Consider the following 122,201-nt stretch of genomic DNA (forward strand, 5'->3'; position numbering starts at 1 on the left):
GCATACTTACTGCCTACAGCCCTCCCTGGAGAGAAGATCCAAGACAGGGCCGAGTGGAGGCTGGGAAGTCTCTCTTAGGTGGTGTCAGGGGAAATGCTGTGTATCAACTAGGAGGCGGGTGGTGGTCATCAGCCTGGACATATCTGGAGAGGCCATTGCTATGCTGTACTACATGGCATATCCATGGGATAGAGCTGGGGTTCCAAACCCTTCACCATGCCTAACTGCCTCTGGGCATGGGCCACGAGCCAACCAGGTGACGCATCACACTACAGTTGACAGTGGACACCAAGCACCAGCAGGTCCAGCCATGGCCGCTGGCAGAGGGCAAGCACCATGCTTACCCTTGAGTCTGGCCCACCCAGGGAATCTCAGGCAGGATCTAAGCAGCTGCAGACCTGACCCCAGGCCCTGGGCAGAACCTGGAAGGCATGCCCCTCATCCATTAGTCTGCAGCCAGGCAAGTCAGCTCATGGCAATCCGGCCTGCTTCCGCCTTCTACCCCATCACCCAGCCCTGGCCTTCCTTCCTCCTGGGGAGCCTGGCGGTTTCCAGAGCTCAGCCTCGCACTGCCATATTCAGCATAGCCTTCACCCCTCCACCTCCTCCGGGGGTTCTCCCAGCCCCACGCAGGGCAGACCCAGCTGTTTTTAGCACACAGAAAGTTACATAAGGGAGGCCACAGCAGGGCACCTGGGGTTTAAGCACAGGTGTGTCTGGCACACGCCCACACACACCTGCAGAGTACAGGCAGTGACAGTGCAGGGCTGGGGCCTCAGACAGGTAGAGGCCCTCTCCTGCCTCAGTTTGTCCCAGTGTAAAATGGGGGTGCCAACTTAATGTGGGAGCATCTTGATGGGAAGGCTCAGCTCAGAACTCCTCGGCATAAGCCCCCAACCTCCTGATCACCAAGCACCCCCAAGTCACACCTAAGGGCGAAGGTGCCCGAGACAGATGTGGCCTGCAGGTCCTGTGAAGACCCTCACCCTACAGCTCTACATATGCTGCCTTCCGGGCCAGCCCTCCGACCATAGAGCTGATGGCCTCAGCAGTTGAGACAGGGGTAGGCAACTAGGCTGGTGGCAAATGACAACGAGACCTTCTTAAATCCCAAAGCCATCCTTTTGGAGCAGAAGCTGGAGCCAGCCCTTCCTACCAGACTTCCAACCCCTGCCGCTTCTGCCAATGGCCAAACTGCAGGAAGAGGAAGGCTGTATTCGCTCCTGAGCATCTTGAGTGAGAGCCTATGGCTCTGTGTCAGAAGAGCTGCCAGGAAACCAAGAGGGTTAGAATCAAGAAAACATCCCCTACCAGTTGCTGTTACCCGCCCCCTCCCTGAGCACAACTTGAAGGCCTCGGTCACATCTGACCAGTAGAGCCGCTTGGCTGGGGCTCAAGAGAGGGTACCAGAGAGCCAGCCTAGAGGTGACCAGGCAAGAAGTGTGCACACACCCCAGCCCTTCCAGTGGGAGACAGCTGGCCAGACCCTGAGCCCCACCCACCCCCAGCTGGCAGGAGGGACCTCAGGGAGGTCTCCTCTGTGCTGCTGAAGCCCCTGCTTAACCCTGTGGTCAGTGTTTGGGGGAGTGGGGAGGCTCTACGTTTCTCCTGGAAGCAGATAGGCCAACCCCCAGGCCCAGGGAGGGTGACCCCCACCTGCCCGTGCCTACCAGGAATCCAGCACATGTGCAGAGCCTGTGGGCTGTCACACCACAATCCCCTAGGACCAACTCTAAGCTGCCCCCAAGGGTAGGGCCACCCACAGGTAGACAGGCTGTGCTTGGGGTCCCCATGAAGCCCCAGCACCAACAGTCCCAGGTCAGCCCCAGCCTGGAAGGGGATGCCTCGACACCCTAGGCCCAGCCGCAGGGAAGTCCCAACTGGGGTTGTACTCAGGAGGTGGGGGCTAGACATCCTACTGTCCTTCTGGAGAGAGGGTGGATGACATGGGACCACCCACCTGTCCCTTCCCTGAGGCATCCTCACACTCCTTCAGTACAGCTACTGAGGTGTGACCACATGGGCCTGTCCTGTGTCAGGAGCTGGAGTCACCCTGTCCTGCTCCAGCCTGCATTCCTGCTCCTCCCCGGGCCAGTGAGGCCTGGAGAGGCAGGAGAAGGGATGTTCCAGGAAGGGAGGAGGGGGCTGCCAGCCTCACTGCCCCTGGATGCAGTCACTGTATCCTGGTGAGGCAGCCAGAGATCTCTCTGCCCTCCCTGAGGTGGACTCTGGGGTGACCTCCTCCCTTCCACTGGCTGCTGGCCCTTTGGCAGTCCTCCAGGTGTCTCCCCAGGAGGAGGGAGGGAAGGTTTGTGCTTGCTGCCTGGATGAGCTCTGACATGAGTCCCTCAGGCACAGGTCATCATCACAGGGGAGCCTCTGCCCCTGCCCCTCTGCCTGCAGGGCTCCCTCCCCCACAGGAAAGTGGGGTCTCCAGTTCCCTACAAGCAGCCCTGGGCTGGCAGGAACTCTGGCCAGACTTGAGCTCCCCAAGGCAGGAGACCCTGGGACCCTCCTTCCTGGCTGCTCACTTCTTCAACCTCCTGAGCTGGGAGCCACAGTTCCTTCCTGTTCTAATGCCCCAGAGCACTCGGGCCCCTCTGCTGCTAAGAGGCCTCCCCTAGGCCAGTGTGCCCCCACCCCCTCGATAATGTAGCCTATCCCACAAAGGAAAATTGTTCCGTGGCAGAGGGCCTGAGACACCCCCAGGCCTGTGCTGAGTCTGGAGGCTCTGAGGGGGGACTTGGGGAGGGGGTATCTATCGTGCTGATCCCAGCTGGTCCCACTTCTGAGCCTTGAGCAGGAAGAGGAAACTGAGGCCCATTTTGTACTTGAGGAAATGGGCTCTGAGAGGTGGATTGATTTGGGCAAGATCACAGAGTCAGTGACAAAGCTGTGATTTGCATCCACACCCTGGTGAGTCTAGGGCCTGCTCTTCCCCAGGGATGACTTCCTTCTCCCAGACATCACCAGTGGCCATCTGCCTCCTTCCAAAGCCCCAAGGCTGATTACCTCACCCTCTCCCCGCCCAGAGCCAAGGTCCTACCAGCAGGGCCTATTGGGAGTGAGGCTCCCTCCATCATCCCAGTCCAGGCCCTCAGCACTGATTTGGGGTGGGGTGTCAGAACCTAGAGCCTGCCCTGCGGGTGCAGGGGGGCCTGAGCCACACCCCAGACCTGGGACCAGGCTGAGGGTCTGGTCATTTGGGATGGGGAGTCCTCTGAGTCATGCTGAGTCTGGGGTGTACAGATTGTCCTGCCTTCAGCACACCCTCCAGCCTCACACAACCACACTGAGGTCAAAGATTTCAACCCCAGGACAGGGTGATCTGGACCTTGAGTGTGTATATGGCCAAGACACATGGTATGTCCTCTTCGTAGATGCCGTGTCGTCTTATTCTGCAGTGTTATCAGTGGGAACAGTGAGCTGTGTGCCACAGGGCACCAGGTGCCATCTCCACACCCAGGCCCTGGGTTGTTCCCACAATTAGAGCCAGTCCCAGGGGCTGGGTGGCTGGCCCTAGACACCTGGGTTCCAGGAGTGGCACCCCTGCCCACCATCCCTTGGTCACAGACACCTGTGGTCAGTGCTGGCAGCGCCCCCCAGAAAGGGATGTCTCACTCCCTGGCCTATCAGGAGTAGAGCAGGCAGAAAGATAAGGGTCCAGGGCCAGGCCAGGTCTGCTGGGAGCTGGAAGACCAGGTGTCTGACCCTAGGGAGATCCAAGCTTCAGGAGTTGGGGGGGATGGGAGGGTCTGCTCAGAGAGAGGTGAGTCAGGCAATGGGTCTCAGCCAGTAAAAGCCTCTCCTGTCCCTCTAGAAACCAAGAACCCCTCATGCCCAGGTCTTGCTTCTGGGGCTCTGGGCAAGAAAGGCTCACCCAGGGGAAGGACCCCCAGCCCTGCCCCTGTGGCTTCCCCTTCCAGGTCGGGAGAGGGTGTGTCTACCCCTGTGGCCTGGCCCCTCCCGCCTCCCCCACACCCCAGCCAGCCTGGTACAAATAGGAGGCAGCCTGGCCAGTGTTGGGCCACATCCCACTTTGTCTTGTCACCCACTAGAGCTGTCGTCATGAGGCCAGCCACCGTGGGACAATGAAGGCTGCAGCTTCAAGGTATACGAGGGCACCTGTCATGGGCTCCCCTTCCCATGCTGGGGGGCAGGGAGGGGCATCCTCGGGGTCTCTTGGTCACACAGGCCTGCTGACTGAGGGTTTGGTGTATGTGATGGGCATGTGTGTGTGCGTGTGTGCGCGTGCACGAAGGGGTCACGTGGCCCTGCCGTGGCTGTGTCTGACTCCAGATGTCTCAGGCCCCTGAGTGCATCTGGGCCTCCATCCCAAGTGCCCTGACCCTGCCCCTATCTCAGGAGACGCCAGAGGCTCTCTGGGTCTTCATGATCCCCATCTTACTGCCCTAGTAGCCCCAGCGGGTGCAGGAGGAGGCTGGCTGGGGCCACATGTCTAGAAGAGGGCATACATGGTTACTGGACTCAGAAAGAACCTTCTGGAGCCTTTGTGCCTGACCTATAACATACGGCTTAGGGTCCTTCTCATTCTTGGAGGCCCAGTGTGATCATGGGGGAGTATATGCAGGGGCAAAGCTCTATGTGATGTGAGACCCAATATCAGTCCCCGGCACTGGCAGGGCTAGCAAGCCTGGCCTTGTCAGGGTCCCATGTCCCTGGGGGAGCCCTGGGTCTGTGCCTCTGTATCTCCAGGGCCCTCAGGTCTCCACCATTGGACAGCCCACTGGCTTTCACTGAAGCCCCAGGTCCACAAGCAGGGCTTCCCTGGGGACACAGCTCAGTCGGCGAAGCCTCATCTAGGAGCCCATACCACTTGAACAATACCCAGGCCTGACCCTTGGCGCAGCCGTGGCTGGAGCAGTCTGGTTCCGTCAGCCCCAATCAAATGTGGCCATGCTGGCCACTAAGGGTTGGTAGAGGCCATTGAGGCCCAGAGTCTAGTCTTTCTGGAGCCCCCAGACCTCCAACGTTGGCTCTAGGCCCAAGGACACCCCAAGCAGGTCACCTGGCCTGCCCCTACCTAGAGGCCCCTGCCCTACTGGTGTGGACAGGAACCTGGACCTACCCAGCCTCAAGCCTGCCTGTAAACAGTAGAAAAGCTGCCCCCCTGCTGTCCCTGTCCCCACCAGGCAGACCCAGTACTGGCTGCAATGAGACCTGCCTACAGAGGCTGGCCGGTGCCCTGGCAGGTGGCTGGGGAATCGCTGTGGGGCTGGACCCAGGCCTCTGATAGGGCCTCAACAGGCTGGGCAATGCCCCCAGCAGCCAAGCGACATGACTGAAGTTCCTGGGGGCAGAGAATGGAAGACCTGGTGGCGTGGGGTGAGGAGGCCCACATGGAGTCAGGCTGGGGCACAGGCTGGGGCCACACTAAGCTTGCTTCTTGGATGCAGGTAAGAGCCATGGCCCTCACTCCTGGTGGTTCCCCGAAGTCGCAGGAGGCGCAGCCGCCACTGCCACCACTGCCCGAGGACAGGCGGCAGGAGAGGCTAGTGGAGCTCCACACCTCCTTCAGGGAGCTCTTCACCTTCTTCTGCACCAATGCCACCATCCATGGCACCATCCGCCTCGTCTGCTCCAGCCACAACCGCCTCAAGACAGCATCCTGGGGGCTGCTGTTCGTGGGTGCCCTGGCTGCACTCTATTGGCAGTTTGGGCTCCTCTTTGAGCAGTACTGGCGCTACCCAGTCATCATGACGGTGTCCGTGCACTCAGAGCGAAAGCTCTTCCCGTCCGTCACTCTGTGCGACATGAACCCCCACAGGTGGGGGCGGGGGGCTGGCCAGTGGGTTTCTGCCCCCCCGGCAGCCTGTGGGCATCTCCCCAGGTGTGGTCACAGTGGAAGCCCCAGTGGCTCACAACGCCCAGGTCATGGGTGACTCCACCTCTCACTACACCCCTGTGCCCAGCCAGGAACTCTGAGCCCTCCGCCCTGGGCAGCGGTGGTGGGGAGTGGGGGTGGGGCACGTTCAGGGCCAGAGAGGAGCCATTTGGAGCCTGTTGTGATCTGTGCCACCCAGACACCCAGGTGCTGGGCAGCTGGGAAGGGTGAGGGGAGGTGGGAGGGAGCTTCCCAGAAGCATAGCCTGGAGCTAGGCTTCGGGTAGAAGGAGGCTGCAGGAGCAAAGATAGTGGAGGGGAGTCCACACGGGGCCCCTCTAGATTCCCCCAAACTGATCTTTGGGATCAGTGCCACGGAGGCCGGCACACTCTCCCCTGGCAGTAACTTGTGGCTGATGTGGGGGACTTCCGGGGTGGCTCTGACTCAACCTGCCCCCATCCCTTGCCCATCACCCCCTAGGCCGAGGTCAGCCTGCCACCATCTGCAGGTACTAGATGAGTTTGCTCGGGAGAATATCCACTCTCTCTACAAATTTAACTTCAGCGGGGACAGGGATGTCCTCTGTGCTGGTGACCGGGTCCCACTGCCGGCCTTCTACTTGGACCGCACGATCCGCCTGCAAAGGCTGAGCCAACCAGGTCATCAGAACAAAGTGGGTTTCAGACTGGTGAGTGTCCCTGGCCCTGAAAGGTCCTGGCATGGGTGTGGGCAGGAGAGGAGACCATGCTGAAGTGACCCCACACCCCCCAGTGTAACAGCACAGGTGGAGACTGCTTCTACCGGGCTCACTCATCAGGTGTGACAGCCGCCAGAGAATGGTACCACTTCCACTATGTGAACATCTTGGCCCTGCTGCCCACTGCCCGTGAGGACAGCCACCGAAGCCAAAGAGGCCACTTTATCTTCTCCTGCCAATTTGATGGCCAGGACTGCCAGGCCCGGTGAGTGGGAGTGGGCAGGTGGCTGGGTGCCAACCCTGGGGTCTGGCTGGCAGCAAACAGCTTCCTCCAGAGATAAGGCCACAGTCCCCCAGGCCATGTGCAATGGATCATGGCCCAAAGATGTGTGCTGGTCTGAGTGCGGCTCCTGGCTCCAGGCACTTCCAGACCGTCCACCACCCCACCTACGGCAGCTGTTACACCTTCAATGGCATCTCGGCCACGCAGCACCCGGGCATCACCCACGGTGAGTGCCATCCCCAGGCTGAATGGGACATGGGGCCTCTGGGCCAGCCTGGCCTTACCCCCTCCTTTCTCAGGGATCAGCCTGGTCCTCAGAGCTGAGCAGCAGGACCAGGTCCCTCTGCTGTCCACGGAGGCCAGCATCAAGGTCATGATTCACGGGCGTGACCACACGCCCTTCCTGGAGCACCAGGGCTTCAGCGTCCGGCCAGGGACCGAGACCACCATTGGCATCCGAGAGGTGGGTGGGCTCCTGGGAGCAGGGGCAGAAGAAGGGCTCCACTTCTCTACCCAACCCTGGGGCATCAAAGGGGGGACAGTGGAACTGAAGAGTGTCCCCTCCCATCAGGATGAGGTGCACCGGTTGGGGAGCCCCTACAGCCACTGCACCACGGGTGCTGAGGGCGTGGATGTGCAACTACTCTACAATGCCTCATATACTCTGCAGGTGAGTCTGGGGCCACAGGATGGGGGGAGCGTTCAGGAGGGACCCGGGAGGCCAGGAGAGAGGGTGGTCAGGGCAAAGCCAGGTAGGAGGGTTCAGGGGGAGGGGTGACCATGGAGGAGGGCACAAGGAGGGCAGGTGCTCCGCTGAAAAGGAGATGAACCGGGTCCTCTTACAGGCTCAGGAGAGGGCTGGTTCCCCCCAGGACCTTCAGCTCATGTCTCTGGCTGTTCCTCCCCACACACCTGTCCCCCCAGACCTGCCTGGTGTCCTGCTTCCAGCAGCTGATGGTGGAGACCTGCTCCTGCGGCTACTACTTCTACCCCCTGCCGTCAGGGGCTGAGTACTGCAGCTACACCAGGCACCCCGGCTGGGGTGAGACCCAACCCCCCACCCCAGCCTGGCGCCCACGAGGGGGTGGAGCACTGTCAGGCCCTGCCCAGGATGGATTCTCCTGGGTTCATTGGTGACCCCTCCTCCACAGGTCACTGCTTCTACCGCCTCTACGGGGACCTGGGGCCCCACCGGCTGGCCTGTGCCTCACGCTGCCCCAGGCCCTGCAGGTGAGCGCAGTGTGGGAGTCCAGAGCTGGGGATTGCTGCTGTAGCAGCAGCACCGCGGGAGTGTGATGGGGGCCTGTCTCTCCCAGGGAGTCTTCCTACAAGCTCTCTGCTGGGACCTCCAGGTGGCCTTCCTCAAAGTCAGCTGTGAGTCCCCTCAGGAGTGGGGTGGGGGGTGGGCATGCAGGTGGGTCTCACAGGTCCCAGGGAGCCCACCCTAGGGGAGCCTGGGCCCTGCAGTACCCATGCCCTGCCTGCCGCCCAGCACCCTGAGGGCTGGCAGAAGCAGTGGCCACAGCGAGCCCTCTGTGTACAGGACTGGATCCTGTCTGCACTAGGCAAGCGGGACCCCAGGAGCCTGAGCCAGAACCCAGGCCTCAGGTGGGTGCATGCACCTTCAGGGTCCTGGCCCTGCTGTCTTCCAGCCTGTCCTTCACTGCCCTGAGGAGGGGCCCTGCCAGGCTGGCCCAGGACCCAGCCCCTCACCCCTCTGCCTTGCCCTAGGAGCCATGTGGCCAAGGTGAACATCTTCTACCAGGAGCTCAACTACCGGACAGTGGATGAGACACCCATTTACTCGGTGAGCCCACCAGGAACCAGAGCAGGGCTGGGAGCAGGACCCAGAACCTCCCGGGGCCCAGCCCTGTGCACCGGCTCACTACCCACTGACACTTGCAGGTGCCTCAGCTGCTTTCAGCCATGGGCAGCCTCTGGAGCCTGTGGTTTGGTTCATCTGTTCTCTCTGTCCTGGAGCTGCTGGAGCTGCTGCTTGATGCCATAGCCCTCGCGCTGCTACTAGGCTGTCGCTGGCTCCGCAGAGTGCAGGCGCCTTCACCAGGGGCAGCCACAGGAGCATCCCGGGGTACACCAGAAGCCAACCAGTTGCCCACGGATTGCAGGAATGACATTAATCCTCGGGGGGGGCCCTGCCAGACTCATCCCCCACAACGCTCCCGGGAGCCCTGACAGGAGTCCTTGCTGAAGAGTTAGGCCAAGTGAGAGCCCCAGCCTCCCCACACCTGAACCTGCTGGAACTTGTCCTGATCCTGAAGTCTCTCCTGACTGCCCAGGGTGAACCAGACCAGCCCCACAGAGCTGCCCCCAGCCAGCTAAGCCAAACCCAGGGCCCAGGAAGCAGCATCGGGACCTGCAGGCAGGCAGGCAGGCGGGTAAGCACTCTCATCAGCCCAGCCACCCTGCCCAGTGGTGGTGGCCTCACTCAGGGATGCCCAGAGCAGTGTCTCTGCTGCTCTGGATTCCCGTGTCTAGTCTGTGCATTGCTGTGAGTGTGTGTGTTGCAAGAGGGAGGGGGCTGGGCAGCCCAGGTGGCTCAGTGATTTAGCGCCACCTTCAGCCCAGGGTGTGATCCTGGAGGCCCTGGATCGAGTCCCATGCCAGGCTCCCTGCGTGGAGCCCGCTTCTCCCTCTGCCTGTGTCTCTGCCTCTCTCTCTCTGTGTCTCTCATGAATAAATAAATAAATACATCTTTAAAAAAAAAGAGGGAGGGGGCCCCCCATATGGGTGTGTGCCTGTATGGTCAGCGTCATATAAATGAATGTGTGTCTCTAAATCACCTGTGTGCAGGTGCGTGCAGGCATCAGCCAGAGCCTCCCTCAGCTCAGGGCAGGTGGGAGGGAAGGTAGAGCCAGGACGGTACTTGGTAGCCTTGGGCTACTTTGTAATAAAATCAGTGATTCCACCTGGTGGCTACAGTGTGTGCACTTCCCAGTTACCCCTCCTGCGTAAGCTGAAAACCCCTGGCTATAAATCCACACTCCTTGGAGCCGCAGACACACTGTGGGGGCTGGGGGACAGGAGGACACCGTGCCCATGGCCAGCTTGCAGGGCCAGGGCTTGCCCAGGAGACAGGACAAGCCCCAGACCACTCTCACAACTAAGCATCCACTCCCTACTGTGCCCTCCAGGGGGCACAGGCCAGGCCAGAGAAAGGCAGGGGGGCGGGGGCTGGGGGAAGTCCCAAGGCCCCCAGCAGGACCCCAGCAGGCCCCCAGCAGGCCGTGGCTGCGTTCTGGTTTACTGCATCCTTTCAGGGCATGGATGCTCTCCCACTCAGGGCCACCCCTCAGGGAAGCCAGGTGACCCAGAGACACCTCCTCCCCAGATGAGACAGAGTGGAGTAAGGCGGGTGAGCCAATGACAGGCAGGGATGCAAGCAGCAGTTTATTAACTGTGATCTGGAGCGGGGGCAGGTCCTGCCAGCCCGAGGCCCTGATGCAGGTAGTGGGGTGGGAGGTGGGGGCAGAGCTCAAGCAGGGAGAAAGGAGGGAGTTAATTCTGCTCTTTAGGGGTCACAGCCAACAGGCGAGGGAGTTGGGGGACTCAGCACCCACCTTGCCGCCCATGGAGCCTCCCTGGACAGCTTTTGCATAGTGGCCTTGGCCAGACCAAGGATGTAAGTTGGGGTGAGGCCCAGCCACTGCCCCAGGGCTCCCGGAAGGGGGAATGCAGGATGAACGCCTTGGTGGGCCCTGGGGGGTGATTTGAGGGGCCCCTGGACCCATCCACAGGCCCGGCTAGAGGGGTGAGGCCAGTGAGGGGCAGGGTAGAGTTGCAGGAGCCTCCCCCCCCCCCCCCCCGTGCAGGCAGAGCCAGGTGTGTCAAGGTGGTCCTCAAGAATCCACAGAGAAAAGACGCAAGACAAAGTGAGAAAGAGGTCGTTGTAGAAAATCTGCTCAGTCTGTGACAAAGAATGTCAGATGCAGGGGTGGAAAGTGCCAAAGTCCTTTATGCACCGGCTCTGGGCCAGAGCCTCTGGAGGAGGCAGGGATAGGTCTCCGGCCACACAGCACTGGGGCCTGTGTGGCCAGCCACATGGCCTTGGGACGCCTGCGTCCAGCCAGGGCTGAGGCCCCAGGCCACAGCCCACCCCCCCAGCACCCGAGAAGCCCAGCCTGGATGCTGGTAACTAAGTGAGGTACACGGGTTGATTCCCTGGATGGGCTGCCCCTTCTGCCCTCAAAGGGCACTGGTGGCCAGCCACCAGCCCCAGGGCCTAGCAGAGGGGCTCTGGGGGTGTGTAGGTGGGACCCAACTAGCAGGTCAGTGTTCTACGGCAGTAAAGGTCGGGGCACGAGGTGACACAGGCCCTGAAGGCAGAGAGGACCTAGGATGGATGCAGGGGCATAAGGTGACACAGGCCCCAGAGGGAGGGGGCGTCTGAGGGGCACAAGGTGACATGGGGCCTTCAGAGTGGTTTGTGACGTGAGCAACCCAGGTCCCCAGGAAAGGGGTCACCTGAAGACACGGGGTCCCCAGGTGTGATGAGGGGTACCAGGCGATGCAGCACCTCCCAGGGGGAAAGTGGGGCTTCTTAAGACTCAGTGCTGGGGTCCCTCACAAGCCCTGGGGCTGGGGCAGCTCTAAGGAGAGCTGGCCAGGCCCTGGAGCTCTCAGGAATCGGGCCCAGGGCCACCGGAGGCAGGGCAGGCAGGGTGGGGGGACAGGGAGGCTCCCGCTGCAGCCTCTGGCCAGACCCGGCTGCCCACCCTAGCTCTCCTCCAGGTGGAGGCTGATGAACTCCTGGATGCACCTGCGGTACTGCAGCTCCGTGGGGCTGGTCCCCAGCAGGGCGCCCGGCTGGCCAGGGGGCGCCTCGGCCTCTCGCATCTCCTCAGCCATGCGTGCCAGACGCAGCCTGTGGGAGATGCAGGATGAGGCACGCCCCTTCCCCCACCTTGGTGGCCCCCCTACCCCTCACTGTGGACCCGAAGGCTCTCTCCCCACCCCGCGGCCCCGCCCACGCTCACAAAGTGACGATGTCTGCGTTTGCCTCCTGGACCGCGATGCTCAGCGGGTCCTGCTGCTCATGGTCCAAGGCATGCTGGTCAGCCCCTCGCTTCAAGAACAGGCACACCTGACTGCAGTGTGGAGAGGACGAGTCACAGGCAGCCCGGGGTGGGCTAAGGCAACCCGGGGCCCCTGCAGGTGGGAGGGGTGCCAGAGACTCACCCTGTGCGTCCCAGGAGCGTGGCGTGGTGCAGGGGCGCCCGGCCCCGGCTGTCTTTTTGGTTCACATCTGCTCCATTTTGCAGAAGGAATTCACAGACAATCAGGGAGCCCTGGGGAGCCGAGGACAGTTCAGGCTCAGCTGAGGAAACGGACCTTGGCTGGTCTCCAGGAGGGTACAGGGTATCCTGGTGTTGGCACCATAAGGAAGCCAGTGCCAAAGACGCACCTGTGCCCTCCCCGCATCTGCTCACCCCTAGCACAGCCTGCACCAACGGCGTCTTGCCCTCGTCCTCTGTGTCAGCCCAGTTGACCTCCGCCCCGTGAGCCAGCGCGGCGGCCAGCGCAGGGAGGTCTCGGGTGCGCGCTGCTCGGTGTGCCAGAAGCCCAGGGTGTAGCTCACGCACGTCCGCCAGGCCCCAGGCCTCAGCCTCTCCGTCTGCCTCACCACTGGACTCCTCAGACTCTGCACCCTCTAAGGGGAGGAGTAAAGTCAGGGGCTGCGATATGGCCTGAAGGAGGGCCGGGGGAGGGCGCAGGCTGGGCTGCAGTGAGGCAGGTAGGGTGCACCCACCCTCCTCCGTGACACTGTCCACCACGGAGCCTGTGCTGAAGGCCAGAACGTCCGAGCTGCCATCAGAGCTGCCCCCTAAGCCACTGTCGCTGCTCAGACCTGTGGGGTCCAGGGACAGATGGAGGTCCTTAGAGTACCTGACTCCTCCCAGAGCCCTGCAGGAAGGCTAGAACGCCCATCCGGTCCCTGGGGAATGCCCTAGAGGAGGGGAGCTCTGCCTAGGATGGCGGGAAGGGGAGAAAACCAAGTGACAGCTCAAAGGAGCCCAAGTAGCACACCCAAGAGCACAGCTACAGAGGAAGCCTACCCTCAGGCAGGTCAGCCCTAGCAGGATAGAGGGACTGAAGCATAACCGTGCAGTCAGGCGTTCAGGCCTGTTCATGGCGAGTGCATGCTGGGAGATCACCGTGCAGCGTGAAGTCTTCACCAAGTGCAGGGCATACCCCCATCCCTCCCCAAACACCGGAGCGAAATCCCAGATGGCTTACCCAAGGGCAGTCCCAGACTTAGGAATGATGGTGAGGCAGCGCCCTCTGCTGCCAGAGGACACCCCCTCATCACCCCACCCCCGCCCTCTTAGTTCCTGGTCTGGGTCCATGCCTTCTGCCTACATTGCCCAAAAAGCTCTACATGGGCAATGGGTAACCACTGGGTGCCAAGAAATCATTAACAGGAAGCCCTGCTTGTAGCATTGGGCCCCCAACTCCGAGGATTGTCTCTCAGGCTGGCTCCAGCACACAGCTGCCCAGGCCACAAGTGTCCATGCACACAAGTATGCACATGCCGTGTACACCCACGCACATCACATACACATACTGCAGTGTGCATACCACACACGCAATTCACATACATCACTCTTGAGGATCATGGCCTTAGCCTCTGATCCAGTGGCCAAGTAAGCCCAGACCCTTGAGAGGCTATCTCAGCCTTAGCTCTCCTTGGCCCCCAGATTCTCCCCAGCCCTGTCCTCCCTGCAAGGAACACCAGTCCCTCCAGTCTCCAAGCAAGGGGCTTTGGCTGGCCACACTCAGCCACCTTACAGGTGAGCCATGCCTGGTCCCTGCACTGCTGCCCTGACTGGGGCCAAAGGCAGTGGGCAGCAGGGTACTAGAGTCCTCACAGCACTTACTACGTGGACCAGCTGCAGCAGCTCCTGCGTCAAAGTAGGAGAAGAGGGAGTCCAGCTCATCTGGGCAGAAGAGAGAGTCCCTCCGGAACTTGCGTTCCCCAGCACCTGCTGCAGGGAGGTGGGGAAATTGAGGCCTAATCATGCTGGGAGTCTCTGTGTCCCTCCTCCTGCTCTACCCTGATCTTCCTAGGGCCTGAGGCTTAGCAGCTGCAGCCCACCTCCCACCCTTGCACAGGTATGTGAGCTGAGGGCACAGCCCCCTGGCACCTGAAGACAGAGCAGCCACGGAGGGAAGGACAGGCTCCAGTCGGACCTTGCGGCGGGCAGCAGGGGCTCGGGGGGAGCTGTGGTGGCGCTGGCACTTCTGCACCCGCCAGTGCCGAGGGGCTTCACGGGCTGGTGCTGAGGGCGGCTTCCGCAGGAACTTCTTTTCCACATACTTGTCCTTGATCCAGGCCTCTTTGTCTTGCCTGGACCAGGAGTGGACATGAGGTGGCACTCACGGGCGGGGGCTCCCCTGGCCTGGTCTAGGCTACCCCTCCCCACCTCACCTGGGGCTGCTGGCTGTAGGCTTCCTGCTACCTGGTCCCTCACACTGAGCCTCGTAGATCTGGTTCATGGTGCTGTTTCCAAGCTCACACATCAGCTAGCAGGACACAGGGTGTGCCAACATCAGCTCCAGCTCCAGGGCGCCCCACATCCCCCAAGCTGGCAGACATGGCTCCTGCTAGTGTGGCAGCTTGTGATGGCCTCATACATACCTTCAGCAGCTCCGGCTCCCACGAGTCCAGAGTCAGGGACCGCACCTTAGAGCAGTGGACACCCAGGCTTCTGGACAGTGAGGAGGTAGGGGTGAGTCAGGGAGCAGCTCGACCCCAGCACCCCTGCCCAGCCCACCCAGTGGGCCTACCTGTGAATGCCTGAGCACTCAATGCAGAGCAGCACACCCAGGTTGATGCTGGCCCAGCGGGGATCCAGCTGGCCACAGTCCCCACACTGGCTATTGCCAGCCACATTCTGCACACGCTGCAGCACACTCTCGCCCTTGACACTGCGCTCCCGAGAGTCTGTAGCAGAGTCGATGCTACTCGTGGATGGAGATGCTGTGCGGTCCAGCCTCTGTGGATGGTGTAAGGGGCCACTCAGCCCTCAGGAGCTCCAGCCTCCATCACCCCAGGGGGGCCCCCTCTCCCTCCCTAGCTGGAGGTGCCAGCACAGGCTAGAACAGCTAAAACATAAGCTGTGTGCCCACGTGTGCATGCATACTCACACGTACACAATATGCACACCAGCCTATACAGACACATGCTGACATCGTACACATCTGCTTGCATGCAGCCTACAGGGGCCACCCCCCTGCAGCACACAGGCATCTCGCACACACATGCGCACACACACACAGAGGGTACTAAGAGGGCCACACCTCACTGTAGCAGCTGTCTGGGCTCTCCCGGTAGGCAGAGGCAATGCTGGCTTGCACAGCTTGAACCCAGGCCTGCCGCAGCTTCTCTGAGTCAGCCTGTAGCATGCAGCTCCTGGAGGAAGGGGTCCATCAGGCCAGGCAGGCAGGGGCTCCCTCCCCACCCCTGCCCTGGGTTGGGCCTCCTCACTTGGTGGGTGACACGACCTCAAAGCAGAACCTCCGCTCAATGTCCTCACATGGCTTCACAGAGCAAAGACGGAGGTCATCCACCACCACAGTCAGCACGTCCTGCAGGCAGTAGCACCATGGGCCTTGTGCTCAGCACCCAGCCCTGGTCCTGCACTGGCCACCTGTTTATCACTCTACTTCAAAGACACAGACTGTCTGACACCCAAGGGGTGTCCCCACCCCTGTACAACCTCCCCCCAAGGACCAGCCCACCCCAGGGTCCAGGAGGGGAGGGGCCCAGGAGTCACAGACCCAGCCCCAGCAGCCCTGAGGCGCACCTTGAGCTTCTTCTGGTAGACCAGCTGGCTGTTCTGGATGGAGAACCAGCGCCTGGGCAGGTGGATGGGCCAGGAGGGGGTCAGGCAGCGCCAACCCCATGTCTGCCCCACAGACCCCCTGGAAAGACCCCTCCCTCACCGGTTCCATGTCTTGAAGGCATTACTGGCCCTCTTGAAGAGATAGCCCTCCATCACCACACCGCTGGGTGCATCCACATCAAACTCCACTTTGGGCTCATCATAGGAGAAGTCCTGGGGATGGTAGGAGCCCAGCCCCTAGTGAGTGTCCACCCCTGGCTGTGAGGACACTGCCGCCCTGCCAGGCTTCCCCCAGAGCCAACGCTGAGGTGAGGCACTGCCCTCCACAGCCTCTTCCTGACCCCAGCACAGAACATCGCCCTGAACTCCCTGGGGCAGATGCCTCCCATTACAGCTGAGGGCCCCCAGAGCTCTAGCCCTCACCCCACACCCACCCTTGTAGGGACAGCAGGCTCCGGGACCAGGAAGGAAGCTGCCTCCCCCCCCATCCGCAGTCTCCCATTCACACTGCCAGCTGGGACGACTCCAGCCAGCCTGACAGAGCTCCATTCACAGGGACTGAGGAGACACTGAGTGTTGTCCTGTGTGTCCGCGGTAGGAGAGGAGGCCCAGCCACCTGCTTCCCTGGCTGAGCGGAGGCAGAGAGGGACAGCTGCGCCCTTCCCGCGGGGGACGCGGTCCAGCTCAGCCCAAGTCCCGCTGGTGCCAGCCTCGGCTTCCAGCAAGTGCTCTCGCAGGTGCTCGGCGCGGAGGCCAGGAGTTGTCCGTGGTGCTGAAGCTCTTGGGCGGGCAGAGGCCCCGCCCTCCCCGGGGACACGCCCACTCACCTGCAGCAAAGTCTGGTGGGGGGGCCGGGAGCAGCAGCGTGTGAGGAGGGGGAGAGAGAGCCAGTGAGTGCCAGCGGCTCCCAGCATCTGGAAATAGTCCCTCCTCCCTGCAGCCCATCTCAGGCTCACCTCCAGCCTGGGGCTATCTAGGCCAGGGCCAGCAACGGAGGCCTCCGAGACCACCACTAGCCCAAGGGAAGGAAAGCCCGAATCCCAGCCCCAGCCCCAGCATCTGTGAGCTCAGGAGGCTGGCCCCGCCGCCCACCCTACTGCTCCACTCCTCCAGCTTGAAGCTCCTAAGGATGGAGACCTCCCCCTCGGAGGGCGGGCGCATTTCAAAGAGGAACAGCATCAGCCCCTGCAGAGGTGGCAGGCCTACACAGGGAATAGGGAATAGGAGGTACTGGTTTCTTGGGGTCCCCAACCGTGCAGGGAGGTCAGGGGCTGCAGGGCCTCACCCGCTGCTGGATGGCAGCATGCTTTCGCTCCATGTCCCGCTTTTCCACTGCAGAGTCGATCACCAGCTGGTCAAGCTGTGGGGGAGGGGCATGGGGGAGGAAGTGAAGGAGCCTCCACTGAGACCCTGGTCTTGGGTCCACCTCACCCTAGGGCTCACCTCGGCTGCCAACTTCTTCATGTAGGGGTCCAGCTGGTGCAGCAGGCTGTAGCCTTGCTGAAAGAAACTGTACTGGGCATGCATGAAGGACAGCATCTGTAAGGGGGGGGTACAGGTGGGGGGTCCTCAGCAGCAGTGACCAGAGGACCCAATAGGTATCCTCACACCTAGCACACCTCACAAGCCTGCACTGGAGGCCAATGCCCCCACTCCCACCCCCTCACCAATCACTCACAGAATCCAAGATTTCAAACTTCTTCTTGGCCTGAAGGACATTGATCTGCCAGGGGAGAGATGAACAGGTGAAGGGTGCTGGGGCTGAGGTAGCCCATGGCCTGTCCCCCAGGCTGCTTGTGGTCCCCTGAGACCCCCAGCTCATCTTCAGCTCCCTGCACTTTTGCCACCCTCACTCTCCCATGGTCATGGAGTCCTTCCCCAAGTCAAGACTTTGGGCTCTTCCCATGAACAAAGCCAGAAATTCTCACACCTCCTCTGAGGCCCTCCAAGCCCCCCTCACTCTTCAAAGCCTCAGTCCACCCCCTGCACCCTGCAGTCTTGCAGCCTCACATTCATCTCCAGCCCACTCCCAATGCTGAGCCTTTGCCTAGGCACCACCCCCCACCATGTTCCTTCCCAAGATCTGGCATCCAAGGTTTCCTAGAGCCAGAGGGGACTCTCTGAACACCAGCCCCCTGCCCAGCGGCTGACCTGGAGTACATAGTCTAGTGCCAGGTGACGGAAGCACTTCCGGGTGAGGGTCAAGGCACCTGTGGCCTCCTCCACCTCATGGGGACGGTGCCGTGGAGCCTGGGCATTCCTCACGAGGGACAGCTCCATGTCCTCTCGAACTTTGTCAAACTGCTTCTTGGTCTCCTTGAACTTCCGCACATCCCTGGGGGCAGGGAGTGTCAGGTTGGGGCCTTGGGAGGAGTGCATGTAGGTCTCCCACCTTCATGAATTGCTCTCCCTCCACTAGCACCCACTCTGTGCTCTGGCGCAGAGCCTCCCCTCCCTACTTCCCTGCCCCCGCACCCCCACCCCCATGCCAGGGCTCTCCTCCTTCTCCTCTCCCTCCTCTTCACCTTCCCTCTTCCCCTCCGTCCTCCCCCTCCCTCTCTTTCCCCATCCTTCCTCCTCTCCCTCCTCCTCTCTCCCCTCCTTCCAGTTCCCTCCTTCCCAATCCTTCCCCTCCCCATCCTCCCTCTCTCCACTTTTCCCCCTCTCCCCTCCGTCCTCCTCATCCTTCCTCCATCTCCCTCCCCCTCTCCCTCCTCCCCCATCCTCCTCTTCCACCAGTCCCCCTCTCGTGATCCAGGCCTCCTCCTGCCCTTTACCACTTCACTCCCAGGATCACTCCAGCCTAGAGACCCCCTGCCTCACCCTAGACCCCAGACTCATACTCAGATCCAACTCGACATCACTCAGGAGTGCCATAAGCACTCCACCTATACACGAAGGCACAGAGCTCAGACCTCCACCCAGCCCCGCCCCTCCCACCACCACCCTAACCCTCACCCCTTGCCTGGGGCCTGCCTGGCTACCCTGTGTCCTCTCTGACCCCTCGCCCTGCCTTCTAGGCACTGCCTCCTCAACCCCAGCCTCACCCACCTCCAAGCCCTGGTTCCTGCTAAATCTCCACTCAGTCTTGAGGCCCCAGGCCTCCCAAATTAAGCATAGCTCTGGTCTGCTCCCCACTCCACCAACCCCTCCCAGGGCCAGTAGAGGCCAGGCCTCCCTCAGGGGTCTGAGGACCACTCACTCTTTGACAAAGTTGTGGAGCTGCTGCCTCACAGACCTCTGGGCCTGGTCAAACAGGATCTGGGGGCCGAGGGAGGGAAGTGGTGTTGGGGTCTACTTCTATACAACTCCATGGGCTGAGCCCCTGTCCCTCCAAGGGAGGACCAGGGAAACCGGGCCCAGTCCTGCCTGGGCCCCAGCAGGTCACTCACACAGAGCCAGCCTCATGGGGTCCAGGAGAGTGGGTTTGGCCCCAGGCCTGGGTCACTGCCCAAAGGCCACAGCTGTGACCACCTGCCCATCTCCCCTACCTGGCTCTTAGCCAAACGAGAGACCAAAGCTATCTCAGGCAGGTCCCCCTCCTATGGCACCACCTCATGCCAACTCAGAGCAGGCACACACAGGCCACTGAGTATACTCACTGCCTCCCAGGAGGCCACATAAGCACAGCCAGGCCTACAGCAGAAAGGAGGGGGTCAGAGCCCAGAGCTCGTGAGGGCTTGGCCTGGGGAACAGGAGACGGTGGAAGAGCCTCCCGACAACATGGATTGGGCCCAGAATCAGACCCTCCCATCATGGGAGGAGGGCTAGGCCCTAACTAGGGACAGAGAGACAGACAACTAGGGCAGAACGCACTGTTCTGAGCTGGTTTATCTCTATACTTCCCCTGCTGGAGTGGGGCTCCTCGATCACTCTGGGACCCTGGTTCCCAAGCCAGGGTCTGACCACCCACAGGTGCTCGAGATCCTGAGAGACTCAAGGTCACCCAGACCCAGCCTGGGTGGCAGTGAGGTCAGCAGTCATCCCTGGGCCATGGGGTCAGCTGGGCCAAGTGGGGGACCCTAAAGGAGCCTCTGAGGTAGCCCCCACCCTGAGACCCCACTGTCCTCAGACCTGGGTTGGTATTGTTCCCTCTGCCCCCCCCCACTGTCTGGCCCCCATCTGAGACACAGTAGAGCACCTCAGTGGTATCCCCCCACCCTGGCAGGCTGAGGAGTAGGAATGTGGCTTCCTAATACTGGCCAGCTCAGCTTTCTCTGAGCCAGCTGAGGGCAGTTCCAGGCTGGGCGGGGCCTGAGGGAAGCCAGTGGCGGGGCTGTTGGGATGAGTAGCCAGAGGGATGTGCTCTTGGCCAGGCCACCACACATCAACCCCCCCAGGCCAGGGCTTACCATGTGGTAGTTGACCATCTCCTGCAGGCTGTCTCCAAACCTCTGCAGACATTCCTAGGGGGAGACAGGGTAGGGAAGATGACACGGCTGTATTCCCAGGATTGTTGGCATCTCCTTGCCCACAGGTCTCAGAGCCAACCAGCCCTGCAGCCCAGCACAGATGCCCACCGGCGCCGAAAGCCTAGGCACCATCACCGGGCTGCCTGCCGGTGCCCACCTTCAGCTCCCCCCTCACCGAAATGACGGAGTCGCCCTGGCACTGCTGGGACAGGTCTCGAACACCACTCACGAACAGTCTGTTGGTTGTGACATAGGCTTTGCCAGCCTCTATCATGCTGCTGCACAGCTTGACCAGCTATGGATGATAGAAGGAGGACCATTCACTGTGCCTGCAAGTGGCAGCCCTCCCCTCCTCCCAGAGACCAGGCCCCAGGGCTGGGGACCACCCAGGGGCAGCCAGAGTTCAGCTCAGTGCCCAGGACACAGCTGTCTCCGCAGAGCCAGCCCTCTCTCTCACCCACCAGGAGCTATATGGACAGCCAGGGGCCGTGAGGGTCTTGGCTCCAGAGCAGAAGCCCAGAGGAGAAGCCCAGAGCAGGGGAACACAGGGAGGAAGTGGGCATGTGGTCTTGGCCAGGGGCTGGCAGGACCAGCCAGTGAAGGCCTCAGGGATGCCACCCCTCCCTCTGCCTCTCCTCCTACCCCACTCCTTCCCCTGGGCCCCTACCCCAGTCACCCAAAAGCACCCTTTGCACCCTCCTTGCCCTACAGAGGGTGGGAGGGGACTCACAAAGGCCTACCCCCACTTCATGGGAGACACACATGTGCAAGCAGCATGTGCACCCTGGGACAGTTACGATAGGCTACAGCCAGGGAGAAGGGGGGACTGACCCAGACCCTGTACACCACACACGGGGGGGGGGGGGGGTGGAGGAGGCACGCCCTGCACGCACACTCACACATACACACATGCTTATACACTCGCACACACATATTCACTCGCACACAAGCATGCCGTCCCGTGAGCCAGTCGGGGCCAGGCCTTGGGACAGAGCAGCAGCATTGGACCCCATGCACCCCACCCCACCCCGCCACACCCCAGACCCCCCCTTCACCTTGTCTAGTTTTGCCTCAATCTCCACCACGTCGGTTTCCACCTCATCAATAGTAGCCCTGCAACAAGAGCGAAGGTGTTTGCAGACCAACCCACAGCAAGCTGCTGAGCCCTGCAGGGCCAGGGGTCAGGCTGGGGTTTCCTTGTCCTCCATGCCTCCATGAGGATGTGCAGTGGGAAAGGATCACAGAGCTTATGGCCACCTGCTCCTGTCAGCCTTCCTGCTGTCCAGGGTACCTCAGATATGCAGGAAATGGAGGCTGGCAAAGGCAGATGCCCCCCTGGGCAGAGGGTGACGGACTGGGACCCAGGTCCACCTGACTCCAGAGCCACCCAGCCTCCACCCCACCACCCCTGTCAGCCATGATGGCCCCACCTGGGGTCTGGCTGCTCTGGCCCCAGAGAGAGAAGGTCAGACGAGCCCCTGAGGACAGAGGGAGAGGCTGCAGCCATTCTCCTGGCCCACCCACTGCACTTCTTGGGGCTCAGTTGACCCCAGACCCCACCTTGGGCCTGGGGACCCAGGAGCAGACCAGTCTCAGGACCCAAAACCATAGGCCAGCTGCTTCCTCTGGTTCTGGCAGCATCACGAGAGCCCAGACTAACTGTGGAGGGGGGGGGCCCTGAGTCCTCCAACCTCACCATGACAAACAGCACAGTTTGCTCAAAGGGAGCAGTGGGGCAAGCCTCAGAGGAGCCCACTCTCACCGGAACAGCCTGACAATGGTGCGGTCTCAGGGAGGCAAGAGTTAACGAATGACATCACCAGAGCAGCCACACACACATACACACACACACACACACACACACACACACACACACACAGGAGAATCCCCGGAAGGCGGCGAGGCAGATGGATCAGGCACGTGACCCCCCTCCCCGGTTCTGGGAACAGGAAATAGGGAAAGAGGGCCAGGATCCCAGCGCCACCCCCCCAACCCGTTCAGCCTGTGAATTGGACCCATCTGCCTCCTGGGGGTAGACGACAGCAGGGAATGAGGGCCAGGGGTGACAGTGGGGCTCTGAGGGACTGGCAAGGCTCCAGGGACAGGTCTTAGGTGGAGGTCGGACAGAGGGAAGGCCATCCATGCCCAGTGAACCCTTGCTGCCCCCATGGCTGGTGGGGGTTGGGGGAAGTGGGGACTGTGTTCCCGGGTTTCCCAGGCCTTGGCTCAGGGACCTAGTCTTTCATATGGGGTGTAGTTCTGTGTGCCCCCAATCTAGATCTGTCAGGAGGGCACCAGGGTGCCCCAGCCAGGGACGTTGAAGTTCCCACCCCCTTCCCTGACTGGTCCTGGGCTCCTCTCTGACCATGGGGATCTCTGAGTTCCAGAGAAGAGACTGACCACCCACCCAGGGGTAGATGCTGCTCCTGGGCAAGGAGGGGCCCCTCACCCTGCCCCGCAAGGGTGGGGCCAACTAGATGCTGATGAATGTGCTCATTGGGGCAAGGTAGGTGCTCTGCAGAGAGCAGAGAACCAGCACCCTGCCCTGGGGGCTCTGTGCCCATCTCCCAGCCCCTGCCCTCAAAGACCTAAGGCCTCCTCTCCTGTCCTCCCTCCAGGATTTCTTCAGTAGCTTGGATTACAAGGAGGAGGGTGAGGCAGGCTTCCCCACCAAAGCCATGACTCAGCGCCTGAAGCCCCACCCAGGGGAGGGGGCAGCACCTCCAGGCCTGTCTGGAAGAGTCTGGACTCTCCCACATGCATCCCAAGGTTGTGGGGCTCTCCCCAGGCCAAGAGCATGGGGGGATGGTCCCTATTTCCAGGGCTGGGGCCACCTGGCCTCTTGTCACTGACTACAGCCTCCCACCCAGCCTTACTGTGGCTGACCCCAGGCCTGCCACCAGGAAGTCCCAGGTTACATTTCAGTGGCACCTGAGGGTGCAGAAATAGTGGGACCCCAGGAGAACCTCAAATCCCTGTTAAATCTCAGTCCAACCCCGAAATCCACAATGTGGCTTCTGTGGCCCAAGGTTCAGATGAATTTCCTCAGCCCTCATCCCAGGCCTAGCTGGGCACCTTCCTGGGGTAGCCTCTCCCAGCCAGAGGAAGCACAGCAAAACCCAGGCAGCCACTGTACCCACTGTGGGCTATGGACAGACCAGCCTAGTATGGGAGGGAAGGCCTGGAGGTAAATGAGGTGTCAATGACCCCAATTTGCCCCGGAAAAGTGGATCTGCACCTCTCCACTCAGGGGAAGAAGGACCATAAGGCTCTGAGCAAGGGGCTAGGGTGAGGTGTGGGGGCTTCAATCAGGACTGAGGCCCCAGCTGAGGCCCCAGCTATATCCTCCCCCGTAGCCTGGGTTCTAAAAGACAGTGGGCGGTGGTAGGGATGTAGGATTGTGGGTGCCAGAATTGCTCACGCCCCTTCCCTCAATCAATCATCAACAGAAAATGGGAGAATGCAGAGGATCACCCCCAGACCTTCTGCCCCGGGGGCCCTTCCTGGGCCAACCCCCTACCCCTCATCCCTAGCCTCCCCAAGCCTTTGCTGCTGGCTCCCCTGCGTGATGATTGTGCAAGGGGCCCGAGAGTTAGAGTACCAATCCGAAGGCTCACCAGCACATCCACACACAGGTCCTCTTGCTGGCACACCCAGAATTCAGCAGGCACACACACACATGACCAAGCACACGTGTGCACAGAAGCATGGTAGAAATGCTCATGTGCAAGCAAATGTACACACACACTGTGACACAGTGTACACATAGACACGTGTGCTCATGGATGTGACATACACAGGAGTACAGATATGTATGCCTGATGCCAGAACACACATGAACAAATTAGTATGTGTATCTTGTACCAAAGCTCATGTGTGCATGATAAACATTCAGTACAAGTATGCATACACCAGAAGCATTACAGAGTGACACACACAGGTACATGCACACATCAGCATGCTGCCCAAGGGTGCAGCCCACCCACCCACGCTCATGTCCAGGGTCAGGAGACTCTGGGGAGAGTCTAGGGGAGCAGAGCTCACCCATATGTCCGCGACATAAGCATCTACACCTGATGCACAGAGGGTGCCCGAGGTGCAAGCAGATGAGCCTGTCTGCCAGGAAGGACTAAAAAGACGAGCCCGTGCAGAACCCCCAGCCGGAACTCCCACCCAGCCTACCCAGCCTAGCCCCTGCCCCTCCAACCTGCGAGGTCACCCCTGAGCGCTGGCTCCCTGCTGCCTGACGGGCAGGCACCCCCTCCACACAGACAGCCCTGGCCAGAGTTGGACGGCAGGGCCGGGAGGGTCTCAGTCCCGTTCAGGCACCCAGCACGGAGGTGCAGGCACAAAGCGGGGGTGGACACTCCCACGGAAAGGTGGCTCTCCTGGCAGCCTCCCCACCCCCCCACACCACCCCCGCAAACCCCTGCGCGAGGTGACCAGCACAAGGGGCATCTTTTGTTCCAGGCCTTCGGGCCCGGGCTGCGGGCTTTGTGCGAGGCAGGGTCCTCCAGCTCCCGCCAGCGGCCCCCCCCGGCCCCGCAAAAAGGCAGCAACGACACCCCCCAACTGGCGCCCACCCACGGCGGCCCGGGGTGCCCCGAGGGGGCGGCGACCCCCGCCGACCACAAAGGGCCGCGCCGCCTCCGGGGGCGCACCTGAAGCGCGGCGAGTCCTTGATGCACTCTTCGAACTCCACCGTCATGGCTGCGGCGGCGGCGGCGCTCACTGGCACGAGGACCGCGGCGCTCCGAGCGGCATCCCCGGCCGCCCCGCTCGTCCGTCCGCCGGCCCGCCTGCGCCGCGCTCGGCGCCCGCCCGCCCTGGATTGAGGCCGCCGCGCCGCCGCCCCGCCCCGCCTGTCACAGCCGGGGAAGGTCGCCAAAGTCCGCCGCCCGCGCGCGCCGCCGGCTGTCACGGCCGGGGAGCGTCGCCAAAGTCCGCCGCCCGCGCGCGCCTCCCGCTGTCACGGCCGGGGAGCGTCGCCACACGCCTCTTCCTGCGTCTCGGGCCGCGGCCACGCCTGGCTCTGGCCCGACGCGCGGTCGTCCTCCCCCTCGCTCCCAGGCCACTACGGGCCGCGACGGAGTCGGACCCAGACACAGTCGGCTGAACCCGGGGCGCTGGAAGGGCGCGGGACTGCTTGCTCCAGCAATGCAACCGCTGAGCAACTCGGAGCGTTTGCAAGAACCGCCGGCGCGGATCGTGGGGACGGAGCCACGCCAGGCCGGCGGGCGCGGGGGAACAGGAGCGAGGGTGGACGGAAGTGTGAAAGCCCACGGGAGCGCCTCTCGGGCGCCGCTGGCGGGATCCGGCCCACTCGCTCTCCAACCGCTCCGCAGTTTGCACCCGCTCCCTTAAGTCTGGCCCCGCCCCCCGCTCCCGCCCTCAGCCGTCTTGGGGCGGGTGAGTGCTGGACTGCCGGGGCGGGAGGAACGCTACGGCGCAGGCGCAGGGACGGGGGCGTGGCCACGCTGCTTTTCTGGGCGCGCAGGCGCTCGGGGCACACGTGTGGTTCTGCTGAGTTTGGGGTGCCTGCCCACCCCCAGCCTTCGCCCGGTCCCGCGGACCCGGAGCCTCTCCGCCGCTCCCGCCATGGGCCCGGCCTCAGGCTCGGTGACCGCGCGCTACCTCGTGTACTTCCAGTACTTGGGCACGGACTTTAAGTACGGCTCCGGTCCTCCCCTGGCCCCGAGGTGGGGGGTGGGAGCCAGATTTAGGGCCCGACGCCAGGAGGACCGGGTGGAGGGGGGGAGGCGGCCTCCCCCTGCTCACCTGCGCCCGCCTTCTTCTGCAGCGGGGTCGCGGCTGTCAGGGGCTCCCAGCGCGCCGTCGGCGTCCTCAACTACCTGGAGGTGAGCTCTGCCTGCCCGCCGCCCGCAGTGGAGAGGGAGAGACCCGGGGCAGGGACAGGTGGGAGCCCCCGCGCCCTGGGGCTGCGGCCTTCACCCCAGGGAGCTCTGTCCCCGCAGGAGGCTGCAAAGCGGCTGAATTCGGTGGTGCCTGTCAGGTTCACGATCTCCAGCCGCACAGATGCGGGGGTTCACGCGCTGAGCAACGCGGCCCATCTGGACGTCCAGCGCCGCTCAGGCCAGCCTCCTTTCTCCCCCGAAGTCCTGGCAGAGGCGCTCAACGCCCACGTGAGGCACCCGGCCATCCGGTAAGCACCCGTCTGCTGTCTCCAGACTGGTCCAGAGTGGGTGGAGGCCCTAAGTCCGGAATCTCTTGGGGTCAGGACGGAACTTTGTGGGATCTCTGTGGAGTACCTAATCTTGCACCCACAGTGTACTGCAAGCTTTCAGAGTACCCAGTGACTTCCATGCCCGCCATGCAGCCACATCCAGGACCTACCTGTACCGCCTGGTCACGGGCTGCCACCGGCCTGACCAGCTGTCTGTGTTTGAACGAAACCGATGCTGGCCACTGAGGGCAGAGTGAGTGTGGGGTGTGCATGAACCAGAGGGGGTTGCCAGGCCCACCTGGCTGGCTACGCCCTCCTGACCACTCATCTGGCTCCCCACAGCTGCTTGGATGTGGATGCCATGCAGGAGGCTGCCCAGCACCTCCTGGGGACACATGACTTCAGAGCCTTCCAGTCAGCTGGCAGCCCGACCACTACCTCAGTGCGCACACTGCGCCGAGCCTCAGTGTCCCCTGACCCAGGCAGCCCCTTTGTCCTTGCCCAGGAGAAGAGGTAAGGAAGGGCACCCTGCACACAGGCCAGAGGCTGGGGGAGCTCAACTTAGCACCTTCCCTGGCAAGGGTAGTGCACCCCTCTGGGCCCCATCAGCCCTCCTGGGGAGATTAGCTAGTCAGTTGAGTGGCATGGCCCCGACAGCCATGAACCTGCAAGCTGCCCCACTCCCTCACCCCACTTGGGTTCCTGCCATACTGGGGGCAGAAAACAGAAAATGTTCTTTCTCCAAGGTCTCCCTGCCCTGCCCGGTGCGGCGCTAGTAAATGGACCTTGGCAGCTGCTGAAAAGGCTTTGCTGAAAAAGAAGCACCAGGCCAGTGGTTCTGGCCCTACCTGGCAGGGGGTTGCTTCTCTGGTCCCTGGGGCCTCTGGCCCGACCTCAGCTGTTGACTTACAAAACTTCCCAGTTTGAGCCAGCACTGAAGTGGGGGGGGCTTCTGCATGGTCAGCTGAAGATCCCTGGCCTGGGGCTTGGGTGTCTGGTAGATGAGCTGGCTATGCTCGAAGCCTCCACTGCCCCAGAGCCCTGCCCCCAGACCTCCACCTCAGCATCACCTCCACCTGAGGGCCCTGTCCCCACTGCCAAGGCCCTCAGAAGGCTCTGCTGCCCCTCCCATTCCTGGTGTCCTTCCCACCAGCTTCACTTGAGGGTAGAGTGGCCAGTGGGAACTGCTACGTTGGAAGACAGGGGGAACCAGTCTTCCCAGCCTTCCCCCCCTCCCCCCAAGGCTGTGGCATGGACTCAGAGCTGCCCTGGCCCAGACACCACATATGCTCGTGTTTCTAGGTTGCGTTTCTGGAACCTGGAGTTCGAGAGCCGGTCCTTCCTATACAGACAGGTGGGCTCTGCCCTGAGCCACCTGGACAGGGGTGGGGGTGGGAGTGGGGGTGCCCTGAGGGCTGGGCCCAATGGCAATCTTGGCCTTGGGTTGCAGGTGCGGAGGATGACAGCTGTGCTGGTGGCTGTGGGGCTAGGGGCCTTGAGGCCTGCTCAGGTGAAGGTGATCCTGGAAAGCCGAGACCCCCTGGGTAGGCACCAGACGCGTGTGGCCCCAGCCCATGGCTTATTCCTCAAGTCAGTGCTCTACGAGAACCTTGGTAAGAGTGGACTGCCTGCAGAGATGCCAAGTACACCTACTGACTGACCCTCCTCCCTCCTGAGCCTGGGTGCTTGACAGGGGAGGAGCTCTTGGTGACAGGACAGCTATAGCCCTTATCTGTCCTGCTGCCAGGTGGGAATCCAGCCTGTGTTCAGCAGGAAAGTCAGGGCCCTGGAGGCAGGGAAACCCCAGGTTAGCCAGAAAATCCAGTTGGAGACCAGCAGCCCACAAGCAGGAGGCTTGGAGTAAGGTACCTCTTTTCCTGGGGCCCCACACCCAAGCTATACTCCTGACCTGGGCCTGGGATCAAGTTCTTAGTAGGGGAGGGTTGGAGAGGCAGGGGCTCTTTTCAGGGAGCAGGGGGGCCTGGAGAGGCAGGGGCTCTGCAGCCTGGAGGAAGCTCCGCATCTACAGCAAGGCCCAGCCTCTGCAGAAAACCTTCTGTGCCCTACAGGGTTTACCACATGGAAGCCACAAAGAACCCCCAGAAGCCCCACTGAGGTCAGGGCAGCCAACACAGCCCAGCCACTGGACCCTGCCCAGCTCTGCAGGCATGTGGGCCTCCTGCCCCCCACTGGCCTGCACCTGCCCAAAGCCCCCACCTGCCTGGGCACCTGCTATGGGTGGACTGAAGGAAAAAGGTTTGAGCATCAAGAAGGGAATATCCACGCCGCCTTTGGTTCTGTTTTTACTGAAAATTAGTACCTCAGGTGCAGCCCCCCATCTCAGGGGCTCAGGAACAGAAATAAAAGGTCATGAGGTCCCCAGAGTTATTTCTTTCCTCAGCCAAAACCAGCCAGTTGGGCAGGCAGTGACACTTGTGGTCTTGTCCTCAAAGACAAGGCTGTTACCAGCCATGGGCTCCCCATCCAGGGACACAGAATGAGGGCTGAGGCAGACGTGGCCCTGGAGGGGAAGCCCGGGTCCCTATGGTGACCAGCTGACCTTAGCTGCTGGCCTGGGGTAGGCCCTTCTTGAGCAGCGACGTGAGGTAACTTCCCAGCTCTTCGTCCTGGAGCCAGAAACAAGAGAAGGCGATCATCTTGTTCTCCCCAAGCAGCACACCTGGGCAGTCCCCACCCACCCTGACCTGCCACTTACCTGGTAGGTCCAGGAGACCAGCAGCACCTTGGTGCCTGGGTCCTCTGAGTGGGCAGCAGCCTGGATGAGGATGGACTCCACCGTCACAGACCCATCGGGAAGATGCTGCACACAGTGGTCCTTGAGGACACTGTGGGGAGGTGCAGTGAGACCCCACATTGTGCCCTCTGCCTGCCACCCCTAGGGCCAGGAGTGCAGTACCCACCTCTTCAGATGGCTATAGACACGCATGGCCGTCTCCTGCTCCTTACGAGGGTCATGTAGGTGCACACGGCAGGTAAAGCGCAGCTGATGCTCAGCCAGGCCCAGTTCCTTGAGCGCCTGCTCTGAGGACACGAGCCGGAAGTTCTGTGGGGCAGGGGCAGGTCAGGGGGCATGAGGGCACCCCGTGCCCCCACCCAGGCACACACATACTCACACTGTCCTTCATGATCAGAGTGCCATGTAGGAGCCGTGGCTTTTTGGCATCAGGAAGCAATCCTGCAGAGAAAGGGACAGGGATGAGCGCTGTCCATCTGCTGTGCTGTTGCCCTGCCCCTGCCCACTGCCCTCCCTTGCATACCCTGTGCCATCTCCCGCTTCAGCAGCCCCAGTGAAATGCCCACAGGGATGCTGGGGCTTGTGGGCAGCGTCACTGTCTCACCATTGGCTGGCATGTAGCAGTTGACCCCTGGGTAAGAGAGAGGGGCAGAGAGCCTCAGTCCAGACCACCTGGCCCTGCCCACACTGAACCCATGGGTAGACCCTGCCCACATTCCCTGTATCAGCCCAAGCCCACCCCCCATGCCTGGGCTGCCTACGGAATTCCTGCTCAATCTTCTGCTTCAGGAACTCCATCTTCTTGGCTTCCCCATGTACAAGCAGCACACTCTCGGGCTCCGCCTGGCCCACCAGCTGCATGATGCCCTTGGCATCAGCATGGGCACTGAAGGACATGTACTCCACCTGCATCTTGACCTCCAACTGCAGCATCACAGTGCACATAGGCCGTTAACCACGAGCAGCAGGCTGAGGGCTCCCCACCAACCCAAGTAGGGACTTACCACCTGCCGCCCCTCCATCTCCAGTTTGCGCTGCCCACTGAGGATCTTATGGCCCACAGTGCCCTGCACGCAGTAGCCAGGCATGATGACCTATGGGGAGGGAGAAATGGAGCTGCCAGCCACCCCTGCTCCCACCTCAGGGGGGTCCTCCCTGCCTGGCAGAACCTGTACCCTTAATGGCGCCTTTCCTGTGCCAGCAGCTCCCTATCGCAGGCCCCACTGCAGACCCAAGCCCACCTGGGCCTGAGTACCCATCAGCTAAGATGGCCAGAGGCTTTACTGCCTGATGGAAATAGGTCAACACATAGCAGGAGTCGGCCTGGGTGAGACATGGCCCCAGGATACTGAGCCCTGTTCTGACAACAGTGGTGTCTGCTAACCAAGCAGAGCTCCTGTCCTCACTAACCCCTTCCCCTACAGGCCAACATCTGATCCTGGGAGCCAGACCTCTTACCATGTTCTTCTCGTTCCCTGCCCACTTCCGAAAGATCTGCAGGGACTGGCCAGCGTGCAACATGCCTGGGGTGGCAAACACAACCTGCGGGGGGGTGTGTGACAATCAGGGCAGCAGTGCCCGCCTGTCATAGAACCAGTACTGGTCAGGCCCTACCCTGACTTCTGTCCATCCCCCAGCACAGTGCACCCCATTCCCTAAGGGAGACCTATACGCAGGGACCCCTTGCACGTCCCAGGCACAGAGGAAGTGCATTATGTGTGGACAGCCAGCATTGGCCCAGATGTCCAAGCCTGAGGCAGGTGTGACTATGTTACAAGAGACGCAGGAGAGCCATCCCCCAGCCCTCCTAGCCAGAGCCTCACCATGGGACCTGGATTGTCAGCAAATGCTCGGTCAAAGGCCTTGATGTGCTTAAACTCAAACATGTTCCTCTGGACGAAGGTCTTACGGATCTTCTGGTTGGTCCAGGTTATGAAGAGCTTATAGTAGTGGTTGGCCTTCTCTGTCAGGCCCGTGGAGAAGTAAATGGGGGCCTTCAGGTTCATGCGTTCCCTGTGGGCAGTGCAGGGCCACAGTAGAGGAGGCTGCCATGGAATGACGGGCCCGTCACCCCCACACCACCAACCTGGGTTGTGCCCAGTGGAAGGAAGGACTCCCTGATGCCCCCACCTCACCCTACAGTGGGTCAGATAATGGGAACACAGAGCATGTGGTTAGGGGGGCCTGGTGTGGGACAACATGACACCACAAGCCTCCTGGCTTGGGAAGGTACCCCTGCAGATGTCAGGCACCCTGACTCTACCTAATAGCTGCCAGCACTACAGCCTAAGCTCTGTACACCCTGCCTATGGCTAATGCCCACTCAGGCCAGAGGTCCCCAAAAACAATCTGGCTGCACCTACCAGAAGGTCTCCAGCAGGATGCAGAGCTCCTGAGCGCGGCCCAGGGCAAACACAGGGATCAGCACCTAAAGAGGGAGGACAAGGCTGGCTCATGCAGGAGCCCCAACCAAGCTGAACCCACATCTGATCACAGTGAGCAGACGCATGTTCCCTACGGCTGCCTGCTCAGGGAGCAGCTGCTATAAAGACTAGCCCTGCTGGTAGTTGATGGCCAGAGGCCCCATATGGGCCATAGGTAAGGCCCACACATTCTGCCCTTAAGTCCTGCTCCCAGCCACAATCTGTCCAGAAATGACCATGGTGGATACTCTGGCCAGCCTTATGCTGGGATCTGACATGAGGCCTGAATAAGCACTCCACTAGTCCAGAGGAGTGTTTCTTACTAATGCTGAGCAAACTTTCCTCCGTGCATGCCCAGAACACACAGCACCCATCTGACATGCCAGGGGTGGATGAAGGACTGTGTAGCATGGTCAGGGCAGGCACATGGCCCAGAGCCCTGCCTGACACCCTGCCAGCACCAGCTACCTTCCCGCCACGCTCCACAGCCTCGTGGACCTTCTTCAGAAAGTCTCGCTCCCGACAGCGTTTGGAGTCCCGGATGGTGGTGGCATACGTAGATTCTGTGATGAGTAGGTTGGGGCGACATTTGTCAATCCAGGCAGCTCTGTAACAGAGGAGGGTATGGCCAGAGGTGGACAACCCACATGGCTGCAAAGCGAGAAGCAGCAAAACAGACCCCAGCCACAGCCTCCCTGGACCCTTTGGCAAAGCAGCACACTTGAGGGGAGACAGGAGGAAAAGCCTTTGCCATGCATAGGGGACACGTGGCAGAAACCAACGCACAGACAGCCCAGGCACCAAGCACATCCACAAGCATCACTGCACACTTGGGGAGGGGTTCCCCACAGGAGGAAACAAACCTGTCTACTCACCCCAAATGCCGGTCTGGGGTCATATTATAATCACCCTGGCAAAGAATGTGGCAGTAAAGTGGGTGCCTCCTCCCCCTGGCCAAGCAGCACCCCCTGTGCCCCAAATGCTTCCACTGACCGTGTAGACCACAGACTCTGAGCCCACTTTAATCTGGAACATGGCTGCCCCCAGCACGTGGCCCGCATAGTAGGCTTTGATTTCAAGTTCATCGTCCACCTACAGAGGAGAGGGCTCAAGTCAAGTCTGCCAGCTATGCTGGTATGTGGTCAGTTGAAGAGGATGGCAGACGGACCAGGAAGGTAGACACCAGGAAGGCAGAGGGCAGAAGAGGAAAACATGGTTCCAAGCCTTATCATTTCCTGTTTCTCACACATAATGCCCAGTTCTCAACCAAAAGCAGCCAGACACAAGAAATAAGACAAGACCATGTAAAACAAGAGAAACAACTATCTAGAGAAGTAGATTCAGGGCTCCTACAATCTTCAGACAGAGTTTAAGAGGGCTGTGATCAAAATATTTGGAGAAATTCAAGACAGAATGTTGACCAAAAAAAATGAGAAATTATTTTAAAAAGCAGAAATTCTAAAACCAGAAACTGTAATAACCCCAGTAAAGAACTGAACGGATTGGGATCCCTGGGTGGCACAGCGGTTTGGCGCCTGCCTTTGGCCCAGGGCGCGATCCTGGAGACCCGGGATCGAGTCCCACATTGGGCTCCCGGTGCATGGAGCCTGCTTCTCCCTCTGCCTATGTCTCTGCCTCTCTCTCTCTCTCTCTCTCTCTCTGTGACTATCATAAATGGAAAAAAAAAAAAAAAAAGAACTAAACGGATTAATTTAACAGCATGTTATATATAATCAAAGAGTATCAATACATAGAAAGGACTGCCTAGCACAAAGCACAGAACAATAAACATGTGAGGGAAGGTCTGGAGCAAGAAGGCCTAACATTCCTCAATCTGGGCCCTGGGTTGAGGACAATGGGCAGGTGTAACACTGGAAGAATATGACAAAAGACCCCAGGTCACAGATCCAAGAGGCTTCACCTCTGGTAGGCTCCAGGAGAACAGAACATGCAGGGCCACCACAGCACATGCACCATAATCCAAAGAAAAAGGCATAATCCTACAAGCAGCCTAAGATTAAAGATTCTCTTCCAGGGCAGCCCAGGTGGCTCAGCGGTTTAGTGCCGCCTTCAGCCCAGGGTGTAATCCTGGAGCCCCAGGATCGAGTCCCACATCGGGCTCCCTGCATGGAGCCTGCTTCTCCCTCAGCCTGTGTCTCTGCCTCTCTATCTCATGAATTAATAAATAAAATCTTTAAAAAAAAAAAAAAAGCTTCTCTTCCAAACAGTGAATAAGAAGACATATTCAAAGTACTGAGAGAAAGAAATTGCCAAACTATAATTCCACACAGAATGAAGAGTCCTTCAGGAATAAGAGTGAAGCAGACCCATGTGCAGACAAACAAAAGTGAATTCATTGCCAACAGATCCATATTGGCGTTCTTCAGGAGGAAGGTAAATTATCTCAAAAAGTGAAGAACAGGGTTCACCTGGGTGGCTCAATGGTTGAGCATCTGCCTTTGGCTCAGGGTGTAATAGGTCCTGGGATAGAGTCCTGCATTGGTCTCCTTGCAGGGAACCTGCTTCTCTCTTCCTATGTCTCTGCCTCTCTCTGTCTCTCATGAATAAATAAAAATAAAATATTTGAGACTTCTGGATGGCTCAGCAGTTGAGTCTGCCTTCGGCTCAGGGTGTGATTCTGGGGTCCCAGGATCAAGTCCCACATAGAGCTCCCCGGATAGAGCTTGCTTCTCATTCTGCCTTTGTCTCTGCCTCTTTCTCTGTGTCTCTCATGAACAAATAAATAAAATCTTTAAAAATAAATAAGGGACGCCTGGATAGCTCAGCAGCTGAGTTGAAGGTGCTTCCCGTGCAAGGGGAATTGTGCTAGAAGTAGGAGTTGAAGCCAAATAGCCAAATTCTGCCATCAGGAAGTGTGTCAGGGTCCAGCTGATCAAGAATGGCAAAAAATCACAGCTTGGTACCCAATGATGGCTGTTTGAATTTTATTGAGGAAAATGATGATGTTGTGGCTGCTGGATTTGGTCACAAAGGTCAAGCTGTTAGTGACATTCCTGGAGTTTGCTTTAAAATTGTTAAAATAGGGATCCCTGGGTGGCTCAGCGGTTTAGCGCTGCCTTCAGCCCAGGGTGTGGTCCTAGAGACCCAGGATCGAGTCCCATGTCAGGCTCCCTGCGTGGAGCCTGCTTCTCCCTCTGCCTGTGTCTCTGCCTCTTGCTCTCTCTGTGTCTCTCATGAATAAATAAATGAAATCTTAAAAAAAGAAAAGAAAATAGTTAAAATAGCCAACATCTCTCTTTTGGCCTGATACAAAGGCAAAAAGCGAAAACCAAGATCCTACATTCAATGGTGAAAACAGGACAGTAATAAATTTTCAGGGATCCCTGGGTGGCGCAGCGGTTTGGCGCCTGCCTTTGGCCCAGGGCGCGATCCAGGAGACCCGGGATCGAATCCCACGTCAGGCTCCCGGTGCATGGAGCCTGCTTCTCCTCTGCCTATGTCTCTGCCTCTCTCTCTCTCTCTCTCTGTGTGTGTGACTATCATAAATAAATAAAAAACTAAAAGTAAATAAATAAATAAATACATTTTCACATGCCTAAAACAAAAACAAAATTACATAACACTTAAAAGAGCTACATTTTGGGACGCCTGGGTGGCTCAGCGGTTGAGCGTCTGCCTTCAGCTCAGAGCGTGATCCTAGAGTCCCGGGATCAAGTCCCGCATCGGGCTCCCTGCATGGAGCCTGCTTCTCCCTCTGCCTATGTCTCTGCCTCTCTCTGTCTCTCATGAATAAATAATTTTTTTTTTTTAAAGAGCTACATTTAAACATGATACGTAAAGCTGAAAGTAAAACAATGGAAAGACATACTACACAAAGAGCCAAAAGCAGGACATCTGAGGATGGTATGATATTACCAGAGACACAGACTTTAAGATAAAAATCATTATTAAAGATAAACACACGTACTTCGTGTTGACAACAGGTTCAACCAGAAATGAAATAACTAAAAATACACAGGTACCTAATAACAAGCAAAACCCACTAACCCTAAGAAGAAACAAATCTATAATCTTTGTGATAAATTTTACCCAATTTGATTACATTTGCCTGCTTAAAACCCTTCACTTCCTCACTGACCCACACATAAGTTACTGAGACAAAAAACAAACTCCAGAGCCCAGTACTGGCTGCCTTTTGGGGTTTGCCCATCTCACTGTCCAGTCTCTGCCACCTGCTGCCCCTGGCGGACACACCCTCTCAGAAGCACTCAGGCAGAGCTGGGGAACAGCAGAGGTTCCACATGCTTGATGGGCGCTTGGCACACTGCCCTGTATGCCTCTGAATCTGGGCTGGGACCCCATGTGCTTGCCCAGTGCTGCCTCCTGGTGGTCTCGCAATAGCAGAGAGTGAGATGGGGTCTGTTGGTACCCTGACCTGGACCGTCTGGTGGAGGTGGACAGCTACCACCTTCTTCATACAGTCTTTGATCATCTGGGAGGTGAAGAAGTTGGCCTCGCCCTTCTTGTCCACAGCAATCTTGCGGTAGTCCTCCAGCAGGATGGGGCAGATGGCCTGGGTGGGGTGGGTCATGTAGATGGGCCCGTCATAGCCCACCATCTCGCTGAAGTAGGGGAGTGCCCCACAGTGGTCCAGGTGGAAGTGGCTGGGGGTGCAACACAGGTCAGCCCAGGACCACTGCTCCCCAACCAAGCCTGCCCCCTCCACAGCCCCTCCACACCAGCAGAGACTCACAGTCATTCCATCCATTCATCCATTCATGTCCTGACTGCCTACTGTGTATCAGATGCTGTCCTAAGTACCACAGAATGAGGAATGAGCAAAATAGATAAAAACTACCATCTACCTGGAACTTACAGTCTAAGTGTCTGATGAAGCAGTAAGCAGTAAAGAGGTAATACTCGTATCAGATGGACACGTGTTCTATGGAGTAATAAGGAGCTAAGAGGAGGACTGGGCATCAGGACAGATACCATCTCTGGCAGATAGATGGGCAGGAAGACCCCATGGCATGTGAACCATGGCAGGAAGGCACTGGGGCAGAGGGAACAGAGTGCTATGTGTCCACGAATGGAGCAGACCCGCTGCATTCAAGCCCATATCCAAGAGGAACCGAGACCACAAGAGCCTCAGAGCAGCTGAGGACAGGGCTGCCTTGGGTCAGAGATCCTCTGGCTTGGAGATGCAGAGAGAAGACCAGCAAGAGGCTGTGTGGTCATCTGGCCACATGGAAAAGGTCAGGGTCTGGGAATGGGCTGGACCACACACACCGTGGACGATCTGGGTGGAGTGTGAGGAATTGGAGGAAAGCAGGAGCCCCATTCAGCCAGGCTGGGGAGGTCGACTGCCACCAGAGGGGCCTGACCCAAGTCTGGAAGTCAGGGGCAGGGTGGATGGGAACATATGGGAAAGTCTGTGAGAATCGAGGACCAGCAGGAAGGGCATAGTCACTGCTGCCAAATGATGCTGAGAGGCTGAGTGAGGAGGCCTGAGAAGGAGCCTGGGGGGATCTCACGAGAAACGGGCCATCCTGCAATGCGGCGGGGGGGCAGGGGGCCTCCCTACCATGGACCTGTTGCCCTAACACAGCCTCATCTTCCTGGGGTACATGGAGCTCTCATTCATGACACTTGGGCACAGCCAATAGGCATGCATAGCACAGGATGCCCCCTAGCTCCACCGTGCTGACCAGAGCCCACCAAGGAGCAACTGTGAATACCTATGACCTCATGCACATACACAACCTCCAGGACGACCAGCCCTGGGGCCTGGGGCGTGCCACATCAGTACCCTGGAACAAAACCTAGGCAGCTCTCCTGGGCTCCTAAGCATCCTCAAGGTGGGGTTAGATGTGAGCCCACAACACACAACACTACCACTAACAGCTGAAAGGTGCCCACCTAAAAAAAAAAAAAAAGAAAGGTGCCCACCTGATGATCACACAGTCCAGGAAGTCGGTCAGCCGGCCGTTGCGGGTGATGTAGGAGAAGTCAGGGAAGCGCCTCTGAGAAGCCAAGAGAAAGGGTCAGAGCACAACATCCCTGGATCTGCCAGCATTCCAGAGAGCAGCCCCCAGGAGTGGGGAATGAGAGCGCAGGCTGAGCCTGGATACCAGTACCCCCACCCTTGTAGGCGACACCAGGACCACTGACTGCTCACAGCTCCAAGAACACAGGGAGGGGTCAAACTGCCAGAACCAGTAACCAAGCCCTGAGTGGGGAGCGCCAAGCTGCCCCACATGACCCTGCAAGGAGCCCAAGAGCCCCTGCTCCATACAGACCAACCTTTCCACACAAGGCACCCTATCTGTCAAGTGATAGTGGAGGGACTGCCGGGGAATGCAGTGACCCCAGACCCACCTGCCTCCTACTACTGCCTACATGACCTGCCTAGACTTCCTACTCCACGGTCAGAGCCTGACGCTCTGGAGCCTGGGGTCCTGCCGAGTGAGGTCCCTACAGGCCACCTTCCCTTGGGACTCACGTCATCATTGAAGCCCATGTGCATTCCACAGTCCAGCATGACATTCTTGCCAGCAATGGACACCAGGATGCAGCTTCGGCCCACATCCTGGCCAGCCCCTGAAAAGGAAGACGAGATTAGATGCTGTCACCCCCATGTCCCTTTCTCAACTGCTGCAAGTGATTGCCCCAGCCCCAAGATCAAGGCCTTGCTACCTGCCTCATACCTCTACTGGGCACTCTGGGGCCCTGGCCCTGCAGAACCCTCAGTGTGCTGGACAAACCAGACCTCCATGGCTGCTACACAGATGATGTGTGAGGGAAGAAGCATTGCCACTGCCACCCGTACACATAGGCCAGGGAAATGTGCAGGGCAGAGGCAAAGGCTACCAAGCAAGTTCTAGCTCACATGCCCTCCCCAATTCCACCTCCAGCCTCCGGCCCTGCCACTAACAACTAAATCAGATGGAAAAGCCCCGCACCTTGGGAGGCAGCAGCCCATCTACTGTGGCTGATCAGAACCTTCAAAGGCTAGGTGTAATAGGTGCTGGACTATGGTACTGGCACTGAATGGGGTTACATTGGTGCTCCACAGGGCGTCACCACCCCTCTTGAACACTCAATTGGGGTCGTATCTGAGCTATGGGGCCCTCTCCCTCATGACCTACTCCCAGAAGGCATCAAGTACCTCCAGGCGATGTCACTGCAGAGGAGCACCTAAACGGTGTTTGCCCAGCTATGGGAAGCCACGGCCTCAGCTGTCCAGTGGCTGTAGTGTAGATGCCCCACTACCACACCCTCTCAGGGCACCCACAGCCCAGAATTTAACAGTCCTATCCATGTTCCTGACATCAAGCCCTATTCATCTGCTCCAGCCCCAGGCACGAAACATCCATGCCACACCTCTAGCCATCCGTTACCTCCTCTGGGGTCTGGAGGCCCAAGAAAGGGACACAGCCTTGCAGGACCTGATGACAGCAAATGACTGTCTTTCCATCCTGATCCTACAAGCCTCCCTCTACCAGCCATCTGAACCTTCTGTGAGCACCACACACATCATGGTGGCCCAGAACGGCTGGTCCTTGAGAAGCTTCAATCCCCCGTGACAACAGTAGGTGACCCCAACTAAGAGCTTTGTATGTGTGCCTCAGGAAGCCCAGCCATAGGTAGTGGCCTGGAGGGCTCTCGTAGGCCTGCTCCTGCCCCACCAGGACCACACCAGGGTCTCAGCTGTCTGCTCCCTACTGTGCCTTTAACCCTTAAGCTGTGCCCAGCACAGGGGCCCTCCAGACATTGGTAGTGGGGGAAGGGGAGGGCTCCCCCTCTTTACAGAAGTCATGGGATCAGCCCATGGGCGCATGGCTCTTAGCATGGGGCCAGGGATGGTTTTCCAGACTCTAGAGTTCAGCTCTTAGGTACTAGCCCCTACTCCCAACAGGACCCACAACCATCCCAGGGAGCAAGGACAGTGGCCCAAACTGGGTAGGGGATGTGAGGAAGAGTCTAGGACACACAAAAGGAGGTAAGACTCAGGAGCAAAGAAAGGGGACACCATGTCCACAGGAGTTTATGTTTCAGAGGAAGGAGACAATGGCCATGTAGATAAGACACAGCACTGAGCCCATCAGGTTGAGTTTAGACCCTGAAGAATATGACACAGAAGGTTCCAGAACCAGAACCAGGCAAGTAAGTCCACCTTAAAATGACTTCTGAGCAGGGTGGAGAGGGAAAGAGGGGAGATGGGAGGGGTATCTGTACAAAGGCTGTGTGGTTGGAGTGACCCAAGACTGTCTGTATCTGGTCCATGTGCCCAGGGAGCCCATGAGGCTGTGCTTTGCTGCTGCTGTAGCCCTGGGAGCACATCAGGTGCAGGTTGGGGTAACAAGCAGTAGAAAGGCAGAACCGCTCAAAGTGATGGTGAGAAAGAGGCCACATCCTGAAGGGGCAGGCTGGAGAGCACGACCCGAGGAGACCCTGGAGGGGTGCCAGAGGCAGGGGCATGGGGGGTGTACTCTAACCCGGCAGGAAGGAAGGGGTGTTCTCCCGCTCAGCGTCCACACGAGGGGATGCTATTTTGGGAAAGAGCTCATACCATGAAAAAGGAAATAGAGCTGCGGGGAACCGCACACGAAGCACGGCCAGTTCTGGAAGAGCACGGAGTGCCAGGGCGGGGAGGGCGCCCAGAGACCTCTAAAGCGCGCGCCACCAAAGCGCAAAAAGGTAACCCCAGTTGTTCCTGGGACCCTGGATTCTCAGTGATCCTCCTCCTCCGCAACGTTCTGCGCTTTTTGGGCTTTTAAAAGTGCGCGCGTGTATCTTTACAAAATGGAAAGCCTCTTTTAAAAATAAAAACAACAAAGAGCGTTGCAGAGATGAAGTGAGACAAGGCTGAAGTGAGAGCGGACGGCTGGACGGGGCGAGCGGGAAGCTGCGGGCAGCGGAGGCACAGTCCCCGCGGCCCGGTGCCAGCGCAGCGACCACGCAGGCCCTGCGGCTGTGTCGGGGCGTCGGAGGGTGGACCCCAGGAGAGGTCGCCCGCTCCCAGACCCACCCTCCTTTCACCGGGAGGAGCGCGGAGGGCGTAGCAGAGCCGCGGGCAGGGACCCGACCCACAGCCGCCCCCGGGAGGGGAGCCCGGCCCGGCCCTCCGCGGCCCACACTCACCCAGGGGAGTGACCCTAATCTCTGGCATGCTGCCGGCCGCGCTCCCGGGCCCTCACTAGCCGGCCGAACCACCGCGGCCCACCACACCCCCAACCGAACCCCAGTCGCGCCAGACTCGGCCCGCTGCGACGTACCGCGCAGGCGCAGCCCCAACGGGGCCAGCTTCCGGTGAGTCCGCCGGAAACGCCGGGCCGTGCGCCGAGCCTGCGGATTGGGCAACGAGCCACCAATCCCGGCGGCAGGTGGGAGAAGGGGCGGGGCGGCGGCGGGGCGGAGGGTCCGGCGGCGGCGGCTGTGGCGGTGGCTCAGGTGAGCCTCGGTGGCACAGGTGAGCGGGATGGTGGCAGGCTCAGGCCTGTGGCGGGGGGCAGAGTCCAACCGAACTTGGCAGGTGGGCCTGGGCATCGCCAAGGGGCCGGGCGCAGGACGGGGCGGCAGACTGACTGCCTTGCTTCCCCGCCCAGTCCCCCGGCCTCCGCTCGGGCAGGACCCGCCCGGGCCCCGGGCCCCACTCTACCCGAGCGCGGGGTCCGAGCCCGGTGCCCCTTGGCCTCGCCCCTGCCCGCTGGGCTGGGTGTGGCAGGATGGGCGCCTTCTTCTCCCGGGGCCTTCCGCCTGCTATCAGCTGTTAAGGCTGGGGTCTCAGGCAGCCCTCCTGACCGAGACTTGACCTTGGAGCTGTGGGCTGACCCTGGGGAGCCGTGCTGGTGCCCTGCATCACCTCCCCACAGCTGGCAGGCTGCCTGGCCGGGCTGCACAGCAGTGTGCTTCCTGTTTCCAAGTTCTGAAAGGTTCCCAGCCGCTCCCGTTGGCTGCCGGCTGTGGTTCTGGACGAGAGGGCCAGGCCCACAGGATGTCTGGTGGCCAGGAAGGGAGCCACGAAGGTCTCAGAGACCATCTGCTCAGTGGATGAAAGACGGGCCCTGAGAGAGGGGAGGGGCGTGGTGGAAGTCTCTGGAGGACCGTCTTCTTCCTGAGGCCAGGTCGACTGCCCCGACACCTGAAGATGGGGTGAGCTCATTTCTGGGGGCTCAGCAGCCGCCAAGCCCTAGCAGATCACCATCCCAGGTGGTGATATGCAGCTGGGTCCAACCACAGTGCCAGCCCCAGGTGCCCAGGACAGCAGAGGCGGGATTGCGCAGTAGCACCCATTTAATGTGTGGGCAGTTGAATGTTTATGGAGTGACTGAATGTGAGCAGAATCCAGGGCAAGACTCTGGCCTAGGGCACTTCTGGAAGGTTCCTTGGGCTGGGAGAGGGCCTTGTGGCTGTCTTCAGAGTATGGAGGACCTTTGGCCCAGCTGCCCTTCTGTGTGGGTCCTATATAGCTCCAGTAGCAGTGAGAACCTTGGTGTCTGACAGTGGTGACCCCACAGTTCCTGCTCTAGCTCAAGATGCAGCAGTAAAGCAAGGAAGGGCCTGGCCCTCCACCTCACTCTACTGTCTTCTTTTTCATAGTGTTTATCTCTTTTTATGTACCATGTTGGAATTTTCTGGCTTTGTTATTATCCAACAACCTCCCCAAGAATATCGCCCTCATAGGCAGGGCTGTTTGTCTCATGGGGCATCCAACCTGAAGGGTGCTTAGCTCTGGGCAGAGACTAAGCAAATTGTCTCTCCAACTGGTGAAGACAGATGCTTTCTGGTGAGAGAGACGAACAATAAACAATCAAGAAAACACGAGTTAGAGGTGTGTGCTGTAGGTAAGATACAGTAGAGTGATTTGAAAGCCTGGGTGACAAGTAGGGGCTATGCTAAGATCTGTGGGCCTGTGTTTGGGGCCAGGGGCATGGCAGCACTAGATCATTGCGAGCATGTGATCCACACAGAGTGGAACAGGTCCCTAAGGAGGAGGGGATCAGGGGCCCACGGTGGGCTTTCAGTGTGGGGGCACCTGGATCTCAGCAGTTTCTTTCTGACTGCTCTCACCCCCGCCCTGAAGCAATGACCTAGGGAGTGAGCTGACTCACAGGGAGACAACCCATGTGTTTCAGTGCATATTGAGAAATGGATGACTTGGAGTCGAACTTCAACCTGAAGATCGTCTTAGTCAGTTTCAAGCAGTGTCTCAATGAGAAGCAGGAGGTGCTGCTGGATCACTACCTCGCCGGCTGGAGGGGGCTAGTCAGGTACATTTGGGGGGCACTGCCTTGTGGGGCCTCCCCCAAAGGTGGGGCTTCCCTGGCCACACTTACTTCATGCTGTACTATGGGCTGTGCATACCAGGCTCCCACTTACTTGGGCTGGTCAGCTGTTCTCTCTCACCACTTGCCTGGCAGCACCGAGCCTTACTATCCCCGTCTAAAAGTGGATGTGTGTACCAGGAGGTGGGGGACAGTCTCCCCCATACCCTGCCTGAAGGTCTACTTCCCCCTCGAGCAGGTTCCTGAACAGCCTGGGTGCCATCTTCTCATTCATCTCTAAAGATGTCACGACAAAGTTGCAGATCATGGAGCGTCTGCGCAGTGGCCCACAGCGGGAGCATTATGTAACCCTGCAGTCCATGGTGGCCTACGAGGTGAGCCACAAGCTGGTGGACCTGGAGCGGCGCTCCCGCCACCCTGACTCAGGCTGCCGGACCGTGCTTCGGCTGCATCGTGCCCTGCGCTGGCTGCAGCTCTTCCTGGAAGGCCTGCGCACCAGCCCCGAGGATGCACGCACGGCTGTGCTCTGCACTGAGTCCTACAATGCCTCTCTGGCCGCATACCACCCCTGGATCATCCGCCGGGCTGTCACTGTGGCCTTCTGTACGTTACCCACACGGAAGGTCTTCCTGGAGGCCATGAACGTGGGGTCCACAGAGCAGGCTGTGGAGATGCTGGGTGAGGCCCTGCCCTTCATCGAGCATGTCTACAACATCTCCCAGAAACTCTATGCTGAGCATTCTCTACTGGACCTGCCCTAAGAGCTGGTGGGCTGGGTGGGGCAGGGTCTCCCATCCAGAGGTGGCCTGGGGCAGCCAGCACCCAGAAGTCCCACCATGGAGACCTGTGGGTGTCCCAGGAACGGGAAGAACACTTTCTTCTGGGGCCGTGCTTCTGGCCTGTGGCACATGGCCTGAGAAAAAGAAAGCAGGCCCTGGCAACCTGCTCCTCCCTGGCCACCGTGCTCTGCCCAAGGGCATCCTTGCTTTTCCCTCAGCCAAGTTACACAGATGTCCAATCAGGTCTCACCCAGACGGGTGAAGTGCAGAGGCAGGGCAGGGAAGGGGCGGGATCGACATTCATGCAAAACCTGGAGAAGCTGCCCCCTGCCTGGGAGCCAAGTGGTGAAGGTCCTTGTGGCACAGACTGCATCCCACCTGCCAGTAAACACAGGCAGGAACTGGCCCACCTCAGTGTCTGTGCCTCCATACAGGGATGGCGGTCCCCAGGACAGGGATAGAACCCCTGGGCACCAGTTGGCAGTGTAGACTCTCTCCCTGCCCCTCACCTCCTTGTTAGTCAGGGGCCCACATGTCCTTAGCAGCCATAGCCAGGCACTGAAGCCCTGAGCAGAGCCTGCCCTGCCTCTCTCTGCACTCTCATCAGCTGCCCCCTGCAGCCACCCTGTCAGTCGGGTGCTCCTCCACCCAGGGGCTCTGCACAGCCCCAGAGCTCTAGGGAGCCCACAACTGTGCCAGCCCAGTGCTAGCCTTGCTCTCCCCGTCATCCAACAAAATGCCAGGTTCCCTCCTTGCTGGCCCTTGCTGCCCCAGCCCCACAGAGCTCATGAGGCCCATGATGATATGGCACACACAGAGAGGCTAGACCCTTTTATCCATCTGACAGGCCAGCCATCGCCCGGCCTCTCCTACTGGCTCTTCACCGTGCTCAGGCCCCTTGACCCCAAGGGGACCACATCCACCATGCAGCAGATGTGCGCAAGTGTGAGCTTGCAAGAGACCCTGGGAAAGTGTAATTGGGTGATGGTTTTTCCAACATCAATAAATTCCACTTACAAAACAGGCAGTGTACTGCAGGATGGAGGTATTTGGTGTGTCAGGCAGCTGCTCACTGAAGGGAGGAGGGGTTGACCCCTTGGGGCTGAGGTCCTACTGCCAGGCTCAGAAGGCAGTGTCAACCGCAGGGACATGGGGCAATTCCTGGCCGGCATGGAGCAGGGGATGCTGCCTGTCCAAGGGGCTGGGGTGGAAGAAGAAAGGTCTGCTCAGCCTGCAGCCTGTGGAGGGGGAGCCGCTCCTCACCACAGCCGTGGCTGGGACAGAAAGAGGAGACACGTCAGGCTGCATGCTTTTGGACACTCCACTCCAACATCAGACCCCATAGTGTCCAGAGCCAGGTTGCCTTCACCCCCAGGTCTGCCCTGCACCCAGCAGGGGCCACAGCACCATGTGGTACCAGCAAAGGCAGATGACTATGAAGGATCCACAAGGGCCAGAGTACAGGCTGCACGTGTGCCTCTAGTGTATACAGGTGCACGGCATGTTGTGTGCAGGTATGGGGCATCGAGCGTGTGTTAGGCACATGTATGTGCGTCTCCTGAGTGCACCACGTGGCACGGTCCCTCCCGATAGGCAGCAAAGATCAGATCCCAGAACTCCTCTTATAAACATTGGCCAAGGATCCCTGGGTGGCGCAGCGGTTTGGCGCCTGCCTTTGGCCCAGGGCGCGATCCTGGAGACCCGGGATCGAATCCCACGTCGGGCTCCCGGTGCATGGAGCCTGCTTCTCCCTCTGCCTGTGTCTCTGCCTCTCTCTCTCTCTCTCTCTGTGACTATCGTAAATAAATAAAAATTTAAAAAAAATTTATAAAAAAAAATGTATATAAACATTGGCCAGACCCCAGCGGGCTGAGACCATCCAGAGCTCCCACTCCACACCAGGGGCATCAGTAGTGTCTCCTAGTGTCCACATCTGAGCCTCATGTCAGGTCCCCCAGACCCAGGCCTGAAGAGACTGGTCTCTGGGGCACCCAGAGGCTGGGCTGGACCTGCTACTGGCAACTCCATCAGGGCTTAGCTGCAAACACCTGGTGCGGACCCAGCATCAGGGTCCTATTTGGTTACAGCCTCTCCTTGCTCGTTTGCATACACTGTCCTGCAGGCCCATGTGCCCTCCATCCTCAGAGGGAGGCATCTGCTGTGTCAAGAGCCCGGGCTCAGAGGCCCTAAAGTTTCTAGCTTCAGACCCTTTAAGTTGCACTGTTTTCAGGCAGGCTGAGAGGCCACAGCTCCCCGACCCTGGGGCCCTCCCCACCCCAGCTACAGGATGGGGACCCAGCTGGCCAGCCGCTGTCCCCCTGGATGGTCTGCCCCCTGAGTACAGGTGAAGCCACCCCTGGACACCACAACCACCACCCCCAACCCCCAGGCTGCTGACAGTCCTCCCAGGGCTGGAAGAAATGTTTCCGTACCTACTCCTCAGGGCACTCGCACCTCCCTCAGGCAGCTGGAGACCCCAGGACCCTCTGGCAGAGAAGTCCTGAGTGTCCTTCCTCCTTTCCAGGAGTGGGGTGGGGCTTGGGCACAGGCATGTAACAAGATGTGGTCAGTGGTCAGTCAGAGCCCGACTGCCCTGGTCACTGTCAATCAGAGAGCCTGGTGGTGGCATCAGGATAAACGAGTCCAAGAAGCGCAGACCTGCAAGGCCTAGGAAAGTGAGGGTGTCCCCAGGGGCCCCTGGACATGACTGGTAAGGACAGGTGATAATTTTGCTAAGCAAATCCTCTGCCCTCCCCTGCCCCCACTCATCATATTGGGGGCCCCCACTCGGTTCTCTCATTTGCCATCCCTGCTGGAAGCTGCCACCTGCCATGGCAGGCCTGATGCTCCTGGGCCTCATGGCTCTCTTGGGCCTTGGAGCAGGCGCCCCATTGTGCTTATCCCGGCAGCTCAGGATGCAAGGGGACTATGTGCTGGGCGGGCTCTTCCCCCTGGGCACAGCTGAGGACACAGGTCTCAGTGACAGGACACAGCCCAATGCCACCGTGTGCACCAGGTAGGGATGCCGGGGCTGGGAAGCAAAGGGTAACGGGGTGGGGGGCTCAGCTCTGGGGTGCTCCCAAGGGAGGACATGGGGTCAGCCCCCCCACAATCCTTTGTGGCCCAGGTTCTCGTCCCTCGGCCTGCTCTGGGCACTGGCCATGAAGATGGCGGTGGAGGAGGTCAACAACAGGTCCACGCTGCTGCCAGGACTGCGCCTGGGCTATGACCTCTTTGACACATGTTCGGAGCCTGTGGTGGCCATGAAGCCCAGCCTCATGTTCATGGCTGAAGCAGGCAGCTGTGACATCGCCGCCTACTGCAACTACACGCAGTACCAGCCCCGTGTGCTGGCAGTCATTGGGCCACACTCATCTGAGCTCGCCCTCATCACCGGCAAGTTCTTCAGCTTCTTCCTCATGCCTCAGGTGTGCACCCCCTCCTCTCTTGGGTCCCCTGCCCCCACTGGCCCTGCCCACAGGAGCCCCCACATCAGGAGGTGCCTCCTGGCTGCCACAGGTCAGCTACGGGGCCAGCACCGACCGGCTGAGCAACCGGGAGACGTTCCCATCCTTCTTCCGCACGGTGTCCAGCGACCGTGTACAGGCAGTGGCCATGGTGGAGCTGTTGCAGGAGCTTGGCTGGAACTGGGTGGCTGCGGTGGGCAGCGATGACGAGTATGGCCGGCAGGGCCTGAGCCTCTTCTCCAGCCTGGCCAATGCCAGGGGCATCTGCATTGCGCATGAGGGCCTGGTGCCATTGCCGCACACGAGTAGCCTGCGGCTGGGCACTGTTCAGGGCCTACTGCACCAGGTAAACCAGAGCAGCGTGCAGGTGGTGGTGCTTTTCTCTTCCACTCGCGCTGCCCGCACCCTCTTCAGCTACAGCATCCACTGCAGGCTCTCGCCCAAGGTTTGGGTGGCCAGTGAGGCCTGGCTGACCTCGGACCTGGTCATGACGCTGCCTGGCATGGCTGAGGTGGGCACCGTGCTTGGCTTTCTGCAGCAGGGCGCCCCAATACCCGAGTTCCCATCCTATGTGCAGACCTGCCTGGCCCTAGCTGCTGACCCTGCCTTTTGCGCCTCACTGGATGAGGAGCAGCCGGGCCTGGAAGAGCACGTGGTGGGGCCCCGCTGTCCCCAGTGTGACCACGTCACTCTGGAGGCTATGTCTGCAGGGCTGCTGCACCACCAGACCTTCGCGGCCTACGCAGCCGTGTATGGCGTCGCCCAGGCCCTCCACAACACACTGCTCTGCAATGCCTCGGGCTGCCCCCCACGGGAGCCAGTGCGGCCCTGGCAGGTAAGGCCAGGAGGCCCCGCACTTCTGAGGAGCAGTGTCACTGGGGAGTCTGGGCCGGGAACAGCTACTGGCCTGGCCCCACCCACCTGCTCCAATCTGCCTACCAGCTCCTAGAAAACATGTACAACTTGACCTTCCGTGTGCGCGGCTTAGCGCTGCAGTTCGATGCCAGGGGGAATGTGAATATGGATTATGACCTGAAACTGTGGGTGTGGCGGGACCTGAAGCCCGAGTTGCGCACCGTAGGTGCCTTCAACGGCCGCCTGAAGGTCTGGCACTCCCAGATGTCCTGGCACACACCTGGGAACCAGGTGAGCACCAGGTGGCACGGCCCTAACTGCACAGCAGCTTTCCCTTCAGCCCCATACGAGCTCTGGCTCTGCTGGGGGAGGGGTCGGGGGGGACCACCCCAAAGACTGGGTGGGCGCACTCAGCCCAGCACAGCCTGAGCCCCAAGGCCTTTGTGGCAGCGGCCCGTGTCCCAGTGCTCCCGGCAGTGCGGGGAGGGCCAGGTGCGCCGTGTGAAGGGCTTCCACTCCTGCTGCTACGACTGCGTGGACTGCAAGGCGGGCACCTATCAGCGCAGCCCAGGTGAGCACCTCTCCAAGGCCCATACACATGGGACAGGTGGGGGCAGGGACCCCCAGGTCTCGTGTCCTGACTCCAAGGCCAACTCTGAGGCCAGAGCAAGTGGGTGGGAGCCTGAACTCTCCTCCAAGTGCCCCATCTTTCCTCCCACATGACAGATGACCTCCTCTGCACCCAGTGTGACCAGAACCAGTGGTCCCCAGACCGGAGCACACGCTGCTTCCCCCGCAGGCTCACTTTCCTGGCATGGGGGCAGCCGGCTGTGCTGGTGCTGCTTATACTGCTGGCTCTGGCACTGGGCTTGGTGCTGGTGGCCCTAGGGCTCTTTATTAGGCACCGGGACAGCCCACTGGTTCAGGCCTCAGGGGGGCCACGGGCCTGCTTTGGCTTGGCCTGCCTGGGCCTTGTCTGCCTCAGCGTCCTTCTGTTCCCTGGCCAGCCGGGCCCTGCCAGCTGCCTGGCCCAGCAGCCACTGCTTCACCTTCCGCTCACTGGCTGCCTGAGCACACTTTTCCTGCAAGCGGCCCAGATATTTGTGGGTTCAGAGCTGCCATCAAGCTGGGCAGATCAGCTGCGTAGATGCCTGCAGGGGCCCTGGGCCTGGTTGCTGGTGCTGCTTGCTTTGCTGGCGGAAGCGGCATTATGTGCCTGGTACCTGGTGGCCTTTCCACCAGAGGTGGTGACAGACTGGTGGGTGCTACCCACGCAGGTGCTGGTGCACTGCCGAGTGCGCTCCTGGATCAGCTTTGGCCTAGTGCATGCCATCAATGCCATGCTGGCCTTCCTCTGCTTCCTGGGCACGTTCTTGGTGCAGAGCCGGCCAGGCCGCTACAATGGCGCCCGGGGTCTCACTTTTGCCATGCTGGCCTACTTCATCACCTGGATCTCCTTTGTCCCTCTCTTTGCCAATGTGCATGTGGCCTACCAGCCCACTGTGCAGATGGCCGCCATCCTCCTCTGTGCCCTGGGCATCCTGGCCACCTTCCACCTGCCCAAGTGCTACCTGCTGCTGCAGCGGCTGGAGCTCAACAACCCAGAGTTCTTCCTGGGAGATGATGCCAGAGGACAGGGCAGCAGTGGTAGTGGAGGGAAGGAGACTTAGGGCAAAAACAAGTGACCCCTGACCCAGTGACCCCAGACTTAGCTGAGATACCCACAAATCACATTTCTATGAAGCAACCACCAACCTGGACCCCAGCTGCTGAGACCACCCCTTTCTAGATCCTAACTGTAAGCTAACTAGCTGACCTTGATGGCACAGTGACCGTTAGGCCTGTAGCGTCCATGAAGGGCTTCAGCACCCACCTGAGGCCCCAGAAAAGCTTTGTCCCTGTCCTAGCCAAGGCCTGGTCAAGGCCTACCCATGTGATCCAGCCCTACTGAACAAAAGGTCCATGAAAAGGATCCTTGAGGCTCCTGGCGTTCATGCCAAGAGCTCAAGACACCTACCAGCCAGGTCACTTAAAGGCCAAACTGGGCATTACTTGCCTGGCCAGGCCCAGCCTGGAGCCTCCAGCCAGCACCCCCTCCAAGCATCACAGGGATGGGAGATTGGTAAGAGGGCTGGAGATGTCATGACCCCTCTGCAGGAGTCTATGACTGACCACAGGACCAGATGGGGCAGGAATGGTGAGCAGGGCAGAGGGCTAGTGGGAGGGTACATACCCAACCTCCTTCTCTCTGTGGCCCAGGCCAAGCAGGGAAAATTGGGTTCGATGGCCACCAGCACCGTGGACAGAGCCCAGTGGGTGGGGGGGTGGGGGTCAGCACCAAGGCCAGCACCCACTGCCAAGACCCCTGGAGCCTGGAGCCAGCACCACGGACAGAAGAGCAGCTACCAGGACCCTACTGGCACCCAGCATCGGGCACAGAGCCCTGTCGCTGACCAGGGACCCAGAGGACAACACTGGGCCAGTCCTGGGTCAGCTCTCAGCCAGGCCCTGGGGAGGTGGGACAAGCCCTCACACTCCAGCCTTCTAAGGTACCCCAGCAGAAGAGAAGGGACACAGGCCACACGTTAGTCCCATAAAATTAAATGCTTTTTAGTCTTTAAAATAACATTTACACAGAAGCAGCTCTATTAACTATCTGGATGGACACTCCGACTCGATACAGTATCTACAGCGCAGATGTGTGCAGGCCAGAAACGCCAGGAAGGAAGCGGCGTGAGTGGGTGGGCAGTCACTCAAGGACAGCAAGGAAGGGTGGGCTGGCTACCCCTCTTCCCCAGACCCAGCCTCTACAGCAGCTGTGTGCATCTGTGCCCCCTTACCCCTCAGGGTCACATCCCCACCACCGCCAGCTGAAACACGGCCCCCTCCCATCTCCCCTCACCACCCCCCCCTCCCACTGTCAGACAGGACCTGTGTCCCTGCATTCAGTCTGAAGCCTGGTGGGCGCAGGAGCAGCTGACCTGGCCACCACCTCCCCTAGAGCACACAGGCCAGGCAATAAATAAATAAATTAGATCCCTACCCTGGACATCCACAGAAGGGCCTGGGGGTTCTGATTCCACCTTGACAAGGGCCAACCCAGCCCAGGAAAGAGTGGTGGGGCCTGTGATGGGCAAAGAGGGGGCCCAGGCCCAGCAGCCACTTCCCAGCATAGTCTGGGGCCCTGCACACAGCTCTGTAGGCAAGTGGGGGTCCCTGAGGCACACCCCAAGGGCACAGGGTCTGCATGGACACAAGCTGCTCCAAATGGGAATGGACGGACTGCCAAATTCAGATCATGGTGGTCTGGGGTGCCCTCAGCCCCTCGCCCAGCCTGCTCCCACTCTGCCAGGCCTGGGCCCCATGACCTGGCCTCTTGTGTGCATGAAAGCACAGGCTGGCTTGACCCAAGACAGCCACCAGTAAGGCAAGCCCACATAAGCTCCAGAGGCTGTGCCCTCCTGCAGGAGTGGGCAGGACCACCGGCTCCCCCTCCACAGGGCCAAGCTGAAGGCACTCTCTCCTCAGTCACATGATGTCAACAAAGAATTCACAGGGGTTTCCCATAGCTTTCTGGAAGGACTGGCGGCTGCCTGTCAGCTCTGGGGGAACAGCCGCCAGCTCCCGGACAGGTGGCCCCCCAGGTGGCCCCCCCACCACCGAGTATGCCTTTGTTAAGGGATACAGTGGAGGGAGCCCCGGGGCAGCAGCCGAGGCCTGGCTGTGTGGGCTGCTGCCCCGGCTGAGCTGACTAGCCGGACGCTCCCGCCAGCTGCTGCCACCGACCCCACTAGGTGCCGTGTGGTCCGACTCGCTGCCACTGCCCCCGGCTCCAGCCGCCCGGCGCTCCTTCTCACGGCCCAGTGCCCGCCGGCTGCTCCCGCCAGCACTCCGGGCAGACCCGCTGCTTTTGCTTCCTGGAGTCAAGAATGGGGGAGAGGAATGAGATGGTCAGCATCAGGCCAGGCCACTTCCAGGATGACCAGCCGCTGCCAGGGCAACCGGGCCAGAACCTGGTGGTCTCAAGCAGGGTGGGAGTGGGAAGGGGGCAGCCATGCAGACATGAGAGCAGGGCTGGCCCCACTCAGAGAAGCAAGAGCAGCTGCAGCAGGCTGGGGGGTGGGACGGGTGGGGAGAGGCAGGGTGAGTTGTGGCAGGCAGGCAGGGACACTCTGGGGCCAGCTCAGTGTCCCCTGTCTCACCCAATGCCTGATCTTGCAGCTGAGAACCTGAGACCCGAGTGAGGCTCTGTGTGCCCGGTGTTCCCATCGGCCATCCTGGGCACCCGACCCCGCCCCAAGACCCACCTTCTGTCCAGCCCCAAGGCCCTGGCCAGCTACTCAGCTCAGCCCCCATCCTGGGCTCCCAGGAAGAGTGGGGAGCCTGAGAAGGTCAGCTGGCCGGGAACATGCCGAGAGAGACGCCGGGCACGACCCTGGCTTACCGGCCCGGAGGGTCCACTCCGCTAGTCCTTCAGTCTAAGGCTTGCTCAGCACAAAGCAAGGGATAGCACGAGTTACACAGCAGGCCCGGCCCGGATGCCCATTCCCGCCTACGGAGCATGCCACCACCGGCTGTGCCTGTCTGAGGCCCACAGGCACCCAACGGCAGCTTCCCCTTTGGCATCACTGCCCTCTGACCTGCTCTCCTCTCCCTCCCACTCCTGTTGGGGTCTGCTGAGCTGGCTGCCTGACCTCTCCCCTGCTCTCAGGGACACCTCTCAACATCCCTCATTGGCTCCTGGGGATTCACAGTTATTTGGGGACCGTCCACCTCCGGCTCCTGGCCGAGCTGCAGGTGCTGAGGATACGTATCTGTCCTCTACTGTGTCCTGGGACTTCTCTCCGTCCCTCCCCAAGCCATCTCCTGGCCGTTAGCTTCTGCTGCATCTGGAAGCCCCCCACTTACACATGCGCACACATGCACACATACAGAGACACACACACACACAGACATGCACACCACACAACCACAGAGATGCATACATACACAAACACAGGCACACATACAACTGTGCACACACACACACAAGCACATACATGCACACACAGAGATGCACGCACATGACTACCAAAGTCTGCAGGGTTCTCCCCATCCCCCTCAACCACTCACCCCTTCCAGAAGGAGCTCAACCAGGGCCTCAACACAGAGCAGGCAGGAGTGCACAGGGCAGAGAGGGTGGGCACACAGGGCAGAGCCAGGCGGCAGGGACAGCGGGGAGCTGGGCACCGAGCAGGCTCTCACCTTCACTCTGCTGACTCCCAGCACTGCCGCTGCCGTAGCTGAAGCCGGGGTCCTGGTAGGCGGGTGGGAAGCAGGGCGGGGGGCCCGGGTACTGGTAGGGGTAGCCCTGACCCAGGGGCCAGGGAGCGGCCGGATGGGGCAGTGGGGCCAGAGTGTCCTGATCCGAAGCCCCACTGGAGCCGCTGTTCAGGTTCAGGGCTGCGAGATCTGGCAGGAGGGGAAGGTGGGTGAGGGCAGGGTGGGCAGGCCCTCTGGGGAGCCCCACCCTGCAGCCCCCCACTCACTGCTGCACAGGTCCCCAAAGACGTAGTAGCACTGCTCCGAGAAGGTGATCTTGTTCACTGTGTGCCGCAGGAAGCCACGCTTCAGCATGCTGCTGGCGTACTTGCGGGCCTCACGCCTTTCCTTGAAGCCCTCCACATGTGTGTACAGCCAGTCCACCACGTCCGCCCCTGGCCCGCAGCACACGTCAGGGCGCAGAGCCTGGGGGGCTGGACCCTGCCCGCCCAGAGCCAGCCCGGCAGGGACTCCTCACCAATGACGGCATTGGCAATGGTGATCTTGAGCCACATGCGATCACGGATCTCCAGGCCCGAGTCCGGCAGTTGCATGACGCGCACCACAGCACCCATGTCGCTCTTTACCGTCAGAGGCGCCTCCTCCAGTTCTGCAAGGCATGGCCCCCTACTCAGCCCTGAGCAGCCCCAGGCAGGGAGAGGGCTTGGGACAGGCCGCAGGTCCCTTGGCTACAGCCCACCTTAGAGCCTAGACTCTGTGTAGGGTCTGTGGTCACAGAGCCTAGACCTTGAGGCTATCCAGTGACTGTGGGGCCTGATCCCACCACAGGAAGGACCCTCGCAGGGGAAGGGCAGGGAGACTGGATCTTTGTTCCCTCCCCCAACAGATGCTTCATCAAGATCCTGGGCCCAAGCCCAGCAGCCACCCCCACTGCACAGACCAGAGCCCCTCCCTCTGCCCCTCCGCCAGCTCAGGATCGTTAGTCATGTTAGCTGCAGGAAAGCCGGGTGGGGGGTCACATGCATGCACTGCCTCTGCTCTCTGGGAGGGAGGGACCACAGGGGTGGCCTGACCCCTCTGGGCATCTTCCAATCCCACCACCCAGACAGCTAATGGCAAGGAGGGCGGGCGTGCGGGCACACATGTGGGTCGGTGCTGGGTCAGACACACCCGCGTCAGCAGCGTCCATCCACGTGTGTGCCCTGGCGGCACGGCAGGACGGCCCTCGGGTGTGACTGCCAGGTGGGCACATCGGCCGGGTCCCTCACCCGCACGCCTCAGTTCCCTGCTCTCCTGAGCCGCCACTTACGTGGAGCGCCGGGCACAGAGCTGGTTAGTGAGGAGGAGCTGGTGCGCGTGACAGCGCTGGAGCAGGGGCTCGTACCGTAGCGGGGCAGGGCTCCCGTCAGTGCCGCCGTGTGGGACAGCCACGCAGCAGGGTCGATGGGCCGCACCGGGTCAGCTGAGTGGCCACCGTGTGGTAATGGATGGATGGACAAACAGACGAGCAGATGGGAGCACACACGACGGAGCACAGGGGTCACAGAGGAAAAGACCTTCAGGCCGGGCCAGCGCCCTCACCCCCCCTCCCCTACAGCCGTGAGGGGTCACTCACCCCTCGGGATGGTGAAGTAGCTCCGGGGGGTCGGGTCCCAGCATTTGGCCACTGTGAGGCTGATAGGCCTGTGGGGTGTAGCAGGTCACACAGGCAAGGCCCTGCATGGGCCCCCCAACATGTCTCCCACCTGCCCTGTGCCTCACCCCGTCTGTGACACAATCTCCCGCAGCACCCGCACCGCGTCGTCATTGCTCATGTTCTCGAAGTTGATGTCGTTCACCTGGGGGGGGAGGGGTTCAGTGAGGTGGAGTTGGGGGCCGCCTCCAGCCCCCCAGCACCTCCCTGCGGCCCTGCACCTGCAGCAACATGTCGCCTGGCTCGATGCGCCCATCGGCTGCCACAGCACCGCCCTTCATGATGGAGCCGATGTAGATGCCACCATCACCCCGCTCGTTGCTCTGACCCACAATGCTGATGCCCAGGAAGTGGTGCCTCTCTGCAGGGGCAAGGGGCGAGCCAGCACCTGCTGAGTGGGGCCACCTCGCCCAGGGAGTCCGCAGCCCGCGGGGGACCCTCCTGAGGCCTCACCCATGTTAAGAGTGACGGTGATTATGTTCAGGGACATGGTGGAGTCCGTGATGCTGCTGAAGGAAGAGGCCTGTGGACAGAGATCAGTGAGGGGATTGGACAGGGGCTTCAGGAGAGCGGACCCCACCCAGCACCCAGCAGCCACCTACACGGTCCGCTTGCCGCAGGCGCTGCTTCCGCCGCCGGCGTTTGTGCTTCCGGATGAGCCGGGAGGAAGTGCTCTGCTCCGTGGAGCTGCTCAGTCTGGGAGGGGGCATGAAGGTCAGGGACCAGGCCAGAGGCTGTAGGGCTGCAGCGGGGTGGACAGAACAGGGCCCCCCCACCACACACACAAGACAGGGGATGCACACAATGGGCGACAGGCCAGCTCTGCACTAGCCAGGTGGATTGCGGAAAACACAGGGCTGATCAGAAGGCTCAGCTCCTGGTTGTACACACTCTCTACACACATGACACATACAAACCCCATACCTACATGGAGAGCTACTCAGGGAAGATAGACACAGACATTGAACCAGCCAGCATGTGCGTGTACATACACCTACAACACACCTGCTCATGCACATGCCCACTCATATATACATGCCCTGGGAATCACATACATCCATGGTCACATACACCTATACACACCTGCACCCCCACACATGTACACACATACCTGTACATGCCTACACACCCACACGACGTGCCTGTGCATACACACCTGTTCACACATACACCCATGCACATGTGCCCACACTAGTCTGTGTGCATGCACAGATACCTTTATGTGTGCACACTGGTCACACACCTACCTGTGTGCCTGCTTGTGCATACCTGTTGCACACTTGCACAGACTTGCCCCCAGACACCACGCACATGCATACATACCCCATAACACACCTGTGCACACACATTTGTGTGCATACACATCTGCGTGCACACACACACTCACCGGCTTGTGTTGTCATCCTCGTCCGAGTCAATGAAGCTACTGGACTCAAGTTCACTGCTTAGCACGGTGGACGCACTGTCAGGGGGCAGCCCCAGATCTCGCCGCCGGTCCCCCCTTGGGTGTCCGTTGGTTCGGGCAGCTGAGGGGACAGAATAAGGGGAGCTGGCTATGGGGGTCCCCTGTGTGGCCTCAAGTACCAACTGCCCTGGGAGCCAGCCAGGTGACTGTGGGCTGCTGAGAGGGTCACTGGGGTCCTGAGCAGATAGATATAGGGCCTCTACTCTGGGACCCCATCAGCTAGGGGGCAGTAACTGTGGACAGTCAGTCATGGGGTCACCATAGGGGCCCAGGCATGTCTGGGGTGCAGCCTTGTTACCCTCTTCACGGTTCCGACGTCGGGCTCGCTCCCGCCGGTGGCTGACCATTGACTCGGTGCCGGTCTCGTTGTCCATCCCATCACGGCTGCTGGCAACATTGGGGCTGTGCCCACAAGAGGGGGTGGACTGGGGCGGGCTAGGCCACCACACTGTGGACACTCTCCCGGCTCCTTGCCTCATCTCCCACCCACTCACCTGCCCAGAGGGTGCCTCTCTGCCTGCCCCTCCTCCACTGACCAGTTTCTACTGACCATGGGTCCCTGGTCAGCTGCCCCCCCCTCAACAGGCCTGGTAGGCAGCAGGCCCCTCAGAACCACCAGGCTCAGCCCCCAACCCACAGTCCTTACTGGAAAGAGGGGGGCCGGGAGTCCCCGATGCCGCCCGTTCTCTCAAGAGGTGGGGGCAAGTCTGTGTGACCATCAGTGCTCTGAGATCCTGCATCTGAGTGTGCGCCCTCGGCTAGAACCAGCTGTGGAGGAAAGCAGTGGCTCGGGGACACCTGTCAGCCTGCAGGCTCCCCAGCCCCACAGGTTCAGCCCACTCCAGCCCCCACCCTAGCCAAGCATCCTCTGCCAACACCCATGGACTCACCCAGGAGACCACACGGCCATTGAAGCAGGGCAGCTTGGCATTGTCATCAGAGATCTCCTCCTTCACCACCCTGTGGGAGGACACTGCCATGAGACCCCTGGTACCAAGGCTGCTCCCCACAGCAGGCTCTGGAGGGAGAACCTCCCCACGCTCTTGTCCAGGGTCCACACCAGACCAGGGTGTCCAGCCACATGCTCAGATATCACTCCGTGTGGATGCCCCAGCCTGATGCATTCCCTTCCTGGGCACCCTTGTCATCCTTCTGGGGACCCCTCCCAGGGCCCAGGCCAGAGGGAAGTCCAAACTCCCGACTCTCCAGCAGCAGAAGGTCATCTCCTGGAATACCCTGTGCCAGTATCTACCTTGCTTTGTGTCTGTGTGCCCCATGGAGTATAGATCCATGAAAACGGGGCTCTGACTGGAGCACCCCCTCCACCTCCCACCCCCCAAATCTGGCCCCAACCCAGAACAGGGCCTGGTTCACAGCAGGCCTTGATACAGATGTGAGGATGATCAGACCGCATGAACACAGGCACACAGACCCGAACGTGCACCCTGAGGGGAGGCCTCTGCCCTCCTGGCCCGTCCACCTGGCTGCGAAGATAGAAGCAGACCCCACCCTCTGTAACAGCCCAACTCAAGGCCTGAAAGGACAGCCAGGCACCGGGCTACTGGGTGATGTGAGAATTCTCAGCCCCAGAGGCCAGCAAGCTCCAGCAGCCACACTGCCCAGCAGCCAGCCCCTGGCCTATGTCTTGATGCTGCCCCCAGTCAGGTGGGTTCGGGGGTAGGGAGGGTTCCCAGGCAGAACACAGAGAGCCAAAGCAATGCTAGCTAACCAGGAAGGAAGCCACTGATGCCACGGTCAGACACAGGTGGGGGATGGGTCAGGTGTCAGATTCAAAGGGCCCAGAAAGGCAGCAGCCAGCAGGGTACACTGGGGGCAGCTGGGAAGGGCAGGCTGCCTAGTTATGGCCCAGATGCACCCCACACCGTGGCCTTCTTGAGGCTCAGGGATCAGGGCAGGCAGGGCCAGGCCCACAGCAGGAGCACCCCGATGCCCTACCCCCTGGAGCCCAGCCCTGCCCAACACAGCAGGATTTCCATACGCGGGACTGGGGCCCAGTGGAAACACAGGAGCCAGGAGAACAGGCAGGAAGCAGCCTTGTGACCCGTTGAGCCTGGATGCCTTGACTCTGCTAGTCCTGGGCAGCAACAGGGGCAGGAGGCCTCCACAGAGCTGGCACCCCACACTCCCCAAGGGAGCAAGGCCCAGGTCCATCACCCACCACCCAGGCCTCAGAAGACAGAATAGACCAGGCCAGCCAGGGCAGGAGGGGGCAGCCTGCCAGAGTCCCACAGCAGCCCCTCAGACCCCTCCGCTCCCATGCCAGCCACATGTAACAATGAGGTGGACACCCCACAGGAAGAGACCTCACATCTGCCACCCCAACTTATGCATGCACCACAGCCCTACAGAACTGAGCTTCCAGGGGATGCTAGGCCCCCGGCCGGGACTCAGCTGAAGTCACATAAGAAGCTGTCACCACAGGAAGACCTGAGGTGGCCTAGGGCCACCAAAAGCTCTGCCAGCCACAGCCAACATAGAGCCCTGAAGCCAGCCGCCACCGCCCCCCCGCCCCAGGTCCCATGGGTCCCAGCAGGCTGAGAGAAAGGTCCCTGAGTGAAAGCAGCAACAGAGAAACTCGGGAGGGACCTAACTCCTGTCTCACAGCCCAGGAGGCCCAGCCTCCCCTGCCATTCCCAAGCCCCCGCCCTTCCTGACTCACCCCCAGGCAGGCAGATGAGCTCCCCAGCCCCCACACCACTGGGCCTGCCTGGCTTTTTCAGGGGCCAACTGCCCACCTGACCAGGGCCTCCAGATGACCCAGCACCCAGGGCTGCCCGACCCTCTGTGCCCCCTACCCCTGCACAAATGAGCCCTTGAGGCCCAGAGTCCCTGCCTCTGGCCCCCCAACCTGAGAAACCCAAGTCCCCCAACCCAGCACTACAGAACATCCTGCCTTCCACCTGAGGCCTGAAGCATGGGGGTGGGGAGGCACCACAGCCCCCCCCCCACAGGTCAGCCAAGAGAGCGGGGCAGGGGGGGGGCGTGCCAGAGCAAGGGTGCAGGTGCTTTCCTCAGGATGCATGATGCCACCCACCACTGGCCAGCATAACCTCCAGGAGCTCCAGACAGAGTCGGGCAGGGGAGGCCTCAGTGGAGCCTGGGGGAACGCCTCCAAACAATTTAGGGGCTCCCTCCTGGGCCAGGCCTCACCAGGTGGAAAAGCAGGCCTCAGAAGCAGTCTCCACCAGCCTTTAGGGGTGGCCACCCAGGGGCACCCCCACTGGTATCAAGCCCCCAACCTCAGAATTCCTGGCAAGATCCTGGTTAGCCTCAAACTTGTGGCTGTTGGGCCCCACCCGCCGCCCCCGCAGACTCGCCCTGGCAAGGAATCTGCTCAGAGCAGGGCTCTTGGAGCCAAGCACAGCCACAGGAGGACCCCCAGGGCTCCCAGAGGCCACAGCAGGCCACAGCCAACCCTTGCCCATGGGTCCCAGAAGCACAGGGTCCCCCCACTAGACCTTCCCACCACAGAGCAGGAAGATGGCTTGTACATGACATAGGGGACCTCAAAGAGCTTGTACATGACATGGGGACCTCAAAGAGCACCCCCTCATGCCCCCACAAGGCAGGGATCCTCAGCTCTTACCGTGCCTTCGCCTGTCCATTCCCCATGACCCCCACCTCCTGACCCTAGAGCTCCCCCAGGCTCAAGCTCTGCAGGCTCCAGGGCAAGGGAGTCCCAGTCCTCTACACCTTGCCAGAAGCTCCAAAGGTGCCTGTCTGGACTCTCCCAACACCACTGGGGGCACTGACACCAGATAGACCAGCTGCAGCAGGCAGAGTGGGCACTCACCCAGGCAGGCTAGGTCAAGCCCAGCCCCCACCGCCTGCCCTGCAGCCTTCACACCGCCCACAGGCAGGTGGCTTCAGAGACCAGAACTCTTGGCCCAGAGATAGAGAGACCAGGGCCACTGCCAGGCAGATCAGCTAAGTGCCAAGTCTAGCCATGCCTGGAATCAGCAAGGCAGCCCTAGTAGCAGGGGGACTCCAACCTCTGCCTCACAGTCTAAACACTGGGGTCAGACTCCTCCCTGCACCACTGCCTTCCAAAGCCAGAGTGTGGGACAGCCCTGGGCCAGCCTATCATAGGCCCAGCTTTGCTGTGACCTGCATGGAGAAAGTGGGAGGTAGGCACAGAACCTCCCCCCCAACTTGGCCAAAAACAGGAGTGGGACCCAACCCAGAGCAGGTGACCGTGGCCATACCTCAGACTCCCCTCTTTCCTTGCTAGATGGCCAACTATAGCCAGGCACAGAGGCTTGGGTAACTCAAGGTCCAGCCCACAGCAGGACAGTAGGGGCAGGGGGCCCAGGCACATCAGGGTGTTCCTCACAGCCCCCGATCTGAGCCCCCTCTCATGGTGGGGCCACTGCCCCAGCCCATCCAGGGTTGCCAAGAACATGCTCTTCCTCTCTGCCTCTCTGCAGCGATGGTGGTGAGCAAGAGTCTAATTGTCCCAACTTCCCTCAGTTCCCTGAGAGCTGTAGAATGGCCCCAGCTTGACCTGACCTGGGGCTGCCTAGGGTCCATGCAAACCAGAGAATCCAGGAAATGGCCTCAATGTCAAAGTCCCGAGACACAGTCACACACAAGGACACAGGCTGCCTGAGGGCGGCCAGGCACACCTGCTCAGCCCACACGAGGCCTCTGAGTACCCCGCCCCCAGCACTGCTGAGCTGGGGATTCAAGTTACCCCTGGCAGTGCTTGGTCAGGCCTCAGACAGCCAGCCTCCTCCTCACAGTCCCAGAGTCCCAGCCCAGTGTAAGTGGGAAGTCCCCTCAGCCACGACAGCCACCACTGAGGCTGGACGTGGGGACACTGACCCAGAGGCTGCCCAGAGTCAGCAGATGGCCCAGGCTGCTCCCCGGAACCCAAGTACTGGACAGCACCCCTTAGGTGGGGGCGGGGGAGGGACGACCTGTGGTCCCCAGTGATCCTTGATCTCTGCCGTAACCCTCAGGACCCTGGAGGAGGGATTCAGAGACAGGCTGTCTTGAGCCTCTGGAAACTTCTGTGCTGGTGGTAGATCACCTCATTCCCCCCAGGCTAACTACAGTGGACCAGGGGGCAGTGCTAGGACCCTCCCCTTACACCCTTCCGACCCCGCCCCAGGAATCACAAGCCCTCCACAGGAGGAGGCAGTGGCACCCTGAGTCTGACAGGTGCCAAGGTGGGACCTCAGCTCACCCTGGGCCACTGAGCCACACAGGCCCAGGCCCAGAGTGGGCGCAGAGACGAGGGCCGTGCCTCCCCACTGTCCCGGGCTCCCGGGCGGGCAGCCAGGGCCCCGCGCCCTGACCCGCGCGCGTCCCCAGCTCAGGCAACAGCTCAGGACACAGCCAGGTGGGGCGCACGGCACCCCGGGAGACCGAGGCCGGGCACGGACAGGTGCGGACATCCGCGCTCGCGCACAGGCCCCCCGCGGCCCACTGACCCGAAGTCCTGGTCCATGGACTTGAAGAAGAATTTGTAAGCGTGCACCGGCCGGTTGCTGAGCACATTCTTGAAGTCGGCCAGCGTGACGCGCTCCGGCGCCACGGGCAGCTTGACCAGGTACGGCGTCTCCTCCTCATCCATGTGATAGATGATCTTGGTCTCCGCCATGGCGCGGCAGCGGCGCGGGGCCCACCTCCCGGCCCGGCCCGGGGCTCGGACGCCGGCGCTTCCCCGCTGCCGGCCTGCGCCCCGCCCGCCCGCCCGCCGCCAGCCGCCGCCGCTCCCGGCCCGGCCGCTCCCAGGCCCCCGGCGCCCCGCCCGGCCGCCCCGGCCCCGGCCCCGCCCGCCCCGCCGGCCCTGGCTCTGCTCGCGCCCCGGCTACTGCCCCGCGGCCCGCGGCCGCCCATCCGCCCCGGCCTGGAGACGCAGGCAGGGAGGGCGTGAGGCCCGGCCGCGTCCCCGTGCCCCGCCGCCGCCGCCCCCTCGGGCCGCGCAGTTAAAGGGACCGCCGGCCCCAGGCTCAGCGCGCCCGCCGGGGGGCGCCCGAGAGCGGGCGGGGCCTGACGTCACCGGGCGGCCCGCGGCGCGGCGCGGGGCGGAGCGGCGCAGGCGCGGAAGGGCCGGAGGGCGGGGCGCGCGTGGGGGCGGGGGGACCGCGGAGTCCGTGCCCGCGCACAGCCCTTTCCGCTGTACCCTGTCGCGATCGCGACCCTCCTCTCGGGCCCGGGGTCCACGGCACGGCTGGCGACAGGGCGCCCACTGTGTGCTCGGGCCGCAGCCCCCGCTGGGCCTAGGGTCTCGGCCGGCCGGACAGGGGCTCGTCCCTCGGGGGGGGGCCCAGACAACGCCAGGTTTCCCGCGGGGACCCGCAGGGTTGACCGCAGAACCCAGACCTCCGCCCCTTTGCGAGGGGCGCGGAAAGTCGGGGGACGCCCTGGTCGCATCGGCGGGCAGCAGGGGGCAGCTCGGGAGGTTAGGGTACTTAGGGCCTGGCGGGGGGGCTGGAGACACCTCGGTCTCTGCGCCCTGGCGCCCACTGCGGGTCCCACGGAGGCTCCGAGGAACACGGGCCAGGTGGTCGCGGCGGCTCGCGGGTGCTCGCGTGGACATGTGTATGGGCGGCTGAAGGCACAGCGGAGGTCACCCTGGCAACGGTGCACACGCACGGTGCACAGAAGTGCCCAGACAAGGTGCACCTGGCAGCAGGTGAAGAGATCCCCCCACCCCAGCCCGGGGTCCTCTGTGGACCAGGGGAAACCCAGAGCAGCGCCCCTGGAGCTGTGGAGGGTCCAACCACAGCTGCTACCACTGGACGTAGGTCTTCCTCACCCCAGGAAGAAGACTTGAGGCCACTAGAGGGAGTCCCACACTGATGAGCCTGAGGAACATGAGAGTCCATAGGATAGGACCCAAGAGTGATGATGCTGGGGGGATGCATGATGCCCCTTGCAACCTGTCCCCAGCACTCCCCTTGAGGCTGGCTGGAGCCTGGGGCTCTCCCAGCTGCCTAGTCTGACCATCCTTTGGTGGTGGATCAGCAGAGAAAAAAGCCCATCAGTCCACCACTGACTGGAGGATACAGACTTTGAAAGTCCCTGAGCCCAGGCTAAGGACCACCCCCAGGTCAGCCCAGGCCAAAGGTGCTGACCATGATCCCCCTAGGCTCTGATAGAGTGGGCAGGGCTGTGTGAGGTTGGCATCCACTAGCAAAGCCTATGCCTTCTCCCTTTGGGTCTCAGTTTCCCCAGAAGTAATCTGAGGAAGCCAGGCAGTGTGGCCTTGGAGGAAGGGTCTCCCATGACTCTCTGCTGCATGTCCAGGGGAGGGAGGCAGTCCCCATGCTGAGAGCTCACGGGGGGACCAGCATGCCCCAGGCCAGACATAAATGACTGCTAGTCTCACAGATGCAGGGGATCTGATGCCCCATCTTTACTTTGCTCCCACACACACACACACAAGCCCCTCTTTCTCACCTGATTGCCCAAGTCATATGAGAGAGTCTAGCAACCAGTACCAGACCTGACTGATGGGGTCAGGCTGGCACACTGCAAGGAGGGATGAGTTTGTGGCCAGAGCAGTGCAGCTACTGTGGGCCCAGGGGTCACTGGGCTGGGAGGGAGGCACATTGTCAAGCAAGCCACAGCTCCTTGGCCCAGCCTCCCTCCCAGCCTTCACCACAGCAGGACCCTTGCAAGTGTGTGGTGAGGAGGCAGCCACTCCAAGGTACTGAGCATTTTATGGAGTTCACACCTGGAGTCTGGAAGTTTACATAAGAGCCCGAGCCTAGAATGCCCACCTCAAACTCCTGCCGTGTTTCCTGGGGTATTTTTTCAAATGACCACTCAGAATTGAGCCTACAAAAAAAATTAGTGACCACCACCCCAACCTCCTTATAAGTAATAGATGTATGCTACCCTGATATCTCTTTGCTGATCTGGGATGGAGGATGGCCCTTCTAAAGCCTTGCTCACTGCACCCCTGTTCTGGGATCTGTAAGTAACAAATCTTTTGACTTTACTTCCCTGGTGAGGTGCTGAAACTGTGCATTCCTCAAAGTGGCCCTGGTGTTTCCCCTGCCCCGGAGTGGGAGCTCGGATGCCAAGTTACCTGCTGACCCTGTGTGGGTGGCTTATGCCCCTAATTTAATCAGGCATAATCTGCATATTCTTAACACCACCTCTGGGTTTCCAGCAGGGGGTGACAGACATCCTTTCCAGCCTCCTACTATCCTGGGAGAGTTTTGGAGGATGGGGTGCTTCCTCCTGCAGCCCTCTCCACTCCCCCTCACAAGGGTTCTGCCTTTGGCACCTACTCCTGTTTCCCTCCTCTTTATCCTCACACAACTAATCCCATGTTGGCATCTGCTTCTCAGAGGGCTGTCCTCCTCCATGTCCAAATAAGCCCTCAGAAGAGAATCTGGAACTCCTTCACAACCTGGAATAGTGCCATAGGATTCCCAGGATACCTGGACTCAGACCTTCCACCCAAAGAAATGGGCAGTGACAGCAGGGCTTCAGATGAAGGAAAGCATTTCGAGGTTCCCAAGGCCCAGACTCTGCCCCCCAGGACATGAAGTAGGAGCCACAGAGGCAGACCTAAAAATTATGTGGTCTTTATTGTGATGATGGTAGTTTCCCAGGAGGAGCAAATGTGGGGCGTTGGGGGTGGCAGCACAAGCCACTCTAGAACCACTTTTACCCCTCCCCTGTCCTCAGCCAAAACAGAAACCAAATGAGGTCCCAGCCCCAGACTACAGCCCAAGAAGGGGCTGTGGGAGGGGGGTCAGAGTCAGAAGTCACATGGAGCCCAGTGACTGTCAAGGCACTTGCTGGAAACAAAGCTATAATAGAGTGGAAGACAGAGAAAAAGCCTAGGGCAGCCCCAAGTAGCCCCAACACAGAGCAGAGGGGAATTAGCCTGGGGCCTGGAGTGTGCAATCCCCAGGTCCTAGCTGTAGGCTCCCCCTAGAAAGGGCTGAAGAAGGGGCCAGGGTGCCAGCCCTAAGGCTGACCTGAACTCCAAGAGTCCCCACTGAGCACCAGCTCACAGTGGCAGGGGCCAGGAGAGCCTGAAGGATTGGGGAACATCAGCAGGGTTAGGGTTGTGCCAGAGGGGTGGGCAGGACCACCAGTGAGTATGGGAGCCGGCAACGGCCTGCTAAGAGCTGGTGAAGGGGCAGCTGTGGCTCCAGCAGAATCCCAACAAGCCCGTTGCTGCTTGTGAGGATTAGGATAGCTCTCAGGAAAGGAGTCTGGAGGCAGCCTCACTCTGTACCAGTCCAGGCCAAGTTCCAGGACAGCGGGACCAGCCGCTGGAAGGGGGTCGGGTGAGCCACATGAGGGTCAGGAGGTCATCCTCCAAGATAGACAGACAGGAGTTGGCAGGGCTGCTGGCCCAGCCAGGAGCCCAGGGTCACCTTATTTGCAGTACTCCTTCCTGAACACTGGAAGCCAAGGAAACAGGTGGACATCTGTCACAGGGGCAAACACAAGGCAGACATCCAGCAGGACAGCCCAGGCACCCCTGCCCCTGGGGCTGGCTAGTGAGTGTGGATGGGATGAGGTATGCCACTCACCTTTGTCCAAGTCAATGTTCTTGGTGGGCAGTGGGCTGTGGCCCAGCTCAGCCCTCTCCTTGAGGATGTTGTTTTTGTAATCTGGTGCAGGGAAAGAGCAGGGTGAGGCTCCTCCACCCAGAGATGTACCTTCCCTAGCTCAGGCCTGGGAGCCACAGTCTGCTCCTTGGTTCTGGGGCCCTCCCTCACCTAGCTGGATGTCCTCACTTCTGTAAACAGCCTGGTCGCCTGTAGCCACAGCAAACTCTGCCAAATTAACATCTTTCCTGGAGACAGGAGGGTGATTGGTGGTTAGAGCAGAGAGTGGGCTGGGACGGGGGGAGTCTGGTCCCCAGGAGAGCCTGGAGGAGCCACTCACCCCTTTGACTTCCCCGACTTCTTGTCCGAGTACTCGTAGCCTGGGGAGGAAAAGTCATGTCGGGGGTGGTCTCACCCCCCTCCCCAGCTCCCGCCCCTGCTCATCCTTTGCTCAGGCCACCGCATCCCATACCCTGCCTCTGGTCAGGGGAGGCTTCCTAGCGCTGGCCTCAACCCTGCAAGATGGAGCCCCCCTCACCTCCGCGGCGGCGCTGGCGGGTGGCCAGGATGACAGTGATGAGCAGGAGAATGAAGAGGAGCAGGGTGGCCAGCACGTAGCCCAGCTGCTGGAAGAAGTGGGCGCGGCCCTCGGGGACGATGACGTTGATGACGCTGCGGCCGCGCGGCAGGGTGGAATCTGCACGGGCCGAGCGGGGGCGGCGTCAGGGAGCGCGCAGCGCCCCCCACCCAGCGGGCACCCGACCCAGGCCGCCCCTCTGCGCGGGTCTGGGGAGAAAGGTGCGGCTCTGGGCGCCTCCCCTCGGCTAACACCCGGGGCCATGGCGGGGGGGGGGGGGGGGGGGGGGGGGGGGGGGAGGGGCGCACGGTACCTGGGCCGGGGGCGCCGCTGTGGCTGGAACCGTTGCCTGGCGAGTCCCGCGGGGGCGGCTCAGCGACTGGCTCGGTGACCCTCAGGTGAAAGATGCGGCGCTCGTGCAGGCCGCAGTAGTGGTGGTGCAGGTGGCAGGAGTAGGTGCCCTCATCAGCGGGCTCCAACGGGTCGATGCGCAGGGAGAAGTCGCCGCGTGCAAACGCGTCCACCCCCACCGCCACGCGGTCGCGCAGGAAAGGCGGCCCGTAGGCCCGGCGCTCACCCGAGGCATACAGGTCCAGCAGGCGGTCAGCGCGGTCGTGCGGCACACCGGGCGGCTGTCGGTCCCAGTGCACGACCTGCTGCGCCTCCTCCAGATGCCGGTCGGTCCAGATGTGCGCCCGGTTCACGCAGGTTAGCAGCGCGGGCGCGCCGCGTTCTACCACCAGCACCTCCTTCTCGCCGTCCCAGTGCGCGCCAGCCTCCTGGGCTGGGGGTGCAGGCCGGTCAGCACCCGGTGGGCGGGCAGGGAGCCAGCGGGGACACGTCCCGGGGGCGGGAGGGGGGCGCACTCACGGTTGTCCGTGACCTCCAGGCGGACGGCCAGGGTCTCGTAGAGGTGGCAGTAATGGTGGTGCAGGTTACAGGTGTACAGCCCCTCGTCGGCATACTCCACCGCTACGACCGGGCAGGAAACCCAGCGGTGAAGTGCAAGGTGGGCCCGCCCAGCCCCTGCGCCCCGCCCCCCTCCCCGGCGCCCCGTCACCGCCCCGGGCTCCTTACCGCGGATGAGCAGCGAGAAGTTGCCGTCGTGGAAGGCAGAAGGCGGGAGCAGAAGGCGGCCGTGGTCGCGAGGCCCGTACACGCGCTGCTCGCCCGCCGAATACATGTCCACGAGTCTGCGAGCCGGGCCGCCGGCGGGGCTGCCGCTGAGGTCCCAGTGGACCACGCGCTGGCGGTCGTGCAGCCGGTCCTGCGTCCACACCATTCTCGGGCTCTGGCAGCGCAGCACGGCCAGGGCGCCCGCTGCCCAGCTCACGGTGGACTCGGACACTACGGAGCTGGCGGCAGGCAGGGACCCCGAGGGCACTGGTGGGGAGGAGGAGTCACTGGGGGAGGGACAGGACCCAAGGGCAAGGCATAGGGCGGGTCTGGCAAGTCAGGAGGGGGCCTGTTGTGGTTTCCAGGGGAGGGTGGCCACTAACCTGAGGAGAGAAGGACAGCAGAGCCTAGAAGAAGAAAAGAGTCCTACTGGGGAGGGGTTGACCTGAGCCTTTGCATCCAGGTCACCCACCCAGCCTGATCCGACATGGCTCCCTGGGTCCCCTTACAGCACTTGCTGGGCTGGGGGGGTGGCGCATGTTAATGACTCCCTCTTAGCAGGTGGGGATGGTCAGAGAAGGCTAGCAGATGAGATGGGCAAGGGGTCTCCTTTAGCCCCCCATGGTGCAGGCACGTCTCCCACGCCACCACCTCATCCCTACAGCCACCTGCCTGGGCCGTGGGACAGCATTCCCCTTTTGAGGGTGAATGGTGGAGGCAGCTCTAGAGTATGTGCTTGTCACCAAGGGCCACCCTCAGGAATGGTGGCGAGTATCACCATCACTGCAGCAAGGCCACCAGAGCCCCAAAGCCTGATGCTCAAAGCTGGTTTTGAGGGCTCCTGCACCTTGGTATACAGTGAGGTACACACACCTGCCAAGGCTATGCCACACAAGCCCTCAAGAGTCCTTGCCCCAGCTGGGCACCCTGCCCTGCACCCAGGTCTCACGGCTGGAGCCCCCGCAGCCCCCCTGAAGGGCAGAGGCCTGAGGCTGAGCAGGCTGGACCATCCACACCCCCATAAGCAAGTTTCTGCTTCAGAGATGGGCTGAGCGCCCGGGACCAGGAGGAATGTGCCGGCTCAGCGGGCCAGCCCAGGAGGCGGGCTCAGGGGGCCTGGGAGCCAAGTGGGGGCTGGAACAGACCCTGTGAGCCTCACTGTTCCCAGGCCCCCTAGATCCCCCGACCTACTCCTCTTCTGACCACTAGGACAAGTGGAAGAGTGAGGTGGGCAAGGGACCCCAGGGAGAGGCACCCGCCACCTCAGCCTCCCTGCCTGTCTTAGCCCTCTTGTTCCTGAATCCGTGTGGCTTCCTGGGTCCTGGGGGGCCCCCGCATCCTGGTGAGCTGCCATCTTGAGCCCCCCCAACCCCCGCCCCACCCCAGCCCCTTCCCAGCAGTGAGGGCGTCCCACTGCTCCACACTCAAGTTCCGACAGGCGGCTTTGCACAGAACACAAAGACCTGGTTGTGCCCGCACTCTGGACCCCCACCCACCCTGCACTCACTGTGTAGAAGCACAAGTTCCCAGAGCAGAACTTGGGACTGCAGCTCCATGGCGCCTGCCTGGCTCGCTGGCCTCGCTTTGTCTCACTTCTGCTCCAACTCTCCAGAAAAACAGCCCGGCCCCCTCCCCCTCCTTAGCCCCCACCATGACATCACAGAGCCCTGGGCGGGGTCAACAGTCTGCAGACCGCCCCTCTGGCTCCAGCTGGCCCCTAGCCCTCCCGAAATCCTTGGCTGGCCTTTGGGGGGGTGGGTAGGAACATGGGCATGGTGCCCAACAATGTGAGGGGAATCAGAGCAGAGACCCTGCCCCTTCTCTGGCCCAGGTCCAGGAGGGGTAGGAGGGTGGAGGGCATGGTCCCAGATGCTGTGGGGGCAGCTGTGACATATGAGGCCCTTGGGGCTGCTGCAGGACTGGGCTCTGGGGTACACATCACCTCCCTTCCACTCCTGTCGGGGGACCTTGGCCCAAGGTGTGAGCAGGATCCTCCCCCTCTGTGCTTGCTATGGAGCTTGAGGCATTCCTAACAGAAAGGCCTCCAAGGGCTGGGACCCCTAAGGATGCCAGACCTACACCTCTTCCAACTCTTGCCCTTAGCCTCCTCTGGGGGCTGCATTTCTTTATTTATGAAAGGAAAAGAACAGTCACAACACCCCTGGGGGGTGGGGCCCAGGGGGCTCCCTTAGGACAGCATGATGGGCCCTGCTGTTGATCAACATCTTTACCACCCAGGGGAGCCTGCCAGGACATAAGGGAGGGGACCCTGAGCACTGAGGGGCAGCGTTTGACCAGCCTCCGGCTCGGGCCTGGACCCCCATCTGCCCACCATCCAGGGCAGAGCTTGGTGTCCCTGAAAGCAAATCCTGGCTAAGACACTCCCTGCCCAGAGTGGAGGGAGGAAGGGAGGTATGGGAACCTCCCCAACGGAAGGCACAAATTTGAAGCTCTGGGAAAACTTAAAGAGTCACATAAACAAATGCAAAATAACAGATCATACACTGCATACCAAACCCACTCTTTCTAGTTAAGCAAACCTCAAAAAGAAAAAAAAAAAAGCAAACAACTACCAAAACCCACAGTGCGTTTTTTGAAACTGCCCATTTGAATAGAATTATGGTCACTGGCCCCAGTCCCTGGTGGGTGGGGATCTCACCCATGAACCCTGTCCTGGTCCCCAATTCCTCAGACCAGCAAGGAACCCAGTCCAGCTGGTCTCCCCAGCTCCAGGCAAGGTGGGGAGACTGTCACAGCTGCAGAGGAATGAGGGGTCAGGACAGGGAGCGCCAGCCATGAGGATGTGAGGAGCCCCCCGCAATGAACTCATTTCCTCAGCAAGACCCAGGCCCTGGGGTCAGAGCCCCTTTTCCAAACTAGAATCAGAACTGGTCCTGGTCCCAGCCCCTCCCTGGGCCTTTCATTCTGGAAAAAACAAGCCCTGCCTGGCTGGCTATGAGGCCTGGCCTCTCCTCCTGTTTTTTTAACTGGTTTATATTAGCTGGTGACCAATCTTCTCTGTGTCCCGCCCATGGCTCTCCATCTCTGTCCTCTGTTCCCGCCTCTGTCTGCTGGGCTGTCTCTCCACAGTGGAGGGAAGATGTCCAGGCAGTGCTAGAGGGAGGCAGAAATGGCCCAGCACTGGCCCCTCTGTCTGGAAGGGGACCAGGGTCAGCTCCCAGCCGAGGAGCCAGGAGCGTGTGGGCGCGCCCCCTCTCCCAGCAGGTTCCCTGGCCTTGGGCCCTGTGAGGCCCTCTCGGGTGGAAACTCAGCCCTCAGCTTGGCCCAGATGTGTAAGTCTGAGGGGGCCGCCACTGGGGGGCAGCTGACCCCAGTGAACCACTGGGCAAGAATGGACAGATGTGGTGCAGGGCTGCAACCCCTCTTGTCCCTCTCTGCCTGAGGCCAGCAAAACCAAAATGAGCAGCAAAGGCTGCTGCCCCCACACCTACTCTTGGCAGTTAATAGCCACAGATGAGAGTAAAGTTTCAGCAGGCCACCTGCCCCTCCCCTGGCCAAGGCCTGAGACCTCCGACTCTTTCCCAAGTGACTGCCGATTGCTCAGTTCCCAGGGTCGCCCAGCATCTCTGTTCCTTGGGAAGAAACCACCAGGACAAAGCCACTAACATCACCATGGTCACACCCTGAGCTCTGGCCAACCCCCTACCAGACCAGAGCCCTGTACCCACCTCCCCTCTTCTAGGAGGTGTGGCTGGACAATGCAGGGGCCAGCCAACCAGCCCCACTAAGAAGCAGGTTCTGGCTCCTGTTCCTGGGGACTCGGACATTCCAGGCAGCCAAGCTCACTGGGAGGAGAAACCACAGGCACTCAGAGATGCCACCAGACACAGACACGTGCTTGTGCCACTGTTCTGTCATTCAACAAATATTTGCTGAGCACCTATTGTGTGCCAAGGAACTAGAAGCTGTTGGAGGGAGGCAGACAGATGGCAGGCCTGCTCTCGGACAAATAAGATCATCTGGAAGAAGTGTTGTCAAGAGACGAAAACGGCAGGGTCTCCCTCCACAGGACTGAGCGGACGGTCTCTGATGGAGTAACACCCACAGGTAAATGTCCAGGCTGGGACCTGAGGAAGCTGCCTCTCAGATGAGAGCAGAGCTGGGCGCATAGGGAGGTCTGCGGGGCTGCAGTCAGGCTCTCTTGCTGATAGGGTGCTTGGAGGGACTGAGGGAGGAGGATGTGTTCTGGGGACGCAGGCATGTGAAGTGACTCAGAGCCAGTAGGGCCTACATGAGCACACAAGGGACACAGCCCACCAAGAGCCAGGTGGGCTGCAGGACTGTCAGGTGCGGTCGGAGCACACTCTGTGTCCTCCCCTTGAGTGCGGGCAGGGTGCTGTAACAACCAAAGGACGAGGGGCTGGGATGTCACTGTCTGATAGAGTCTCCATTGTGCTGCCTGGAGTCAACTTCTCCAGCTGGCCATTCTGTGAAAGAGCCCTTGGAGGGAACATGTGGGCAGACCCCAGCCAAAAACCAAGAAGAAACTGGACCTCAGTCCGATGACAGCAAGGACCTGAATTCTGCTGCCCCCCAGGATGGCGTGGAAGGGGACTGGTGCCTCGGGTGCAGATGCAGCCCCGGCAGACACTCATTTCATCTGGGAGGCCCTGAGCGGAGGCTCCTGTCTAGGTGTCTGACCCAGGGCAGCTCTGTAATAATAAAAGTGTTGGGGGATCCCTGGGTGGCTCAGGGGATCCCTGGGTGGCTCAGCGGTTTGGCGCCTGCCTTTCGCCCAGGGTGTGATCCTGGAGCCCCAGGATCGAGTCCCACATCGGGCTCCCGGCATGGAGCCTGCTTCTCCTTCTGCCTGTGTCTCTGCCTCTCTTTCTCTCTATCATGAATAAATAAATAAAATATTTTTAAAAAAATAAAATAAAATAGAATAAAATAAAATAAATAAAATAAAATAAAAGTGTTGCATTAAGCTGCTCAATGTGTGGTACAGCAATAGAAGACAAATGCAAGTGTCTCTGGAACAGAGCAAGACCAGGCTTAAACCTGCAAAAGGCACAAGTTTCACAAGGAGAAGGGACTAGTTTGTCAGTTTGGGACTGGTGGCTGGCAGCAGGGCTGAGGCTGCCCAAGTTCCTTGGGAATCGCATGGATCATCAGTCACGTGAGGCTCTTCCAATTTCACTGACAGTGTCTGCTGGTTCTGACCTGTTCGTGGAGGGGCCACCTTCTCCTGGAGGCTCACCACCCTGCAGCGTTTCACACCATGAGGCAAGGACTGCGCCCATTCCGGGTCAGAAGAGTTGAGTGTGTCCCTCAGGAGAGCTGTGGGCTGGGAGGGTGAGGACTTCAGGGCGACGACCTGGAAGGACAGGCACCCAGCATGCTCAGTTGGTGGAGCGTGTGGCTCTCCATCTCAGAGTTGTGAGTTTGAGCCTCAGGCTGGGTGTAGCAATGACCTAAGGGCACCTGGGTGGCTCAGGCGGTGAGGTACCCAACTCTCGATTTCAGTTCAGGTTGTAATCTCAGGGTAGAGGGCTCTGTGCTCAGCTGCCCCACCCCACTTGTGTGCTAGCTCTCTCTCAAAAAAAAAATAATACAGATAAGAATATGGAAATGTAGATACATTGCCTCATGGACCAGCCAAACTTTTCATCCTGGGAAAATGTCAAGCAAACAAGACCAAAGATTTGACTAGTCAGGGTCAGCCTCTCATCAGTGGTTTCCTGCCGCAGCACCCGACCAAGGTCCACCCTTGGTCGGGTGCTCCTCCGCCTAGCTGCTCCCGTCTGTGGGTGCACAGCAAGCCAGCCTGCCAAGGCACTGGAGCCCACCTCATAGACATTCTTGAGCTGGAACCTGGCCCCGAGCTGCAGGGGGTGCATCAGTGTTTTAACCTCTCCTATGATGCCAAAATCACTTCCTCATTGTCCTCACAGATCCATCAGTTTTCAAGTCAGGAGCCAAAAACCATCAATTTTGTTCTAAGGGCCGTCACATGCAGTGCCTCGACTGGTGGGGGTGACCTCCATGGCCACCACATTTCTAGCGAGTTGGTTAGGGGACGGCCTTTGCTTCTGAAAGGCTGGGGCAGATGACCTGTGTAACAGCCACCAGCCCAGCCTCCTGAGAGGACCCAGAGCACTGCATCCACATGAGGTAGCTTCCCAGGCCCGCGGAGGGAAGTTCACTTTACCGACCTCTCCGTTGGTGACAGATTTGGTTTATCCACTTAGGCCCTGTTAGAAAAGAGACAGGCCTGCAGTGGTTGTGCGACGTGCCAGCTGTCAGGTTGCTGACCCTCCACCGTACCTGCCTCACAACAGGCGGTGCCCTTGGGCCTGGGACTTCTCCACTTTACAACAAGCATGGATGTGAGCTCCCCCAGCAGGAACACACAGCAGAAAGGGGTTCTCCTGTGTGTCTGGCTGGGCTGGGTGGGTCAGCGGTGTCTTCCCATGACACAAGGTCCCTCGGCCATGGTAATCTTTCTGCAGCACTGTCCACAGGGACACCAACCCTGATTCACCCTGCAATGCACCTTGGGCAGTGCAGCTAGGAGGGTTCCCACCACCTTGCATGCCCAGCACCCCCACCTGCACTCTCAGTTGGGACTGTCACTTACTCTGCCTCATCTTGCGGATCTTGGGCTGAGCTGAATGTGTTTCCAGGCCGTCTGCTTTAAGCCTTGGTGGGATCAGCTCGAGACCCCTGGGGAGGCCCCAAGGAGGCTGAGTCTGGGCGACAGAGATGCTTTTCCTGATGAAAAGAGAAAGTATCTGGTGCAAAGGCATCCTGGAGCCCTGACATGGTCACAGGAGAGAGAGTGCGGTAGGTGTCCAGGGTGGTCGCGTTTACCCAAAGCAGACCCTCCTATACATGCCCTTCTGACACCCTAGAACAGTCCGTTTCTGATTTGCAGTTTGTAGCAGGTAAGTGTGAGGGAAGCAGGAACCACTGCTGGCTGGCCAGTAGACAAAACACGCAAAGGTCAGAGAGCAGAACCTCTCTCAAGATGTAACAAGCTTTCCAGGGATTTGGTCAACAGTGACTCTGAGAGTATCAATATTTAATGCGCTGGGGGTGAACTAGATACTGCCTCATGGTGCCCTAATGGTCACTGACCGGGAAGAGCACTGACACGGAAACGAAGCCTGTCTGTGGACGGTCCCCACACCAGTCCTACACATGAACATGGACATGCAGCCCGCTCAGCATAGCAGAACTAGAGCATGGCTTTTGTACATAAGTAGCTTACGAAGGTTGAACATTTTTTATTTGACTTTCCCATAGTTAGGGCTTCATGCTATGTGATGAGGTGATTAAAGTGGGTTGAGAAATCATTGATTTATCTGTACTATCCCTCCTTTTATACAAGAGCGGTAGCCCTGTGTGGCCAGCTGTAGGAACCCCTGAGACAGATGAGGTTGAGGATATGCTGTTAGCTTTTCTACTTTTGACCTGAGGCCTGGTTTTGGGAAAGCCACACCAGAGTTGATAGGGGGCCTGGTACGGACGTGGTCATCTCCTCTGTAGTTTTATTCAGGGTGACAATATTTATTTTTTTTTAATTTTTATTTTTTTTTATTTATTCATGAGAGACACAGAGCGAGAGAGAGAGAGAGAGGCAGAGACACAGGCAGAGGGAGAATCAGGCTCCATGCAGGGAGCCCGATGTGAGACTCGATCCCGGGTCTCCAGGATCACGCCCCGGGCTACAGGCGGCGCTAAACCGCTGTGCCACTGGGGCTGCCCAGGGTGACAATATTTAAAATAAGCACAGGGGATCCCTGGGTGGCGCAGCAGTTTAGTGTCTGCCTTTGGCCCAGGGCGCGATCCTGGAGACCCGAGATCGAATCCCACGTTGGGCTCCCGGTGCATGGAGCCTGCTTCTCCCTCTGACTGTGTCTCTGCCTCTCTCTCTCTCTCTCTCTCTCTCTGTGTGTGTGTGACTATCATAAATAAATAAAAAAAATTAAAAAAAATTAAAAAATAAATAAAATAAGCACAGCAGGGCAGCCCCCGTGGCTCAGTGGTTTAGCGCCGCCTGCAGCCCGGGGCGTGATCCTGGAGACCCGGGATCGAGTCTCACATCGGGCTCCCTGCATGGGGCCTGCTTCTCCCTCTGCCTGTGTCTCTGCCTCTCTCTCTCTCTCTCTGTGTGTGTGTGTCTCTCGTGAATAAGTAAAATCTTAAAAAAAAAAAAAAAAAAAACAAGCACAGCAGCACATGATGACCAGGAGCACTTGCCCTGAGACAAGAGGACCATCTAGTAACAGAAGTGGTCCCACGCCAAAACCTCCAGGGAGGCCCCACAGAGGCAGAGCCAGTGAGAGAGATGCTCTTCCTGATGCAAACCAGAAGCAATTCCTTTCCTTCTCTATTATTATTATATATACATCTGCTCAGTCAAAACATTCGTTTACCTTTCTGTGAATACATTTACACAGACACAAATATTCATATTTTAGATATCATATCTAAGCTGTCAGCTTTATTCAACTGTATATGTGACACAACCTGTATATCACAGTAATTTTACCATCCAAACTCGACACAATTTGAAGGAAGAATAAATGTCTTTATATAGTGACCACCATTTCTGTAGTCTCTGTCTTTGGGAATTTCAGTATGTTTACAAATTGTCCAGCTATTTCCTGTAGCCTTTGATGCAAAACAAACCACCTTAAAACTAAATGGCTTACAACCAGGAACGGGGGTTGGGGGGTGAACAGGTGGGGTACAGGGATGTCTTAGAGCAGGGAAACTATCCCCTGGAGCACTGTCAGGTGGGTGGGTGACACTGTGTTTTTTAGGACCCAAGGAACTGCACAGCTCAGAGTCAACCCCAATGGATGCAAAGTCTTAAATGCTGTTTTAGGAACTTGGGAAGACTCAGAATGTGGCAAAAGCAAGCAAACAAAGTACATTTCAAATGAAATGACCTCAGTGAAGAGGGTAAGGAAAGTGCTGACCCAAGTCACTTTGGAGAAAAATCTGTAAGACAAGAGGCTAAGGGGACGTCTGGGTAGCTCAGCGGTTGAGTATCTGCTTTTGGCCCAGGGCATGATCCTGGAACCCCAGAAACAAGTCCCACGTTGGGCTCCCTGCATGGAGCCTGCTTCTCCCTCCCTCCCTCCCTCTCTCTCTCTCTCTCTCTCTCTCTCCCCCTCACGAATAAATAAATAAATAAAATCTTAAAGGAGAAAAAAAAAAAAAAGACTAGAGGCCAAGGAAGTGCACTAACCCTGCTCTCTAGCCAAGAGCCGTTCTCCACGGGCTGTGGTTCACTGATTCTAATGTGTGTCCCAGAACCAGTTAGGCAAGTGGGTGGTGGCTGGTGGCAACCAGGTTTCTCACTACCTGGGGGTTAAGCAAGAAGCGGCAGCTAGAGTGACCTCTGTGCTCATGGGGTACAGCTGGAGATGCCAGCAGTGGCTTGTATCCAGTATGGTGTAGACACTGGTGTGGACATGCAGAAGCACAGACCTGTGCACACATGTGGGGTAGTACACCCCCAGCACCTGGATCCTGGTTTCTAAAACTGTTTTCCAACAAAAAGAATCAGGGCTCCTTGGAGAAATGGCTTATTTTATGACCGGGGGAGGAAACATCAAACATAAGCCTGGAGACCTGTGGTGCCCAAGAGTAAGGAAGTATTAACATCAGTAAATAAATGAAAGAAGAGAACGATGGGATGTGCCAAAGAGCACAGGGGCCAAAGGTGGAGTGAGGGCCAGCCAGAGAGCCAGCAAAGGTATTTTGGATCATAATCCAAATATAAAGTAAACATCCATAAGTCCATACGGAGTACAGGAGAATCCCAGGTGATTTATGCACCTATGGCAGAGCCATGGCTTGCAGCATCCCAGCCCCCACCACACAGCACAGGGCAGAAGACCAGACCTGCGTCTGGGATATTTTACTGCTCAGGAAGTACGACAGGACAGCCTGTCTGTGTCCCACATGGTGCTGGTAGAATGGCTCACCGGGGGCCAGAGGATCCAGACAGCTTCCCTCTGGCACCTGGGGCCTCAAAGTGGCCATCAGCTGGGTCCTCTCTGTGTCTACATGACCCATTCCCTGTCCATGTGGCCCCCCCACCCACATGGTCCTCTCTGTCCGTGTGGCCCCACAACCTCTTGGTACCCAGTAGTCTATCCTAGCCTTCCTCCCGCTGATGGATGCTGCCAGGCCCCAACATGAAGGCTTGGCAGCACTTGACCACACTCAGAGGGTCAGAGCAGGTGCCAGGCAGCCCTCAAGGGCTGGGAGTCAGACCCCAGCTCTCAATAGGAAGGACAGCAATCTCACGTTGCCAAGCAGCATGTGTACTGGGAAGGGGAAGTTGTTGTGACATCTTCAGAGATAATATACCACAGGAAGTGAGAGATGAATGATGTAATGAAATGCAAATAATTCAGAGCACTGAGGTTTACAGAAGACATATTTTATGATAGAGAACAGTTATTTCAACATAAACACAGTGTACATTTATGTGTACATTTATGTGACTGTAAATATTTTCTGGTAAAGTAACTTACCGGAGGCACCTGGGGGACTCAGTCTGTGCATCTAACTCTGGATTTCAGATCAGGTCAGGATCCAGAGTCACGAGTTCAAGTCCCAGTCGGGCTCTGTGCTGGATGTGGACACTACTTTAAGAAAAAAAAAAAAAAAAGCTCAGTAAAGATAACTCACCTGACCTTAAAACCAGACCAGGACATTTAGTAAAGTTTATGCAAGTTTTGCATCATCAGTAAATAACCTAATCTTTCCAGAAGCTGTAACTTTCTATCATCTTATAACTGCTTTATTTTTTAAGGCTTTATTTATTTGACAGAGAGAGAGAGAGAGAGAGAGAGAGAGAGAAAGAGCGCACAAGCATGGGGAGGCAGAGGGAGACGGAGAAGCAGACCCCCCCACTGAGCAGGGAGCCCTACACAGGACTCAATCCCAGGACCTCGGGAACGTGACTCGAGCTGAAGGCAGATGCTTTACCAACTGAGCCACCCAGGTGTCCCCACATAGTTGTTTTAAATCAAAATCAAAAAACGAGTCTAATTTGTCCAAGGATTCACCTTGATTAAAAATATTACCTGAGGGACACCTGGGTAGCTCAGCAGTTAAGCTTCTGCCTTCAGCCCAGCACATGATCCTGGAGTCCTGGGATCGAGTCCTACATCAGGTTCCCTGCATAGAGCCTGCTTCCCCCTCTGCCTGTGTCTCTACCTCTATCTCTTTCTCTCATGAATAAATAAATAAAATCTTAAAAAAATATATTACCTGAACTTTTTCTGATAGAAGTTGTCAGACTCTACATTTTTCAGCCTGACATTTAAGCGACACTGAATTAATGTTTATCTGAAGTGAAGTCCCCTTGGCATTACTTGCTGTCTGCATGAATTTACATCTTTGCTTCTTATCCAGCAATCAGCCATTATCCCTGCTTTTTTCTTTCTTTTTGAGCTGTGGATTCTGCAAGAAAATGACTTTTCTTAAAGGGTGAACATTCCTAAGGCATTAGAAGCTAAATTTTTTTTCCCTTTGGAACTGTCATGTTCTCTATTTTAAATCTATACAAGCATGTATTAGCCTATTTAAGCCCATCAGAATGGGCATTCCATCAAACTTCAGAGACTTTATAATCTCATACATCATTTTTGGTTTTCAGTAAGATAGAAAGTTATACTAATATACTCATAAAAATCTTCTCAGTCTTCCAATCAAAGAATGTAATCAATTTCAGGAGGGCTACATGCCTCATGACCTCTCGATCAGTCCTCCAGTTGCCCAGTGGATTTCACTTTATGCTTCAGCCCAGTGTGGTTTATATTCTTTCTGATGCTTTCTCACTTGGCCAGTGAAAGCCTTCCATGCTGGATCCTGAGCCCTCTGACACACCCACATAAGTCTTCGACAATGCTCATGCCATCTGGTATGAAAAGATGCCCCAGTTCTATATGCTTCTTGCCAGACCCAGTGTTAGAGTCACCAGATTAAGTACCACACAGGACACACATATAATGAAAACTACATGTTCCTTATCCGAAATTCCAGTTGAATGAGGGGTTGTGTGCTTTAATTCCTCAAGTTGACAGCTGCACCTGGAAGCAGCTACATCTCCAAAGCGTCCTGGCTCCCACTACAAGTGGACAGAAAGGGTGCTTTGAGAGTATTTCTGGGTGTCTTGGACATTTCTTGCAGAGCTCTGTAGACCACACAGAATACATATAAGTTCCACCAGAGGAAACCCACTAACATGGAAAACAGAGACCAAAGTCAACAAACAGAAAAATCATCTCAGAAGCAGAAACTAGACAGGGGTGATGGGGGCACTGTGCTTGAGAATATAGGTATCATTAACATCCTTACAGAAGAGATGACATCACATCTGTGAAACATAAACAGAGTGAGCGCTATTAAAAATATCTCCCCAAAATACCCAAAACACAAAGCCTCTTAGAAATTAAAAATTATGTAATTGAAATTTTTAAAATTTCATTAAATAGATTAAAAGAAAATGTTGAAAATGCCAATGAGATAGGAAATGGGAAAGGAGAGAGGGTGGGCAGGTGACAGCACAGCAGCTCAGGAGGATTTCCCAGGACTTTCTAGATTGCATCAGGCTTTTCCAAGTGGAAACAGATCTGTAGTGAACTACATCACTGTGAACACTGCAGAACAAGGAAAACGAGAAGCTTCAAGAAAACAAGTTGGTGGCTTACTTCTCCTTTCCCTCTCTCTCTCAAATAAATAAATAAAACCTTTTAAAAAAAGAAATAGAAAGAATGTATCTGAGATTATTACACTTAGGAGGGGTAAGTGTAAGTGTTGCTTTTTAAATCTTTCAGTTCTGGGACACCTGGGTGGCTCAGTGGGTTGAGCATCTGCCCTCCGCTTTGGTCATGATCCCAGGGTCCGGGAATCAAGTCCTGAGACAGGCTACCTGTGAGGAGCCTGCTTCTACCTCTGCCTGTGTCTCTACCTCTTTCTCTGTGTGTGTCTCTCATGAATAGAAAAATAATGGGATCCCTGGGTGGCGCAGCGGTTTGGCGCCTGCCTTTGGCCCAGGGCGCGATCCTGGAGACCCGGGATCGAATCCCACATCAGGCTCCCGGTGCATGGAGCCTGCTTCTCCCTCCGCCTGTGTCTCTGCCTCTCTCTCTCTCTCTCTCTGTGACTATCATAAATAAATAAAAAAATAAAAAAAAAATGTTTAAAAAAAAAAGAAAAATAAAATATATTTTTTATTTTTTTTATTTTTATTTTATTTTTTTATTCATTTATGACAGTCACAGAGAGAGAGAGAGGCAGAGACATAGGGCAGAGGGAGAAGCAGGCTCCATGCACCAGGAGCCCGACGTGGGATTCGATCCCGGGTCTCCAGGATCATGCCCTGGGCCAAAGGCAGGCGCTAAACCGCTGCGCCACCCAGGGATCCCTAAAATCTATTTTTTAAAAACCTTGCAGTTCTGTGTGTGTGTGTGTGTGTGTGTGTGTGTGTGTGTAAGCACCAGGTAGTGATATCAATTTTTTTAAAAAAAGATTTATTTGACAGAGAAAGAGAGAGCACAAACAGGGGGAAGGACAGAGGAGACGGAGAAGCAGACTTCCCAATGAGCAAGGAGCACAACGTGGGGCTTGATCCCAGGACCCTGGGGTCATGACCTGAGGCTGAAGGCAGATGTTAATCGACTGAGCCATCCAGGTGCCCCAAAATATATTCGAGTTTTTGTCAAAAACAATGTAAAAGCCACCAACTTAAAGATAGGACAATAAATGCCAAAAGAATCATCTAAGAGGGCTAAAACTGACCCTGGGAAAGGTGGTGTGCTATTTTTCATAGCACTATTGAACTACTGACCTAGTTCAGCATTCACAGGCAAAACTTCTATTAAAATAATTTTCTTAAATTAAGTTTCAGAGTCAGACTTGTAGCTGAATCATGGACAGGTTCTGAGCTGTGTGACTGTAGGTGAGGTAACCTCTGCTGTTGGGCCCCCACGGATAAAACTAGCTGATCACAGATTTACTGTTACTAGGAAATGAAGTAGCTCCTGTAAAGAACCTAGTACAGCACCTGGGACTGCAGGGAACCCACTCACACACGTCAATTAGTCCTTGTTGTATGATCTAGCTCCCATGAGCACTTTCCAGAAAAACATACTCCATGGGGGTACCTGGGGGGCTGTCAGTTGAGTGTCTGATTCTTAGTTTTCGCTCAGATTGTAATCTCAGGGTCGTGGGATCAAGCTCTGTGCTTAGCAAGGAGTCTGCTTGAGATTCTCCCTCTGTCCCTCCCACCCCCACCTGTGCATGCTCTCTCTCAAATAAATAAACCTTTAAAAGAAAATGGAAAAAGAAACATACTCCATGAAAACAAGGGAGAACATGGTGACCAGGACCCAGCAGATGGGGCCCAGGGCAGCCTAGACAGGGGACACCAGGAGGCTACTCCATGTGAACAAGAATCATTTCAGAAATTTGACCAAAACCGTGACTTTTAAAATTCTGTCAGCAAATTTAGGGCTGAATTTTGATAAATAGAAAAACAAGGAAACAAACAGTTGTATGAAAAGGAAAGTGTGATCTTGCTGAGCCCAGAGGCCATGCAAGTGCTGTCAGGCTGTGGCATGCCCACCGGGAGGGAGTCCACTGAAAAAGCCGTGGTTGTCAGCTTGGTCAGACTCCAGTGGGCAAGAAGGAAACTGTTTTGTTATCAGCTTTGTAGAACAACTTCACATGGAGCTACAATCTTACTTGGCTGGGAAGTTAAAAAAATAACTGTAAATACAAAGTACTGAAACCAACAAGGCCAATCAAAGTGAACACACTCCTTTTGGAGGAGGGGAGGGGCCCAAAGCCCCCCGGGCCTGGGTGCAGAGGGAAGGCCATGTTGGAGCCCAGCCCTGCATACCTGACCCACCTCAGCTGGGACAGATGGTGGGCAGGACAGCCCTGTCCATGAGAGGGTCTTGGTGGCCTCAGGGGCCCCGTCCACCCACACAGCAGACCCTGGAGGTCGGCCAGCTCTGCTCAGCAGGACTCTGAGCTGGATCAATCTCCTCCTGGACTGCAGATTGTCCACACCAAGGTGAGGCCAGCACAGGGGGCAAGGATGTGGGGCACAGAGTGCCAGGTCACAAAGCACTCACCATGCATCCAGTTGTGGCAGAAACCTGTGCTCCCAAATTTACTGGGACAAGTACACTCTACAATTTACACTTTATGAGATGCATGTGCTATTAATACCACCCAACGTAGCTCAACCCTGGTTTTGACCATGTTCTCTAGGAGGTGGCACAAGCATATACCCAGCCTGAGGCCTTCCCTCCCCCTTGCTCAGGAGCCCTGACAGCTCTGCTGTTGTCCCAACTCCCTGCCCCCTGGGTCATCAGGGAGCGTTCAGAGCTTCCCTCCCCTGTACATCCGGGAGTGGTCCTCAGCAGATACACAGGCCACCTCACCTCCTACAGAGAACCCCAGGCCCCCAGACGCTGTCCAGACACCCCACTCACCCTCCCTGGACCCTAGTTCTAGCCCTAGCACTCAGCTGTCATGCGACTCAATGTCCTGGATCGGATTCCTCATCCAAATGGCCCTAGAAGACTGAGGTCGGCAGTGGACAGAATTTGATGGGAGCATGGGCTAGACTCTGGGTGCCCTGACAGGTGGTGGGGGCTGTCCCCACTGGTCCCCACCCTGAGGCTAACTCCAGACCCAGCTCTGGACTCCTCAGCCCCATCCCAGGAGCCACAGATCAAGAGCCCTTCAAGGGCTTTCCCCAGAACTTAGCCCTAGAGAGGACTGTCCCCACCCACATTCCAGTGACCCTTCTCACAGAGCTCAGCTGGCCAGGCCCGTGGAGCAGGCTTCTTTCTCCATCTCTGTTCCATTTGGAGGCTGTGTCACTCTCACCAGCCTGCATACTCCTTGGACAACAGGGAGTGCAGCTGTTCCCAGCTCATCTGCCATAGGCAGGCCACAACCAGCCCCTCTCAGGACCCAGCATCCTACCCTGAGGCCTGAGCCTGTCTGGCTCCTTCCATGGCCCACCGTGTGGCCAGGAACACACAGGCCAGAAGACACTGGCTGCATGGAGCAGCCAAGTGACAAGGCATGGTGGCTGAGCTCAGAGATGCCTCTACTTTGGGGCCAAGAGGCAGAGCCCCCAGCAGATGCCCAAGAACACCCCCAATACCTCTGGCCCTGGCTGGGGCCTCCTCTGGCCAGAAACCAAGCCCTAGGCAATGCCAGGAGCGGGACTCTGCCACACCCCTCCTGCCTCTGCCCTTTCACTGTGGGGGGTGCCTGGGGCCAGCAGGGAGAAGGGGCTGTACATCCCACAGCCTGGTGGGGGGGCAGGGTGGAGGCCCCATACAGAAGAGGGAAGGGGTGGTTTCTTACAGCCTGGGAGGAACTGCAGAGATAAAAACAGAAACACCAAAATTGCCTCCTGAGGTCGTGGTTGGGGCCCAAATACATCCAAGCCACAGGCAGGACAAGCTCTGCACACAGGCAGCCCAGGCAGCAGCAGGGAGACAAGGATGTGGGGTTTGGGCCAGTTCAGGACCTGACCCCACAGGATCAGTGACATCTGGAACAGCGGTCTCAACCGTAGTACCACTGATGTCTGGGGCAACCTATTCTCAGATGTCAGCTGCCCTGTGCGTTATAGGGCATTTATAGCAGCGTTCCTAGCCTCTGTCCACTGTTGTCAGTGGGACCCCCCCAACTGAGACAACCAAGGTCTCCACATGTGGCCAGGCACCCAACCCCTCAGCTGGCACTCACCCCAGGTAGAAGCAGCTGGTGCCAGCTGCCAGCTCCCAGGAGTGTGGACCTGTGGCTTCCTGCACAGACCAGCCCATCACACCCCTGGAATCACAGCCCAGCCAAGCTGCTCACAGAGCTTTGTCTCCAGACAGCAGATCAACTTAGCATCCACTGCTCCTCTCACCCACCAGGGAAGGGTGGAGGGAGCCACGGAGCAGCCAATGCAACATGGCTGGGAGATATGGGAGCAGCCACCCAGCAGCTGCCAGCACCACTGGCAGGCAGAGGCCAGGCTGCGATGCCAGGCGGAGCAGAGGCCAGACGTGGTACTAACAGGGCACAGTCCCCTCCACCTCAAGAGGCCTCACCACTGCACCATGGCACCTTTGCCCTCGCGCCCCCAGATGAGGAAACCCAAAACCCAGGAAGGATGCCTGTGACCCTAGCTGGGGGCCTAACAGGGCCCTTGGGCCCACTCAGGTGACTGGGCTGGCAGGGTGCTCTGGCTGTCCTGGTTCCCAGCCCCCACCACAGGGGCTGCTGGGAGCCCAACTGCTGGTCCTCAGCAGCTGCATGCGGAAGCAGGCCTGCACCTTCCATGGTATCAGGTCTCCTCCAGATCATAGTCAGCTTCACACTCCTCACTCTCCATCATACACAGCCCCTCTGTGTGCTATGTCCCCTGACAGAAAGGGACCCAGTGCAGTCCAGTGAGTAGAAGCCTGCTTACCCAGCTGGCTAGCTGCCATGCACAGGGCAGGGGCCTGCCTGGCTCACTGAAATGTGGGGTGAGCAACATAGTCCGTGCCATTCCAGAGAAACTGCTGGGTAGCCCACATGGCAGGCCTCCCCAAGACCTGCCTAACTGGCAGAGAACTCAACCCTGTTCCCAGACATGTTTCTGTGACAAGACAGAAAATCCCCACAGCCTGGGGAGAAGTGGTGTTGCCCTTATGGGTGGAGGGGATCCAGGGAAGGTACCAGCATCAAGTCTCTATGGGATGACTCAGACCTATCCTTTAACTCTGCCACCAGGAAGCAGGGCAGAGGCTGGAGAACAGCCTCTACCATGTTCATGGCTCTGACCAAGCTCCCCTGCTTGCAGCCCACCCTCACCAAGCCTGGATGTGGAGATCCACTGGTCCACACGGATGCTCCAGGGCTCCTCCAATTCCACAAACAGCATTCGTTTCTCAGCACCCCCAACCCTGAACCTGCCAGAGGACACCCTCCCAGCCATCCTTTCCTATCAGCCCTCAGCCAGGGTCCCATGAGGGGGCAAAGGCCAAGGAACCCAAAGGAGACCAGTGGTCCCCAGTCCTCACTGAGCAGGACATCTCAGGCAGCCATCTGAGGTCTGGGTCTGTGGGGCACAGCCGCCCCCCTCCCTGTTCCCTCTCATAGTCTGGCCCCCTAGGCCCCCAGCACTGTCCCCTGGTGCTTCTGCCATCAGAGGCTTAAGAGTCTGACTCCCCCTGTAGAAGACAGTACATGAGAGTGGGCCTGGGCCTCTGTCTACAGCTGTTCTGACATCATATTAGTGAATGAGGAGCCTGTCACTCCTGTGGGCTCAGCTCCAGAATAAGAGTCTTCTCACGGAAGGGATCCCTATCTACATCCTGGGGCTCTTGTGTCTCCTAGGAAACTGGAGGTTGGCACCAGCATCCATCCCAAGACAGGTGACACTTAGGCAGCAGGGGATACAGGACAGTCAGGGACAGAGGAGTTGCAGAACATTTATTACAGTGGGTTGCCAGCAGTAAATAGGTCAGGGGAGAGGAGCACTAAATTCATTTGCCCTTCAGGTAGATCTTGGGGGTCTGCCAACCTGCAGGGGCTTCCTTCAGGCCTGCCTTCAGCCAGATACGCCTCAGGTCTCTCTCGAACTTGATCTGCAGGCACAGGAAGGGACAATGGACTGGTCTGTCTGTAGCACAGTCACACATTTCCATCCCAGGTTGAAAGGCTCGCGCTTACCTGCTTCCGTCTTAGGCGTCCTTCTCGGACCTTCCGCCGCAGGAACCGGGTCCTCTTGACCAGCTTACGGTACTTGTGATGGTTCATCTTTCGCCGGCGAATCTTCAGCACATTTTTGCACTGCATCTGGGGAGCATCCCAGACCTCCTCCATCCCCTGCTCAGCCCCCTGGCCCACCTGGCTAGGCGGACACTCATAGAGTTGGGATGGAGCCAGGGTCCCCGAGGCCCTGGCCTCTAGTCTGGGTAGGAGGTAGTGGGCGCTCAGCCAGCTCTCCAGGGGGCTGATGGACATCTTCCTAGGGACCAGCATCTCCTCAAGCTCCAGCTGGAACCTCTTCCCAGGGATGGAGGCAACTCCACTTGGGCGGGCTGGCTGTGTGCTGTAGTAGGGCCTGCAGGCTCGCCTGCCCAGCAGCCCTGAGGCCGGCCAGGGCCGACTGCAACCTGCAGAACAGGGAAAGGCACAGTTACCACCCAAGCAGCGATGCAAGGGCTGAGCCCAGCCACCGCGGCTGGGGAGCAGCGCTGTCCACACGGACGGGGATGCCCCGCACGTTGTTCCCTGCAGGAACTCACGTTGCCGTTCTCAAGCCCAGGCCTTCCCTTTTTGCTACTTGGTTGTTGGCTGACCCGCCTCCAGTGGGACGCACGGGCAGGTTGAAGGCGGGGGAAGGGGGAACAGGGACTCCTCGCTCCACATTCCTAAAGCAGGGTGCCTCTACACCCCGGGGTCCCTTACCTGTCCGAGGAACAGCCCTCAGCAGCGGGGTCAGGCGCACCAGGAGCATAGTCCGTGGTTGTGGGGACCCCAGGCGCTCCAGGGGCTGCAATATAGGCAATGCAGGTGAGCGGGGGGTTACGCGGGGCGGCCGGGTTCCTGCCCGACACCCCCATCACCCTGTCCCGCCGCGGTTCTGACTGCACCTGGAGCCTCCGCAGCCGACCCCCACGAGCCTCGGCGCCCGCCCAGGGACCCGCCGTGGGCGCACGGCCGTCAGGGCTTGCAGGCCCCGAGGCGGCGGTCCCCGTCCTAGCCCAGCCTCACTCGAGCGGCCCCGCACCTGCGGTCTCCCGCAGACCCTACCCACACCTAGCCCGGGCACCTGACACTGACCACTCCGGCGCCGACTCAGGCACTTCCGGTCCTTCCCCAAACCGGCCCCGGGCCTCGCGTGCGACCCCCTCCTCCCAGCGCCCCCTGGCGCCCTCACGGCGTCCGACTCCGCGGCGGTGCAGGTCCAGCCGGGCCCAGATAGCGGCGGTTTCCGGCCAGAGGGGCGGCCCGCCCCGCCCGTAGCTCGCAGGCTCAGCCTCTCCCTTATGGCGGCGAGGAAACTACATTTCCCATAAGACGAAGAGATGCCCTGTGCGCCTGTGCAGTAAAGCCTCGCATCACGACCGACCAATCCGAGGCGGGCGGACGTGGCGTCGGCCCAGCGACGGAAAGAGTTCTCGGGGAACCGGCAGCGGCTGGTGAGCGAACGGCCTAGATCCCTTATCCAGGGTCAAGGAGTCCCGCGGGAGGCGCCAGGGGTGCATGGAGAACACGGCGCTTTTGAAGGCCGAGAGCTCCTCTCCTGTGCCAGCGGGAGGACACCCAAAGACCGCAGGCAGCCCGGGTGTTGCTCCCCAGCGTGTACCCCGCCGGCGGTCTCGCTAAGGTCGGCGTGGACGGTGGACCTCCGCCCCAGGGACTTAACTGCGGGCGCCCCGACCTCCCAGGAGGTGTCGCTCGCATTCCCAAGCAGCAAGGCCTCCACCCTCCCTCCCTCCGGGCATTTTACCGGCGGGTCACCGGAACGAGTGAGCCCCCTGAACCCACCGCCCTCGCCTTTCCTGGGGCCGACGCCCCAGCTGCCCTCCCAGCCGCCACCTACCCGACCCACACTTGCTGTCCCTCAGTACCAAGAGGATTGCAGGACCATTTTGTCCTTCCCCGACCCTCCCTCCGTGAGGGCCCAGAAAGTGGCGTTTGTCGGGCAGCAGACATGGCTCAAGCTCATCACTAGCCTCGGTGGGAGAGAGCCAGGACTACAGGCCGTGCACAGGAACGAGCAAGCAGAACAAACCACACATTTCTGAACCTTCCGAATGTCCTGAGTAGAGAGAATTGTTTATTTAATCACGTAAAATGCATATATAGGAAACCTCTATTTGGGAGCTGGTGGCCTGCACACAGCATCGCACAGATAAAAATATACGACTTTCAACACAGATCTAAATACCTTCACATTTTAAAAATCAGAATTCTCTACACAAGTTTTAAGCTGACAGAATTCAAGTTCTGAGTTTTCATATATAGCTTTAACTTGTATTAAACACATGTTTATTTACAGGGCGGATAGAGAATAAGGGGCTATTAAGGCCATTTTCTCATCGTGAAACACTGCAAAATATGTACAGAAGTACAACCTAATATAGGCAAAGGTTCTAAGTCATTTTCTTGGTTTAACGTAATTGAGTATTGGTATGGGAATAAAGACACAGCCTGTCATTAGCACCAAGCCACACCACTAGGATGTACGTGTCCGCTTCCACATCCAGCTGCCACAGGGCTGGCTGCTGAGGTGGGCCCTGTGCTGGCACCGGTGTGTACCGTGCCCAGGCCGGCCTAAAGGGCACCTCGCCGGCCTCTTGATTCCATCTCCAAAATCATCACGAGGTCCAGAGTTAACAGCCATTTCCAAAAAGAGTCACACACCACAAGGTAGTCATGCCCTGCCTGGTGTGCACACCAAGGATCAGAGGGCAGCGCTCTGGGAGCCCAGCACCTCACCTCCGATGCCTGCTGTGACCAGGGTGATCCCGCTCGTAGCGATGACCTGTTCGCTCGTAAGACCGAGAACGCTCCCTTCGCTGATCTCTATAGTAATGACTTTTTTTCTTATATTTCCCAGAATTATCTGCCCGCTCCCGTGAGCGGCTTCGAGAGCGAGAGGAGCTCCGGCTCCGGGATTTGTGTGGTTTCTGGGTGGGGTACTTGCAGTCCTTAGACTTCCGGTAGCTCCTCACCTTGGAGCCCTTGTACGGAGCACCTCTGTGTGCCTGTCTCGGCGGGGAGTCACTCCTGCTCCGTGAGCGGCTCTGAGACTTGGACCCGCCAGACGTGGAGCCACTGTCACTTTTTCTGTGAGGAAGGACAAGCACCACCAAGTAGGTGACCATTCACCCCAACCACCTCAGGCAGCCACATCACCAGCCACCCTGGGGAAAACACCCCCTTGCCAGGTGCAGCCCCGCCCCCCCACCAGGGGAGCCCTGGGCAGCAAGCACATACCTCCTCTTAGGAGAAGCAGATCGTGATGGGGACCTTGAGTAGCTCTGCTCACGACTGCCGCTCCGACTTCGACTCCCTCGCCCCTTTGGCAAGCTGAGAACACAGTGGGAGCAGTTACAGGCTTGAAGTCTCTGTAGCCCACCCTGAAGGCCTGCTTGGGATGCATGGGTACTCACCCATTTACTGGGCTGTCAGCCTTGATCTTCTTCACGCCATCCGTTTTCCTCTTGGCGTTTCTCACAGAGAGCGGGGAAGCTTTGTTTCCTTTCCCTTCTTTGGGGGATTCTGCTAGACCAAATACAGAAAGTTTAAAACCTGACCATCAGGTACCTGTTGTGATAGAAAACATATTAGCACAGCAAGACACCACCACTAATATGGGATGTAAGGAGACTCCCTGGTCCTGGCCTGGGACTCAGAACCTAACCATGCACCCAAAAGACAGACACAGATAAGCCACCTGTCTCCCTTGCTTTCTCTCAGGGACTGGGGACATGCTACAACCCAACAAAATAATCTACTACCCCAGATTTATAAAATTTTCATCAGAAAATAAGCTAATTAGGTGGGCTGGATTAAAAAAAAAATTTTGGAAAACCTGTCCATGTCCCTTGCTAATGAAAATATAAAAATAAGGTATGCCTGGCTGGCTCAGTTGGGGTGCATGCAATTCTTGATCTCAGGCTTTTAAGTTCAAGCTTGACACTGGGTGTAAAGATTACTTAAAAGTAAAATCCTGGGGCTCCTGCCTAGGTGGCTCAGTCAGTTAAGCATCTGCCTTCGAATTGGTCATGATCCTAGGGTCCTGGGATCAATCCCCACGTCAGGCTCCCTGCTCATTGGGGAGCCTGCCTCTCCCTCTCCCTCTGCCACCCCTCACGGCACATGCTCTCATACTCTCAAATCAATTAAGTCTTGAAAATAAAATATAAAAACGAAAACTTTAGGAGCACCCCCTCACTTCACAGATCAACAAATGTCTGCTGGGGACCATGGTTCCTGCCGAGTGCTCAGGCTAGCAGACACACAATTCCAAGAGAAATCTGGAGGAAAGGAGGGCCCCACATCCTTACACTCATGCTCACCGAGCTTGGGGGCAGGTGAGAACCCTGAAGCATTGTCCAGAGCCTGGGTGCCAGCAGGCAGCAGGCCTCTAGCTTGTGCCTTGGCCTCTTCAATGGCATGCCTTCTCTTCTCTACTTCACTTTCAAGGTGTGTCAGATCAACCTGTGGGAGTCAAAATCCAAAAAGATTCAGAACCAGGTACTTCTAGGTAACACAAATGCATGTTACATGAAAAAACATAGAACCTTTTTCCGAGTATAAAGCTGAAGGATTTTTAAGCAGATTTCTTGAATTTCTTCTTCAGTTGCTCCAAACAAAAGAAACCAATGGGGACGATTGGGCAAAGGGATCTGTAAACACAAATATCATCACTTTAATACTTTTTTTCATGGCCACGAAGATTCTTCGGGCAATAAAAAACAAGCCTTTCTGGTCACCCAGAAACAGGCTTTTTATTGGCATTGATGCACATAATCTGAAGAACACTACATAGAAGTTTACTGAAGGCTGGAGAAAGAATCAGACCAGGATCCCCTGTGGTGGCACAACACTGACCTCCAGTGTCCGGGCAGCAAGATAAATGCAAGCACAGGCAATGCTCTCAGGCTGGAACCTCACGAACACATCTGTGCGTAGGCTGTCATTCATGTAATTCCTGAAAACCAAATGCAGGAAAGACTGCAACGCCCCGGGCACCCCCAGGATACCCGTACGCGTCATCTAGATAAGATCACTACTCTATGCAGTCTACTCCTAGGCTTAGAGCTACACAGTCCTGTGAGGCTCAGGATTCCTGGAGAGACATTCTAACTGCTTTTTGCGAATACAGGACAGGAAAACAGGGAATTTACTGGAAAAAAAATCTAAAAAGCTGGCTGAATGTCAGACAACACATGTTGCTATGAAAGAGAACCGACTTTAACTTTACTTTTCCCTCAACTTCTGGCTGTTCTCGTGCAAAGCACAATGCCTCAGAGAGAAAATGTCTACTGTAGTGGTTGAAATGTACTTGATGAAAATCTAAATGCTCAAAATCCATAGTGCAGAGAAACATGCAAACTCAAATGAATGGGCTGAGCAGGCAGCCTGCGAGGGCTCTTCTGAGACAAGCCGTCCTCTTGCATCTCTTTTCCTTGAAGAGGCGCTCAGGGCTTGGCCCTTCTCCTTCCATGAGTCCACTTGGAAAGGGAAAACACCCTCGGGCGCATGGGGACATCATGCAGAGGAAGGCTCAATGCCCAAAGGGAAGTCCTCTTCTCAGGTTTATCAAAGAACGGTTTCCAAATTGTCCCATTTCAATAACGAGTCTTAAAATGAACATTCATAAAATCAGACAAAAGCAATAAAACACTACAAGTTTCATCATAATCAATACATTTAAAACATTACTTTAGAAGATATAAAAATACAAAACATTTGCATGTTTTAAAAGCTTAAGGATTTTAAAATTGGCTACGTTTTCAACATTTTCCTTTAAATATATGTCTAAGATTTAACAGACCAAAATCAGATCTCATATTAATTTCATCATTATTGCAAAAACAACACATTAATTCCATGAGAAAACAGTCAAACAGATCATATATTTGTTGCTCCTAACATACCCCACTATGGCAACCCTTACAGTCAGGCCACACCCACAGGGTAGCCAAGTCAGCTGTGTGATTTGATAAACCCCCACCCCAACCCTGGTAACTTTGCCCTAAACCCTGGAGAAGGTGATACACAAACCCATTCAGACTTCTCAATGATATATTCAACATATGTCAGCTAAGGGCACCTGGCTCTGGAAGTTCTTGCTCCAGGCATCAAGAGATAATCAAGGAAAAAAACCTACATAATGGCACCAAGGCCGTAGGTCTCAGAGCATTGCAAGTGAATAGTTCAAACACTTCATAAACATAAGCATCAGTAACTTTTTTGGTTCTAATATTCAATACTCAAATAGTAATAACATTAATCTATTAACTTTTAAATCCTAAAAACAAAACAAATGAATTCCTTGAGATGTATATTTAAACTTATTGCTTATCTAAGTTACAATATAAAAAGTGTCCATGAAATAATTTAAAGATGCACACCTTTTACTAGAATATATCAACACTTAGCTGCTGAAAAGAGCAACTTTAAGACTTCCAGGAATAATGCCATAATCCCACACTGAAGTCTGAATTCCCATCAGCCAATTCTTACAGCTTTCCATAGAAATTTTTTTAAGAGAAAGGTACTGCATCTTTATTGCACAGGTACAGCAGTTTTAAAGGGACAAATTTCAAGTCAAGACAGTTAACTCTAATCAATACAATTACCAAAGCACGACAGAGGATTAACAAGAAGCACAACCGTCAGAGAACCACAGCAGCAGTCGGCCAGCACTATACTATCGTGCGCATACCACCATCTAGAGCCAGCCTTCGGTGGAGAGCCTGCACTGGATTGGCTGAGGACGGCCGCTGTCCCTGCACCAAAGCGCTTGGACAGTAGAGGAGAAGTCTTAGTCACTTACCCTCAGAGGCTACCCTTTGATTGAAAGAGTACAGAAAAGAAAAGTCAAAATAGGTTCTCTATTAGATATGGCATAGCACCAGACAATTCAGGCAGCAAAAATATGACCCTTACAGACTTAACTCCGTGGGAAAAAATTCACAAAGTACCCAGCACTATTACTTTAGGCTTCATTTCTAACATATGCATTGTTAATATTGGTCCCCAGAAAAACTTTATCCTAACCCTCTTTCTCCCACAGGATTGTAATAAGCAGCAGTTAGAAGCAACTTCAAAGAAGATAATAAACTCACTACATCGACCTTGGCACCTATGGGAAAGATCCCGATATGCCAAGTCAACAGTCCCCAAAGGGAAGCCCAGTGAATGCTCTCCTGGAAGGTCGGGGGAGGGTATAGGCCACCTTACCGTTATACTAGTGGCTGATACTTTGGGAGGCTGGTTAGAATTTACACTGCAGGAACACTGGGCACTCAGACAACTCAAGCCCACAACCAAGTCATGGGACTGACTACCCACTGCCCAAGTGCCTCAAATCAACATATTCCTGCACTGCCCTTGCTGGTCTCATAAAACAAGCAAGGAAGGTCAACTCACCATGAGGTCTGGACCAGGTGCTGGTTACGCTCACACTCTAACACCTGAAGGTACATAACGATTATCTGGAAGATACAGGTCAGGTAGTTATAACCAAAAACCTCGAGAACCCAAAATTCAGATCTTGAGAGCGTCCATGCAGTAAATATGAGCCTCATGCTAGATCCCAGAGGTGACTCCTGGTCATATGCCTGGTGCACAGCTCAGCTGGAGGGGAGGTTTTGCTGACAGGCCCCACTACCTGCTTTCCAACCCAGGCACCACAAAAGCATGTGAGGACCAGGCTGCACTCACAGCAAAGGCAGCCGCACTTTTCATGGCCATCACAGGCAGATGCTCATTCTCATCTTCGACATAGTTTCCATCAGTGAGATTAGCTTGTCTTAAACATCTCTGTACCCTAGTCACCACCTTACACAAAACATGGTGTAAAAATACTTCAGCAAATTTTTAAAAAGCTCTAAAATCTATGGTAACTTATCAAGAATTTGATTTGATGTCAGAAACTCAAACAAGCAAGAGAGAAAATAATATGAAGAAATTCACCAATAAAAAAACAAATAAGAGGGGATCCCTGGGTGGCGCAGCGGTTTGGCGCCTGCCTTTGGCCCAGGGCGCGATCCTGGAGACCCGGGATCGAGTCCCACGTCAGGCTCCCGGTGCATGGAGCCTGCTTCTCCCTCTGCCTGTGTCTCTGGCTCTGTCTCTGCCTGTGTCTCTGGCTCTGTCTCTCCTTCTATCTCTCAAGAATAAATAAATAAAATCTTAAAAAAAAAAAATAATAAGAGCAAAGACGCAAATTGCAATCTTCTCTTTAAAAAAAAATTTATGTGTGTCACATTAAAAGTTCCCATGGTACTATATATAGGAGCCATCCTCAACTGACATGTGCTGCAAAGCTGCTTTAGTTAATTTAGAAATAAGGGTTCAGAATCCTTCTAATTCCCCCACTAAAGAAAACAGCAACTTTAGAAAATTAGTTGTTGAGAAAGAAAAACAGAAACTGACAGATCTCATTTTTACAAATTCATCACTATTTTTGAAAGCTCAAACTCAAAAGATTCCGTTTCCAAAGCTCTTGAAAACATACTAATAAAATTAACAGGTAGTATAAAGGCAATTAACAAGTAAGAAATTTTCAGACTTTAGATATAAACTGGAAAACCAAGTCAGGAACACATTTAATCCTCTTCAGAATTTTCAATCTTGGTGAGAAGGGAGCAGTCAGGTGGGCTCAAGTGGCAGCTGGGCCACATACCCACCTTGTGAGGGTGCTTCACGTGGACACAGAAACCCAGCTCTTTGAGAACTCGTCTTTCTGCTTTTATAATCTGATTCTTTAAATTAACATAATCTTGATCCAACAGTAGAGGCACAGGTTTCCTACACAGACAAAGCACATGTCTACATAAGGGTCAAATAAAACAATTTCTTTCGAATCCCAATTACCTCCAAATGGTGAAAATCCACTGGAAATATAATATAGCTGTAGCTAGTTCACTTTGTTTCCTTTAACCAGAGAATCTTCCTCAAACCCCAGAGCTAACTTGATTATCCATTCTCAATACTTTTCCTTACAAGCAACAAACACAGAGCATAAGATTTCACGATCTCATCATACAAGTACTAATCTCACTTTACCTGACTCAAGACACAAATGTATCTGTTATAAGTGAATGGAAAACCACAGTACCAACAACGTAGGATATTTAAACAGCCTAAGACTCTATTTTCCAAAAGGCTTCCATGAGCTTGAGAAGTATAAAGTTTGGGTTGTCTAGACAGTGGTTCTCAACCAGGAGCAATTTGCTATCTCCGGGCCAAGTCTGGAGACATTTTTGGCTGTCACAACTGAGAGATGAACCGTTAACATCCAGTTCAGAGACCGGGGTACTGCTAACCACCCTACAATGCACAAAACAGTCCTCACAATGAAGAATCATACAGCCCAAAATGTCAATGGTGTGGAAGTTGTGAATCCAGCTCTAGAACATTCGGAGACAGGCATGAGCAACAGGGAGACCAATGTTCATAAAACCGTACCCAGGGTGCCCTGCCCTTTTTACTGGGGTTCCTTCACTCATCGAACAGCATCTGCGGGGTACCTCCTGGGCAGCAGGCCTCTCCTGTACACAAGTTTAACAGCTCAAACCCTTAGTTTTGTTTCAGAAACGTTAGTGAAACTTAACCACAGAACAAGGCGACCGATATTTACAACAGCTCTGACAAAGACTCACTTTTTCTCTCTCAGATGCCGAAGGCGATGAAACACGTTGATGACATCCCGTATCCGTCTCGGGGCCTCCTCTATCTTGGAGGCCAGGTGAACACAAGCCATTGACACGTGCTGAAATGCAAGCATGTCAACACATAGATGTGTCCCTTCCCATCATACCGGCCTCCGACGACTCAAGGAGAGCGGCGGGCGCAGAGCAGGGCCTCGCATAAAGGGCCGCCGCGGCGAGAGCACTCTGAGCGCAGGCACTCAAGGACAGCACACCACCCCGCACCACCACGCCGCTGCCCCTCCCCGACACGACAGAGCCATTACCTCCATGGAATGCTTCACAAAAGACTTGGTGTAGAAGAACCGCTGGAACAGCACCTGCCCGGTAGCCATGGCCACCTGGAAAGAAACGTTCCGTCGCTTGTAAAAGCTTCGCGGTGAAGCCTCTCGCTCCGTGCGACGAACGGAGACGCTGGCGCGCACGCTGGCAAGTCACCGGGGCCCCGCGGCCCCGCCGCCCACCCAATCTCCCGAGAACGGCGTCGGCCGCCCGCCGCCAACAAAGGGTCCGGCCGCCTCCACAGCGCCGGCGCGGCGGTTACCTCGGCCCGTGGCTCGTGGCCGCGCCCTCACCTGCGGCAGGCGGAGCAGGATGCCGGCCGCCTGGATGAGCTCGCAGCCCACCACGCGGAGGTCGGTCTCCGTGTCGGTGTCAAGGCCGCTAGACATGGACGGCGTGAAGCGGAGCTTGTCGTCGGGCAGGAGGCAGTTCTCCAAGGTGATGAGCACCCCGGAATACAGCCGGTCCCCGATCAGCATCCCCTGCGCCCCGGGACCTGCGCTCCCCGAGCCCGGGGTGCAGGCCGCTGCCGCGGGGGCCGCCGGCCCCGGAGCCCCAGCCGCGACCGTCGCCGCCGCCGCCATTTTGTACCGCCGACTCCCCTTCGGGCTTCTTCCCGGCAGGGCGGCTCCTCGCGACGCTCCACGGCCACGGCCGCCCCGCCCCTCCGCGCGTCATTGGCTCGACCTGCGGGCCGCCCGGCGCTACCTCGCCGCGATTGGCTGCGCGACCTACCCATCAGCGTTCCGGCGGACGTCGACACCGTAGTCCTGGGCGGGCGGGGGCGGGCTCGTCACCCAGGGTGCCCCGCGGCGCCCGTGTAAGACCCGGGTCACGGCCTGACCCGGAAGCGCTACTGCCGGTACCCGCCGCAGGTTCCCTGAGGCTCGGGCCTACCCGGGAGGCGTCGTACCCTTTGCACGGAGAGCCGGCAGCTGGGGGAGCTCTCACCGCACAGTTCCGGCCTGCCCTGAGGTGGGGCGGGGGGTAGGTCCCCGCGACCGGGCCCGAAACCGCTCCAGGTCAGTGAGGGCACGTGCGGGCGCGAGGCGGCTTTGTTTCCGCGGGGATCGCAGGCCTTGGAGGCCCCCTGGGGTGGCTGAGAGCGAGCAAGAGTTGGCGTGCGGGTAAGTTGTCCCCAGCCCATGCCCGCAGCAACGAGATGCGGTTTACCTGCATCCACCCGGGCAGCTGGCGGGGTCATCCTACCCGGTCCTCCCTGAGTTCACAGGGACAAGGGAGGAATAATTAAACGTCGAGTTCGAGGTTTCTGTGAAGCCTGGGTTAAGGCACGAGTGGCTCCGGACAGGCAGGAAGGGAGCTCGGACGTCCTTCCTCAGTGGGGAGCCGCTCTTGATGCCTCATCGCTTCTACCGGCCAGTCCCGTACCAGGGCAGCAGCTGCGGGATTCGTTCTCTTGCTGCACAGCTAGCCCAGACTTTCATCATGACTAGTGCAAGAACTTCTGGGGGTGGGGTACGCTGGAGAGGAGATGACAGGGTAAAAGCCTACCGTGGGGAAGCTCCAGACGCTTGGAGATGCTAGTTACTGCACCCAACTCAAACTCCCAAACCCAGAGGCATCTCTGGCTTTCACCCCTGGTGACTCATACAGCGCCTGCCTCCCTCTCTTCATCTTCATGGGCAACACGGTCACAGGGTCCCATCTCCCCTGATCCCAGGGTGCCCCGCTCTGTGGACTGAGCAGCACACTGTTGGGGAAAGGAGGAACATTCTTTTGTCAGGAAACAGCTTGTTTCTCCTTGTCCCTGCCATGAACCCAGGCTGACCTGAAGGAAAACTTGGGTCTTGTTGCTGGAGGGGGAGGGGTTGCTGGGAGCAGCCCACAGTTGTTTACATTTTCCTGCAGCTCCTACATAGCAGCTTACTGCACACAGAGTTCAGTACCCTACAGCAAAGGACTATGTGTCCTCCACCCCGGTGTGTATTCAAAACCCACTCACTGATGATTGGTGTACACTGAGCACCTTGTGCGCAGAGCTAGTGAACAAGACAACCTCACACCTCCAAATGGTCTGGTCATCATTAGACTCAGTGAAAAGACCCAGGAGGGGGAGCCTGTTAGGCCAGTACAGTAACTGAGCCAGAAGAGATGTTGGCCTGCAGGGAGGAGGAAGAAAAGACAGAATCAAGAGGTCACCAAGTAGTAGGTAGCCAGGTTTTGACTGGCTCTCCATGAGTATGGAGGTGGTCTTGAGTCCTCAATAGGAACCCAGAGTGACTCCAAGAAGACTGCTGATAAAGGATGGAGGACCCAGCATGGGAGCATTAGGAGTGGTGGATGAAAGATGGGCACTCATTTTGGGTAGGTAGGTGTACATTGCCAGATAAAGGCCAACAACTGCTACTGTAGGCCTGAAGAACTTTCCTGGGGGCAGAGGGCAGAGCAGAGGGAGACAGTGCAAGGAGAGGGAGGGGAGGAAGTCCATGGTCCTTGGAGGTCAAGGGCTGACTATGTGTTGGATTTTGGTTCCAGATGGCTTTGATGAGAGTTATCTGGACATGATGGGACCAACTATAGACCAGTGGCAGGAAGCAAGAGGTAGATACCAGAGCTGGGCAAGAGAGGAACAGACTCAAGCTGGAAGGAGCTCAAAGTATATTGAGAAGGAGTACAAAGTACAGTGAGAGAAACTGAGGGTAATGGAAGGGACCTGGCCCGGAGCAGGGGGTAGATGCCAGACGTATGGGTGGGGCAGAGTTACAGTTGCTATAAGTTGGTCTCTATCAGGGGAGTGAGGATGTTGGGAAATTGTTCCTAGGCTTGATTCTGTACTTACTGAAGTAGAGTATCTGGGAAAGGGATCCAAAACCCTTATGTTCAGGTCTCCCCACAGGTGATGTAAAGTTAGGCGGGGGAGTGAGGGAAAAAGCAGAGAAACTGAAACTTGCACTCAACTCAGGGTGACTGAAGAGCCGAGCAACAAGGTCCTTGCTGGAAAGTGGAGACCAGGGGAGGTCCAGAGTGGGGCAGGTAGGCTTGGGTTCTAAGGACAGGCTACCCACATAGCCCTGAGAGGAGCTAGCATTAGAGTTCAGATATCTGGCACAAATCTCCCCACCTGCAGGAGCTCATTCTTAGTTGACCCCTCACCCTAACAGTCTCCCCTTACCCCACAAGGCACCCAAGGTATGTGTACTTATGCCAGAGAACACAACTCAAAACGCTGAACACCACACGAGCTTTATTTGCACATCTGTGTAAGATTTCTAGATTTGTCCCAGTAAGGGAAGAAGGAGCCTTTCTCTTACACCTGTCACTAAAATGCAAACTAATATAATTGCTGACCAAACTTACACACATGGTGACATAACTTTTAGCCCCTATGTTAACCACTGTGATTATCAGGGGGAAAAACAATTTTCCTAAGACATTCAGCTACAAAGGGCAGGCAGTGTTGGAATCCCCCTCAGTGATGCTGCACTACTCTGGAAAATATGCCTTCAGGCTCTTTGCCATCCCCTAGGGCAGCAGCAAATCCTTCCAGTCGCCTCCTTTTGGCCAAAGCAGCCAAAGATTTAAAAGTCTTTGGTTCATAGATGGCTAGATCCGCAAGTACTTTCCTGTTGAGCTCCACCTGGCACTGGGAAGAAAATCAGAGCCTGTGTCAGCATCAGAAATGTGTTTTTATTGAAAAAACGACAAGACTGAATACAGCTGTCCTATGTTGAGTCAGCCAAAAGCATCTCTGCTGAGCATACTATGCACGCCTCCAGGGCAGTCTCTTCCCTCATGGGACAAATGATCTCTTTGGGGAGGTGAAGAGTGTGTGGAGACTGTGCTCAAGCAGCATGCTGGAGGATAAATATGAACAAGGAGAAGAGGAAGGCATCCCTGCAAGAGGTGATGACACATGAACAAGAATATTGGCTTCCAGTCCTGGTGCCAGCCATGGAACTAATAAACTTGTTTGGGGCGGGGCGGGGCGGGGGGGGTACTTTTTTGGGGTCAATGATCTACCATCACCCAGATACAACTGATTGCTGGCCTGGGGTAACCCTTTAAGTCAACTTTGAAGAAGAAATCAACTCTCCTACAAACAATGAAGTGAGACACAGAAAAGTATATGAGATACAGGCAGAGGATTAAGGAACAAAAGCAGGTATTTCTCAATTCCCATAAGAAAATGAAACCAGAAGTCCTATCAAGTAAAACTGCACGTGACTTCCAAAAACTGATGAACATAAAAAGCAAAAGAAAGGATGATCCCTGCACGTTAACCCCAACTATGCAGGGGTGGCTCCTACTCTACTACCTGGGCCTTGCACAAGGTCTGTTCTGGGCCTTGCACAAGGTCTGTTCTGGGCCTAGGGTCTTCATCAGTAAAACGGCAATGTTACGCATGAGGATCCTTGCAAATAACCAAAGACAGGGTGTGGTACAAGCTAGAAACACAACACCCACTCCTTTTTTTGTTTTTTTTTTTTTTTCTTCCCCCCCACCCCCCCACTCCTCTTTTTAAGAAAAAAACAAGAGGGATGCGTGGGTGGCTCCCTGGTTGAGCATCTGCCTTAGTCTCAGGGCATGATCCTGAGGTCCAGGGATCAAGTCTCACACTAGGCACCCTGCAAGGAGCCTGCCTCTCCCTCTGCCTATGTCTCTGCTCCTCTCATGAATAAATAAAAACTTTAATAATAAAATGTACACAAAAGGAGAGGGATTAGGATAAACACCAAATCGAACAATTAACCAAGATTTTGTGACACATGCTTAATCTGTCCTGTCCAGCATAAGTCCCCATGCTGTTTGACTAGGAGTTTCAACTTCACCTGCTACCTAATCAGAAATCTTTCAGTGCACAACTCAAATTACATTTTAAAGTGAAGTCCAAGTTTTCTGCTCTTTTTCTCTTGATGGAAAAACACAGTGGCTCATGTCCTGGTACCAGTTACCATATTTCCAATTCTGCTACCAGCAGAGCAAAGGCAAAGCAACTGTGATGAGTCCTTGAACCTGCCAGAACTCCACCTTGAGAACATGTCAGGAGCTAACACTCCATGGCCTATTGCACTGGAGCACCCCAGTCAGGCTGCTTTCTATAGATTTCAACATTCAACAGGACCACATCCTCAACCGTACCTTAATTAAATTGACAATGAATGCCGGGTACTTCAGGCCATGTTCCTGGGAGGCAGCTGTGATTCGATTAATCCAGAGCTGAAATAGAACATTGAGATGCTTAAGGACCACATGTGCATTATGTCCACACCTCCCAACAAACGTCCTGAGTCAACTAAAAATCAAACAACTCTTTTTGCAAAAATGAATAGGAATAGAAAAGCCTGGGCCGGCTCAGTGGTTGAGCGCCTGCCTTCAACCCAGGGTGTGATCCTGGAGACCGGGGATGGAGTCCCACATCAGGCTCCTCTCTGGGAGCCTGCTTCTCCCTCTGCCTCTCTGTCTCTCATGAATAAATAAATAAAATCTTTAAAAAAAAAAAAAAAAAGGAGTAGAAAAGCCTGTGATTTATATTTAGGCACACTGGTCTGCAGTATAGTCAGCAGAATTTGACGTTCTTCATTCAAATGCCAGCTTCCTTCTAAATAAATAGGGAAATCACATGCTGTAAAGCATTAATTCAACACACATTTTGGGATCCTGAGAATACAAATGTGAGCCAAAGCTTCTGTGTCAAACGCAGCTCAATCCAGAAAGGATCCATGTGAATGAATCAGAACAGCCACCAAGATCAGTGCTACCAGGTGGGGATGAAAAACTTGAGATGGAAGCTTCATGGAGTTGGAGGTAAAACGGTCTTGAAGGAGGTACAGGGCTGGAGGAGATGGGAGGGGAGGCATCACAGAGAACTTCCTGGCAAGTGGTAGCAGGGTAAGTTCCAGGCACAGCCAAAGGTCTGAAAACTGCAAGAAATCAAGGCTAGTGGTTTGGTGCAGCACGACCTAGAAAGGTAAGTCCATTACGTGGAATATTCCCAATAGATCTGGTCTGTTAAATAACAGGTTGGATTATGGGACACCTCACTGGCTCAGATGGTAGAGCCTGCAACTCTGAATCTCCAGGTTGTAGAGATTACTTAAAAAATAAAATTTTAAAATATAAATAAGGGATTGGATTCTTAAGCCATTCTATTCTCAATCTTAAGATCTTTTTTTAGTTTTATTTTTCTTTATTTATGATAGTCACAGAGAGAGAGAGGCAGAGACACAGGCAGAGGGAGAAGCAGGCTCCATGCACCGGGAGCCCAATGTGGGATTTGATCCCGGGTCTCCAGGATCGCGCCCCGGGCCAAAGGCTGGCGCCAAACCGCTGCGCCACCCAGGGATCCCGTCAATCTTAAGATCTTACTCAAGTTCATTTTATTCCTTCGGTGGTTCCAATTTTTAAATGTGCATGAGAACTGTATGTAGTGGTTTATTTAAACAGATTTCTAGAACCCACCTCCAGGCTTTCTGACTCAGTAGGTGTAGTGGGCCCTGAACTTGCTAACAAGTTCCTAGGTGAGGCAGCTGCTGTACAGGGACCTCACTCCTCTGTGAGCAGCAAATGCATGTGTGTTACCAGACACTGCTCACAAGTCTTCCCATACATTTGGACTGACCAGATCCATGCAGGGTCACAGCAAGTAGCACCACCTTTACCATTCTGCATAAATGAAAGGCATAAATGACAAAGCTGGGATGTAGAGGTCACTCCTGCACACGAGACCATCGTGCACAGGGATTGCTTATCATGCTGTGACCCTGATCAACAGTTAATGAGGCATTTGTGACTTTAAAGGGTCAGAATTACTCCCTCTCCCTTATTCGTTCATCCAATACTTATAAATTGTTACTGATCTAGGCCGGAGGTTACAGCATTCAGCAGAGCGGAAAATCGCACCTAAAACTTACTTTGGGGTGGGGAGCAATAACCAACCAACCAAGTCAAAGATGCTGCAGAAAGGACGCTAAATTCCCTAACCCCAACCCCAATGAGGGAGATGCGCCACAGGGCGGTGGGGCGTGACCCGGGCACGCAAAAGAAACGCCAAGTGCGAAGAACACGTAAGGAAGCAGGCTAGGCTTCTCGCAGATGCACCTGGGAAGCCAAGAGAGGACCTACAGCAAGTGGGCGAGGGGAAGTGGCCAGAGACGGTCTCAGGTCCAGTGGGCCTGGAGTCGGCTTCCACAGGGTGCGAGGCGCGGGGCAGGCAGGAATTGCCGGGGGTTCGGGTGTGGGAGGCGACAGTGGTGCGGAGGATGGGGACGCCATCCCGAGTTGGGGGCGGAGAGGGTCAGGAGCAAGCGGCACAGGGGGAGGGGAAGCCCAGCCCCCGGGTCCGCGCTTACGGTCCGCATGTTCCTCTTCTTCAGTCTCCGCGCTTTTGTGCATTTCACAAACGCTCTGGTCACGGCTCTCACCGCCAGCTTGTAGCACCGATTCTTCCTTCCTCGAAAGTGCTGGGTCAAGAAACGGGAAAGGGGGTTCAGCGCGGCCAGGGCCGGGAGGACACGCGGGGGTGGGTGCGGGGCGTGCGCGGCCGACTCACCCGCGCGTGCTGCAGCACCTCCTGGACCCGCCAGTAGCGGTCCGTGAGGCGGCTCCGCAGCCAGAGCTGCGCGGTGAGGAAGACCATGGCGCCTGCGGGCCGGCGTCTCCACTCCGCCGCGCGCGCGCCGTGCCGCCCCTAGAGGAAGTGGTGGCGGCGCCCGAGCGCTTCCGGGTCAGAGTCCCAACGGGGATTTCCGGGGTGCCGCGAGCGTGCCGGCGCCCCCGCCACTCACAGCCCGAGTCTTTGCTCGAGGCGGGAGTGGGACTCCCGGTCTTGAGTGTGTAGCGGGCCAGACGCGGTAGGTACGGGGGAGAAGGTAAATACTAATGGTCCCACTTGTTCGAGACGCCGGGAGTAGGCAGGTCCGCAGACGGAAGCTGGCGCGGGGGGGGGCGGGCTGCCGGCGGGCTCGGGGGCCCCTGTGGGGGCGGGGCTGCAGGCGGGGGTGACTGTTCTGCCACTGCGTGCGGCGGAGGGCTGCTTGACGCCTTAAGGATGCTGAACGCCGTCCACTTGTGCGCTCTAAAATGGCCAAAACGGGGACGCCTGGGTGGTTCAGCGGTTGGCGCCTGCTGTCAGCTCAGGTCGTGATCCCTGGGATCGAGTCCCGCATCGGGCTCCCTGCGTGGAGCTTGCTTCTCCCTCTGCTTGTATCTCTGCCTCTCTTTCTCTCTGTTTCTCCCATGAATAAATAAATAAAGTCTTTAAAAATAAAATAAAATAACCTGTACTCACTTGTCTTGCTGCTTTGTTACGAGTCTTGGATTAAAAAACAATTTTTTGGGATGCTTAGGTGGCTCAGCAGTTGAGTGTCTGCCTTCGGCCCAGGGCGTGATCCTGGAGCCCTGGGATCGAGTCCCACATCAGGCTCCTTGCATGGAGAGTGCTTCTCCCTCTGCCTGTGTTTCTGCCTCTCTCTGTGTGTGTCTCTCATGAACAAATAAAATCTTTAAAAAACAAAAAACAATCTTTTGGGGCAGCTCCCGTGGCTCAGCGGTTTAGCGCCACCTTCAGCCCAGGGCGTGATCCTGGAGTCCCGCATTGGGACTGCTTCTCCCTCTGCCTTGTCTCTGCCTCTCTCTCTCTTTCTCTGCCTCTCTCTCTCTCTCTCTCTCTGTGTGTGTCTCTCATAAATAAATAAATAAAATATTTTTGAAAAACGAGTACAGGTTATTTATTTTGTAGAATGTCTGAGTTTGTCTGAGATTTCCTTACAAATAAAATCAGGTCAGGACACCTGTGTGGCTCAGCGGTTTAGTGTCTGCCTTCAGCCCAGGGCGTGATCCTGGAGTCCAGGATCGAGTCCCACATCGGGCTTCCTGCATGGAGCCTGCTTCTCCCTCTGCCTATGTCTCTGCCTCTCTGTGTCTATCATAAACGAATAAATAAGATCCTTAAAAAAAAAAAAAGTAGAATCAGGTCATACATTTTTGGCAGAATACTACAAAAAGTATATTGTGTCTTTGTCAGTGCATAGTATTAGGAGGCCTTGATGGCAGCCTACCACACCATGAGTGCTATCAGCTCTGACCACTTGGTTGTAAGTAATAAGTAGCTTGTAGAGAAAATCTTTGTGATTCATTACAAGGTTTCCTATAGGCCCCTGAGATGGAGGTAGAAGTACAGAGGTGTCTTCTGTAATGTTTGTTAAGGGGGAGGAAGCAGGGGTGCCTGGGAGGCTCAGTCAGTTAAATGTCTGCCTTCCGCTCTGGTCGTGATCTCCGGGTCCTGGGATTGAGCCCCCTGCTTCTCCCTCCCCCCCTTTTGCTCCCCATTTTTGTGCTTGCTCTCTCACACTGGAGAGGCCTCAGATAGGATGCAGATCAGACAACATGTGCACTCACCCAGTAGTTCTGAGCAGAGATCGCTTATTAGAGATGCCTCATGTTAGGCAGAAATGGGAGACTCCAGTACTTTCACCATGTTCAGCCTGTGTCTGGAGCCACCAGGAGAAGCATGCCATTTGCTGAGAGATGCTGTGGTGGACTTGAACCTGAATGGTGAGTGCAGTCTGGAATGGGTGCCTAAGCAGCACCCCTCTGTGGCCACCACACTTTGAGACAACATGAATATCCTGTTTCTCATCAAATTTGCATTCATTCATTGTTGATTTTCTAGCCCCATCATTCTTTCCATATTTATTATGATTCTACTCAAAGAAGAGCTTTCCCTTTTGGGACGGTGCAATTTTAAATTAGAGGGTCCAAAGAAGGGAGTTACTGATTGGGGCAGGCAGGTATCTGTAGGAAGAGTATGGCAGGCAGAGGAGTCAGCAAGTGCAAAGGACTAGAGGTAAGAGCACACCTTTCCTGTGGTCAAGAACAGTCAAAAGACCAGTGTGGTGGGAGTGAGGCAAACGAGTCCCAAGGACCTCTGAACTTCAGTAAGAAGTCAGAGGCCAGAGATGGAAACTGGTGAGGATGTGTAGGGCCTTGGTCATGAAAGGACTTCATGTTCTGGTTATTTACCATGCTGCATTCAGGCTTTCTCGCAGCACAATGGCTTCAGGGCTGTCATTCCATACATAATGGCTGAAGGCCAAGGTAATACTTTATCTCCTTCTTGGCTCACCTGAGAGAACCGCACAGCATCATTTCAGGAGTCTGAATAGTCACAAAAGTTCACTCAATGTCAAAGGGCAAAGACACAGACTCTAGCTCTGGATGGGAATGTTAAGATTAAAAATAAAATTGCGGGATCCCTGGGTGGCTCAGTGGTTTAGTGCCTGCCTTTGGCCCAGGGCCTGATCCTGGAGATCCAGGATCGAGTCCCACATCGGGCTCCCTGCGGGGGAGCCCACTTCTCCCTCTGCCTGTATCTCTGCCTCTCTGTGTCTCTCATGAATAAATAAATAAAGTGTTTTAAAAAAATAAAATAAAATTGCCAGTCGTTTTACCAGAAAAAAAAAAAATGTATATATATATTTGAGAAAAGAGAATTGCAGTCCAGGACAAGCAAGTTACTACAATACCCGGAGAACAACCAAAGAGGATATTTTATAGAGGAAAGTGAGGAGTTGAGACAGCAAAGGAGCTGGTGGAAACAAAAACGTCCACTGGAGTAAACAGAGTGTGAAGTATAGTGGCTTCTCGCTGATAGGGCTGTGGCTGTCTCTCATTGGATGAACTGCATCTGTCTCTCATTGGCTGGGCTGGGGCTGCCTCTCATTGGCTGGGTTGTTATGGTCTCTCAGGCTGAGCTGTTGCTGGGAGATAAGGAAAGCCTCCTATCTCCTGCTGAGCTAGTGAAGTAACACCCATCTGCAGGGTCCCTCTCTTCTTGTTGGGTCAGCAGTTGCTGAGGAGTGGTAGGGCCTGAGAACCTCCTCTCCCACTCAAACCTCTCCAACTATATTTTCGTGAGGCTTTCTGTTGTTAATTTGCACAGGAGGAACATGGAGATCACATTGTAGAAAGAAGATGTGAACGACCCCTGGGTCACTCAGCGGTTGAGTGTCTGTCTGCTTTTGGTTCAGGGTGTGATCCCGGTCAGGGGATTGAGTCCTGGATCAGGCTCCCTGAGGGGAGTGTGCTTATCCCTCTGCCTATGTCCCTGCCTCTCTCTGTGTATGTCTCTCATGAATACATAAGTAAGATATATTTTTTAAGATTTTATTTATTTATTCACGAGAGACACACAGAGAGAGAAGCAGAGACACAGGCAGGGGGAGAAGCAAGCTCCATGTAGGGAGCCTGACGTGGGACTCTATCCCGGGTTCCCAGGATCACACCCCAGGCTGCAGGCGGCACTAAACCGCTGTGCCACCGGGGCTGCCCTAAATAAGTAAAATATTAAAAAAAAGAAAGAAAGAAAAAGAAAGAAAGAAAGAGAGAGAGAGAGAGAGAAAGAAAGAAAGAAAGAGAAAGAAGAAAGAAAGAAAGAAGAAAGAAAGAAAGAAAGAAAGAAAGAAAGAAAGAAAGAAAGAAAGAAAGAAAAAAAAAGAGCATGTGAGCTGGGTGAGGTCACTGGGGCATCTGGACAATACAATATGTGACACTGTGTTTTCACCTTGTGAACGGAAGAGTCACTGGGGGCATTCTGAGCAGGAGAGTAGCATCATCCAACTTAATAAACTTACAGCTGCCGTTTGCAGAACAGACTTCAGGGAGGCAAGGGCTCAAGCAGGAAAACCAATTACACTGGAAGCTGGCTTAGCTGTGGCAACATTACATTCCAGGCGAAGATGACTGTGGCTTGGACCATAGTAGATCCAATGGAGAAGGTGAGAGGCAGTTGGGTGCTGGGTATGCTGTGAAGGTAGAGCCCACAGACTGCTGGGCAGCTGTGTGTACCGCCATCCTGTGCCTTTGAAGACCATTCTCCCTGAGGATCCCAAAGATGTCACTACAGTCCCCACTTTCCCTTATCCCCTGTGTGTCTGCTCTCCACACCCCTCCAGCTCAGCCCTAGGTCTCACTAGGAGTCACTGATATGCCCTCTCTCCCTGGTCTCCCATGTCCAGTCCATCAGCAAGTCCAGAGGGCTCTGCCCACAGTATCAGTCCAATTCTGCCTGTATATCCCACCCTGGTGGCCAAGGTGCCACTATCTCACTGGTTTCCCTGTACCTCCCTTCCCTAGACACATCAACTCTGTATTTGGCAGGCGCCTGAGCAGATTAGACCATGTCACATTTTTTTTAAAGATTTTATTTATTTATTCATGAGAGACACAGAGAGAAAGAGACAGAGACACAATCAGAGGGAGAAGCAGGCTCCATGCACTAGGAGCCCGACGTGGGACTTGATTCCGGGTCTCCAGGATTGCGCCCTGGGCCAAAGGCAGGCGCCAAACCGCTGCGCCACCCAGGGATCCCAGACCATGTCACATTTACATAAACTCCCTCAAGTCTTCCTGTTGCCCTGGATGTAAATCCAAGCATTTCCATGGCCTGTAAGCAGAGGCGCTAATTTGGCACACAACACTCTTGAAAAATGAAATCTGTCCCATAAAGCCATCTCTCAGAAAAACTATAGTTTTAAATTGAATAATGGTGATGGTTTTCTACAAAGATCCAGAGGTAGACCATCAGAAACAACTGTCCCTCTGTTTCAATTGTGCCACAGGAGTTTTAATTTATGGAAATGGCTGAGTGATGACAGGGAGAGGCTGACACCATTGAAAGAACGTATCTTATTACTTGCGTTTCCTGAGACGAGAGGACATGCCATGCCCTACAGGGCCAAAGAGAGGCACCAATGTCCTGTGGAGGCAGAAGCAGGAAGAAGCAGAAAGCTCTGGCCAGAGCCTTTATAGGGGTTCTCACAGGAAAGACAGGCAGAGCAAGGGAAACATTTGGGATTGGCTTGTCCAATATCCCAGTGGTCCTTGGTGCATAGGGCCTGTCCCTAGTTGGATGGTGCCTGACCTTAGATAATTTAGGACAGAGGGAATATCCACTGGATGTATGAGAGAGGAGACAGCAGTTCTGGGAGCAGGCCCTGGACAGAGGGGAGATGTAAGCAACTATGGCCACTAATTTGGCCGTGTAACAAATGGATGCCAGAAGACAGATACTGGATCTCACGTGACATAGGAAGAACATCCCCATGGACAGTGAGAGCAGCTGCGGGTGACAAACCTAGGGTGGATGCAGGGGAGACTACCACATCTTACTCAAATCTGTTGCCACAACTCAGGCTCTCTGCTAAACAGTGTGGAGGAATCTGGAGCTGTAGGGGTGATGTGACCCCAGGGAGCAGTGGGCAGTCCCAGGTTCATTACTGGAGCTCAAGCCACTGCTTCCTTCTCTTCCGTGAACCTCTCAGCCATCCTCCCCGCAGGCAGGCAGGCAGCCTCAGTCCAGAAGAGAGGAACCTGGCACACTGAAGGCTGTGGGAGCCAGGAGACTTCTGTCCAGCTCAGGGCCTCTGCAGCTATGTGCCCCCCCCCCTCCTGCTCTCTGCAAAAGGTGGGCAGCTCTTGGCGCAAGCCTCCAGGGACACCAGGTCCTGGACCACTTCACCCCATTGTGTCCTCAGGGTGGGGCTAGCCCCTCGGCTCAGCAAAAGGTCTGCAGTGGGGCCATGGCCATGCTCCCTGGCAAGGTGAAGGGGGGTGCTATGGAGCCATCCAGTGGCATTGACCTGCGCTCCCCTGTCCAGGAGGTGGCTGGCAACCTCTGCATGGCCTCCCCGGGCAGCATGGTGTAGGGGTGTGAGTCCCAATGAGTCTCGAGCATCCACCTCCACTCCCCAGGCTGCTAGCAGCTGGGCAGCAGGCAGGTGCCCCCCAGCAGCAGCCCTATGGAGTGCAGAGCGACTGTGCCTGTCCTTGAGGCTGGGGTCTGCCCCATGGTCAAGCAGCACCTCCATGTCCTGGAAGAGAAGGGAAGGAGAGGGCAGAGGTTGGCCATGGCCCAGGCAGATGAAGGGCTGGGGTCACACAGTTTCTATCTGACCCGCACGTCATCTGGCTTCCCCCGCCTAACAGCCTCTTTCTCTGTGCTGCTTCCCCATTTAGTAAAAATGAGCCAGCCCCTCTGCCACCCTGGGGAGATTCCACTCCGACAACCACCTGTCCTCCTAAACATCCTCAGATAAAATCCAAGACTAAGCAGCCCATGGCCTCCCTTCACTACCCAGGGCCCTGCTGGACTCAAGCATAGCCCTGGTGCTCATATGTATTTGCTGCTGCCAGTCACCCGCATGAAGTCCGAATGCCCGGCCATGCATGCTCCCCCACCCCAGGCTCCCAAGAGAGGTTACAAACGGGAGACATAGTCAAGGCAGCTTTCTGGCTCCTGACAACGACCTCTCCCCACCCTGCTCTTACCCTCCAGTCCCGCTCCACCTGCCCAGGGGCCCGCCTGACTGCGCCGTCCCGGCAGACACACTGGACAAACACACTGCGATGTACCTGCCTGCGGCCCAGACTCGCCGCAACGCCGAGCGCGGTGGTCCCCGCGCTGTCCCGGGCGTCCACCCGCGCCCCGAGCGCTAGGAGGAGGCGCAGCGCCGCCACGCGCCCAGCAGCGGCCGCCACCAGCAGGGCGCCGTCCAGGCCCGCGCCGTCCGCCGCCAGGAGCTCCAGCACCGGCAGCCGTCCGCCCGCAGCCGCCCAGTGCGCCGCCGTCCAGCCGCGCGCATCCGCCAACGCGGGGCCCGGGCTCGGCGCGCCCAACAGGCGCCCCGCCAGCAGCGTGCGGCCCAGCGCCGCGGCCCAGTGCAGCGGGGTGAGGCCAGCCCCCGAGCGCGCCGCCGCCAGGGCCCCCCGCCGCAGAAGGAGCTCGGCCACCCGCGAGGACCCATGCCAGGCGGCCTCGTGGAGTGGAGTGCGCCCCGCGTGGTCCGCCGCTCCCACGGCGGCCCCTCGCTGCAGCAGCAGACGCACCAGGGGCACGTGGCCGCGCAGCACCGCCAGGTGGAGTGGGGTCCTGCCCCTGTGGTCCCTGTGGGCAGCGAGGCTGGAGTGGCCGCGGGCAGGGGCGCCGGTAGAGGGGCCCTTTCCCCCTGGCCCAGACAAGGGACCCCCACCAACCCCACCCTGGTGAAGATTCTTGGTCCAACCCTAGGGCTCACCTCTCTTCCACGCTCGCCCCTTGACGCAGTAGCTTCCTGGCCAGGCCAAGGTGACCCCTCCACACAGCTTGCAGCAGGAGGCCCCAGGCTTGTGGGTCACTGGGCCCCTCTGTCCTGGCTCCCAGGGCCTCCTCTGAGCCCAGTTCCACCCACCGAAGTTCCTGCTCACCTCCTGCCTCTGTCATGTCCTTCCCCACTGGCTGGGAGCTTCCAGAGTCCATCTGGGAAGAACAAGAATCCTTCATGGATACTGGAGACCCCTGTCCAGCCCCTGTCCATGTGTCCTCAGGCCAATATGAACTGCCCACCACCACCACCATTCCCCAGGGACCAGGTTACCACTTAGTCTTCTGAAGGGTTTAGCTCCTAGTTACCCCTAAAGGGAGTCCACCCTGGGACTCTGTCATCCAGCTAGGGGTCCTCTCCATGTGGTTCCTGGCCAAACCACAGCCTGACAGCCCTCTCATGAAACTCCTTCTGAAAGACTGGAGGTGGGGCTGTCTGCTTGCGAAGGGCTAGAAGGCTGGAACCGAGGCTGTGGGGTGGGGATAGCAGTGCTCCCACTGCGTCAGTCTCAGGGCCACTTCTATGCACTGTTTACCCAGCAACTTAAAGAGGATACCCCACCTGCTGGCAGCAGTCCCTGCTCCAGCACTTTTCCTCCCCTGCCAATTGCCAGGGCTCTTGGCTTGGCCTCCCTCCTGGGAAACAAAGGCCAGGCAGGCAGAAACACGCCCACAGCCTCTGATGTGCCATGACTTGCCCCAGGGAGGCACCCACATGCCTTCCCTTGGGTCCCTCCCTCAGGTCTTGCTCCTCATCCCCTACTCCTGTCCCTGCTGGCTAAGACCACCTCTGGGGCTACAGCTTGGCCTCTCTCATGATTCCAGGCTGTGGAGGTAAACTCCTCCACACCAGGATTGATTTACCATGGATGCTCGGCAACTTGGGTGACACTATGGGGAGTAGGGAGCCCCTTGAGGGTAGGTACTACCTAAGTGGCCAGCCAAAGCAAGGGAGCCGAGGTATCAGTTCCCTGCATCCCTTGACAGGCCGCAGGGGTGGGGGCGGTGCCCAGGAGCCCTGATATGGAAGAGTTACTTCCGTGGACACCGCACCCTGGGAGGACGGGTGGAAAATCCAATACCTCATGAGAGCCAGGTAAGCCTAGAAACTGCCTTCCTGGGATCCCTGGGTGGCGCAGCGGTTTGGCGCCTGCCTTTGGCCCAGGGAGCGATCCTGGAGACCTGGGATCGAATCCCACGTCGGGCTCCCGGTGCATGGAGCCTGCTTCTCCCTCTGCCTGTGTCTCTGACTCTCTCTCTGTGACTATGATAAATAAATAAATAGAAAAAAATTAAAAAAAGAAACTGCCTTCCTGAAGGCAGGAGACTGTGAGGGCCAGCTGTGTGGCAGGTCATCCCAACTTCTGCCTCACTCAGCTATAAATGCATGCAGGCCTGTTGGGGCACCCACACAGAGCAATACCCTGAAGAGCAGAGGCCCACATTGGGCCTATGGCATCCCAGCCTAGAGCAGTCCTGGCACACTGAGGGAGCTCAGGGTGCTTATAGCATGAGCAAATGAATGCAAGACGGACCAAGCAGAGAGTGGAGCTTAGGAGATTTGACTGGTACCTTTTCCACCTGAACTCTGCATCCATCTGAACAGTATTGTTTGCAACATTTTTTTAGCCTCATTTCATTATCCGAATAAATAAACAGCCACTATAAGATCTTGTTATGTTTATGCCTGTGAAAACAATTGTGTGTGTCGGGCAACAGGGCTTGGCATGTGTTGCAGGGAACTTCAGCTTGCATTCTCACAGGGGCATGTATTAGGCTTGCATTCCTAAACCTGCTTGCACTGACTGCCATCCTCCACCATTCATTTGTGTCCAAAGGGAATTTACACACTGGAAAATGTTAGAAGTTGGATGTAATAAAGCCAATGGTGGGAGAAGGAGTGAAGGGGAGACACTCATACCTGATCGCACAGCTTGTTCATTCAGTTCACAGGCAACCTACTCTTTGAATGTCAGCTAGTTATGTAAGCGGTTTTTAAAATGCCAAATGCTATGCAAGAAAAACCTAACATCTGTTAGGAGCTCAGAGCATTTTAGTAATTTGGAGGGAAATTAGTTGGGGTTTACGGAGTACCTGGGAATGTGTTCTCCCCAGGTGAAATAACAAAATGCACGCTCCCACTATTTTCAGGATGGACAAGGCTTCAACACAAAGGATGCTGATAACCATAGCTGCTGTTACTGAGCACCTACTGTGTGCTAAGTCCTGCACTAAGTGCTTCACATGCCCTCTCAACACCCCTACGGTCTAGGCACCCAGTGTTTTCCCTGTTTCACTGAGGCTGACAGAGGCCAGGTTTGGGGATGAGGGCACCAGCAGGGACTAAGGACAGGAAGTGCAGTGGGTGGCCACCTCAACACAGCGGCAACTGATGGGGCAGTTGTCAGAGTCAAGACCTATGAAATGAAGTCGTTGTGAGAGGGAGCTGGAAGCGAGGAGGGGGTGGGACCAGGAGGGAGGAGGGCCCCCAGAGCTAGGACAGCTGTGCAGCCCTGACCAGAACACACAGGAGCTGGCTGCAGAGACTGAGCAGGACTGGAGCTGTAGTCGCCTGGCAGAGGGAAGCCCAGCCTGGCAGCAGGGCAAACTGAGGCTGGGGTGTGACCTCAGAGACTGATGGTCAGAGCTGCACCTACATGGGCCAGGGTGCTGTCCCCCATCTGGGTCCTCTAAGGTTGCTGGAGTCTGGGTAGAAGTCTGACCTGAAGACCTAAGTCCTGCCATCTGAATACCTCTGTGAACCCACCAGGCCTGTTGCCTGCAAGAGCATGAGTGAACAGGAGAAGGAGACAGAGGAGGATGAGGGAGGGGGCACTTCGGACACAGCACCCATGCTGCCGGGAAGATTTCCTGACAGCCAAGCCTCAGCCCTGAGGTCCCCAGGGTGGGTAGGGCTGGCTGTCCGAGGCCTTGGGACTCTGTTGCTGCCTGGCCAAGCCCTGGCCAGACTTTTGCTGCACCTGCTGCTGCCTGCAGCTGTGTTCGTGCTAGTACTGCTGCCAGCAGCTGCCATCGTGTACCTGGGATTCCTGTGCCACTCAAGGGTGAGCTAAGCCATCCATGGGCAGGGCGGGGGCTGGCTGGGGCCTTAGGGAGTGGGGGTCCTGAGAAGTGTGGGCGCTGGGGCTCTAGGTGAATTCCCTCCTCCCAGCATGGCCCCCTTGTCCCAGAGACATCTGTGTCTCTCCCTGGTAAGCCCCTGCTTCTGCCAACCACACACACACACACACACACACACACTCCCCGCAGCCACAGCAAAAGAAGAGCTTTTGTTTGTCACTGGATCGGACCTGCTCCCTCCCCTTCCGAGGCCCCCTAGCCTTGTACCAAGGGCCACCAGGGCCTGGACAGCTGGGCATGGGGGGAAGAAGAGGGAGGTCCAGGAAGAGAAGGTGGAGGGAGATATTGCCAAAGTTCTCCAGTCCGCCACCCCTACGCGCACCCACAGCCCCTCGTAGACTGCTCCTGCCCTCGGCTGGACTTCCTCACGTGGAATGGGCTCTGGTTTGGTCGGTCAGAAGGGGGGAAGGGGTCGGTCAGAGGCGGGGGAGGGGCACAGAGTGCAATGCTGCAGAAGGGAAGGTGATGCGTCCGGTGAGAGCCCTGGGAAGGAGCTCCAGGTCAATGCCAACACAGGGAAGGGCCCCAGGAGAGCAGACACGGAAGGACCGTGGGGATGGGACGATCCGGAGCAAGGCTCTGAGCCTCCCCTCAAGGGCCTCCTGCGCAGGTCATATGCTGCTTGGGCCCCGGTTCTTCTATTTTCAACTCACTAATGCCGGGGCCCAGCCAGCCCACCCCGCAAGCCCTCAGACATGGGCCCAGGTCCCACCCCTGAGGGGCTAACTGACCGCGTGCCTAGCCGGGTCCACCTACTCCAGCCCCCAGTCCTTTACCAGGCCCCGCCCCCACGGCCCCGCCCCCGACTTCGGGCCCCGCCCCCAGACCCCCGCAGAGCCACCTGCTCCCGGCCGCTAGCCGCCCTGCCTGACTGCCCGCCTCGCCTCCAGGTTCACCCAGCACCTCGCCCCGCGTGCCGCACGCTGCTGTCGGATAGAGGCTCCGCGGCACTCATCGTTCTCGGCTTCCTCTCGCTGCCTCCTCTGCTCGTGCTCGCTTCGGCCGCCCGCACCCGCCTGGCCCGGCGCCTCCGCACGCTGCTGCCGCCCGCAGCTTGGCCCCCTGGACCTCGCCGCCACCCGGGGTCCAGCGACCGTGGGCGGGTGGGACGCCACCCCGACGAGGAGGAACAGCTCTGCGCCTGGGTGTGACCCCAGATGCCCCTCCATAGGACGAGACCTCCAAATCCCCCGCCCCATGAGGGAGCCCCCGGCTTGCAATCGCGGGGTCTGCGTCCAGGTTCCGTCCTAGAAAATTGCGGGCCTACCTCGGGGCTTCGTGCGCAGTGCTTGGAGTGGCCGCGAGATGGCACCGGACTCCCCCGGACCGAGGTCCGCCTGTCCCCAAGGTCTCCCTATCCCCGCAGTGCCCTGTCATTGCGAGGAACCGGGAAGCCCCCAGGGAGGAGGGAAATGCCTCTCAGAGTAGGGGCGCATGGCCAGGCTCAGAAAAAGATGGCCTTCCTGGTTTCTGTCCCGCAGCCCTGCGGCCCCTTGTCTGGTCAGTCAGTGGGTCTGCAGAGGGTTTCACCGGTGCTGAGACTTGTGCGGGAGACTTCCACACTCGGCCAGAGGCACATAGTTCCAGAAGCTCAGCAGTGGCCAACAGCCCCAGGGCTTGCAGGGTTCAACCTGGGCTGGGGGTCAGGGCTCGGCTTGTGACCTGGGCTAGCATCTAGACAGGTGCCAGAGTTAAGAGCTCGGTCTCTCTGGATAATTTTAAGATCTTCTCTATCTTTTGCAATCTTTGGCTTTAAGAATATTTCTTTTCTTTTTAAAGATTTTATTTATTTATTCATGAGAGACACACACACACAGAGGCAGAGACACAGGTAGAGGGAGAAGCAGGCTCCATGTAGGGAGCCGGACTGGGACATGATCCTGGCTCTCCAGGATCACGCCCTGGGCTGACGGCGGCACTAAACCGCTGAGCCACCCAGGCTGCCCTTTAAGCATGTTTTTAGTCGTGGATGTGTTCTTATTCACCCATTCAGTATACACTGTGCTTCCCATCAGTTCTAGAGAATTCTCAGCCGTTACCTATGTCACCAAATTGGCCTCCCGTTGATTGTTTGCATTCTTTTTTTGGGAGCATCTCTTCCCCTTTCCTCCTGGTGTCCACTTGCCTGTCTCTTGTATTTTTGTCTTCCTGGCTCTCTGGGCTGCATTCTGAGCAATTTCTTTATCTTCTTCCAGTTCACTAATTCGTTGGTTGTGTCTAATGTCTAATCTGCCAATTAGCAGATTTAATTAATTTTAAGTTATTTTATTATATCAAAAAGTTATACTTGTTTCTTATTCAAATCTCATCAGATGGGAGAGAGTCTCCGTGCATTTCAATTTTGGGATTCCAGTTTTGCATCAATTTCTTGAGCATTTCACCCACAGTTATTTTTTTAAAGATTTTATTTATTTATTTGAGACAGAGAGAATGCGAGAGTGCACAAGGTGGGGGGAAGGCTCAGAGGCAGAAGAGAAACAGACTCCCAGCTGAGCGGGGACCCCCATGTGGGCTTGATCCCAAGACCCTGAGATCATGACCTGAGCTGAAGGCAGATGCTCAACTGACTGAGCTACCCAGGTGCCCCTACCCACAGTTATTTTATATTCTGTACCTAACAATTCTAATTTCTTACTCTCTGGGGGTATGAATCTGTTATTTGTTGTTTCTGCTGATTCTCACTAACAATATAGTGTTTCTTTGAATGGATGCTCATTTTCCACTGTCAACCTGCACCTGTGAGCATCCTGTAGGCATGTCCTTCCAGGAGGGATTCCCTCTGCACGGCATGCCCTATCTGGGCCTGGCTTGGGTCCTGGGCCAGCTTCTGTAATTGCACCTGTGGCTCCCCATCCCTTCGTCAAGGGGCCTCCCTGATACCCCACCTGTTTCCTTTCATCTTCCTGAGTTTCTGTTGATTATTCTTCTGTTTATTTATTTTTAGTGTTTTTAATTTGGGGGAAACATTAGAAGATATTTACTTCCCTGTAAGCCCAGCAGTGTCTTAAAACTGTGTTTCTTGGGGCAACTAGCTGGCCCAGTCAGTAGAGCATGTGACTCTTGATCTCAGAGTTGTCAGTTCAAGCCCCATGTTGGGTGTACAGATTACTTTAAAAAAAAAAAAAAACTACTAAAATGTGTATCTTGTTATTTGTCCAGAATCTAGGGTTAGCTGAAAGACCTTTTAAAGGATCTAGCATACCATGTTGTCGGCAGGTCTCTGTGTGAGTGGCAGGGCCAGAGCTCAGGGTTTAGGCTATGACAAGGCTCAGGGGTTGTTCCGTGGCCTTGAGCAGAGCTCGGTGTGTGGCTGGCTTAGATCCCACAGGAGTTCTTGGGGTTTTCCAATTGTCTGCGCCCAGTCAGACAGGAGCCTGGCCGACTGCCCAGCTCCCAAGGAGAGCTTCCCTTGGTCTGAAGCCGCCTTCCTTCCCCTCCTGCCCAAGGTTGGGCAGGCTCTGGCTAGGCTTCGAAGATGAGGACTCTCCTGAGGATCTGTCTGGCCCCAGAGTCATCAAAACAACAGCTGGGCCTGGTGGGGGGGTAGGGGGGAGGCCTTCATGGGGAGCTCAGCTGCCAGAACCTCGGGTTCCTAAGGTGTGTCCCAACTTCCCAGGCCTGCCGCAGGAGCACTGCATGGCCTCTAACTGACCCCAGGGATGACCTGCCTCAGCTCCAGCTCTGCACAGCCACTCACAAAAGGAGAACCTGTGGGGGCGCTGTAGGAGGTTAACAGAAGGGGCTCAGCAGTTGGCTTTTAGAGGTCCAGTGGGGGAAAGTCAAGAGCGGTGGCCTTTAGTTACTGGTGGGGCAGGCAGAGACCTCTACTTTGGGCAACAAATGCTTTTTTCCCAGGTGCCCAGATCCCTGCCCTGTAAGAGTGTGCCTAGTCATGGGGGAGGGGTCTCCACAGTGTGCGCCTGTGTGAGTGCATGTGCATGTGTCCCTTTGTCTGCTTTCCCTAATACCCCAGGCAGAGACATGGTTCCAACCCCACAGATCAGGAGATTGGGCTCCATAAGGCTCCTGGACCTGCCCAAGATCATTTATTCATTCACGAAGTATTTCCTGGGAGCTCAGGTGTCTGCAGGCACACCCTCAGACATTGGTGGCAACTAGTAGGGGTCCTGGGGATTTGGCCAGTTCATTCCTGTCAGCCACACACCTGATCTAAGCCCTGCTCCCATCCAGGCATGTGGGCTAGGCAAGGGGTTCTGGGCTGGAACAGGTGAGTGAGCTGCGTAGTGCTGTCTCTGAAGGCTAAGTTCCTCATTCTGCCCCCAGGGCCCTATCCTGATCTCTGGGGAGCCCCTACCAAAGTATTGACACTGGTCTGTCCCTCCCTGCTCTCTGCTTACCAATCCAAACTGGCCTGGACCCTGCCTGGGGGTAGGGCGATTATCTTCCTGTAAATTTCCAGCAGAGGGAACAAAAGCTGGGGTCCCACTGCAGGAAAGGCACACTACTCAGGTCTCTGCACAAGCTACACTCTCAGGAGCCTGGATGCTGACCTTCATTTCTGCCTCCTTCCCCTGTCCTTTAGCATCTACCTAAGATGGCAACTACCCTGGGGCCCCTTAGATGAGTAGCATTAGGACCCTGGCATCAACCCTGCCCCACACATGGCATGGGCTCTTGCCTTGCCCATGAAAGCCCTACAACCTTCCCCACCCTTTCTGCCCCCAGGCCTCCTTACTGCCCTTACACACACCAGCCAGCTTCCACCGTAGGGTCTTGGAACTTCCTGTAGCTTGTGCCCATCTGGTATAACATGGTCCCACCCCTGACAGGGAAAATAAGTAGACTTGAATCTTGGCAAGCATGCTTGTCCCCCTTCCAGCCTGGCAGCCCTCAGAGGACAGGGTGCCTGCATGTCCCCGATGCAGAATTTGGCATGTGGCTGGCCCCAGCACAGACTTGCTGGGATGAACACAGACAGGGTGATACCCACCTAATGCCCAGGCTGCCCGCCCTGAGTGGGATTCAGCTGTAGGACCACAGAGGGCTGGCCTGGGCTCCTGCGGAGTGAGACAACAGGACCTGCAGACCCTCAGGACCAGTCCTTTAGGTGCTAGCATGTCCCTGACCATGAAGGAACAGGTGGAGTCTAGAAGAATGTGTGGGTGGGGCAGCTGGGTGGGTGGCAGCATGGCCCAAGTTCCCTTCTGAGAGGACCTGCTTCTCTTGCTGCCCTCACCCTCTGCCCCACTAGCTACCATGTGGTGGGATCTGGGGCCTCCAGCTTGCCCCACACCCCCAACTCAGGACCATAGCAACCCCTGTTCCTCTTTCAGTGTCCTCAAGTAATGTGCATGGGTACATCTATGTGAGATACAAACACATGAAAGATAGCAGCACAGGGTGCCCCACTGGTGAGGGAAGGGGCCCACACTGCTCCACCCCTTAGGCCCAGAGTGCACTCAGGCTGGGGTCATAGGCCTTGCGAACTGCCCTTTCCCTAGGGTCAACATGACCACAGTGAGCTAGGGACAAAAGGCCCTTCTTCTCTGCAGAGGCCTGGTCTGTGCGGAGGAGGGACTGTTCCGTGGAACCAGTGGGGGCAGGGCCAGGGCCTTCAGAGAGCTATGTCCCTGGGTTTCATGGAACCCCCTCCACCTGCCTGTGGACCAGTGGGATGGGATGGGCCAGTGCCAGGAAGTGATGCTCTGGGGCTCTCAGACTGGGCCAAGGCTGCGGGGTGGGGGAGTGGGGGAGGCCCTCCTCAGTCACACCAGGCCCAGGCAGGGGCCAGGCCTGGGGGAGGAAGAGGGCGGGTGGGCAGGGCCTGCTGTGTCCTGGCTCACTGTGTCCTTCTCAACCCCTCGGCCTCCCAGCCTGTCTTTCTTCTGAGAGGAGGTTTCCGGACAATTATGTTTGTGCTTCCTCTGGCGTCTGCCTCAAGCACAGGCCTGACCCTGACAATTATTACACTCCTGGCTGACCCCTGCTCTCCCTAGGGACTCTCCATCTGCCTGTGTCTCCCCTTGAGGAGTGCAGGACACTGGAATGAGACTTGCCATGATGCTGGCAGCAGGGTCAGTGTGGCCAGGAGAGCCTCAGGGCAGTACAGGGGCTGGGGGAGTAGAACTGACCAGATGCAGGCAGGGGGGAGGCGGGGCATCTCCCAGGGGTCAGGTAAGAGCTCAGCATGAGCAGGAAGAATGAGCCGAAGAACTGAAAAGAAACTCTACTGGGGCTGGTGGCTGAGTTCAGCTAAGCCCAGGCAGGGGCGTCAACAGACCCATCCTCACACTGGGCCTCTCATCCTTTCTCCCTTGGTAGGAGAGGCTGGAGGGAGGAGGGCGGCTGCTTCCTTGAGGGCCTGAGTCGTGGCCAAGAAGACCCGCTCAGTTTTTCCAGAAGGGAGGGAAACTTCTCTGTCAGCCCAACAGCACAGGCCACAGTGTGACCAGGCTCTGCTGGCTCCACAGGGGTTGGGGAACAAGCAAAGCGGCTGCTGCCTCACCACAGGGCAGCAGCCCACCATGGCCCAGCTCCCTGCCCCCGACAGTGGGTGCCCAGTAAGAGGGAGGATGAGCCATGAGGTGTTTGCACGTTTACCTGGGTACCTCAACCCCGGTGCCCCCTGGGTTGGCTCTTGGCGGGAGCCCCAGCCCCCAGCTGCCACCACCTGGCCCTGGCGTCCACTCACTGTCCCCGCCAGCTGCAGCCCTGGTCTGCCTGGTTTGTCTCAGGGCTGGGTGCCAGGCAAGGCCCCCCTGGGAGGCACGCCCTGGACTTCAGGGGACCAAGCCTGTGTCCCACCCCCTTCAACGGGGCCCAGGCGGAAGCACCAGGCAGTTTCTGGTCCCAACAGCAGCCTGAGGTCTGTGGAGCTGAGCCAGCACCAGCACTGCCAAGACTCCGTCTGAGGGGGTGGGGGCAGCGGGGACACAGTTCTCGCTCGTTCCTGCCCCAGCTCCTCCAGCTTGGCTGAGCCACTTCCTTTTTTAGGCAAAGTTGGAGCTCCAGCCTGTCTAACAGAGTGTCTCACCTGCCATAAAGGGAGGAAGGAAAACCATTGAGTCCCATCCGTCCTTGCTGCTGAGCATCCTCCTGCAGAGTGGGGAAGGGAGTGGACATCCTGGCAGAGGCACCATTGCCACCTCGCACTGGGGACCTGTGCCCTCCTGGCTCCACACAGTGGCTGGGAGAGGGCAGTGGTCTTACCAGTACTGAGGGACCTCATCTGGACCCTCAGCTCCTGCCTGGAAGACCTTGCCCTGCCCCACCTAAGGGTAGGGAATCTGCCCTGAAGGCCAAAGTGGTACCCAGGGTGCCCCCTGCAGTCAGCCATGCCTGGCCTGGCCCCACCAGAATCCCAGATGGCAAGGTTCCTGGCTTGCTCATGGGTCCCTCCAGAGGGCTGGGAGCCTGCCCTTGGTCCTGGTGTTTTTTTTTTTTTTTTAAGTTTTTGAGAGTTTTTATTTTTATTTTTATTTTATTTTTATTTATTTATTTTTTTTTTTATTTTGTTTATTTATGATAGGCACACAGTGAGAGAAAGAGAGAGGCAGAGACACAGGCAGAGGGAGAAGCAGGCTCCATGCACTGGGAGCCCGATGTGGGACTCGATCCCAGGTCTCCAGGATCGCGCCCTGGGCCAAAGGCAGGCACTAAACCGCTGCGCAACCCAGGGATCCTGGTCCTGGCGTTTGATCTGGGGTCAGGCCCTGGGCCCTTCATTGGGCAGGGGATATGAGAACAACAATCATTCCAGCATGGTCACACTGGACAGGGC

The 122,201-nt window shown here is 57.3% G+C and overlaps 13 protein-coding genes and 1 long non-coding RNA gene across 27 annotated transcripts; 5 read left to right on the plus strand and 9 right to left on the minus strand.

Annotated features, from left to right (window-relative positions):
- The first annotated feature begins 5,426 nt into the window (after window positions 1-5,426).
- Window positions 5,427-9,306, plus strand: SCNN1D (sodium channel epithelial 1 subunit delta). Its single transcript, XM_041773028.1, has 12 exons — window positions 5,427-5,788; window positions 6,326-6,533; window positions 6,617-6,807; window positions 6,963-7,051; window positions 7,125-7,288; window positions 7,397-7,495; window positions 7,750-7,867; window positions 7,977-8,055; window positions 8,142-8,199; window positions 8,318-8,433; window positions 8,557-8,632; window positions 8,731-9,306. The coding sequence occupies exons 1-12, from the start codon at window positions 5,427-5,429 to the stop codon at window positions 9,016-9,018; spliced, it is 1,848 nt and encodes a 615-aa protein (XP_041628962.1). The 3' UTR covers window positions 9,019-9,306.
- Window positions 9,307-10,713: 1,407 nt separating this feature from the next.
- On the minus strand, window positions 10,714-25,504 carry ACAP3 (ArfGAP with coiled-coil, ankyrin repeat and PH domains 3). Of its 3 annotated transcripts, none has more exons than XM_041770973.1 (24): window positions 24,763-25,504; window positions 21,157-21,214; window positions 20,277-20,396; window positions 20,042-20,095; window positions 18,892-18,950; window positions 17,841-18,024; window positions 17,368-17,412; window positions 17,133-17,228; window positions 16,975-17,049; window positions 16,517-16,528; window positions 15,790-15,902; window positions 15,651-15,702; window positions 15,332-15,432; window positions 15,145-15,256; window positions 14,632-14,840; window positions 14,483-14,552; window positions 14,273-14,367; window positions 13,989-14,191; window positions 13,722-13,826; window positions 12,593-12,691; window positions 12,273-12,493; window positions 12,022-12,131; window positions 11,820-11,930; window positions 10,714-11,707 (listed from the first exon to the last, which is right to left on the minus strand). In XM_041770973.1, the coding sequence occupies exons 1-24, from the start codon at window positions 24,807-24,809 to the stop codon at window positions 11,560-11,562; spliced, it is 2,499 nt and encodes an 832-aa protein (XP_041626907.1). In that variant the 5' UTR covers window positions 24,810-25,504; the 3' UTR covers window positions 10,714-11,559. The 3 variants fall into 3 exon arrangements, with proteins under 3 accessions (XP_041626907.1, XP_041626906.1, XP_041626908.1); XM_041770972.1 differs by having other exon boundaries at window positions 13,722-13,829; XM_041770974.1 differs by lacking the exons at window positions 18,892-18,950; window positions 21,157-21,214; window positions 24,763-25,504 and having other exon boundaries at window positions 13,722-13,829; window positions 20,277-20,345.
- A 79-nt stretch (window positions 25,505-25,583) lies between these two features.
- On the plus strand, window positions 25,584-28,602 carry PUSL1 (pseudouridine synthase like 1). Of its 2 annotated transcripts, XM_041770978.1 has the most exons (9): window positions 25,584-25,770; window positions 25,902-25,959; window positions 26,077-26,264; window positions 26,389-26,538; window positions 26,628-26,798; window positions 27,588-27,639; window positions 27,736-27,898; window positions 28,033-28,150; window positions 28,355-28,496. In XM_041770978.1, exons 1-8 carry the CDS (start codon window positions 25,700-25,702, stop codon window positions 28,095-28,097), a joined length of 918 nt encoding a protein of 305 aa, XP_041626912.1. In that variant the 5' UTR covers window positions 25,584-25,699; the 3' UTR covers window positions 28,098-28,150; window positions 28,355-28,496. The 2 variants fall into 2 exon arrangements, with proteins under 2 accessions (XP_041626912.1, XP_041626911.1); XM_041770977.1 differs by lacking the exon at window positions 28,033-28,150 and having other exon boundaries at window positions 28,355-28,602.
- Window positions 28,576-40,713, minus strand: INTS11 (integrator complex subunit 11). Of its 2 annotated transcripts, none has more exons than XR_005990249.1 (17): window positions 40,569-40,713; window positions 37,927-38,024; window positions 37,374-37,447; window positions 35,860-36,088; window positions 32,457-32,555; window positions 32,339-32,373; window positions 31,932-32,070; window positions 31,404-31,468; window positions 30,864-31,053; window positions 30,499-30,582; window positions 30,045-30,134; window positions 29,802-29,964; window positions 29,564-29,671; window positions 29,420-29,481; window positions 29,207-29,349; window positions 29,002-29,106; window positions 28,576-28,912 (listed from the first exon to the last, which is right to left on the minus strand). XR_005990249.1 is itself a non-coding variant. In XM_041770975.1 (17 exons), the coding sequence occupies exons 1-17, from the start codon at window positions 40,594-40,596 to the stop codon at window positions 28,847-28,849; spliced, it is 1,803 nt and encodes a 600-aa protein (XP_041626909.1). In that variant the 5' UTR covers window positions 40,597-40,713; the 3' UTR covers window positions 28,576-28,846. The 2 variants fall into 2 exon arrangements, 1 of the variants encoding a protein (XP_041626909.1); XM_041770975.1 differs by having other exon boundaries at window positions 29,002-29,131.
- Window positions 40,714-40,747: 34 nt separating this feature from the next.
- Window positions 40,748-44,514, plus strand: LOC121499812 (ceramide-1-phosphate transfer protein). 2 transcript variants are annotated; one of them, XM_041770979.1, is made up of 3 exons: window positions 40,748-40,896; window positions 42,563-42,697; window positions 42,951-44,514. In XM_041770979.1, exons 2-3 carry the CDS (start codon window positions 42,576-42,578, stop codon window positions 43,471-43,473), a joined length of 645 nt encoding a protein of 214 aa, XP_041626913.1. In that variant the 5' UTR covers window positions 40,748-40,896; window positions 42,563-42,575; the 3' UTR covers window positions 43,474-44,514. The 2 variants fall into 2 exon arrangements, with proteins under 2 accessions (XP_041626913.1, XP_041626914.1); XM_041770980.1 differs by having other exon boundaries at window positions 40,815-40,877.
- A 1,808-nt stretch (window positions 44,515-46,322) lies between these two features.
- Window positions 46,323-50,299, plus strand: TAS1R3 (taste 1 receptor member 3). Its single transcript, XM_041771250.1, has 6 exons — window positions 46,323-46,507; window positions 46,619-46,919; window positions 47,011-47,793; window positions 47,901-48,104; window positions 48,264-48,384; window positions 48,540-50,299. Exons 1-6 carry the CDS (start codon window positions 46,323-46,325, stop codon window positions 49,481-49,483), a joined length of 2,538 nt encoding a protein of 845 aa, XP_041627184.1. The 3' UTR covers window positions 49,484-50,299.
- Window positions 50,300-50,402: 103 nt separating this feature from the next.
- On the minus strand, window positions 50,403-62,207 carry DVL1 (dishevelled segment polarity protein 1). 3 transcript variants are annotated; one of them, XM_041771253.1, is made up of 16 exons: window positions 61,690-62,206; window positions 57,124-57,193; window positions 56,880-57,001; window positions 56,532-56,635; window positions 56,156-56,294; window positions 55,371-55,464; window positions 55,222-55,291; window positions 54,990-55,129; window positions 54,837-54,913; window positions 54,691-54,758; window positions 54,385-54,537; window positions 53,593-53,724; window positions 53,342-53,509; window positions 53,058-53,264; window positions 52,258-52,297; window positions 51,633-51,730 (listed from the first exon to the last, which is right to left on the minus strand). In XM_041771253.1, the coding sequence occupies exons 1-15, from the start codon at window positions 61,857-61,859 to the stop codon at window positions 52,287-52,289; spliced, it is 1,725 nt and encodes a 574-aa protein (XP_041627187.1). In that variant the 5' UTR covers window positions 61,860-62,206; the 3' UTR covers window positions 51,633-51,730; window positions 52,258-52,286. The 3 variants fall into 3 exon arrangements, with proteins under 3 accessions (XP_041627185.1, XP_041627186.1, XP_041627187.1); XM_041771251.1 differs by lacking the exon at window positions 52,258-52,297 and having other exon boundaries at window positions 50,403-51,730; window positions 61,690-62,207; XM_041771252.1 differs by lacking the exon at window positions 52,258-52,297 and having other exon boundaries at window positions 50,403-51,730; window positions 54,460-54,537.
- Window positions 62,208-64,787: 2,580 nt separating this feature from the next.
- Window positions 64,788-72,227, minus strand: MXRA8 (matrix remodeling associated 8). Of its 2 annotated transcripts, none has more exons than XM_041771254.1 (10): window positions 68,985-72,227; window positions 67,861-67,884; window positions 67,439-67,744; window positions 67,232-67,333; window positions 66,675-67,145; window positions 66,323-66,481; window positions 66,125-66,164; window positions 65,956-66,032; window positions 65,767-65,847; window positions 64,788-65,661 (listed from the first exon to the last, which is right to left on the minus strand). In XM_041771254.1, the coding sequence occupies exons 1-10, from the start codon at window positions 69,031-69,033 to the stop codon at window positions 65,609-65,611; spliced, it is 1,362 nt and encodes a 453-aa protein (XP_041627188.1). In that variant the 5' UTR covers window positions 69,034-72,227; the 3' UTR covers window positions 64,788-65,608. The 2 variants fall into 2 exon arrangements, with proteins under 2 accessions (XP_041627188.1, XP_041627189.1); XM_041771255.1 differs by having other exon boundaries at window positions 64,788-65,634; window positions 68,985-72,223.
- Window positions 72,228-72,933: 706 nt separating this feature from the next.
- On the minus strand, window positions 72,934-80,434 carry LOC121499955. The gene is made up of 3 exons (XR_005990270.1): window positions 78,740-80,434; window positions 77,998-78,111; window positions 72,934-74,212 (listed from the first exon to the last, which is right to left on the minus strand). It is a non-coding gene; the product is annotated as an uncharacterized LOC121499955 (long non-coding RNA).
- A 5,521-nt stretch (window positions 80,435-85,955) lies between these two features.
- Window positions 85,956-87,509, minus strand: AURKAIP1 (aurora kinase A interacting protein 1). Of its 4 annotated transcripts, none has more exons than XM_041771391.1 (4): window positions 87,315-87,509; window positions 86,951-87,035; window positions 86,210-86,655; window positions 85,956-86,124 (listed from the first exon to the last, which is right to left on the minus strand). In XM_041771391.1, exons 2-4 carry the CDS (start codon window positions 86,997-86,999, stop codon window positions 86,023-86,025), a joined length of 597 nt encoding a protein of 198 aa, XP_041627325.1. In that variant the 5' UTR covers window positions 87,000-87,035; window positions 87,315-87,509; the 3' UTR covers window positions 85,956-86,022. The 4 variants fall into 4 exon arrangements, with proteins under 4 accessions (XP_041627325.1, XP_041627322.1, XP_041627326.1 ...); XM_041771388.1 differs by having other exon boundaries at window positions 87,326-87,508; XM_041771392.1 differs by lacking the exon at window positions 87,315-87,509 and adding an exon at window positions 87,273-87,313.
- Window positions 87,510-88,305: 796 nt separating this feature from the next.
- Window positions 88,306-96,868, minus strand: CCNL2 (cyclin L2). Of its 3 annotated transcripts, none has more exons than XM_041771441.1 (11): window positions 96,516-96,868; window positions 96,207-96,281; window positions 95,893-96,002; window positions 94,918-95,038; window positions 93,656-93,720; window positions 91,109-91,208; window positions 90,799-90,903; window positions 90,574-90,715; window positions 89,665-89,776; window positions 89,489-89,581; window positions 88,306-89,338 (listed from the first exon to the last, which is right to left on the minus strand). In XM_041771441.1, exons 1-11 carry the CDS (start codon window positions 96,804-96,806, stop codon window positions 88,984-88,986), a joined length of 1,569 nt encoding a protein of 522 aa, XP_041627375.1. In that variant the 5' UTR covers window positions 96,807-96,868; the 3' UTR covers window positions 88,306-88,983. The 3 variants fall into 3 exon arrangements, with proteins under 3 accessions (XP_041627375.1, XP_041627376.1, XP_041627378.1); XM_041771442.1 differs by having other exon boundaries at window positions 89,665-89,773; window positions 96,516-96,863; XM_041771444.1 differs by lacking the exons at window positions 88,306-89,338; window positions 89,489-89,581; window positions 89,665-89,776; ... (1 more) ...; window positions 90,799-90,903; window positions 91,109-91,208 and adding an exon at window positions 92,617-93,073 and having other exon boundaries at window positions 96,516-96,861.
- Window positions 96,869-99,410: 2,542 nt separating this feature from the next.
- MRPL20 (mitochondrial ribosomal protein L20) lies at window positions 99,411-103,891 on the minus strand. Its single transcript, XM_041771445.1, has 4 exons — window positions 103,733-103,891; window positions 103,533-103,643; window positions 101,323-101,400; window positions 99,411-99,826 (listed from the first exon to the last, which is right to left on the minus strand). The coding sequence occupies exons 1-4, from the start codon at window positions 103,817-103,819 to the stop codon at window positions 99,653-99,655; spliced, it is 450 nt and encodes a 149-aa protein (XP_041627379.1). The 5' UTR covers window positions 103,820-103,891; the 3' UTR covers window positions 99,411-99,652.
- Window positions 103,892-108,538: 4,647 nt separating this feature from the next.
- Window positions 108,539-112,441, minus strand: ANKRD65 (ankyrin repeat domain 65). The gene is made up of 4 exons (XM_041772542.1): window positions 112,402-112,441; window positions 111,255-111,475; window positions 110,593-111,124; window positions 108,539-110,051 (listed from the first exon to the last, which is right to left on the minus strand). The coding sequence occupies exons 2-4, from the start codon at window positions 111,473-111,475 to the stop codon at window positions 109,611-109,613; spliced, it is 1,194 nt and encodes a 397-aa protein (XP_041628476.1). The 5' UTR covers window positions 112,402-112,441; the 3' UTR covers window positions 108,539-109,610.
- A 1,403-nt stretch (window positions 112,442-113,844) lies between these two features.
- TMEM88B (transmembrane protein 88B) lies at window positions 113,845-116,238 on the plus strand. Its single transcript, XM_041770073.1, has 2 exons — window positions 113,845-114,384; window positions 115,351-116,238. The coding sequence occupies exons 1-2, from the start codon at window positions 114,109-114,111 to the stop codon at window positions 115,609-115,611; spliced, it is 537 nt and encodes a 178-aa protein (XP_041626007.1). The 5' UTR covers window positions 113,845-114,108; the 3' UTR covers window positions 115,612-116,238.
- The last annotated feature ends 5,963 nt before the right edge of the window (window positions 116,239-122,201 follow it).

Source organism: Vulpes lagopus, chromosome 10, assembly GCF_018345385.1.
Source record: "Vulpes lagopus strain Blue_001 chromosome 10, ASM1834538v1, whole genome shotgun sequence".
NCBI classification, from domain to species: Eukaryota; Metazoa; Chordata; class Mammalia; order Carnivora; family Canidae; genus Vulpes; species Vulpes lagopus.

Excerpts from the sequence above, each read along its gene's own strand:
- SCNN1D (XM_041773028.1), top strand. The coding sequence starts at position 5,427 with ATGGCCCTCACTCCTGGTGGTTCCCCGAAGTCGCAGGAGGCGCAGCCG. Across the intron at positions 6,808-6,962 it reads GGCCAGGACTGCCAGGCCCG|GCACTTCCAGACCGTCCACC; the intron begins GTGAGTGGGAGT and ends TCCTGGCTCCAG. Across the intron at positions 8,200-8,317 it reads GGCCTTCCTCAAAGTCAGCT|CACCCTGAGGGCTGGCAGAA; the intron begins GTGAGTCCCCTC and ends CCTGCCGCCCAG.
- ACAP3 (XM_041770972.1), bottom strand. The coding sequence starts at position 24,809 with ATGACGGTGGAGTTCGAAGAGTGCATCAAGGACTCGCCGCGCTTCAG. Across the intron at positions 20,397-21,156 it reads TTGAGGCAAAACTAGACAAG|CTGGTCAAGCTGTGCAGCAG; the intron begins GTGAAGGGGGGG and ends TATCATCCATAG. Across the intron at positions 18,025-18,891 it reads CTCCACAACTTTGTCAAAGA|GGATGTGCGGAAGTTCAAGG; the intron begins GTGAGTGGTCCT and ends CCCTGCCCCCAG.
- PUSL1 (XM_041770977.1), top strand. The coding sequence starts at position 25,700 with ATGGGCCCGGCCTCAGGCTCGGTGACCGCGCGCTACCTCGTGTACTTC. Across the intron at positions 25,771-25,901 it reads TACTTGGGCACGGACTTTAA|CGGGGTCGCGGCTGTCAGGG; the intron begins GTACGGCTCCGG and ends CTTCTTCTGCAG. Across the intron at positions 26,265-26,388 it reads GTGAGGCACCCGGCCATCCG|TGTACTGCAAGCTTTCAGAG; the intron begins GTAAGCACCCGT and ends TTGCACCCACAG.
- INTS11 (XM_041770975.1), bottom strand. The coding sequence starts at position 40,596 with ATGCCAGAGATTAGGGTCACTCCCCTGG. Across the intron at positions 32,556-35,859 it reads ACCTCCACCAGACGGTCCAG|GTGGACGATGAACTTGAAAT; the intron begins GTCAGGGTACCA and ends TCTCCTCTGTAG. Across the intron at positions 29,132-29,206 it reads GTCTATAGCCATCTGAAGAG|TGTCCTCAAGGACCACTGTG; the intron begins GTGGGTACTGCA and ends ACCTCCCCACAG.
- LOC121499812 (XM_041770979.1), top strand. The coding sequence starts at position 42,576 with ATGGATGACTTGGAGTCGAACTTCAACCTGAAGATCGTCTTAGTCAGT. Across the intron at positions 42,698-42,950 it reads GGCTGGAGGGGGCTAGTCAG|GTTCCTGAACAGCCTGGGTG; the intron begins GTACATTTGGGG and ends CCCCTCGAGCAG.
- TAS1R3 (XM_041771250.1), top strand. The coding sequence starts at position 46,323 with ATGGCAGGCCTGATGCTCCTGGGCCTCATGGCTCTCTTGGGCCTTGGA. Across the intron at positions 46,920-47,010 it reads GCTTCTTCCTCATGCCTCAG|GTCAGCTACGGGGCCAGCAC; the intron begins GTGTGCACCCCC and ends TGGCTGCCACAG. Across the intron at positions 48,385-48,539 it reads CACCTATCAGCGCAGCCCAG|ATGACCTCCTCTGCACCCAG; the intron begins GTGAGCACCTCT and ends CCCACATGACAG.
- DVL1 (XM_041771251.1), bottom strand. The coding sequence starts at position 61,859 with ATGGCGGAGACCAAGATCATCTATCACATGGATGAGGAGGAGACGCCG. Across the intron at positions 56,636-56,879 it reads TCCCGGCCCCCCTCTTTCCA|CCCCAATGTTGCCAGCAGCC; the intron begins GTAAGGACTGTG and ends TTGTGGGCACAG. Across the intron at positions 53,265-53,341 it reads CTTTGGGGACCTGTGCAGCA|ATCTCGCAGCCCTGAACCTG; the intron begins GTGAGTGGGGGG and ends CCCTCCTGCCAG.
- MXRA8 (XM_041771254.1), bottom strand. The coding sequence starts at position 69,033 with ATGGAGCTGCAGTCCCAAGTTCTGCTCTGGGAACTTGTGCTTCTACAC. Across the intron at positions 66,482-66,674 it reads CAGCGGCGCCCCCGGCCCAG|ATTCCACCCTGCCGCGCGGC; the intron begins GTACCGTGCGCC and ends CGGCCCGTGCAG. Across the intron at positions 66,033-66,124 it reads AAGTCGGGGAAGTCAAAGGG|GAAAGATGTTAATTTGGCAG; the intron begins GTGAGTGGCTCC and ends TCCTGTCTCCAG.
- AURKAIP1 (XM_041771391.1), bottom strand. The coding sequence starts at position 86,999 with ATGCTCCTGGTGCGCCTGACCCCGCTGCTGAGGGCTGTTCCTCGGACA. Across the intron at positions 86,656-86,950 it reads GAGGGCTGTTCCTCGGACAG|GTTGCAGTCGGCCCTGGCCG; the intron begins GTAAGGGACCCC and ends CCTGTTCTGCAG. Across the intron at positions 86,125-86,209 it reads GACGCCTAAGACGGAAGCAG|ATCAAGTTCGAGAGAGACCT; the intron begins GTAAGCGCGAGC and ends CTGTGCCTGCAG.
- CCNL2 (XM_041771441.1), bottom strand. The coding sequence starts at position 96,806 with ATGGCGGCGGCGGCGACGGTCGCGGCTGGGGCTCCGGGGCCGGCGGCC. Across the intron at positions 96,003-96,206 it reads TTGTGAAGCATTCCATGGAG|CACGTGTCAATGGCTTGTGT; the intron begins GTAATGGCTCTG and ends CTTGCATTTCAG. Across the intron at positions 95,039-95,892 it reads CGGCATCTGAGAGAGAAAAA|GAAACCTGTGCCTCTACTGT; the intron begins GTGAGTCTTTGT and ends TTGTCTGTGTAG.
- MRPL20 (XM_041771445.1), bottom strand. The coding sequence starts at position 103,819 with ATGGTCTTCCTCACCGCGCAGCTCTGGCTGCGGAGCCGCCTCACGGAC. Across the intron at positions 103,644-103,732 it reads AGGTGCTGCAGCACGCGCGG|CACTTTCGAGGAAGGAAGAA; the intron begins GTGAGTCGGCCG and ends TTCTTGACCCAG. Across the intron at positions 101,401-103,532 it reads AGAAGAGGAACATGCGGACC|CTCTGGATTAATCGAATCAC; the intron begins GTAAGCGCGGAC and ends GTTCTATTTCAG.
- ANKRD65 (XM_041772542.1), bottom strand. The coding sequence starts at position 111,475 with ATGGACTCTGGAAGCTCCCAGCCAGTGGGGAAGGACATGACAGAGGCA. Across the intron at positions 111,125-111,254 it reads GGGGCGAGCGTGGAAGAGAG|GGACCACAGGGGCAGGACCC; the intron begins GTGAGCCCTAGG and ends CGCTGCCCACAG. Across the intron at positions 110,052-110,592 it reads CGAGTCTGGGCCGCAGGCAG|GACATGGAGGTGCTGCTTGA; the intron begins GTACATCGCAGT and ends CTTCTCTTCCAG.
- TMEM88B (XM_041770073.1), top strand. The coding sequence starts at position 114,109 with ATGAGTGAACAGGAGAAGGAGACAGAGGAGGATGAGGGAGGGGGCACT. Across the intron at positions 114,385-115,350 it reads GATTCCTGTGCCACTCAAGG|GTTCACCCAGCACCTCGCCC; the intron begins GTGAGCTAAGCC and ends CCTCGCCTCCAG.